The following is a 101894-nucleotide window of genomic DNA, read 5'->3' as shown; positions in this document are numbered from 1 at the left end:
CTGCCAAAGATAGGTGGTAAAGAGACAGCCCAGAAAGTTGAGACAGCAACTAAAATAACTTTGGAAGATGCTTCCTCAGAGCAGCTGTCCACATAGCTCTGCTGAGAGAGCCAGGTGCAGCCCGGAAGAACCATCAGTAGCTTACACCTGTGGACCTAAATCACTTGTTCCACGTATTAAAAGACCAGGAATTCCCCAATTTCAAATGCAATCAAGTCTTTTGTTGATACTTGCAAATAATTTGCAATTCATGTATATAGCAATATGTGTTTCTATCTTGGTTTCTGTATGATTCTCAGTATTGCAGCTCTAGGTACACAAGGCACCATTTTCTCAACTCTGTTTTCACTTTTCTGCCTGGAGCTGGAAAACTTAGTTTGGGTTCTTTCTTTTCGAATTACCTCAGTGGTGGCAGAGGTCAGTAAACACACAACGATTTCAGGAGAAAAAGAAGAAAATGCTCTATAGGCCTCCATTTTAGTAGCTCTTCATACAGCTGTTCTGCTCCTGGTCAAAATTTTTAACTTCTGTCATCTTAGAATCATAGAATCACAGAATAACCAGGTTGGAAGAGACTCACCGGATCATCGAGTCCAACCATTCCTATCAAACACTAAACCATATCCCTCAGCACCTCGTCCACCCGTGCCTTAAACACCTCCAGGGAAGGGGACTCAACCACCTCCCTGGGCAGCCTGTTCCAGTGCCCAATGACCCTTTCTGTGAAAAATTTTTTCCTAATGTCCAGCCTAAATCTCCCCTGGCAGAGCTTGAGGCCATTCCCTCTTGTCCTGTCCCCTGTCACTTGGGAGAAGAGCCCAGCACTCTCCTCTCTACAACCTCCTTTCAGGTAGTTGTAGAGAGCAATAAGGTCTCCCCTCAGCCTCCTCTTCTCCAGGCTAAACACCCCCAGCTCTCTCAGCTGCTCCTCATAAGGCCTGTTCTCCAGCCCCCTCACCAGCTTTGTTGCTCTTCTCTGGACTCACTCCAGAGCCTCAACATCCTTCTTGCGGTGAGGGGCCCTTACAGCATCATTGAGCAAAACAGAGATTAAAATAACCTTTATGGGACAAAAAAACCACAGAAGTGGAAAAAGCTGAAGAGAGAGAAGGATTCCAGTTACCTTCAGAAATTTGCAAAACTCTTTCAATTCATGTGTAAATACCTTAATCCCAAACATTGTGAATGTCTGTTGGCAGACACAGGACTCACTGCGAGGCAAAGATGACCTAAGATACCCCACAAACTCCTTTAGGCTGAAGACGCAGGCTCTCAGGCAGATGGATGATAAAGGAAGCAACACAGCCAGCCTCAGCTGCACTCATTTGACCCAGTTGTGGTGAAGGAGGCAATTCCTCTACTCTCGCTTACAGATTATAAAGCTCAGAAGCACAAGGAGGTTCCCAGAGGCACAGGTTTATTGCTAGCACAAAAAATCTCATTTTTCTCCAACGTGCTGAGGCCTTTGGGGATCCCTGCCCTGTGCTCAGAGCCTCCCAGGTACTCTCCTCCTGGGGAGGCAGGAGAACTGCCTTTGTGAAGCCATTTCCTCAAACGATGCTCCTGTCAGAAGAGAAGAGGCTCCCAAATAAGCTGGGGGAAAAGTACCATCTCAGGCCAGTGAAAGCTCCTTAAGCCTGATGTTCTAAGGCTGTGGACGCTATTGCAGCAGAGTGGGAATTAGGTATGCTGAGTTATTGTTGTGAAATTTAAATACAGCTTCAACGACTGCATTTCCACAGAGGAAACTTGAGGCTGAATTTCACACTTCAGCATAAGGCTACTGTTAAGAATGCTTAACATTTTAACAGTCTTCTGATAATCAAGCTCTGTTTTCAGATACTTGTAACATGACTATTAATGATTTGAAGTTAAGTTTTACGTAACTCAACACTGACTTTAGACTGATCTATTTATCTTGACAACGTGTGGGTTTTTTTCCTTCCAAACTATAATGACAAAATCTATTTTTCATGTTAAAAATACATCCAGTGTGATATACCTCTTCCTGCATGTTATTAAATAAGCTGTAACATTAGCTCAAGATTTCTGTTTGACTGCAAATACCAATGCACATTCTATATGTATCTACAAACCACTTATAACACTGGAAATGTTAAAAACGTTTGAGCAAGGGCAAAGGCCAACTACATACTCAAAATGTCTTGCCCCGTGGACGTACTGCTGCTTAATAATTTTTCACATGGCTTTTACTTTTGCTGATGAAATTACTGACTATCATTTGATACATAGTGTTGGAATAGAAATGTGATAAATCTTAAATGCTAATGTACTTTCCTCTATGTGTGATTCTCACCAATCTATACATCATCCACAGTCACTTTTATCTCAAACCAAGACTAGCAAGAGCAAAACACTTCTATTGACTTTAGAGCTTAGTCCATTAAATTTCATGTTTTTTCAACCTCCAAAGCCAAAGGATTTTATTTTGTGATATTTACTGAGCCCAGCTTCCATACATGAGGAACATTGTGGGGGCTGGGAACCTTCTCTGAGGCAAGGATGCCCATTACTTTCCGGCTGCCTGACAACAAGGGAAATTGCTTTTTATTTTTTAAACACATGGTGAAGGGCAAGCTTAGTCAGTGCAGAAGCTTCTGCAGACCCTCCGGGGAAAAAAGAGGAAAACCACTTAATGGACTTTGCCAGAACATTTTAGATGCAAATTGGGGCAACAGCAAACCTGAGCCAAACAACTAAAGCCCTCAATGGCCAGCCATGCACACAAGGAAGACAACATTTCAGTAACACTTGTTTTTTAAGCAACCCATAGAAAAGCAAGTAAATGCACAAGGCTACAAATAGTATCGCTGATCATACATGAACTGGAGATGCTGTTGTGTAAAGGACAAAAATACACAGGATCTTGTGGGCACAATATCCTGAGCTTCAAAACCTGCTAAATCACCAATGCATCTTCTAGATTTTGCAGGAAAGGCACAGGCTCAGCTTCACAGCACAAGGGAGCAAATCCAGCACACTTTAAATTATTTTGAGCAGATTTGGCACAACTTCTTGCAGTCCAAAAGAAGCTGCTGCAGCTTCCGTAGAAGGTCTGTAACTGTTCGCTCCACAGTGTACTGGGCCCTGGGAGGCCATGGACACAGTATAAAGTCAACTCGAGCATCCCATAACTCTTGCTGACACTGTAGAAGCTCCTAAGGCCAAAAGACAAACACCATGATTCCTGTTTGTGTTGCTCATAGTCCAAACTAGGATAGTCTCACTCTGAGGGCAAAGGCATTTTTCAATTTTCTCACATAACTGATTTTACATGTAAAAGTTAACATTAAACAACTGACTCGAAGTGATCATAAACACTATCTTTTCTCAGGAGAAAAACAGAGTTAAGAGCATCCACCATGGCTACCATCCAAAGTAATGTCACAGTGCTGTTGTATCCAGGGCAGCAGAAAACAATCCAGCAGAATTCAAGACACTAGACAAAGAATTTCCACTGCAGACTGCTGTATTTCCAGCCTACCAATTCCTGTACAGAAAGTTTGCTGTTTGGTGCAGAAGCCGCATGAAATGTCTTACCTTTATAACTCCAAGGAATGGAGAGGTCAGTAAGGAATGCGGGTACTGATACACCTAATGAATTAAATGCTAAGAATTGTAATGCTGTCCCATAAACAGTGGCCTATCTTGAATTTAATTACTACACTGAATTAAGTGTATGTGATACTGTGAAGAATGTAGGATTAAAAACTGTTACTGAGACATTATTAAAAGTTTAGTCAGGAAATCCTCACTCAAATTCATTTTCTTTCATATTCCTTAGGACTTTGTGCTTAGAATACACACAGCTTTCTTAACATTTTCTGAGTTTTGCTAACTCTGCTGGCACAGAATATAGTGTTGTGTTCATTAGAAATCAGTTCAATCGTGTAGCAGCTAAGCACTCAGAAAATGAGATAGAAGTGAATCTGCAATGCTACAGTTATAGCTGTTTATGGCAGGGCCACTAGATAAATACAAACGCTGTTATAATAGTTGTATTCTACTTTTTATGTACAGAAATCATTAATGAATAAGACCGAACATGTTAATAATCCTTGAAAACAAATTAACTGGTTGATTTTTTAATACTGAAGTAATATATGTCATTTGTTCTGGCTGGCAGCTCTGCAACCTGTTAGTTAAGAGTGGCTTGTTTGCTTTGTTAGAGCTATTGTCCAGATGTCCAAATATTTATATCATTATATAAATTCTAAGTTTAAAATCAAAGTGTTTCTTGATGACATAGTATAAATTAATAGGATATAGTGATTCTTTTCTTAGCTAGACTTCAAACAAAATGTTATGGAAATGCAGAAGACATTCAAACATTGAAAATCCAGATCAACATTCTGCATTTATTACTGAACAGTTCACTGCAAATTAACTGAGTACTAATCTTTTAATACTGCAGCTGATCCTTGGTCAACCTGTCACAAGAGTAAATTGCCATTCCCAGCTGTGCCGTACTGTAAGAGGATAAAAAACAGAGTGGCGCTTAGGAACAACCTATTTCAAGAATATCTGCTCAATCTTTTACACCTAATCAGAGCAACCTTAACACAAGGAAAGCCATCAGAATGGAATGTGTGTGAACATGAATCCTATCTGATGCTGCAGAAAGGTAGAGATTTTGTGTGTGTGTGTGTGTCTGTAGCAATATACTGAAAAGGCTGAAGAATTGAGAGAGTTGAGAAATTAATTCAGCTCAATAATTCATTTCAATAAGACTCAGGGATTTAACACTCAAAAAATGTGGCCCTAAGTATAATACTTGGAAGACTCCATCTTCTCTCATTGCAATAAAGCCACAGTGGAGCTTGGGAGCAGTTACGTGCCTAACTGCTCAGGTTGTTTCAGAGACTTCTCGGACTCTCAAATCAGAAATTACAGTGCCAACCAGAGCATGGCATGCATCTGGGAATCCAAATGTCTCTGGCTCATATTAGCTGCTACATCAGCTAAATTTCCACTGAACCAAGTTGTGCTCAGCACTTTTTCATACTCATTGGGTTTTTATTCCACAAATGAATTTTCTCTTTCAGTTCCAGCTTTCATTTTCATTTGCACATCCTGTACCTTATGCTTTCTTCACAATTTACAGATGACTGCTCCTAAGTGTCAGCTGAGCAAAATCCTCTCTGCACTTACAGAAATTCTTGTCTGAAAAAAAAGCAGAAATTTGTATTTACTGTTTGCACAACACCTAAAACTATGGGATGTCCAGCTTAGCTAAGGCTTTTGGTCTGCATTGCAATATTAATGTTATATAAGCATTTAGGGTATGTGCAAGAGAAACGTGTTCGTGTTGATTGACAGAGGACTAAATGCTACTTCCTTTCATCATTCCCATCTTATTCCAAGATGACAATATAGGATAATTGCAGAATCACTGTTTATTTAATATACTAGAAAATGGCCAATGACCTCCTTCATCTCCCAAAACGTTTCTTTGGATGAACAATGACTAGAGAAAGCTATTTCACTATTGTCTTCCCATTACTCATAAAAATATGGATGAGGTAATCTGTAATATTGAGAATTCATCAGAGGATAGACAAGTTGTTTCTCCAGAATCTCCCTCCCCCAAGGGAAGCACCCATTCCATGTTGTGGGGCAGGAGGGTCTGTATTCCCTGCCTTTTCCCTCCCTGTCCCAAATAGTTCAGATGCTTCCACACAGTATTATCCAGACTAGTGGAGCACTGACTCTCTCAGCTACTGCTGTTAATTGCTCTTCCTCCAGTCTTGCTTGCTTATATGATGTTATTACTTACGCTGCTGGTTGCTGCTGGAATTACTATCAGTCCAGACCAAAGAGAGAATGAGGGGAGACAAGAGGGCTTGACAGATGACTACTGAAAATCGGGAAGTGGTGTTGACGGTGGAAAAAATGAGTGTGTTTGAGAACTGCTGATAAAATAGATAGCTGAACGTAGCGATACTTTTCACGATTTACGCTGGAGCTAGTTTTAAAAGCTGGCACTAAAGAACATTTCTTCTTACTTGTCTTGTAAGCTCTTTCCTTGCCCATGTACTCTGCTCAAGAGTGCCTGGTATGACACACAGCCAAGGGCTTCACACCTCAGGATGAATAGTCATTATATAGGGTTTGGTTATTTTGGTTTTTTTCTTTAAACTTACCAGCCCCTTCAACAGTTACCCTCTCCCCAAAAATGATAGATTCATCTCTGGCATTCTTCCTTATTCATGTACAGGGAACATTTGGTCAACCCTCTGGAAGAGTCCAGCTTGAGAGTGGCTGAAATTACAAAATAATTACAGCAAGAGCCTTGCAGCCAGCCCTCCGTATACAAACCTGTCCCTCTGCTGATAACATCAGAATCACTGGAACAGTCTCTCCCAGACCACACAAAGAACTTCCCTTTTGTGCTCCTCTGCATGCAGGAGGAAGGATGGTCTTGTGGCACACACAGACTTGGCTGTCAGCATGTGTGGCTTCTATTCCTGGTGGTCATTAACTTCTCTTGTGACTTTGGGAAAGTTACTTAATTTCTCCATCCACCAAAATGTCCGTCTGCTATACAAGATAACATAATTCCATTTTGCCCTTTAATGTAAATACCATTGGAAAACTGAATGCCTTGGGATAGATGGAAAATAGCATAAGAGCTCAAAATGTTATTATTTTCACGATGTTGTTATTTCATGTCATTTTAGTTCTCTTCACCAAGCAAAATTTTCATCACATATATAGTGCCTTTATCTCTGAATGTCATCTATAGCGTCAAGACACAAGAGATAACTATTTAAATATACCAATTTTCCATCACTTGAGGGAGGGATGTTGCAAACACAACCAAAGGAAGAACGTCTCAAACTCACTCCTGCTTAGCCTTTAAAGTTAAGGTAATTTTCAGGAAGAAACATAGCAATGTAATCATGTTTCTTGTAAACCCCTCTAGGCAAGTGCTATCGGATAAATAGCTCACATCAAACAATTACTGAAAGTTTTCAATGTTTGGCTTATTTATTTCTAACAGATCTATCTGCAGATATGAGCAACACTGTGCAGTGTAATTGGTGTCTGGCTGTGATGCAAGTTAGATGACTCTCATGAAGGAGCAGCTGTGTTGGTGTCCATACCTTTATTCCCAATTCCCAGTGATAACATTGGCTTTGACAGAAAGCCAACCGATATGCAGGACCTCTATGATGATGCTTCTCTAGACAGCTGGCTGGAGAGACAACACACAAAGAGGTGGCACACTGGCCACTTTGTAAAATATTGTCTGCTGGTTAGAAACAATTGTCCTTAGAAGCTGGAATTCCACAGACTGACAGAGAAGCCTCAGAGAGACTTCAACTGATAGTCTTCAAACACCATGTATTTGATATAAAGCTGAAGGCAGCTGCTATGTAAGCCAGGAGTAAATAAATTTCCTCAATCTTGACATTAAAGAAAAAAATGTTGCTTTAAGTAAATAACCAAGCAACCTTGAACTGTAACTTGCAATTCAATTCAGAGGTCCTGTTTACATCCTAAATCAACAGAAGAAACTTCAAGTGGCTCACCTGAACCTAGAGACAGAAATAAACTAAGTCTGAAACACAGAAGTTTTTAAAAGAAATAATGTATTAGGGATATAATTGCTTTTCCTTACACTAGGGCTTTTCTCTTCAACTCTACTGCTGCCGAGCTTAAGGGCTGCTGTAGCAATGCAAGAAGTGACATCATTCCAGTGAATTGCAGAGGGGTTTCTTTTTCATCAAAAGTACTATATTGATCACCATTATCTATGATTTGCTCTCCAGTTTCAAATATAGTTCATATTAAATTAAGCTATTGAGCACTGGATTACAGGTTTCATTTTGCATTTTCATTTCTCAGATCGAAGCAAGCTGGAATTGGCGTCTAAAACATTCTGCTGATTTGCATTATCCAGAATTTTCTACCAAAAATATTCCAGATATGTTGCAGGAATAGTAATTGGTTTTGTTTGTGGAGCTACTGTGCAAAGATTTTGCTTCTACAAGCCCACTATACACAGCACTATCTGGAAGCCCCATGTGTGCTGCTAGCATGCCATAATCTGGGTGAGCAGAAGGGTAATAAGTTTTGTGATCTATACCACAGTCACTAAATATGAATGCAGCCAAGGTAAATGTGCAAATACAAACAAGCTACTCAGGTCTGGTTCTCTTAGTTTGTAATACAGCTACAAAAATACTTTATTATCTACTATTTCCTGAGTAACAGAAGGTCTGCGTACAGTTTTGTATTTTCCTTTTATAGTACAACAGGAAAGGCAAGTTGAGCTGTCATGGTGTTTGACTGAAAATACAAACTATGTAAAAAAATTCTTCCTTACCCAAAGTAGTACTAACAGCATCGCTTTCAAGCTAATAATTCTTTTTAGTGAAAACTTGTTTTGTTCAACATTTGACCATTTTCCTGCAGCATCTATGCCAAAAGAGCCATCTCTGTGCAGACAAATTATGGAAGCTTTTAACGGGATCCGTCTGCTGGTTTCCATTGTCTGAGTTCCCAGAAGGTCCAGGAGCAAGTATAGAGACTAAAAGAAAAAGCTAGCTTTCAGACATTATTTCAATGCGATAATAAAAGCTACTGTTACTAATGAAGGAGAAGAGTTGTTTTCATTACACAATTTGATATGTCATGGTGGCCTCCCTTTTGTGGAGGTCAACATCAAAATCAGAACCAAAAGCAATTAATCTCTTTTTTTCCCCCATGTGCATTAAATTCCTATTCATTGACACTTGGTTTTCTCAGATCCTTGTTCCAGAACACCACATATACTGTGTAGAGCATGAACATACAAGGCTGCTGCATGTATCTCTCCCATCCATTCTGTAGGCTTGTTAGCAGTGTCCTGGGGGAAACTCTTTGTTCTAGTTCTTCATTATCCCTTTATATCATTTGAGAAACTTCCCCGTAAAAGTCATCGAGTCCTACTCACTAAATGAAGTATCAGAGAAGGTGTTTGAAGTGTGATCAAAAGGGAGTTCAAGCTCCTCTTCTTTACCTCACCGCAACAGCTAATAAAACCCTACAAATCATAAACCAGAAACTCAATTACTGTGAACAGATATGAACAAAACATTCCCCTACTTGACATTCAGCTGAACTAAAACTCAAAAACCAAAGGCAAAAATTCCCCCCTGTTCCAAAGGTACAGTGTGGTCGTGGTCATATTGCAGAGAAGATAGGTGTGTGACTGAATAATTAGATGTAAGAAGTACATTTGAATACTGTTTGAGAACATCCTGATTTTTTGCTTGAAGTTCTCAATAACAAAAAATTGCATTAATTAACACCTGAGGGAATATTCATGCATTTCTCAAACACAAAAATAATCTGAATACAGAAATGCCTCAGTCTGAGTGGAGAGGTCTGTAAAGAAAGGACTTCACAGCCCATGAACTTGTTCCCAGAGAGAGCACACCCTAGGCACTGGAGAAAAGGAGTTTCAGTCGTCTTGGGTTAAGCTCTTTCATCAGGGCAGTGCCTACTGAAGGACCCAGTGCCTACTGGGATGTTGAATACATTCCACATCAGTGCTTGAAATCTTTTCCTGGGGTCCCTAGTAAGTTGTGAAACGCAGTAAATCAAAATTCTGTTTTGCTCTAGAAAGGGAAAACCTCTGATGTGTTCTTAGAAAACCAGGCATTAGAAATTAATGGGAAACAAGCAGTCAAAAGACAAATATTGAAATGTCTGTATGTACACAGATACAAGAGAAAGGCTAATATAGTCTCTCAGCTTTGACACCTTCTGGCAGATGTTCATTTTCAATCTCTCAAAATGAGCACTTTTCAAAGGAGATTGCCTACAAAACCATAGGGAAAACAAGCAAAACATCTTACTGAATACACCCCAAATGTTTACATCTCTCCTTTATGTCTCCACTGCAGGTTTTAAGTTTTTCCACCAGGAGTTTAAGACCCTAAATTTGTATTATTTATGTTTAGGTACTGATACACAACTGCAAACTGAGGTTCAAAACCACAAGCTATGAGTTTAATCTGGAACACTGTTAATTCCACACTTTGTCAATCTAAGACAATTTAATGAAGTATTTACCACAGATTTAAACTCTTGAAACCTTTCTGAACCATGCTTATGTCTTAATTAATTATATAACCTGATAGCAAAGCATCAAAATATGCAGTTCCTTAGAAAAATGCACACTCTGACAGATCAACAGCTTTAGAAGTGTAAGCAACAAAAAGTAAAATCCCCTTACAAACTGTTTCTTATATTTTGTACTGGATTGACCAATGGGTGTACATACAATACTCACTAATACCAGCCCCTGCTGTTAAGTACCAAATACAAGCAGAACACTTCAGTCCCACGTGAGCATCTTCACATACGGGTCTAGAAACTGGGAGAGAGTCCAGCTGCCTACAGTGGGGGATAAACAAGCTACTCACGTTGTACCTCTTCCTGAACCCTCTAGGCAGGTTCATGAACTTCAGCCTAGAGAAAACATTGATAACAGTGAAGAAGCACCTCATGTTCTATCCTGGTGTCCTGCTGAGGCTCTGGGACAGCACTCCTGTGAGTACTTTGGAGCATGGAGGAATATTTTTCACATGACATCATCTGTCTAAGGAAGCACTTGAACAGACTTCATATAAGCGGTTGAAAGCCATCAAGACACTGAGAATTTCAAAACTGAAACTTACTTGGAAAGAACATGAGAGGTGACCTTCTCCCTTCGGGAAAGCAACTTCCAGACAGAACCACTGGGGTAAAGTCCTCACCTGTGTGAGCCCATGAGCATGGCTGAAAGGCTTTTATTGAGTTTTGGTCATTTTTTAAGTAAGAAAGGCCCATACTCAATGACTGCATTATAATATTTATATTTCAAGTTTTGTTTATATTGTTTATATATAAAAAATAAGTTCTTCCTTACCCAAACCGGTACTGACAGCCTTGCTTTCAAGCTAATCGTTCTTTCTAGTGAAAATTTCTTTTGTTTAACGTTTGACCATTTTCCTGCAGCATCAGTTCCTGTGTTTATATTTCAAGTATTAATAGGATATACTTGAAAGTTAAACAAAAAGCATGTAATTACAAGTCTCAAATAGATCCACAGAGCAACAGCTTCTGGGTGTAGAGGTGCCTAGAGTGCTGGCTACTTACCATGCAGCTTTCATGGCAAACTCCAGCCCTAATATCTTTAAATGGAGCAAACCACATGAAAGTTAACTTCTAGCATCTGAGAAACTTCCAAAACTTTTGGGACTTTAGATGCTATTTGACTTATTCCTTATAGCACGATGGGAAATTAAGGGAGAGCAACACGTTATTATAAAATAATTTACATAGATCGTCTTTTAACACTTAGCTAGCAACAATGAAATATCAAATTCACTGAAACTTTCTCATGAGTTACTGTGATCAGCCATGAAGAGAAGATTTCAGCCTGGAATGCTTATTTTAGCCTTTCCATTTGCCTACACACTTCACTTAGGCACTAATGCCTTAGCTGAGGCATGCCAGGTGCACAAACTCCAGCAGAAAATGGAAAGAGAATCAAGATTCCAGCGATGAAATATGCTCTCCTGACGACTTCTAAAGGACAAGTTAAAATTCCTTTGTCTGTGGTTATTTCAGCCCTGAGTGAATCACAGCAGCGAAGGGCTCTGTGACACGTGTTGCAATAGATTTGATTTATTCTATTTTTGAGTAGTGTTTCAGGCAATAGGAATCCCTTGGGGAGATTTCGGCACCATTGGGAAAATTCTTCCGACCTTAAGCCTCAGATTTCATTTGCTCGCGTCAACCCCATCTTCTCCCCCACTCACCATCCCCACCTCCACCCCTCGTTTACATCCCACCTTGGCAGCACAACCCTTTGTATGCTCCGAGCTCAGTGGCCATAGACCACAGCATCAGCTGCTGCAGAGCCAGGCACTTGGTGACTCAAAGAGCATCCCCAAAAAATCTACAGTTAGCATCGTCCTGAAATCTTTTTTAATCCTGTCTTTGAGCCTTTTCCGCTTTCCTTGCCTCCCACTGGCAGCAGGACGAGGATGAGCAGGGCAGCTCCCAGAGAGACCCTGGCAGAGGTGGGGATGGCCCCTGTGCCTCTGCCCTCGGTGGATTTTGCTGCCTGTTTTTGGCTCAGTTTGTGTTTGTACGAGCACAAACTGAGCCAAAAACAGGCAGCAAAACCCAAGGAGCAGCTGCCACCCCATCTATGGAAAAGCCTTATACAAAACCAAAATATTATCATATGTATCACAGAGTGCACCAAGACCTCTGGCGTTCTCCAAGGGCAGAGTGTACACAAGGCAGAAGTTCAAGTAACCAAAATGTTTTACGTTTTCAGGCTCTGTAGTTTTGTGTTTCTCTTTTCTTTACTGCTGCAGCTCAGTGGGTTCTCAGTGTTCTACGAGGGAGAGATGTGCATCCTTGTAACTCACAGTACTAGAGTGCTATACAAGGGTGAGAAACGCTGCTGCCAAGTGAAAACGTGCTAGGAGAAATGGTTAAAACCGATAATCAAGCAGGAGGACAAACTCCTTTTCAAACATGAAAGACTATCTTTACAATTAATATTTATTTATCCTAGCAGGTAACTTTGTCAATCAACTTGTTTTTAGAATGACGGCTTTCCTGTTTCTATCAGGTTTCTTTCCACATTACAGAATTACCTTAACCACTGAACTAACAGAAAATCATAGAATCATAGAATCACTAGGTTGGAAAAGACTCATCGGATCACTGAGTCCAACCATTCCTATCAATCACTAAACCATGTCCCTCAGCAGCTCGTCCACCCGTGCCTTAAATCACCTCTCTGGGCATTCTGTTCCAGTGCCCAATGACCCTTTCTGTGAAAATTTTTTTCCTAATGTTCAGCCTGAACCTCCCCTGGCAGAGCTTGAGGCCATTCCCTCTTGTCCTGTCCCCGGTCACTTGGGAGAAGAGGCCAGCTCCCTCCTCTCCACAACCTCCTTTCAGGTAGTCGTAGACAGCAATGAGGTCTCCCCTCAGGCTCCTCTTCTCCAGGCTAACCAACCCCAGCTCTCTCAGCTGTTCCTCGTAAGACCTGCTCTCCAGCCCCCTCACCAGCTTTGTTGCCCTTCTCTAGAAATCCCTGCAGATAAAGATCGTGTAACTTTAACAAGTGGTGTTACAGGCCAAGGCCTTAATTTTTCATGAGAATATTATTTGTATCATAGTACAACCCATGCGACACACTGAACCGTCACAGCATGATGACAGCCCTGGAGAGCCCAACAGCAACCCGACAGGGTAGTACAAGGACCACAGAAGCTGTTGAAGACGTACCCGAAATCAGGAACAGAACTGAGATGAAAATCTCTATCTGCCGGTCTCCTGTCCACAGGAAAACACTGCTTCCCTGCAAAATATCACACTCTGGAAATGATGAGTGCCATTAAATTACAGCCCAGCAAACGCCTCACAGCAAGGGATGGACATTGAGAACGAGCCTGCAGGAACGAGCGAGAATACTGAATAAATCCTCCCCTTTATCCCTTTTTTCTCTAGGACAAAGAAAGCAGAGCAGAAGCAAACAAAAACCAGATATTCCTTAAGGGACTAGTGAGCAATATTTGATGTCTAAGCCAAAATAACTTCAAGGGGATGGCAGTGTCGTGACTGATTCAGAAGTGCTCCTGCTCCAGCTCCAATTCCCTGTAGAGAAATGTAACACCGTGACTGCATCTTTCTCTCTGCTGCACAGAAACCAATCTTCTGCCAAACTCTGGCTGACTGGTAAAAGCAAAATTAAATATTTATGCCTCCAATGGATCAGATGTATGCACTATCACTCATTCATTAGCACAGACACTTTAATGAGGATGGATTACAATCAGAGGGCCCATTATTGCCACCACCCCAGAGGCAGGCAGCTTTGTGTGAGAAAGTCAAGGTGTTTTGGGGAACCCAGGAGCTTTCCACCCACATAGCACGACCTTTTCCTAACCCATAAAGCATAACATCACCTTGTTCATAACAGAACTCAGAATTTTATATCCTTCCTTATCACCACCAAAATTTGCAATTCTATCTCATTCATTCTTCCCTAGTGAATCCTTTGTAAAGTCTGTCCAGCTAGGGAGAAATAAGCAGCTACAAACATGGGAAAGAAATCCTAAAAGGTAGCTCTTCCTTGTATACTGCAAGCAACCTTTGAGCTGGCAGTAGAAATCTTTACAGCTGAGATCCATCCAGAATGTGAATTGTGGGCTTCAGTATTTACAGGATAAAAGTGACACTTTTACAAACTTCTGTTTTCAGAAGGATTGGGACAATAATCTGTACCACCAAGATTACGAAGAAATCCTGTTTGCAAACCAAGTGCCATTAAACCATCCCTGGGGTAACCTAGCCTCCAAACTTCGCCTCCTTATTCAATTATTGCCAGGACCACATTATTTGGAATGTTTGCTTAGTGTTTTTACACAGGAAGATTGGAAGAAGTGTGACAGAGACAGTTTCACCAGGCTGCTGCGGTGTCTTCATGGCCTGTGATTACCTGAGGAAGTCACAAAAGATGTGCTAAAAGTGATAACCTTAAAATCCATGAAGATATAGACTATGTTATCCTAGCAAGTGTGCAGCCAGAGCCATGCAAATGGCAGTAAAAGAAGGATCCACACAATGACCAGAACGGCTAGAAAAGGCAGGCAAGCCAGTTAGAGCTAAGGAATTTTTTTATAGTAGGGAAAGCAAAATGGGAGTTGGTGGGTAAGGAGCCTGGAATTATGTCAAACACCCAGTTAGGTTGTAGGGTAAACAGAAGGATATTTGTTAAGAAGTCCAAAGATGGAAATGAATGGAGCAGCGCTGGAGCTAGCTGGACCATGGTTCAGACTGGCTTAGCTTGAAGTGGATAGCAACTGCATCCACTAAACAACAGTGGCTGCACCATGATGTAGTGGAGAAATCCGTAACATTTAGTGAATAACCATGAAGAACACACTACCTTCATGCACTTAGATGGTGTTTTAACATTGTGAAATGCAAATGTGGGTCTCAGTGCAGACCTTGATACTGGGGTTATAAAGAAATACTGAAACACAGAATAGGATTTTCACTCCTCAGAAACAATCAGGTAAGTCTCACATCAACCTTGTTTTAGTAAGAATGCCAGAAAGAATGCTTAAAGAACCTTCTTCCTCCATGCCAGCAGATCCTACTGTGAAACTAAGAGATGTTAACAGACAAAAGTCATTTTATGAAAGCAAAAGGAAAGTAACATTATAGGAACAATCTTCTCTGTCAAATGGTTTTCATTAAAGTAAAAATAGCTATGTCAACTGACGCACGCTATAGATCATCTTACCCAAAGCAGAGACGATGATTCTTGCTGTTCGTAATCCACACCTGAGCACATTGCTCCCACGCATTGTGTTAGTTCACACTGCTACAATCACCACTAATAATACAGCTCAGATGGGCCTATCCTGCACCGTTATAAACTGTTTTCTTTTGCTGTAGAGATAACTCCAAAGAACGGAGTGAAGTGTTCAGCCTATAAAATTCTCCCTTATAAGACAGTTTTACAACATGACAGTAGATGGCACTGCTTGAATTCAATCTGAATCTCTGCGTTTCCTTCAAACAGCCAAGGCAGACGGGCTGTTCAGGCTTGCACGGAGAGATTGGTTCATGCAGGACACAAGCTAGCAGCAGTTAAAATACATACGGCATTTGCTTTAGAGAGAGAACACTTCCATGTTAGTGCTTTAGCAAGAGCTAAACAATGGGTCAAATACATTAGCAAAAGGCTTAGTTTGATACAGCAGGAAAACCCATTCAAAAGTTCATCTACCATAACCCCACCTTCCAAATCCATGTTTTTTGCCTACATGTAGTTCAATGGGATGCACTTCTTGTCGTACTGAATCTAACCTTCAACTATTAGGAGGGAATTAAAAGATGCGCTTGCACTAGCAGGTTTGCTGGTGTTGCCACTGCAGCAGGAATATCCTGCCAGGAAACCCACCACAGTCAAGAAGGAAAGACACACGCTGGCAGCCCCATTTTAAATTCCAACCTTATTTCTGCAGTGTTTTCGAGTGTTAACACTAATGAATAGCAGTCATGCTCCACGTATATGTTGAAGGAAAAACAAAAAAGGTTTTCCTTTCTCCTCTGGGTCTCCTAGGTATAGGCTTATGCATAGAAAGAATCATTTGCTCAAGAAATACCCTAGAAGAGCTCAGAGTTGTTACAGATCAGTTTAGATGTGGATGCACAATTCCTGAACCTCTTATTAACTTACCAAGGACAGTACATGATTTACATCCTCTTGATGCCTCAGTTTCTTTAACTGAAGAGGCAGCAGGAAGTTGTATGGCAATATATTACGTGATCTCCAGGTACCATCTTTGCATACATTTTGAAAAATATTTAACACTTTACAAAATATAAGACACAGAGGAAATGTGAAAAAGTTTTCTGGACTTGTAGAAGTTGGCAAGTTTCAGACTAAACTTTTTAAGGCAAGGGACAGAAGTAGTCAGCGACCTACAAATTTGTCACTACTAATTTAAGAACTCGGAATGCATTACAGGTACACGCTATTTCAACAGATTATGAAAATACATTGGTGGAATACACTAAAGGAAAAAGCTTGAAGAAATGGTTGAGGTATTTCCTTAGCATTCTATTTCCCTTGGCCAACACACGACCAACTTCAAAACGATAGTAAGAATATTTTCATAAGAGAGAGAAGTATGCCGTCCTGAACACACTGCCTGTCCACGTGTTACTTTAACACAAGCTGCACATAGTTGCAAGCAGTTAGAAATAACAGTACTACATGCATTGCAGATCTGAGCTGTTTCAAAAGCTAAACATCATACATGCTGTCTGTGTAATAAGATTTTTTTTGATGTGTAGGAGTTATCAGGACCAGTCTTTGATAAAAAGACTGCAGAATTCAGTTTCCCAACAGGCTAACTTGAAAGCAATATTTTGAATATCTGTGCTATATTCTGTAGCAGTTGAGATTTTCTTTTTGGAGGGCATGGGGGGACCACTTAACTGAGACATCTTCAAGAGTACAGCTTACCACTCAACAACTGCGAGACCTCTCCAATTGCAGAGAAGTTTGAGTTAAAAGCATCCTTGCCTCAAATAGAATTGAATATTAGATTGTTTATTTAATCAGGAATCAGACTCTGAGCAGCTACCTCTTTTGTTATTAAAAAGGAAACTTCTGAATCTTACGTTACAAGAACTGTATTGGCAGAAATCAGAGACAAGAAAAGCCTCTCTAATTTGTTTCCAGTTGTTTTTAACATTTGAAAGATTGGTGTGAAACTCTCAGAAGGAGATGTCAAAGCTGGCTACTGAGCATACTTCCGTAGGATACCCATGCTACACATGCAGAGTAAATTAAGTCAGTTACCTGGAAAAGATTTTATATTCATCCTTTGACTAACAGTAAGATTAACATCAAAACAAAAGAAATATTAAGAATACAAGCAAGTATATTTGTCCTGATTTCTGTCACAGAGCATACACAGAAGGAAATCATGCTTTAAACTGTTCAATGAACAAGCTAAAATATTAAACTTGATGTGATCTTCCATTAAGCAATGGGACAGTCAGAGTTTTAAATAGGATGACAATCAACTAATCTCAAACTAGGTTTTCAAACATCAAGTGCAGGCTAGTCTCAAACTTATTTTTAGACAATTACCTTAATTTTTTACATTGAGCGTAATGCATTTAGTGCAATGGAGAAGTGGCATCTATTTACCAGGCCATGAAAAAACAACAGGACACTCCAGACGGATAAGGAGGAAAAAAAAACATTTATTAGAAACTGGTAGTTTTATAGAGCTAAAAATGTAAACATACATTTAAGAGAAAAAGAATATACAACTGAACACAGTCATCATAAAGGCACATAATGAAAAATCAAATTTAAAAGACCCCCATCTTTTCAACATTTGAAAACATCATCAGTGTAATTTTCAATACTCATGATGGCACTTGCACACAATAAACAAAACAGAAGACACACTGCTAAAGTCATCTCCACATCACATACACACACACACACTACACTTGCTCATTGTTCGCAGTCAGAGAAAATGATTGAATTGATCTCATAAACTCCACAAAGATACAAGAATGCTGACAAAACTAAGAAACATTGATCAGAAAGGCCGTGTACATATGGCTGATCTAGATAGAATGACTTTTTGTTTTTTAAAAAAGTGCGAAGTCTACGGTTTCCCTTAAGGGAAGGCCAAAAGACACAGCAACAGCTGCCTTTTTCTGAAATCTGATAAAACAACATTTTATAATACAAGTTTCATGGAGCTCTTATATATCAGCTTACGGGGAATAAACACCAGCCATGGAAGCACTGAACAAAGATTTACATGTGATTGCTTTTCAAAAAATACAGCCCAGTCTTCTGCATGAGGAACAAGGGAGGTTCAGGCAGTTACTCATGTCTGCTTGCTTATTCGTTGTTTGGTTTGGGGGTTTTTTATTAAAAAAGAAATGAAGTAAAAAAAAGAGAACCTTAACAACCTTACACGAACAAAGTTCTTCATTCAGTAATCCAATTTCAAGAAGTGGTCTAAGATGCTTTCAGAAGGTCAAGACAAGTATAAAGATAATCCTGAACGTACAAAGATTAAGACAACACACATTGTGGAAAGCAGAAAAAGAGTAAAAAACAGTTCCACAATAATTGTCACTCTATTTCAGTGCTTGGGTCTGAAGGCGGCTGAAATGCGGCACACACACACATGCCCCAAGAAAAGGAAGTCACTTTGGAAGTACTTGTACATGGAAATACCTACTTTCTACATTGAGGAAGTGCTGCTTTATTTTTTTTTTGAGGAGCTGTTTCTCAAGCACTAGCAAGTTCTGTGTGCATTCTTTGTTTGCTTCATTAACATCAGTCTAATGGGAACATGAGATCAGCAGTCCCATTTGGTCACTTGGACAAAACGCTGCAGTATTTTACTGTCTGAATTTCACAGAGGCAGCCAGCATGCACAGGAGACTGTGTGGGAAGAGGATTTCTCTTGCATGACAAACCTGTAAAACCTTTACAATATAATACAGTCCTCTATGGGCTGACAGCATAGTGGACTGTAGCCCTCCATGTAAAGGGAAGAATGGAGAGTCCAAAACGAGGAATATTTCTCTCCCTCAAGGCAGCTATGATGAACTCTGCTACTGGCTGTATCACTGTCAGCTTAATACTGGATCCTCTACCCAGTTTTTAAACAGTAACTTGCACTTGTATGCAATGGATCTAGTACCCACACTTTTTCTGTTCCTATGTATCACAATCCTGTAAAACGTGCAGCTGTAACCCAAAGCAAATACAATGAAAAGTAGGTCCAGTGATGCAACTTATGAAAATCACTGATTGTATTACAAAAATACCATGTAAATCCATCTGAGATATTCTGATACCATGGAACAGCAGTTTTTCAGGCTCTTAGTCTTTACATAAAAAAAAAAAGGTTAGCCTGAAGACAAAGGTGATGGGATACATTTTAACGTGTCAGACTACCCTTGTCTGTATCAAAGATCCTATTTTTCACAAACTTAAGTCTTCAAAAATAACAATAGCAGGTGCTTATTTCTAGGCGTGCAAAATGTTGCCTGTGAGTTGCTTGAGTATAGGCAGCATGACAAAACAAAAAGTCACTTTCATATATTCAGTATCAAGGCAGTATAAACTTCTACCTTTGGTTTAATCCAAGCCAAATACACAATTAGAGAAGACAAATGCAAAAAAACCTCAATGAGTAAAATATGCATGATTTATATAAAACATTGTTGATTTAAAGACAGTTTCTTGATTTTTTTTTTTAAAACTCAGTGACATTTTAAAGTGCAATATAGGTATCTGTTTAGAAATGGTGAACTAGAATTTAAGAAAGTTTCTTCCCGCTTCAGGGAAAAAGTAGAAATTACAGCATCTCTCTGCAAAGATCTGCCACTCACTGTGAGAGCAGATATTTGAGAAATCATTTTTGTTCTGGTGTTTCCAACATTAGAAGCATCTCACCTTTTTCCTTCATTTCATGCTATTCCCAAATTCTGCTTCATTTTCTCATATACAACATAGCTGATGCTGACAGCTGGAAGCACTTTCATAAAATTAGGGGCTATGCCCCTGTAAAGTCCTCTGACTCCCTCTGTGGCAATAATTCTTTGAAAGAGACCAACCATGTTTAGCTGTGGAGCTCCTTCCACTGAGGCTAGAACAAAAAGATCATGTGTTACACAAATGTCTTAGTAATATTAAAATTCTTAAGCAAGTACCTAACACTTGGGTGGTGAGCCTTTTATTACCTCTAAGACCACTGATTGAAACTTGAGCATATTCATGTGTCTAAATACCACTGAAAAGCATTATCTACCTAGTCTGTGCACAAAACTATCGAGCAAAATTCTCAGTTATGAAACTGTCTTTATGAAGTGTCCTCCAAAGCAAATGTTGCTGTCTACCTTCACAGGATGAGGCAAATCCTTTTCATTTTACCTCTAACATTCAGATAACATTCTAACTTCTAGAAAAGTGCTCCCAGAGTATGACAGGAGCTCTATGTCTGATAGTCTTGTGTGGAACACGGCTATCAACACATCTGGAGCACAAGTGCTTGAAATGCTACATTTAAATGTAAGTACAATGAACAATGTCGGAGTAATAGGAGAAGGGGTCAATGTTAAGAAGATTTTCCAGGCTAGTCTTTGGTTTTCCAAGCTGGGTTTTCTTATTGCCATATCTCCGCTATTGCTATCCTAAATGATACAATTTTGATGTGACCACACATAAACATTTTCAGTACAACAGGACTCACCTTGTGCCTGCATGCGTGTTCTGATAAGAGCGAGAGGGTAACTGGCCAACTGCCCACATGTGCTGGAAGCGGTACCACATCCCAACAATACAAAAACGCCTGGGTTAGCAGAGCTTGATGCATAGTGTTCTAGCCAAGTAGTCTTTAAGAGCTGTCAAGATATAAAATTAAGACAAGAGATCTGCATTCAAGAAAGTAATAAAATACATCTTATAGCCTCAATCCTGAAAAGCACCGATCTCACTACATCAGTCCTATATGCTTACTTTTAAAGTGCAAAGGTAAATGCCTTAGCGAACAGGTAAGGACTTTAACCACTTTACAGCAGTTAGTGCTTAGAAGAGAAACCCTTAAAAGATCCATCAGCAGCAACAGTGCCCGTGTTCCAGACCCATTAATACTCTGAGGGGAGCAGGAGGGGAACACAATCTGGCACCCCACGGGGTGCAACAAAAGCTCACACAGCTGGGCACACCACCCCATGCAGAAGAAAGGATGCAAATTGTAGAAAAGAACTTCCATACTGCTTTGAAAATGTTTGCTGCTTACTACTGCAGTGTCACGAAAAATTTGTCTAGGCTAGATTAAAATTAGTCCGTGCATCTGAGTTACTTAACAAATTTTGAAGCAAAACACCAGCATCTAAGGTAGAAAAACATTTTGGTCGTTGCTGATCAGTGTAAGAGACGCCAGTTCCTCTTGAAAGGAAAGACAGTAGTGTTTCTAACTCCTCACCACAACTATATGTCAGCCATAAAGAATTCTGGTGACATGCAAAGATACACATGGAATTCAGGTTATCACGACCCAATTATAAATCAGAGAAAACTGTAAAATAAAGTTTTAAGTATCATAAATGCAGGATAGGTAAAATATGAATATCAGTTTTTTAAGGCCTGAATTTGCTATAGAACACGTATGTTCCAGTCCAACAGTGTTATTCAAGTATGCAGCATCTTGTATTGCCAAAGTCTATATAATCCTGCCTTACATATAGCTTTCTTGTTCGGCACTGTCGCAGGTAAAGGCCCATCAGCACAGACACTCCTTCAGGAGAAGCGAAGAAAAACATTAAAGTCTAGGAAGACTAGTGGAAATACTCATCTATTTTAAACTGAAGGCAACTGTAATACTACAAGTATAATACAAATCTAATGATACGGGTATTCTAAAGACTATTTACCATTTTTGTAAATTAACTAATGAAAGCTACATGAATTCAGTGATCAAAACTCACCTCATAAACAGCAAGGTCAATGCCAGCATAAGGAATTATACCTAGAATATTAGGAATATAGCCTTTGTAGAAGGCCTTTACACCTTCTCTTTTTAAGATCTTCTTAGCACAGTCAAACATCCCAGAATATTGCCCTGTTTTACCCACAGCCAATCTGGTCTTTAGAACCTAAAGTGGAAAAAACAGCAGCCTTAATTACATACCTATTTATTAATGTATTTTATAGACACAGACAAGCAGAGTATCTCTCTGCTCGGGAACTGCTTTGCATTCTGGTACTTCACATCTGGTGACGACTCCCATTGAAGCTTTGTTAACAGTAGGCTCCTTCAGGTTTATCATTAGTGCAGAGTAGCACAGGTACTACCATGCACTAGCTTACGAATTGAAGGTAACAACTTGAAGGTAACAGTGTGGGCAGTACTGAACAGAAGCATTAGCTAAAGAAAAGTGAGAGCATCAACATGCTAACGGATCACAGTTCTCATCTGGGAACAGCAGAGCATATTAAGAAAACAATCTTTCAAAAAGCACAACCCTTTGAGAAGCAGTTAAGGGATATAAAGACTGCCTCTCACAAGTGAAACCCAGAATCTGATTAATAATGCAGAAAAGTCTACCCAGCATCTTAGGACAAAGATTTTTAAAAGTATCCAAAAGAAGCCACAGAGGAAATTTCCTGAGTAAGAATTGGGCCTCCTCTAGAGCCTCATAAGACTGCAGCTTCCTCAAGACTTACTGGCACTTCGCTTTTCTCTTTTATTTAGAAACACTCTAAAAAACACTTCTAGGACAGTACTGTAGCTTTGTTAGGAAGATCAGAGCATCTTATTGTAAAACTGTCCACCTGTCTCCAGTGATCAGCATAATCCAGATGATCTGGGTAGCATTTCATTTATTCTATAACTTAACCCATCTCTGTACTGAGGCTAGCTGGGATTCAGTGGCTCTAACAGCAAGGATGTTATTTAAAAAGAGATCATTATCACTGTCAACAATGAAAACAGCCAAGTTCCATCCCTACTGACTCCCCGTCCTATGGAAATGGTTACATTTTCCATTATTTCCAATTCTTGATACTGGTATTGGTTTAAAGCCAGAGCCAACATACACTCCAGCTATTTACACAAGATAAACTTTCTAGGGAAGTAGTAGTAAAGGATGTGCGTCCTACTTCTGTTTTAAAAAAAGCAGGATGTGAAATACTACCCTAGAGCAGTTAATGTATTAACACCAGTTAAACTGCAGCATGAAGAACTTCATCAGTTCTGCTACAGACAAAATCATTCCTGGCTTACACACAGTGGGAAAGATTATGCCCAATACAGAAAACAGCTTGAACAAGTACTTCATTTTATATGTGTTCTTAGATTTTTTTTTTCCCCCGAACTAGTTTTTATCAATTAGAACACAGTATATTCTAAAAAGTCTAGTATTGAAATGAACCACATACTTGGTGGAGTCTCCAGCAGAAGCAGAATCTCTGTTACTTACCTCCATGGGATAAATAGAAGTTTGTGCTGTTGCTCCAGCCAAAGAACCAGATACAAATCTTTCCACGGTGCCTAACTTTCCATCTTCTTTAGCAAGTATCTTCTTATACTGTATAGTTAAAACACATAAAATAAACATCACGTACTTTTCAAGAGCAGCTAGAGTTACTACAAGAGACAGGCATACAGTACAAAATGTCTTTTCATACTGTACTTATATTTTCATGTATTTACAGTTACATTTACTAACCCAACAAATATAGCACTAAACTCATTACAGTTCTGTGGACAAAGATTCTCAAAAGTACAATAAATACTCCAGCCTGCAAGAGCCCTTTTCATTAAACACCTCAGCCACCCACAGTACAGCCGGGTATTCTGCAAACGGCCAACACAAGGGTACCCAAACTATGGTTTGGGTACCCCAAATAACAAAGACAGACTCAATTCCCTTGCAGATTCAGTTCTCCAATCTAACAATCACAGAACAACTAGCACGTTCTCAGAGACACTCAGAGAGCTGCACATACTGTTTCATTCAAGACAGAGACATCATCGTACAAGAATGTGCTATCAGCTCCCAAAACACAGAGCATGAGTAAGGAATAATGTGCTCAAAGTTGCTCTACAGCATGAAAATCTGCTGTTCAGTTTTGCAATATCCCGAAGTTTACCTGACTTTTTTGTTGCTTTTTATTTCACGGTTGTACAGAGATGGACAATACATTCATTTAGTCCTGCCTGAAGCACTAGCAAGCCCCACAGAGGAAAAAAATAAAGATCATTTAACTACACCAGAACAGGAGTCCATTTTCCAGAAGAGGATTAGGCCTTAACATGATGCTTAAAGCTGATTCAGAGGTAAATATAACTCTGACATCCAGGGTGAGGGCATCTAACACAGCACCATGGTATTCGACTTAAAAAGAATCTATATAGCATTCATATACATAGATTCAGCTAGGATAATGTGTTAAGTTTTTGGTTACTGCCACTTTGAAGCAGCAAACTAGATATTAATGGAGTACCCTATATAAAACTATGCAGACTGGAAGACAGTTTAACCTGCATGACAGAATTAGCTTCTCTAAATTACTGTGACAAAATCCCCAACCACAATAAGAGCCCCTATATTGCAACAGTGCAAACAAGGAACAGTGAGAGTGATATAGCGTTTTATTTACCATTATTTTCATTCCTGATTTATCACCCTACCTGTTCATAAGCCCAAAACTTAATGGCTGTTTCAGGAGCTATTTTCACAACATTTACACCATTTCCCCTCCAGAGAGATCGGACACCACCTTCTTTCAACATTTGCTTAAAACCACTGGCTATATTCATTTTGTTTGATTTTGAACCATGAACCTAAAAAAAAAAAAAAAAGTCACAGTAAAGAACACTGCTCTGATTAGACTGTAAAACTCATCACTTAAGTACTGAATTGCTTAAACACATCCACTACTGAAAAAACAGAATCTTACTTTAGTGGCACAAGTATTACAATATTTTGTTTACATTTTTGCCAATATGGGTATGCAAAAGACAATTTTTATGAATACAAAATACAGAAATTCTCAAAACATAAACAGACCTCCAGAATTCAGATATTGTACTTAGCCATCAGTTTTCCATAAAACCTCTCTAAGAACTGAAGTGATACGCTGGAAACCAAAAAGTTCTTGACTATCGCACCTACCTGCATCATCACTTTAAGGCGATCTAACGGTGCTGTGCCTGTTCGAGAGACAGCACCAGCCACTCCTCCAGCCAACAGCTGTTTCCACCACTGTCCAGTCTTTTTCTCTTCCTCTGTGAACTCATCTGGAACAGTCAAACTATCTCCTATATCCAACACCTATTAGAATCCAAAGCAAAGATGTGCAAGTAACTATCTCATTCCACCATCCTAATTTTATCAACAGTTCTATTTCCAAATTAACCTAACACCTGAGAATACATAAATAAAAAGTTAGTTAAAAATCAAAATACCTGCAATTTGAATTTTATAATTAACTTGCTACGGATCGCTATTGCTATTCAATGAAGAGCAACTTCTACAGACATTGAGCAATACCACAGACCCACCATTTCAAAGACTGCACCATCATCATTAAAAATCATGACAAATTTCCGCCTTGAGTGTGGCCCAAACAAAGACATTCTGTCATCATCAGCAGACCTTTACAGTCAGCACTAAAGCTCAAATGCTTATATGGTGCAGCTAACCTTTCACCGGACAGCCTTCTGGGATTAGTCTGGTAATCTCCTAAGGATGCTAACAAGAGATTTCTCTCTCACAGTAATTTATTCACACATATGTGAGATATCTTCTCCCCTTCAGCCCACCCCAACACTTTGAAGTAGCATTTTTATAGCTGATATATCAGAATATTTTATTTCCATTAACTGCTGTGCATTATTTTACAAAATGACAAGTTTTAGTAATGCTTTATACATCTTCTTATCATCAGTTACACTTAAAGACACACAGATTACTTTTTCCAGCTACAGAAGTTTGAAATGTCATTGAGGTGCGTGTTTGTATTTCCTTTCAATCTGATCAAAGAACAACATTACTACAGGCTTTGGTAACAAACCTGTCCAAGATATAAGACTATGGAATTTCACATATCACTTCAAAATAATTTCTGCTCTTCATGTAATTCATAACCACATATATGAGAAAAAATACATCATAGATAATGCAAAGCCAGTATTACGCATAAGTTAAACCTAAAAGGATACAAGAATGTTTTAATAACTGATTTGTACTGACCAGAAAGCATGTTAACCAATGAACGTTTTTAACTACTGTCGATTTTAATTGTAGACACTAAGTCCCTAATTTATGCTGCTTTCCCTATCTGTTAAGTAGGCAGAATACCACCTAGGGCATTTGGAACACAATAACTGCAGGATGCAGATTCCAGATACAGGCACAGGATAAACAGGACAAGCACCAACTCTTCTGGATATTGAACATGGAAGAGATTAATTGAAAAATCCTCTCATCTTTCTGACAGTCATCATTTCCAAGCAAGGTGTCATCAGTTGCTCAACTACATGGAATCATCAAAAGATCAATCAAGAACTCTCAAAATATAAATTCAATGATCTTGGAGATACTACACATATCTACCAGGGTTTAAACCTTGTATCTACCAACCCCTAAACACAACTAAGAAATAAAAGCTAAATTTGAGGGTGTTTGTAACAGAAAGGCCACAGCTACCAACTTGTAATAATTCTATAATAAAACAGCTATCTGCTTGGCAGAGTCTGACAGCAATTGAAATTTTACAATAAAAACAGAATTGGAAGAGCTGTCAGTGCCAGGTGGGTGTGCAAGCCTCACATCTGCTCTTATCTGAAACACCAGCTGTGTTGCTGTATAGTTGGATTTTGATCTCTGTGATAACTGGGTCATCAGCTGACTGCCACATTGCAAGATCACAAGAAACTTCTAAACTTGCTTCTTGGGGGTAACTAATGACATTCCATAATAAAAAAAAATACAGATCTTATGTTTATTAATAGAAATAAGAAGCATTTTATTAAATCAAAGGCTTTTTCCCACTAAATAAGCTGGGACCAGGACTATTAGATCTCATAGCAGCGCTTCAAGTGTTTCCTTCAGTGAACAGGAAGCTAACTCCATTTTCGCAAGCATTTCTGAATTGAGGTGAAACACTCAAAGCATTCACATCTTCTGAACTGTTTTTTTATTATGGAAATGCTGACTAATCCCTTAAGATATAAATGGTCTCACTATAGTCAAAGAAATCTGTCTTTACCTAACTTTATGGATTACGCCAATAATCTATAGGATGGATATTTAGCAAACAGGATCATTATTGGTTTACTTATCTTATTATTTGTTCTTGTAAGTCAGTCATTGAGGTGGCAAGGGCTCCATTCAATACTAACTTAAATTTATTGGCACAGTGGATAGCTCATTGCTGTATATTCTGTCATTCTTAAATGAAATTCTATCACACAAAAGAGCGTGAGAACACGTGCACAGAAAATCATCACTGGGGACACCAATGATTTTATGATAATGATAATGTTACTATGTAAATCCAAATACTGAAACTAATTTCAACATAGGAAACAATTTAAATGTTTCTATAATTTGTCTCAACACATCAAAAGAACTGACTTGAGAATGTACTGGAACATGAAAGATTTACGATTGTGGTTATTATCTTTCTGTAGAATATCTCCAAAGGAAGAAAAGGATTCCTTCCTAGGAATTACTGATAATTATTGGCAGAGTTCAGAATAAGTTTTTTGTTTAGAAGAAACTCACATGACACTATCCTGCTTGTAAATGGGAAAGCATGAAGTGAGAAGAAAAACCAAACCATCTTAAAGACAAGTATGCTTGAAATATAAACAATTGTAAAGCTGTTAACTCAATAACGCAAATTAACCAAGCAGAGGTGAACGTAAGAGCAGCGCTAAGCTGAAACAAAAGTTAAACTTACAGTGGAATGTTTCCAATATCGAATTATTTCCTCAATGTCTGTAGCTGGGTTAAACATAAAATGATCTCTCCATTCATTCCAGTCCACTGTCATTGTCCCATCAGCATCAATACTGAAAAGAATTTGAACAAAGCTGAGTAATGATATATTAGCATGGATGGGGGTTTGTTCTGCTGCTCTCTTTTAGGGGACCTTTGGGGGTTTTTTTAATATTGGCCATCACATCAGTGACAACCAACTGTGAATTCCATATGAAGACTTCAAGGCTGAATCTGCCACAGCCTTTCAATACTACGCTTTTCTTATCCAAGTGCGTCTGGCATAGTCCATTTAAAAACCTAATATAAAGCTTCATTCTATCAACAACATTTACAGGGAAACGAGATAATATTCTCCTCCCAGAACCAGATGCTCAAATAGTGACTAGACTTGCCATCACCTAAGAACAGATGGATTATCTGAGAATTCCTATAAAAGCGAAGATATCAACACCTTTCAAAGTCATAATTCCATTTATCCTGTTCTCTGAATTATAAAAATACAATCATTAACAATACAAAGAAGTTTAAAATACTTCAAGAAATAAAAATTCCTGACCTCTGCAGGATCTTTTCTGCCTGTTTTTCTGAAATGTTTATACCCAATATCTTGAGGGACTGGACAACTTCTGATGCTTCAATTTTACCTTGAAACATTAAAAGAAAGATGATACACATTTAAAACATGGAGGTTAATACGCTCAGCACCTGGGAGCTCACCAAGTTCCATGTAACACCTACAAAATAGCAAAGAGAACTTAAAATCAATTTAAACATAAATGATGTATTTTGCTGTTTACTACAAGAACTGACAGAAGGTAAGTACATTAAAATCATGCAACAAATTGAGAAGCAAACATTCAGTGAGTTACAAACAATCTTGTTTTTAATAGATACTTAAAAACTTCCTTATCGTTTCTCCATCTGAGGAACAAAGAGCCCCAGATCAATGGACCTAGAAGATAATAAAAAGAAAAAAAACAACCTGTAACAACTTATTATTTCAAACTATAGTCAACTATAATTATGATCTCACTCTGGAAAAGAAGTAGGGGGTTCCACGTTTACAATTTTGTCTCCAAAGAATATGAATTAAGAATATAAGACAAAGAATATAAATTAAGGTAACTTTTAAGGCACAGTGTCTTCAAACAATATTTGAACAAATAAAATAAATCAAGGCATACCGTCATTGTTTTTGTCCAGGCTCTTAAATGCCAGCTTCATCTTTTTCTCGTGATCTTTAAGATACTGCATAAATTCTTCGAAATCTAGCTGTCCATCCTGGTTAATATCTCCAGCTTTAAAAATTTTCTGATGAGAGAAAGAACAACATTTGACTTTTCCGTGTTACAGCAGGTCACCAAGAAAGGCCGCACAGCACAGCCCTGGCTTTAAGAAAAGCACCCCATTGGTCACTTTGGGAGTCAAATAAAGAACACACCTAAACATACATTTCAGAGCTATTATTTTGCTTTCAGAATTTAACACTCTCAATATTCTCATGAACATAGAAAACACTCAACAGCAAAGACAGATTTAAGAAAGCATTAATTATTTACATAACTTTCCTATTCAAAGATTTTAAGGTTTCTTACCAGCACTCGCAAGTTACACCCACAGGTATCAAATAATCTGTGGAGGAAGAGGTGGGGGACAGGACAGTATCATGAAAGAGAATGGCTTTAAGCCTGTGACTCTCCTAGTTATACATGAAATTTGTCAATATGTCAGTAAAAGTAAACAAATGCAGTCTAAACTATCCTCTTTAATCCAGTAGTCTATTAATTATGAATTATAAAGATAAAACTACAAATACCAATTAACTATTTAACCGCTGACCAAAAAAGAAACAAAGGTCTTGCCTGACTAGTGCTTCCATTCCCCAGGGCTTGAGAAGGCAGGGCTTTCTGCTTCAAACTGAAGCCCATGGATTTCAAACAAATAAACAACAGGCTTGTAACAAACAGAAGCACAGTTATCTTCCATTTTTCCATATGTTTCCTATTATCTGCAGGACACCTACACGTAAAATTACCTACAATTTGAATGCATGGAATGCAGGAAACAAGTCTGACATACAGCCTAGGCATAAGCTTCTCTATCAACAAAGGGCCAGAACACTTCACCATCTTTGTGCCTGAAAACATACTTGTTAAAAAAGGGAAATTATAGCAGCCCCTCCAAGCAGCAGCCTGTAACTGCTGAGGCTTGTATTCACAAGCACAGCACTGAGGAGAGCGAAGCCCAGGCGAACGAGCTCTGCAGGATTTATTAGCTTGGGCTTCATGCCACAGCAAGGACTGCTCCACACACACAGAGGGCTGCAGGGAGCAGTGGGGTGAGAAGAGGCAAGGGCCACAGCGAACTGCCACAACTACTTTTCGTATATGCTCACAACCTCCACAGCTCCACCAGTCTCCTCTGGCACAATGAGCAGGAAGCAGGTAGTTTCCCTACTACCTGCTTCCACCCCAAAACCAGGCGCTAGTACACAAGATTTAAGGGGAAATTATGCCTCATCTTTTAATTTGTGCATTGGTCCCTGTGGTTTCCTCAATGTGTGAAATCCTAGAGGCAGCACTCTGTACAAGACAGACAGGCGATCAACCGGACAACATGATCTCTTCGTTGATTTGCAGTAGGTTTCAGAGCACTTTAGGGTACACATAAAGCACATGCCAAAATTCTTCCAAACATCATCTATTTTGCAGGCTGCCTTGTGCAACTGTAGTTTCTGAATAAAGTAACTCTCAAGAAGATTTGCATGTCTGTTCTAATCTGCAATAATCTTTAATCATTTTGTTTAATCCACTATAATTCGTAGAAGGCCTCAAAAGACCAAAGTCCAACAAGTTCTAGCCTACAGAAACTAAACATAAAGAAGCTGAAACCTCTGGTGTATTTGTTGCAGGTGTCTGGGAAAAAAAAATTAAGACATCTGAATACGTTCATACTGTCTCCTTTGTCTTTCCTATCCCTTTACTAAAAGAAATGTACTTTAATGTTTAATCTAAAAAACGCCCAAATTCATAAGATTATCAGATTTCTCAGTGGAAGGGAGGAAGATGATGTGTTACTCCACAATGAAATTAGCAGCAAATTAACTACATCCCATAATATAGCAAGTTATGTACAATAAAATCAACTCAAGTTACCACATACTCAGAAAGGTGTCTACTATCAGCTTAGAAAAATAGTGTTATCGGTATACTCATAAGTCCAGCTTGATTTTCATTTCTTGTGAATAACCTGTCAACAAAAATCTACTCATCAATTCCTTTCCATGCCCTTGCCAACATGCTTAGGGTTGTTCAGAATTTCCACTACGAAAACAGTATTTTATGTTTATTGAAGTTTATGGATGCATTCCTGGCCATGACTTTCTAACATGAAATTAAGAAGGCCTAATAGATTAATCATTTTAAAAAAACCCAAACAAATAAAAACCCCAACTCAGTACCCATCATTAAAAATTACTCCAGCGAGAAAAACAGTGTCCTTCTCAAAGACACTGCAATCTCAACCCATTTTGTACTCCACATATGGCAGCTTATACTGCACAATCCCAGAGCCTTCAAGCTCCTGAGAAGAGGTAATTTACGTGGCAGTCATACACACACATGCCTTGAGTGAACTCTAATCAATGCAAATTCTTATTATTCCCTACTGCTATCTGAACTATACAAACCAAAAAAAAAAAAAAAAAAAATGGTAGAACAAGGAAACCGTTGTTCTGGCTCACAGATAAGACAAAACTTTAACTAAATTCCAATTACAAAATTTCCACTTCTGAGGATGGCGTGAGCCAAAGAAAATGGAAATTCTTAGGAGGTTTAGAGAGCTGGCAATTAGCATGTGAAAGGGGGGCACCTTTCATTTCATCTGCCAAATGAGTGGATTTTATATTGCAACACCTAGAAAAGGATAAGCACAAACACACTCTCCATTCCCTACTTTTGTTTCTAGTTATTTTCCAGACTTCAAGCCAGTTTCAGCCACGCCCAGTGCAGCAGAACATAAGTGACAGGGAACATAAATGTATGCTTTTTCTCAGCAGACACACGCATTTTTCTCACATTACAAATCTAAAAGTTCATACAAACAAAGCCTCCTGCTGTCTATGAAATGCACTATGTGGATGTTAAAGTTTCAGATTAAAAACAGTAATTTGCAAGATTATGCAACAAACAGGAACCCTGAAAGGAGCTTGCCTTACACTTAAAGGGCAGACTCTCTCGTTGGGGGTTACATACTGCATGGACATAGCCAGCAGGAAGATACGGGATAAAAACTGCCCATTCATGGCATCCAGTAATAATACAGGTCGGAGGGCACCTCTGGAGGCCATCAAGCACAACCCTGGCTCAAACCACATCTAATTAGACATAATTAGATCAGGTTGTGCAGGGCCACATCCAACTGAGTCTTGGACACCTCCACAGATGGAGATTCCACAGCCCCCCCAGGCAACCTGTTCCAATATTCAACACGGAATCCAGCTCTGCTGTTCCGCACATTATATACTACCAGATTTTGCACAGTTACAACCACTTGTCACTGTGCCACTTCCTGGTTCACCAACTTCTCTGATGGAGAACTGGATACATTTTAAAACATTCATGCTTACAACAATAGAGCAGGAACCAAACTAGATGCCAGTCCTCACTTGGAAGTCCTAGGAAACAATGTTCAGTGTGCCTGCCACAGAAAACCTGCTATTTCTTGTTACAGACAAGGTGGGATCGCCTCACCTTTACACAGGCCCAGCCCTAAGAGGAAAATTATTTACTTTCAAGGCATGCCACTTCTTTTCTCACTGTCTAAAAGCTTTCAATCCAGTAGATAAAATGAAATGTTGACCACATAAAGAATTGCTAACTGCAGGCAGATACAGAAACACAGTTTAGACATGGCTTAGTGGTGGAGTTGGCAGCACTAGGTTAAGGGTTACACTCCATGATCTAAAAGCTCTTTTCCAACCTTAACGATTCCATGATTCTATGATTTTAATACTACAGTCCTTCACACATAATGACTACAAAGCTTCTGTGCTGACCTGTTTGATCATGACACTGCTACCTTTCTCTTTTCACTACTTTTGTTTTTAATCCTGCTACTTTTTCTGCTGTACATTTCATTAATACAGCTGCTTTCAAAGACCTGCACAGCGAGGGAATACTAACGCGAAAGCCACATATACACTGGAACATTGAAGAACTTCATTTTTAGATTTCTGAACTATAGAAAGCATCTAGCAGTGCTTAATTCCTATTCCTGCAGAAGGTCTCTGTATTTGGTGTGGAAACCTAAGCCAACAGGTCTGTTGGAAAGACAAAAAATCAGCAAAGTTACAAACAGGCTTTTATATACCTAAAAATCCTGGCGCTCTGTAAGTGTCCTAATGGATTATTACTCTGTGCCAAAGTTATGCGCTTTAATAGATCCATAATTACAATGTAAAGAGAGCAAACGCAATACACTAGAAATCTTAGTGGTTTTTATGTAACTTTTAGATTCACAGTTTAATTTTTATACTACTTAGTATCATTATTTGTGTACTACACATATTCTGGTTACAAAACTGAACTGCGCATGAAAGGCAGGGCTACTCAGTACAAATGATTACCAGTTACCTATCTATTAACTTGTTATTTCACCTAATTAGTATAATTTAAAGAATAACTATAAGGAAGTGATCCATCAAGTAGCTACTGGGTTTTTCTGGCTTCCTATCACACTCTTTACAAGGCACAAGTGAAAAACCAATACTTAAAGACACATAATTGGTGCAATTAGCTATTCATTGTTCTGTAATCCATGAACAGAGCTCCAAAGGGAACAGCTACAAATACGGCACAGAAAAAGCACCAGCACAGAACAGGAATATGTCTTTGGACATTCAGAAATTTCACATTTTCTTTTAAAACTAGAGGTACTGCATGTAAAATCAACCACAGCATTCCCTTCTCCCCTTTTCCTCTTCTTTCCCCCTTCACCTCCAAAATAACTAGTGCCAGTCATTCATACAGCTTCACATTCTACAATTATAAGTTATTAGACTGTAATCTTATTGGAAGCCAAATTCAGTCACAGCTCAAATACATGCAAATCCTCTCTCTCTCTCTACTGGAGACCTGTACCCTACAATACTAAAAACTCATGCTGTCCTTTTCCTATCTGTACCTGCCAAGACTACAGAAATTTACTATATACAATGATAACCCCAAAATCAGTAGTAAAAATTACTACAGTTGGTCTTGTAAAACTGCATCAGTTGGGAGATAATTCCAACACAAAGGGAAAGTGCCCAAGGATGTGTCCACACAGCATTAAACCCCAACCAGTGAGTCCACATAACACACTAACAAACTAGAGTCCCACTTGGCCTTCAGAAATCCAACACAACACTGCATTTTGAGCAAAACACTAATTTGCACTGCCTCCAAAGACCTCTCAGCTTGTTCAAATGCTATATTCATATTTATTCACTTCCTTCACAAAGGATACTGCAAACATATGAACAGTATCCCTGCTACAGATAGACATTATCACAGTCCCCACTCCAAAGCAGCAGACTTGAAACCCTTGGCAGTAGCAGGGATGCTGCTATCAGTTGCAGAGCTTCCCCTTCCTTTTCTCTGTCCTGAATGCCACAATTCGTGGCAACAGGAAAGCACTAGCAGCCTCTTCTCACTGCTCCATTTCAAGTAACAGAATCTCTTTAAAATGCGCCTAAAAAAGGAAGAGATCCAAGTTGTGAGTATGCTCTCTCGCTTGAAGAAGCTGCTGCCTCGGGACCTGGATAAACTCTCTCAACTCATAATTATGAATTAGATTCCAAGAATCTGAAACAGCATAAATGGAAGATGCAAACTATCCCTTGCACCTTCATTCATCATTCCTTGCAAGCTACACTGGTATTTTTAACTTTGAACATACTTGGTAACTGACTTTTTCCATTCAATAAGACTACTCTGTTACAGACCCATCCCCACCTTACAGTCATCTTACAAGATATGCCAGTTTACCTTGCCTGTTTACCTAGGACACATTGCTGTCTCAACACAGGGATTCAGCAAAGCCTTTCAACATGCAGTTAAGAGATCTTCCAGGGTTGGGGGTTTCAATATTTGGTGCCTGGCATTCTTGCACTTTGCAGCAACAAGAGGAATAATTAATCATTCACTGTGCCCTGTTGCTGTTCAGGAAATATCCTATCAAGTTAGTATCAAAAAAATCTGGTTTATCTCCTTGGATGTTTAAAGTGTTATGAAAACAAACATATCCATCTTGCTCCTATATGTGTAGACTCGGAGACTATAGCATGTATCGGCTAAAAGCTTCTGAAGTTGCACATGTGGAAATGAAATCAAGTAAGATATTACTAAGGATGTCTGTTATACTTCACAGGTAAGGCCCCACCATCAGATATAACCGTAACACCTTATTATGACCTGAAAAACAAAGTTTAAAGGATCTAAGTAGTTCCAGTTTTCCACGATCACATGATGTGACATCTGTTTTGGTAAAAACTTGAAGGTGCCTTAGTCTACGGTACTAGCTTCCAGCGTATTTTTAAGATGAAAGAAAGCTTCTTCATTTCCCATAAAGAATGAGACACAGACACGAAAGTGCTGAAGCTTATAAGACTGTGAATCTGCATGTCATCTACGATAATAATTTCAAAGCATAGATATCATGATCCAAAATGCCCATGTTTGTCCAAGAAGTTGCTGAAGTTGTTCTGTGTTGCTAGCCAAGCTACAACTGAGGCTTCAGTTAACTTGGTCTACCTGCCGTCTAATTTTGCCATGTAAGGGATGTTGCCAAAATTAAGAAAAGTGCAAAAATATTAACAAAACAGTGTAGAAATCTTCAAGGACATATTTAGCTCAGTCACTAAATAAACATCTGCTTTCTGGACGAAGAACAGCTATGGTTAGTTTCAAGCTCTGAAGCACTACCTAGCTGCAGTTTGTAGAGGACAGAGAAAAGCACAGAAGGACACAATGCACACCTGGCCCTGTTCTCACCCGCCTCTCGCACCGAGACGCAGCTTTGTAACACAGCACAGGGACCTGCCTCGCTTGACAAAATTCTGGATTTTCCTTGGTTTAAATGCAGCAACACAATCCAAGGGTTCTGAGTATTTTTAGACTTTCTAGGACTAAAATTTTCATAAACACAGTCAGCTACTCTAAACAGACCATATTCTGAGAATACAGCCCCCCTAACACAGCTGAGAATTTAGCCTCCTAGGGCCCTGTTTCCACCACCCAGAGGCGCCTCATCACACCATATCTTCAAGCTTAATGTAACCAAAGACATATGTCAAAACTTGACAGAGAGTTAGTCCAAATAAGATTATTATACTGTTTCCAGAATGCAGTTATTCATTTCAATAACATCTTTCTACTCCTAGCTCCAGGACTCAATGTATAAATACCACCCAAATTTGAATGCCTGGCTGCTCCTACAGCAAACCAACGCTTGAAATACAGGGTTTGCTTCCTACAGGTTTACTGTAAGGACTGATTGCAACAGAAGGAAAGGGTGAACAAAAATAGTTCTTCATAAAACCATTCGCACCATTTATGGTACTCCTGCCTAAGAGGGACACGGCATTTTGAAGACATTGGGTGAGATCATTTGAGATCTGATCCCAACATCTATTTGGTGTCTCTGCTGGACAACTCTGCTAATCAAAGTGGCTCTACAATAACTGCTAATGTTACCTGTAGAGCACCATTTGATACTGTCACCACACCGAATTCCTTCTTCGTAGGTGTTAAAGCATTTTGTCAGGAATCTTGTAAAGTTTTGCAAAGTTAGTCATTCATGGTGGGTAATATACTACAATATAAAGCAGGAGCCATCCTGGCAGCCTCTAAGCAGCGCATATTTCAGATTTTCCAGTGGTTTACTTTTGTCTGTCAGATACTGACAGGAGGCAGGTCAAGTAGAACACAATGTTAGGAGCTTCTGTCACGTTGGGCTTTGATGTCTTGCTATGGGGAAAAATTATTCTTCCTTACAGGGACATGCGACCTACCTCCAAAGCTTGCCACATGGCTTCACGTCAATTCTCTTATCTACATGTCACTTCACCAAATAAAGTGTCTCATCATACACCAACCATTAAAAAAACTGCCAAGGTAACTGAGGAAAGGTAAAATAAAAAGAGCATAGAGTAGTCTATTACTCAAATGGATAGCACCTTTTTAAAGATATGCTTATTCCTTCTAGAGAGGAATTACACTTCAAGGGAAAAGAAGAAATAAATACTAGTAGCACAAATGCTAACTGATACCGTGAAGACGATGCCTTAGGATGAACCAACTGACTTTGTGCAGTTAAACCCAGTAACCAGAAAGCAGCTTGTGCCCCCCAGAAGTACAGTGACCAACACTCCTGTACACATGGATTTCACTCCACGCGCGGAAGACGGCCCTGCAAGAGTATTTTTGGAAACCTAACACAGACCTGCAACTAGAATGTAACAACAGTGCAACAACTCCCAGGCCCAGCCACAAGGCACCAAAGCCAGCTCTGCTTGGGATATCCCAAGGTTTGCCCACCCCACGGTGCCACTCTTGTGGCAGGGCTGATCAGTTCTGTAGCTAACACTTTGCCACAATCTGCAGTATTTCCACATCTCATTTCCTTATTCATTAGTTATGAGTAATTATAATATTACTTCTGCCTCTCCAAACATGAATATGATTTAATATCTGACTTCATTAATAAAATACCTTTTTACCAAGTATTAAAAAGACCTTTTACTGAATTCAACATCACTTCAGAGCTTCAAGTGAAGTAAGAGGGAGAAGGCAGCTATGAGCTGCAAGTACAGGAAGCGGATTAACTACGTCAGACAGGAAAGAAGCTGAAAGCAAGTTTTACTGAGGCTCTCTTGTTACAAGAAGTGTAGTTATTGAAGAAACCAGACCAGTTTCTAGTTCTTAGTTCAAACTGTGCCCACCATTAAGTTTAAAATACTGAGCATATAGAAGTTTCAGTACACTCCCAACAACTTTCACAAGATGACTCATGCCTTATTTTGTTTACTCTGTTCCTCAAGCAACTAAGGCAGCCAGTTCCTGCTTTCCACTACATCCAGGTAAGTCTATCTTCTCTCTCTTGATTTCATGGGTTTCACTTCCAATTTATCCTGCAGCAACTGAGAAGAATTTGACAGATACCCAGATGAGCACTGTTAACAAAAAGCATCACATACAAGCTGAGAAAGAGCTTGGAAGCTTCAATTCTAAGCTGCTCAAAATATAAGGAACACCCCACTGGCGTCTCATGGCTTTCAGCGAATTATGTGGGAAGACCAATCTCGTTAAATGCCAGAAAACTAACTGGTCACCTCCTCCCCTGTTGTCCAATGTAAGTAAAAGCCCCAAACTGCTAAACTGGTGCAACAGGTTTTCAACAATATGTGACTGAAGTTTGCAACTAGCATGCTCTTCATATTGACAACACTGAGGGATAAGCAAACGGGTCAAACTATCCCTCCCTTATATACCAGAAACTGAGAATACATAAGATATGTACTTACTGTAAAGATGATTTTGAACAGAAGCAATACTGAAGTGAACGTGTGCTTTCACTGATACCCTCAAATAATCATCACTCAACTCGAAAGCCCTGCTGGATACCTTTCCCTTAAGTATATGAGAGAGAAAATGAAATATACCAAGAAGAGGTAAAACAAAGACCAAACAATGATACCATGGGAAAGAACTAGCGGTGTCCAACCGTTAGTATAAGGCTACTGAAACTGAATTATTGACCTAATATACCTCTTAACACTGCAGTCAAAATTAGCATTCACTTTCCCGAACCTCTTTCAGAAAGTATGCAAGAGTTACTACAGGCAGGGCAGCAGAATGCCATCTAACCATTCTTTATACTGAAACAAAGAACGGGACTGTTACGGTAATCACTCCAGCACAGATCTTGACTGTACCTGTTCAGCTTAACTGAATCTGTGCGTGCTGTTTCAGCACAAACTTGCCTTACCACACAAATACTTCCGTCCAGAGAATTGTGTATTATGTGATTTTACATTCTGATCCCTGGGGATTAGAAGGCTGGAGGACCTCCCCAGCGAATACTGTGTTCAGTTCTGGGCCCCTTACCACAAGAAGGATGTTGAGGCTCTGGAACGAGTCCAGAGGAGAGCAACAAAGCTGGTGAGGGGGCTGGAGAGCAGGTCTTATGAGGAGCAGCTGAGAGAGCTGGGGTTGTTTAGCCTGGAGAAGAGAAGGCTGAGGGGAGACCTCATTGCTCTCTACAACTACCTGAAAGGACGTTGTAGAGAGGAGGGTGCTGGCCTCTTCTCCCAAGTGACAGGGGACAGGACAAGAGGCAATGGCCTCAAGCTCCGCCAGGGGAGGTTTAGGCTGGACATTAGGAAAAAATTCTTCACAGAAAGGGTCATTGGGCACTGGAACAGGCTGCCCAGGGAGGGGGTTGAGTCCCCTTCCCTGGAGGTGTTTAAGGCACGGGTGGACGAGGTGCTAAGGGGCATGGTTTAGTGTTTGATAGGAATGGTTGGACTCGATGATCCGGTGGGTCTCTTCCAACCTGGTGATTCTATGACAGGCTGAGAGAGTTGGGGTTGTTCTGCCTGGAGAAGGCTCCAAGGAGACCTTATAGCTGCCTTCCAGGACTTAAAGGGCGCTACAAGACAGCTAGGGAGGGGCTCTGTATCAGGGAGTGCAATGACAGGATGAGGGGAGGTTTAAGCTGAAAAAGGGTATATTTAAATTAGATATTAGAAAGAAGATTTTTATTGTGAGGGTGGTGAAGCGCTGGCACAGGTTGCCCAGAGAAGTCATGGATGTTCCATCCCTGGAGGTGTTCAAGGCCAGGCTGGATGGGGCTTTGAGCAACATGATCCAGCGGGAGGCGTCCCTGCCCACGGCAGGGGGGTCGGAACTGGGTGGGCTTTGAGGTCCCTTCCAACCCAAACCATTCTGTGAAACGTCAGGACAGGCCTTGGCATCACTCAGCACGGCGCGGAGCGACCGCGGGGCCGGGCGCTGCTCGGCAGGCGCTGCCGCCGCCCTGTCCAGGGCGGCGGCAGCGCCTGCCGAGCAGCGCCCGGCCCCGCGGTCGCTACCGTCCCATCCGACCCCTCCCGTCCCCGATCGAAGCCTCCCCCGCCGCGGGGCCCGCTCCCACCTCCTCCGCCTCCTTCCCCAGGGGGATGCCCATGGCCCGCAGGCCCGTCTGCAGCTCGGCGATGTCCACCCTGCCGTCTTCGTTGAGGTCCAGCTTCCTGAAGAGGCTGGCGTAGCGCTGGTCGCCATCCCGGCCGCCCTCGCAGGCGCCGCGCCGCACGCCGGGCATGGCGGGAGGGGACGATGCTCCGCAGCCACCGCCCGTCGCCCGCCTCAACCCCGCGGGGCCCGCCCCGACCCGCCCCAGGGAGGAGCCGCGGGCCCCGACCCGCCCTGGGGAGGGAGGAGGCTGAGGGGACGGCTTAGAGCGGCTTCAAGCTGTGACAGCGGCTGCGGGAGACCCGGGGACGTTGGGGTTGGGCTGCTCACATGGGCACGGAGTGACGGGGCGAGGAGGAGCGGCTTTAAATTGGAAGGCGGGGAAATTTAGACTAGACATGAGGAAGAAATTTCTTCGCGGTGAGGCGCTGGCACAGGGTGCCCAGGGGAGCTGTGGGTGCCCCATAGAATCATCATAGAATCACCAGGTTGGAAGAGACCCACCGGATCATCGAGTCCAACCATTCCCATCAAACACTAAACCATGTCCCTTAGCACCTCGTCCACCCGTGCCTTAAACACCTCCAGGGAAGGGGACTCAACCACCTCCCTGGGCAGCCTCTGCCAGTGCCCAATGACCCTTTCTGTGAAGAATTTTTTCCTAATGTCCAGCCTAAATCTCCCCTGGCGGAGCTTGAGGCCATTCCCTCTTGTCGTGTCCCCTGTCACTTGGGAGAAGAGCCCAGCTCCCTCCTCTCCACAACCTCCTTTCAGGTAGTTGTAGAGAGCAATGAGGTCTCCCCTCAGCCTCCTCTTCTCAAGGCTACACAACCCCAGCTCTCTCAGCCGCTCCTCATAAGACCTCATAACACCTCCATCCCTGGAGGTGTTCAAGGCCAGGCTGGTTGGGACTTTGAGCAGCCTCATCCAGTGGGAGGTGTCACTGCCTGTGGCTGGGGATTGGAACTGGATGATCTTTGAGGTCCCTTCCAACCCAAACCATTCTATGAAATGCCAGGAACTCTGCCAATGATCCAGCTGAGATAGGCTCTTTCACTCCGGCCACCAGCAGTTGGGTCTGAGTTGAAGACACCTAAAAAGCCCTTGGTCCAGAAACCAGCAGGCTTTGAAAGAGCTTGGCTTCTTGAGGCCAACAGAATAAAGATTAGAGAGGAAACTTCTAGAGGTTTGCTTTCATAATTGCTTCATAAATTAATCAGTGGGGTAAATGTAAAAGTAGCTACTTAAATGACGCAGCTGGTTCCATTTGTTCAGAAGGAGAACAAATGGATGGCAAATGTCAGGAAGCAGGCTCTCTGTGGGAGGGCTGCAGGGAAAACTAGAGGCACTGACTGAGTCTTGCTCTCATGGTGCATGTTAGTTCGTAAACAACAAGGGGAAGTGCATTTCAGACTTAAAGCAGCAACTTAGTAGCCTTGCTCAAAGGGTAATTAATAAAACTAATGTGCTACACTGTCTGACCATAGACTACTTGATGTTTGAAAGAAAGCAAGACACTGCTATGACTTCCATGTCTAAAGACCATATAATTGCATTATAGGTTCATAGAATCACAGGGTGGGAAGGGGCCTCAGGGAGTCTGTAGTCCAACCTCCTCCTCAAAGCAAGCTCAGCCATGAACTCAGACCAGGTTACTCACATTTTCATTCAGTCTTGAAGACTTCCAAGAGGAGAAACTGTACAACCTCCCAAAGCAGCCTGCTCTACAGCCTGACTGCCCTCACAGGGAGGATGTTTTTCTTTCCCTTTGGTTCCACTCTGAGCCATTCTCATTTTGATTTGTGCCTGGTGTCCCTTATCCTCCCACCATGCCCTACTACAAGGAGCCTGACTCCATTTTCTTCATGAACTGTCTGTAGCTACCAAGACCAAGTAGGCCTCCTTTTAAGTCTCCACGAAGCCTTCTTTTCTCCTGGTTGACAAGCTCAGTTTCCTCAGCCTCTATCCTCACAGAAAAAGTGCCCCAGCCCCAGACCTCTTGGTGGCCTTCTACTGAAGTCTCCAGTTTATACATGTCTTGTAGGTATTGGGGTGCTCAGCACTGGCCTAAATGGCATCTTGGCTTGTATCAGAAATGGTGTGGCCAGCAGGGCCAGGGAGGTTATTCTGCCCCTGTACTCAGCACTGGTGAGACCGCTCCTTGAGTATTGTGTTCAGTTCTGGGCCCCTCACCACAAGAAGGATGTTGAGGCTCTGGGGTGAGTGAAGAGAAGAGCAACAAAGCTGGTGAAGGGGCTAGAGAACAAGTCTTACGAGGAACGGCTGAGAGAGCTGGGGTTGTTTAGCCTGGAGAAAGGGAGGCTGAGGGGAGACCTCATTGCTCTCTATAACTACCTGAAAGGAGGTTGTGGAGAGGAGGGAGCTGGGCTCTTCTCCCAAGTGACAGGGGACAGGATGAGAGGAAGTGACCTCAAGCTCTGCCAGGGGAGGTTTAGACTGGACATTAGGAAAAAAAATTTCACAGAAAGGGTCATTGGGCACTGGCAGAGGCTGCCCAGGGAGGTGGTTGAGTCACCTTCCCTGGAGGTGTTTAAGGCACGGGTGGACGAGGTGCTGAGGGGCATGGTTTAGTGATTGACAGGAACGGTTGGACTCGATGATCCAGTGGGTCTTTTCCAACCTGATGATTCTAAGATTCTATGATTCTAAATACACTGTTGCTTGTGCAGAGTAGAAAGGGGTAATTACTTCTCTTCATCTGCTCACCATGCTTTTGTTAATACAGCCCAGGATGCTTCTGGCCCATGTCCAGCTTGCACTCTGCCAAGATCCCAGGTCCTTCTCAGCAGAGGTGCTCCCTGGCCACTATCATTGCAAGAGACTACTCCTTCCTATGAGCAGTATTTCATAAAATCCCTGTCACCCCATTCCTCGAGCATCCCTGAATGGCAGCCCTGGACTCAAGCATACCGGGTGGTCTCCCACAGTTTGGGATCATCTGGAAACTCCATGAGAGTGTGCTTTGCAGCCTCCACTTAAGGGATAAATATGTTTAACAAGCCAGTTTCACCCTATATTGTGTGCTAAAGTAGTTTAGATGTTCAACACCAGCTAATTGTTTCCATATGATCAATAAAGCTATATGCAAGCTCTCACAGGAACCTGCAATTATTGAGTGTTAATATTTTCCTAGCAGCATAATGACAGATACCACGTTTTGGTAATCACTTCAGAGTGAATATGTATATGTTATATATACACACATTTAGAATATTTTTTCCAATTAAAATTAACTATTACTTTAATGCCAATAGATATACATTTGTGGACTGATTGGGTACCTACTATAATTTACCTGTATTGTGGATTGAAAAAAGTGTCTGATGGGGGATGACTGACTGAAGTAAAAAGTAACATAAATAAAGGATCAAGACAAGAAGAGACCTTCAACGAGATACTGACATTTTCTTAAGAACTCTCTAGTTGTCATTAACAGTTGTGAAAAGTTGGTGACAGTAGTCCAAAATGCAATGTGAATGAGGAAAAGATGCACTTGTTCTTCTTGAAGCGACAAGGAAGAAAAGCTAGTTTTGGCAGGTTTGGCTTGTGTAAGGGCATCCTGCATAGCTATTAAATTCTATAGCGTGTGCCGTACTGTTAGGAGTTGCATGGGAGTAGTAGCCACAGAAAACAGGCTGATAATAGAGCTTGTTGGTAGAAAATTCATATTTGCAAATGTATTCTGGTTTGACTTGCATGCACAGGAGAGTATTGGAAGTGCGGGTTTCATTTCATCCACCTGTTTATCCAAGATGTAAAGCAACGGCGAAACACATTGTCATGGAGCAACCCCAGATTTCCCCTGATCTCCCTGAAAATGGAGTAAGTTGCATAGAGCTGTGCAGAAGGTTTAAATGCTTTGGCTGCAGTATGACTGGCCGATGCCAATAGGGACAGTAGGAAAGATTCTCAGACATTGCGCATATATTGATAGATGAACTATTAGACAGAGCGCTGTGAGGAAGCCGTTGCCCTTGCTGAAATATAGAGACACTGCTCAGGGCTAAGTGACCTGCTGCAGGGACATATGACAGTGACCCCAAATGGCAGTTCCAGAGTTCTGCCTCATTTACATCACTATCAAGCAAATAAATCTTTCCTATTATTTGAAAGCTAGCACTACCAAACCTATTATTTCCTCTAAAAACAGTCTTACATGACAGGTTTTGTGGCTGCATCATTTCTACAGTCCCTGTTCGCTAAAAAGGAGTTTGGAATAGTCATCTTGCACTCTGATTTTTACCTTGCTTGAAGGAACCGCATAGCCACAAAGGACATCTGAGTCAACAAATATCTTTGCCTGAGATATACATCTAAAATAAGATTTTCTTCAATTCTGTTACATTTATATTATTTGCATTGAGTATTATAAGGTTTTCTGATATCAACACTGATATCAGAATATCACTGGTATCAGAATATCAATAACATATAAAAAAAATGCATTTAACTTACTAAACCAAGAGCTTTTAATTAGTATATGTGTCAATACATGTGCAATAAATGTTTAAATCACATCAATACTATCCACTTAGAGGAACTGCTATAAATATCACAAAACCTCAGAGGCTAGAAGCAGACTTGATATATTTTATTGATAGACTAGAAGATAACTGTAAAGCTCAGCTGAATTGCATGATTCAGTGTCTGCTCTAGATATGGTAGCTCTCTTTCTGTGACCAAGGAAACATTTAATAATCTAAAATCATAATCTAAAAATTATGAAAATAGGCTTCTGTGTGAGCCAGAAGTAATTTCTGGCTTAACTCCAGGGACTGCAGTTGAGTAATTTTTAAATTATGAGATGAAATCTGATTTTGCTGCACAGTTAAAAAATTGTCTTGTCAAGTATAGCCCGAAATGTTAAGTCACTTGAAGGAGCAATCTCCAGGACACACACAGGAGGATAGAATTAAACACCACAAAGGCGATGTATATTTAAAAGTAACACAAAAAGTTCAATGTTTTTTCTTGGTTTAGGGTAAAATGAATACTTGCTCCATTATACAGATATAGTTATCTCAGGTTTAAACTATCATTATAAAATAATTCTTCAAAATAAACATATTTTGGAATGCTACTGTCATATAGGAACAAGCTGTGGTAAATTCAGGTTCTTCTGTTATTTGTCATAGATTTTTCTTTACTGGTACTCATCTTTTCTGGCACATGGCACTGGACTGGTTTAGTGTGAAAAAGGTCTTGTGTCTTAATTCAGAAAGATTGGTGCTGTAATACCAATAAATACTATTTACAAATTAATAAATCGTGACTTTATGTTGCCAGTGGTGGTTAAGCTGGATATGCTTCAGCTGTGTTCTGGCTTTCCCTGAGTCACATCACTCTTCTGGAGGGTACAGAACACCTCGTAGGACAGGGGCTGTTACTGGAGCTTTATTTACAGCACAGCTTTAAGGAGCCGTGCCACATGGAGGCAGTGATCATTCTGGGGGTCATCAGAGAGACTGCTCATGTGGATTTGTACTAGACGTGTACAAACCTATTTGGAGACTGAGACTTCACCACTTTCCTTAAAGCATTATGAGAAGTGTCACAATTATGGCATTTCCTTAACCACATTGCTTTTGCCTCCCACAGAGCTTACTTTGTAGTTTCCTTTAGTTTTCAGACATCCAAATTAATCTCTCTCGTGACCAAGACAGAGTGCTTACAATTGATCGCTGCTGGAGGCACTTATCTGGGTACAGGTTGTAGCCCAGACCCTATGTCAGATCAAGAGCAGTCATCCAGCTAGAGCCAAACCCAGGGAACGTTTCAAAGTGTTTCAAATGCCACTGCTCCCAGGCAAAAGAGCTACAGGTCAGAAACAGAGGTGCACAGGTGCAGAAAACAAACAGGCTGAGTGGATGAACACAGGTGACATTAGTACCATCTCCAACAATGATACATACACTGGTGCTTTGGAGGATTTAAAAACCCCAGATACCATGGCTTCACCTGTCCGTGGACTCACCTGTCCATAAAGGAATTTCCCTATTAACTCCTGCAACTTTGTGACCAAAATCTTATATTCTTCAGGAGAGCAAACAGCTTTTGATTTTTTTAAATTTTATCCTGGTGTAAGTGTGCTGTTTTGAAAAACACTGATTTTTCTTGAATCTTTGAGGTTGTGTGCCTGCTTGAGTAACATCCAGCTTCTTTAAAGATTTATGAACGTCTCCTAGAATAAAATTCCAATACTTTAAACTTGCAGAAGCTTTACATCAATGACAACACCGGATTGTTACATTACCCACAGTGTTTATTCTTTCCTGAAAGACATCACTGCTATTTTGAGAATCTTTCGATTAAGGTTACTAAACCTATTTAAAAATGTATACTTCTGACACTTTTGACTTTGCCTCTTTCTGATCAAGAAGGTTATACTCAATATCGACTTTTTCAAGGTACCGATTTCAGAAAGTAAATATAGCTTTTGAATAGAGGCTTTTTCAGATGAGGATTGCATTTGAATCAAACCTCCTAAAGTCACTGGGAAACCACCTGTTTCTTGGGATGGCAGGGCACAGCAAGGGCCAGCTCTGTCCCTCGGAGCAGGACGCCAAGTGCAGTAAAACAGACAGCAGGACAGGACTGTCACCAGCCAGGGCCCATCCTGCAGTTTCTGAGCAACGAGAGCAGGCACCCACAGCAGCGAGCCAGTCTCAGGTCACACTGGGAACACGACTCAGGATTCAGTCCAGCAACAGCAACCAGATGCATCTACAACAAAAAAAAAACAGGTCTGAGATCAAGCTAGGAAGACAGCCTGCAGGTCAGGGTCTACAACAAGGTGCAAGCAGGACTACAATGTAACAAGCACCCAAGAGACAGTCAGACCTACAACAGGGCTCAAATAAGGATTGAGGGCTCAGAGTTGAGCTTAAATGGGTCTCCCAGGCAGCATGTGAGTGAGAAGCCAGGTAAGGTTGTGCAGGGCTGTTACAGCCTGTTGGTGCACTCAGCACATAAACTATTACAGCTTCCTGAGAACTTTGGTTATACAGAGGACCTGCTTGGACTGGAGACTGCTCAAAGAGCACATACTAATCTATAGGCTTCAATAATTTATGAAGGTTGTCAATCTATTTCTCCTCTAACCAATAATAAATTTGTTCAGCTTTTCTTTAAGGTCTGGTATCACAGCTGGACCAACTGTATTTACCAACTTCCAACAGACAGTTCATTGGGTATGCAACCCTATTTTTCTTCCTAGATCTTAATGTTAGCTATATGCGGCAATCTCTTCCACCAGCTTGACATATCTGTTTCTAACAAGACTCTGGACTTGGTTCTTTAGCCTTAAAAGAGCATCTTGGTACAACTTGATACCAACCAAATACTAATTCACTTCCTTTAGGCACTGGAAACCTTTCACCTTCCACTGCTTTTAACAGAATTGATGAATAGAGAACCCAAAGAATTCTAGTGTATGGTATATTGCAGGCTCCTGCAGTCTGTTAAAGAGACAAGACTTCCAGAATTATATTTGAGCAGACTCAAAAAGCTTTCTCAAGGGGGGAATTCCTAGGTCAAGGCCAAATGCCCAAAGATATCCTCATATTAATTTTACTCTAGTCAAGCAGCTTCTGTCACAGCCAGTGATTTCTTGACACTTGGGAGTTTTGGAGGGAAGTTTTTATTAGGAACATGAAATTGATAATGAAATCAGAATGACCTTTGTAGTTCTTCTTACTGGAAAGTTCTGTATATAGACACTTTTTATACCCTGAATGCTCTAGGACTAAAAAAAACAAGAGCATTTCTCTTTTGGGCACTCCTTTTTTAAGCTTTTACTCTTTACTACGTCTTTTCTCTAGGATCACGGTACAAGGCAGATGCTGGTATACTTAGCCACACGTCACTCATGGTGTGTGTATTCATCAGTTTTGTATTCCATGGAAAATATATTTAATATATTTATCTTAAACTGAGGGGCATCAGCACTTTCACAAGCTGCAACAAGGTTTCAGGAACTCAGTATCACACAGCACATGTAATTATAACAATTCTTTTTCCTAACATGTGAATGAACGCTCGGTTGTGTGAAGATGTGCTATGTGCTGGTTTCTCACGCAATACTGTGTGAAGAGGATATTGACCTCCTGGTGGAGGCTGCTCGGAGCTTGCTTTATGTTTTAGTCTCTTGAAACGGGTTTTCGAGACAGAGCTGTGCCCTGGAGAGCACACTGGGTGCTAAGCCATATGTCACACAAAGAGGTGTTGTGACCATCGGTGCCACGGGACTGTTCCCAGCTGTGAGCACAGACGAGCTCAATATAATCCTCAGTATAAGAATCACAGAATCACTAGGTTGGAAAAGACCCACTGGACCATCAAGTCCAACCATTCCTATCAATCACTAAACCATGCCTCTCAGCACCTCATCCACCCGTGCCTTAAACACCTCCAGGGAAGGTGACTCAACCACCTCCCTGGGCAGCCTGTGCCAGTGCCCAATGACCCTTTCTGTGAAAAAATTTTTCCTGATGTCCAGACTGAACCTCCCCTGGCGGAGCTTGAGGCCATTGCCTCTTGTCCTGTCCCCTGTTACTTGGGAGAAGAGGCCAGCTCCCTCCTCTCCACAACTTCCTTTCAGGTAGTTGTAGAGAGCAATGAGGTCTCCCCTCAGCCTCCTCTTCTCCAGGCTAAACACCCCCAGCTCTCTCAGCTGCTCCTCACAAGGCCTGTTCTCCAGCCCCCTCACCAGCTTTGTCGCTGGAATTTGAAGTAACAGATCACAATTTTATGGGAGATAGGTTTCTCATGTAGACTTAGAGATGGCTAATAATTTAATCAGTTGAAAGAAAAGGTAAAGCAAATTCTCCTCAAGACCTTGGGCAGCTTAAGAAGGAGATGGAGCTGTTGGAACGGGTCCAGAGGAGGGCCGCAAAGATAATCAGAGGGCTGGAGCACCTCTGCTGTGAGACCAGGCTGAGAGAATTGGGGTTGTTCAGCCTGGAGAAGGCTCCGAGGAGACCTTAGAGCAGCTTCTAGTACCTGAGAGGGCTGCAGGAGAGCAGGGGAGGGACTGTTTACAAAGGTTGTAGTGATAGGGCGAGGGGGCGCGGCTTTAAATTGGAAGGGGGAAGATTTAATCTAGACGTAAGGAGGAACTTCTTCAATTTGGGGGCGGTGAGGCCCTGGCCCAGGTCGCCCAGGGGCGCCGTGGCTGCCCCGCCCCCGGGGGTGTCCCAGGCCGGGTTGGCTGGGCCGGGGCGGCCCGGTCTGTGGGAGGTCCCCGCCCCAGCCCAGCCCCGGGGCCGCCCCGAGCGCTCCCCGCTGTGTCCCCGCCCCGCAGCTCCGGCGGGGCCGCCCCGGCACATGGCCCTCGTCGTGATGAAGAAGAAGAAGTTCAAGTTCCGCGTGGAGCTGGAGCTGGACGAGCTCTCCTCCGTGCCCTTCGTTAACGGCATCCTCTTCTGCAAGGTGCGGCTGCTGCACGGCGGCAGCTTCCGCGGGGAGTCCTCCCGGTAGGTGCCGGCTCGCCCTTCCCCCGGCTGTCCGCGGGCTGCTCCCGCCCGGAGCCCCAGCGACTCGTGCGAACAACTCGCTGAGGCTGTTAACGCGGCGAATAGCGGGGCAGCGAGCCCGTGCGTGGGCGGGTCTGTCCCGGGGAGAGCGGCGGCTCGGGCGGCAGGAGCCGGTGGCGGGCGGGGGGCCGGGAGCGCGGGGGGTCCCAACCCGCCGCCGGGGCCGCCGCGGGGTTCGCTCTGCCGGGCACCGGGTCGCTCTGCCTCGTTGTGCTGGTGTTTGCACGGAGAGCGAACGCGGAGGAGTCCTCCTGTCCCGCAAGCCTTCGGGTTCTAGCTGTTCCTCACTTGCTCTTGCTTCGTCCCGCGGTGCAAGCGCAGCAGCTCTTCTTTCATTTTCTTTTCTTTTTTTTTTTTTTTTTTTTTAATTTCTGCCTCGCCAACCAGGCTGTCACCTGCTGTGCCGGTGGCTTTTCCCAGCCTGCTGGGAGCGGTGGGTAACGCCAATGCGGTGGGGTTGATACTTTTCCAGGTGCCAGGCAGAGGCTGAACCCCATCAGCAGGAAGGCTGCGCTGTGCATTCAGCTCTGGGGAGGAGCAGCCTCCCCTCCCATTACACTTACTCATGTTGTCTGGGCTATTAAATTACTTCAATGTTGTTACGAGAAGGATTTACTGAAAAATGTCTCGTAGAGTTCTGGGAGCAGGAAGAAATCGGGAACGGATCTATGAATATTCAGTTATTTTCTTCTTAAAATACTGTTACAGAGCTTGTTAAATTATCTGCTTTTGATTCTGTAAATAGAATCAAGGAAAATAAAGGGCTTATAAATGGAATTTGGGCCTAAAGCTTCCTTATTAACCATTCTGTTATACTAGCATGTATAATTCAAGATTAATTTTCCTTCTGTACAGCTGGAGGGTCTTCAGCTCGTCAGCGTTCTCTAACCATTTCACATCTCTCTTTTTTCTTCAACGTTTTTCTTGTAAGTGACTTCTTCATGAGTAATGGATGATGATGATAACCGGGATGTTAAGCGCTAACGTGCCACTGCTGTCCTAATGCAGCCCTTACTGCCTTGAACTCATTTTCACAGGCTGACAGACATCTTCTGAACAGTATCTCTGTTTTAAAGGAGGGGATTTCAGCTGAGCTGACATTTCTGGTACATAATTGTGGTCTTAGACTTTTTTTGCTTTGCCTGTTTATGATGCTAAAATTAAAAGCTTGAAAGCATATATGTGTATCTTTATGAATGTGAATAGTGCTTGCAAGTAAAGTATGTGTGATAGGAGGTGGTGTGTGTACATAAGAAGTGTTAGTGGAAGCATGACAACATAAAGAAGTGTGTTGAAGTATTGTGTTGGAGTCAAAGAAGCTTTGAGATTCTTCCATTTTCTCTTTCTGGGAGTATGGCCCAAAAGGAAGTGAAACAGGCTGGTATATTAAGGTCACAGAGCGTAACTGGTCCATTCCTGATGGCCTGATAAGTGTTGAGGTAGACTGGTAAAGGCTTCCTCTACAATGATCCTTGAGTGCTGATTTAGGGAGTGCCTATGCTCTTAGCTTAAGAATTAACAGGTGGATTTTCACAGTGGTGATTCAGCAAAGGTCTGAATAAATAAGGAAGAAATTAAGTTAACTTAATAGTGGCAGCATTTTAAAACTTGTCAGATGCAAACTTCTTTGAATGGCATCGTCTTCAAGTTGCACGTTTGTTAGTTCCAAGGCGAGCTGGCAGTCCTGTCCTTAGTGATCTTTGTGGTGATATAAAAGAAGTTGGAAGAACTCCATTTTGTTTCAGAAAATAATATCCAAACTTTTCTCAAATAGCATATACTACATGGGAAGACTGATCATCTCTTCTTAGTGGCTTTTTTGTTACTGACTGAGGTATAGTAAATTACAACTTTTTTAGAGAAAAGTTATTGAGAATTAACTTCTCAAGTTGGTAGTGGTGCAAACCAATACCCTGCTGCCTCTTGCCTTAAAAAAGACCAAAAAAGGGCAGTGATATCAGCAAGCTATAAGTCAGCCCAGTATTATTAGCATTTTCTTTACAAAGCTTACTCACTGAGAAAGAAATTCATAAAACCACAGGCTGGCAGCATTGGAATAAAGGCCTAAATGTACTGAGTTGTGATGAAAACAGTGTCAAGTGGTCATCCTCTCAGCACTGCACGGCTCACACTGTATGAATGATTAAAGCCCCGATCCTGCAAGAAGTGCGATACCTATATCATTCCTCTGAACGTTGAAGTGGGCTGAAAAGAAGACAGATAAAAGTTCAAGCTACTGAAAAATATTTTTTCACTTCTCAGATCTTTACTAAGGAAGAGAAATGTAAGAAATGTGTTCTGAAGACATGGTCCCCGTTATTGAAAACTTCTGTAGTGCAGTACACGATGTTCTGGTTTGTGTGTAAATTGCAGCCTTAGTCATTGTTTATGTGCCACTGTGGGTTTTGTGTTTGAATGTAGTTTTGCAGAACTCCTATTTGAAAACTTCTGATTGAAGTTTCCCCGTGCATATTTGTGAATATTTACCGTAGGAAAAGAAAAATCTGTATTGTAATGCAAAACGCTTAATTACCTGAGAAAATACTCAGCTTTTGTAAGTAATCTGGTACTGTCAAATAATATTTTGGTCAAAGGACATTGAACTGCCACATAGTAGCTGAGGGGGAATGTTTGACTTGTTCTGACTCTGCTACATGGAAGACCTTGAAAGAAGTTGGGGTGACAGATTTATTTGGTTAGTCCAGTGAGCTGCCAGTCAGCCATACAGTGTTGTTCCTCCCCTCCCCTTTTGGAAATTGCTTTCTAGTATGACTTCTGGATCTTTACAATGTCACTTTTAGATTTTGAAACAAAGGGTGGATTTTCAGCAAACATACTGTGGGTGTATGCAAAGTTGTACTGGCAAACCTCATTTTCATTTAGAAAACTTTCTAGCCTTGCTTCCTATGTGGAACTTCCCTGGGCCAGTGACAACAGAAATCTCTCTCTGAAATTGGATACGTTAATTCAGGATACTTGTGCAGATTCCAGGAGATTATGTATCTATGCATTGCCTGGTCGTAAAATATTGTGCGCATGATGCCTATTCATGTAAGATAATCACAGAAGATTATTCCAGGGCAGAAGCTACACCTATGGATATTTTGAACAGAAAAATACTGTTCTAAGATATAGACTTGACTGAATACTACACATATTTATTCAAGGCTAGTCTAACGCAGGCATAAATGCATTGAAAGTATAGGCTGTCTGCAACTGCCCTCATTTTAATAGTCTGAAGAAGTAATTGATGGGCCTCTAGAGTAGGTAACTGCTCTCAGGCTGAGCTGTTGCTCAACCAGCAGCAAAATACCAGATGGGATATGAGGAAATCAAAGTAGTTTTGGAAAATAGAGGATCTTATTTCTTGAGGGTGTACTTTCAATACTGTATTGTATAGATATAAGGTACAGTAGCCGTAAGCCTGGTAGTTAATGTTTTTAGCTCTGTTTCCACCTGCACCCCACTCAAGGAAAGGGCTTCTTGGTTGGTCTCATGACTGCAGTCTTCAGTTTGGTCGTGTTCCCCCCGCCTTTGAGATCTGATTTCTGACACGTGAGACTGCTGACATTTCTCTCTTCTTTCTTTCATAAAACAACATTCAAAACTAAGCAGCTGACTGTGATCAGTATCTGTGTGACAGAGATTAGAGGTGGCCGAGAACTATTTTTTCATCAAAACATTTTATTCTCCAACAGATTCCAGGGAAGTTTTTTTAAGTACGGCACACTTTTGAGCCCTGAGAGACAGTCTTGGAGATACTCCATTTCTTGCATGAATATATTCTTATTCCTATTAGATAGAAGCTAGAGTACATAATTGTCTTCTGTAGAAACTGATTTCTTGTCTTCCAGATAATAAGTATTTCATACTTCTAGTGATGCTTGGCTACCTCCTTCTCGACTGCCTAAAAGTACACCTGGTTTTGTGGCTTAAGTAAGCGCATTTTCTGCCTCACTGAACTCTTCAAATTGCTTTTTAACCATTGTTTTCCCCGTTGCTGCTATTGCATTTGAAAGGGGAAATTTCTCCTGGTAGTAATGCAGCTTAGCCAGCTTCCTGGTTTTGAACAAAAGTAGTTGTTAGAAAAACATACCTGTCACATGAAATTACTGCCCTTATCACTCTATCTCCCTGCATGATGTATAAATCTTGTTGATAGTCTCAGAACTGGTAATGGATAATGGTATTTCTAATAGCTTTTCAGCTGTAACTGGATTTGCAGTTGGATAAACTGAAATTTTACAGAATAAGTTTTCAAGTGCCATGAGACAAATTGGTGGCGGGATAAAAATCCTGGTTTGCAGTTTTGTAGCTGCTGTTCTTAGATTCTCAAATGTCCATTTACCGTTTTCTCAGTTGTGAAGGGACTGTTGGTTGAGCAGCTTCCAGGCCCTGTCCTCTGTAGGGAAGAAGAGGTAAGAAGGGGAAGTTCTATAACAAATTATAACTTTTTTTTACAGGTATAAAAGCTTCTTTGTACCTCCTCAGCCTTTCATTAATAGTTACAATAAAATGGGTTTAGTGAACAGGTTTAGAGAATATGCTTGAGAAAGATAGCGTGCTGTACAAGGATTGGTGTGGATATTCAGGACAGGGCTGAAGGGGAAGTAAACAAGGCTAGATATCAATGTGAGAGGTCACGTATAAAGGCGAAAGAGTAATGGTGTAGAAATGAGAGGGGTGAAGAAATCAAATCTGTGAAATAGATTGGAGCAAAATTTAAAAAATCATCAAAGGAGTAAAGAAAATAAAATCTGATCTGACGACACTGATCTTTGGGCTGCAGTAGAAGACAAGAAAATGTTTGTACAGACAGCATTTTGCATGAAATATAGCTGGTTATTGCAGAGATGAACAGGGCTCGTTCTTGTGAGACTTTGGTTACTGCAACAGTAGGTACTGGTAAGAGTTACAGCAACAGCCAGCTTTTCAGGACAAAGTCCCTGGAAAAGAGGTGTATGACAGGCATCTGTTAAAGAGGAGAGGGGATGTGTGTGTGTGTGTGACGAGGGGGAAGCTTTTATACTTTGTGTCTGGCTTGTGCAGGAGAACAGGCACTTTGGCTTAAAAGACCTGGTGATGATGTTGGTGTTTCTTTTTTCCCTGACTGCAGCATAGGATGTGGAGCATAGTATTTTCCTGTCATAAACTTGCCATTTGCAAGCACCGTAACACCTGATTGCCTTCATATTTTAAGCACTATTTCTGTTCATGGAATAATTTAGGGTGGAGGGGAATGCTAGGGATCACGTAGTCCAATTTCCTGCTCAAAGCAAGACTTAATCGCAATGAGATCAGGAAGCTCAGAGCTTTGTCCTGTCACCTTTAGGAAATCTGTAAGAATGGGGATACCAGTCTTTGTAGACCACTTGCCCCTCTGCTTTACCACTTTTACTGTGAATGTTTTTACCTTACTTTATTGGAATTTCTCTTGCTGTTGCCTCTTTCTGTTTCTTTTGTCCCCACTAAGAGACATCTGGCTCCTTCTTCTAACTTGACGGACATAACTGAAGATAGCAATTATATCTTCCTTCACCTCCTCCAGACTGTAAAAATCACATGTTCCCAACTATTCCTGCATCAAGTGCTTTACGCCCCCTTCATCCCTAACTCCAGACCCCCATCTTACACCCCTGGAGTTGCTTCTATTTTAAGCATCCTACGGAGAGGGCTCCCAAAAAGGCCAGTGCTGCAGATGCAGCCTCACAAGTGTTCAACAGAGGGGAACCATGCCTTTTTTTTGAAGTCTCGCTGATGCAGTTTGCCCTTCACAGTGCTAATTCCATTTCCTCTTAGGTCTCTGTATTTGCCTGTAACCAGTAGTTTTTCGTAGGTGTAAGTATTCCAAAGCAGCTCTTGTTTCCACATGATGATTGGTTTATACACATTTCATAATAAATACTTGACGTGAAATGTTGCCAGTTAAAGACTTAAACCTGTTTATTATGAATAAAAACATGTGGAATAGAAAATCATTGCTCTGTTAAAGTTTTGCGTGTACTAACAGCAAATTAACTGGGAAGTTGTGCACTGTAAACAAGTGGAATTCTTGTGGAGCCAACTGTTTGCTGGTTCGCTTTACACTGAAATTTGTGAAACATTGAAGCTCTGTTTGTAAATGACTGGGTTTGTTGAGGTTTTCTTGCAATGCTTAGGAAAAAATGTTTTGTTGGCAAGAATGTGTCTTTTTATATGACTCAAGCATGCAAGAGACAGGGAATATTAAAGGAAAAGTAAGCCATTTCTTCCTGAATATAAGCAATAAATTGAAGCTTTGCATAAATTCATTATTACAGTGTATTCTTTGAAGGTCATGCTCTGAGCTGTAGCTTCACAAAATGCATCTTCATTCTCAATGAAGACTCAATTTAGCATTCAGGTTATCAAACAACAATTTAAAGTATAGCTTTGTGTTTGAAGAACGATATTGAATATTTTTTCCTCCTTTGTAGCTCAACGTTCTTTAAGGATTATATGGTTGGAATTAGTCTCGGGAGACTGAATAGTAGTGTGCAATGTTTTGCTTTGAAGTGGACTGGTGAGGCAGTCACTCCGTTCTGCTGGGACCCTATTGCACATGTAGCTGTATCTTCCCCCTCAACTGTGACACTGCACAAATTTGAAATGGAAGTAGATTTGGGATAAGAGAGGTGCAAGAGGATATTCCTGTCTTGCATGCCAAATCATTATGTGTTCCCTAATATAAATGAGAACTCTATGCCCAACAATACCTTCCTAATGCTAAAGATAGCCTAGGAAAGGCCAAATCTTACTGTAAAGTACCTGAACCACTGGGGGCTGATAAACTGTTAGAATATAGGCCAATGCCTTAGTTCCTGTCGCTGTAAGGTGGGATCGTGGCATCAGCAGTCTTTGGTAGGTGCTCTGCTGTTCTGCAGAAGAAAGGTATTAGGTTTCATAAATACATATGTATACATAAAGTACATATATAAAATATATGTATGAATGGGATCTTGTTCCCATTTAAAAAAGACTACTCCCTACACTGAAGATAACCCTGTTTTGCTCCAATCTACTAAACACTGTATTGGAAGGACAGGGCTGACTGTATTAAGTTTATTCAGCCAAGGGTTGATTAAAGGAAGCAGTTAGGTTAGGTGATAAAAGTTCACATGCACACCCAAAACCGAGCTCAAAAAAGGCAAGGGAGAGCTGGGGAGCTAAAATAATGTCCTGCACCAGCTCCTCCCAGGAGCCTTCAGCCCAGCTACACAAGCCCCTTTCCTTGGCATCATGAAGCACACTGATCCAATTGATTCCAGAAGTATTTCTAGAAGTAATTTCATATGAAAGTAGTTTGATATACAGATCAAATAGCATCTTAGAACTGAAAACAAATGCTTTCTATTTTGTATTTCTTCAGTGACCAATGATTCTAAAATAATTGCACTAGAAAACCAATCTGTTTGACAGTCATCTACATATGGCTAAATGTTATAATTGGCTGTCTAGAATAATTAAGATAAGGACTTGAAGAAACAATTTTCTAATAAATGGAACACAGTATTTTGGTAAATGCCCACAAGGAGTTTTGGTTTCTTTATTTCTAAAGCTCTCCTGCTATAGCTTTTCCATTTGGCAAGTAGGGATTTTTCCCATGACACTTAAGGTCCTTAAAAGTTATTTACTTCTGCATTTGTGACTATTTGCTGAAAAAAAACATTATTCATATCCTTTATCGATGTGGAAACGAATCCGCTGGTCATAAACACCTTCAAAAAAAAAAAAAATAGCACAGTACATAAAATACATAGAGAAGACTGAAATCTTCCATTTGAAATTTAGTCAGTCTGAAATTGTCCCTCTAAAGAAGAAACACTTGATTTGTTAAACTGATGGTAACAAACTATACTTTGGAATAATTTGTTTTAATATATTGGTCTATTCAGTTTGTTCTTAGCTAGGTCCTACTGCCAGCACTCGTTAAATTACACCAAAGCCTGACAACCTAGTATGTATTTGAATGCATCATAGTAACTAAGAGATATAAAACAACTGTTTTTGCTTTGCCGGCAGTAAAGTGACTGTGAGGCTCATAGGAAGCTGACTCATAACGGAAAGCTTTCTCCGGCGTGCCCCGTAGCACAGGCACAGTCGCCAAGAAGTTATCTGGGTTCATTTCCATGGTAACCAATCAATAGGACTGTTTATTTTATACAGGCCTTGCACTTGAACTGAGAATCTCAGAAACTTAGATATTACTCTTTAAACTTAAATGTTCTGATTATTTGACTTGTTTTATTCAGCATGAGGGGAAAAACTTGCTGATGCTTTTTATCACACAGAAGTTATCTTCATTAAAATATGACACACTTTTCTTTATATAATGCAATTAGAAGAAATCAGAAGGGGCAGTGGGTTGGGTTTTTTTTGCAGATTGTGTACAAATGTTTCAGATACCTTGTTTTTTAAAACAATATGTCACTGAAAGAAACTAATGATCTTTTCTTGATGTCCTTATGGGACACCGTGGCCAGCAGGTCCAGATAGATTATTCTGCCCCTGTACTCGGCACTTGGTGACACCGCACCTCGAATACTGGGTTCAGTTCTGGGCTTCTCACTACAAGAAGGATGTTGAGGCTCTGGAGTGAGTCCAGAGAAGAGCAACAAAGCTGGTGAAGGGGCTGGAGAACAAGTCTTACGAGGAGCGGCTGAGAGAGCTGGGGTTGTTTAGCCTGGAGAAGAGGAGGCTGAGGGGAGGCCTTATCACTGTCTACAACTGCCTGAAAGGAGGTTGTAGAGAGGTGGGTCTTGGTCTCTTCTCCCAAGTGACAGGTGATAGGACAAGGGGGAATGGCCTTAAGCTGTGTCAGGGGAGGTTCAGATTGGACGTTAGGAAAAAAATTTTTCACAGAAAGGGTCATCAGGCACTGGCAGAGGCTGCCCAGGGAGGTGGTTGAGTCACCATTCCGGGAGGTGTTTAAAAGTTGGGTAGATGAGGTACTTAAGGTTGTTGTTTAGTGGCAGATAGGTATGGATGGATTCAGTGATCTCAGAGGTCTTTTCCAACCTGTTGATTCTATAAGCCTATGATTCTAGGACGGGCTTTTTCTTGTTTTACTTGATTTTATATTTATGAGATTAGAGCATTCGTATCTATAACAGAGGCATTTTTACTGTGAGTTTTACTTTTTTGTTGGTAAGAGGACTTAAAAACCTGATCTTCCTGTCTGAAGTTTATTAAATTATTTGCCTAAATAAATCCTCACCACTCATATCAATGAGTGGATTGAGACTTCCAAAAGCGTAGTGCTTTTGTGCTATCTTCCTTACTTGAACAATGGTATACATAGAGTAGTATCAGTATGTTGAAATAAATTCAAAATCCTTAAAGGCTTTAAGGGTACTTGCATTTATCAAGCAGATGTTACTTATGTTTATCTTGTATTTACCAGAAAAATTCTAATGATTACTGAATTGTCTTTTACAATAATGTTAGTGATATCTGGAATACTATGTAACTACACAATGTAAAGCTGCTTTGATGGTAGTTTGCTGTAGAGGAGGAAAGCTGTTCTGAAAAGTAGAAACATAACCTGAACCATAACACCGAGTTGTACCAAGATTTCGGTACATTATTTTGACCTTATGAACCTACAGAAACATCTAGAAAATCAAAGGCATTAATTGTAGGAAGAAAGATTATTAATAACTGGAAACGTGACAGATGTAAAAGCACTGCAAGAACTCAGTGAAATAGAAGTGATTCTGCTGCCAGTAGTCACACGGTATCTTGGGTGATAGGGAAGGGTGGTTTATGGGTGATGATGAGAAAGGATTTTCTGACCTTTATGGATGACAAGTGAATGCTTCCTGGTGGCTTTGTTTCATAGCCTTGTAATGAATAGAAGAAAATCTGCAGTCCTTCTAGTTTCCAAAAGAACACTTGAGACTGGATTGATTTGCAGATGTTGTTGGATGCATAGTAATGTGCAAATTCGGGCTCCCTGTGAATTCATGGCCATAGCTGATATGCCTTGATCTGACACTGGGGACAGAGCTTAAGTCAAAGGGTTGTTAAGAGCTCTTGCTTTGTGAAACTTAATAAAGGTTTGTATAATTGCATGCATTTTAGTATTGATTAGATAGTTTTGGTAAGATTTAATTTCAGTAACTCTTTAAAGTCCAGTAGAACAGACAGCTGCCTACAACAATCACTTTGTTTTGGCAATGGCATTTTTAATTATCCTGTTAATGTTGAAGTTTTTTAATTATAGTGGTGTGTTAAAACTGAGATCTCTATGCTGTGCTGAAATTACATATAAAATCTGATTCTGGTATTTTTAGTGTTTGTGCGTTCGGATTTTTATGGGAGGAATACTACCAGTGTACCAAAATGTGATGTTTTTAGTGAACGAAAATCTTGACCAGCCATATCACTTAGTTAAACTTTGCTCACGTTCACCTTCCTGCTCAGTCATTTTGGTCTAACGAGATCCTGAGAGTTAGGATAAGTGCCACGAGTACTGAGAGTGTGAGCAAGTGTCTTGTCTTTCAGTATCAGTGCAGGACTATTGGTTCTGGTGCTCACAAGAGGACATTACTATTGTTTCATAAGAGCTTCTAGCATTCTCAGTCTATCCTGATAGAAATGTTGACAGAAAGATTAGAGTACTACAGTGAATTTAATGACTTAAGATCGTGACATAGATATCTTCTCTCTATTTGATAGACAGCTCATGAAAAAGGTAAAACTCTTCTGATCAGTTGTGTGTGGTGTTTTTAAGAGAGAAGAGGTGTTCTGTTTTTTGTTTTTAGCATAAGCTCAATATGTTACTTAGGAAAAAAGAACTTTAAAAGAAACAAATTAAGGATATTTCATTCCTAATTTACTGGACCACTGTGATCTGCAGGAGAAAAGTGTTCTCAGAAGCTGTGTTATCTTTAAGCCCAATGCATGAAACCTGCAAATATGCAGACCCCAGATGCCCGTGCACTTGGACAGCTGTATTCTGCTCACAGGGGATATCTAGTTGACTATTGTCTTTACCTTACAGCTGAGCAAGGATCATATAAGTGCTACACGTTATTCCTGAACTTTGTAAGTCTAACAAATATTAGCAATTATCAAATATCCCTTTAAGGCTGCATTTTGCTTGATGACTTCTTGCTTGAGCTATTTCCAGTAGAGGATGTAACTGTTAGTAATTTGCCTTTTCTGAATTCGGGTTCTACTTTGGATTTAAATAACTCATATACTGGCAGTTTAGGATTTGTTTTCCAAAGCACAGGCAAGTTCACAATTTAAAACATAACGGATAAAAAGTAGGTAGCTTGTGGTATACAGAGCTAGTTCATTTTACGTCACATGTTTGAGTATGACTCAGTGTTGCATCACCAGAATCCCTCAGTCTCTTGCAGTCACTGAACTGACTCATTTTAGGCAGGCTAGTTTACTCTTAAGGCAGAAGTAAACAAGTCGTGGTGCCAGGGAGCACCAGAGCTGGCAATCTCGCCGGCACAGTGAATCGCAGCTTTTGGGTGCGCCTTGCAATTCGTCATTTCTCCACAGCTGATAAATGCTGACTCCAGGTCATGTGGAGCCATAGAATCCTAGTTCTGTTAAAGATGTCAGTCTTGGACCTTCAATAACAAGCTGCTGTAAGATGTTAATATAAAACATGTGTGTATTAGAAAAATGGAGGAGAAAGAAAAGGACAAATATTGCTTTAATACATGAAGACTGAACATGAACAATTAGAGTGGTAGAAGAAATTAGCACAGTTTCTCCTTAGTCCCAAGTTCTGAAATTAAAAGCATGGGACTAAAAAAGAGCTTTTGATCATTGAGGCAAATACCTCAGTACCACCAGTCCTTATGTCCCCTGTTATTGACAAACTGACTAACCCTCTCTTTTAACACAATAGGATTTTTTTGCTCCTACTTCTCTCTAGTAGGCTGTTCTAGAAACTTGCTCCATGGTTTGAGACCTTGTAATTTTTCAGTTTTAAATGAGTGCTTGGTCATGCCTTATTTTGGTCCTGACCACCTTTAACTTGACTTAAAGTTACTTGGTCTCTGAAGTGTTTGAATTACTTAGTGCATTTTTATTATATGTAGTTTTTTCTTATAAGATACAGGAGTTTTCTAGTGGTCCTCCTTGCACCTGTTCGTCTTGGAGTCTGTTGTTGCTCAACCAGAGTTACCCAAGCAGAGTAATGTGTTCCATTTAAGCCTTATATAATAATGTTAATATAGCTGAAAGCATCCTACATTTTGCCTCTTTCCAGCCACATCATATTGTCAGGTTGCAAGCCTCCTGCAGTGAACAAATCTATTCAAATATTAGTTGTCTTATTTTGCTCTCAAATGGCAAATTCCCAGTGTGTAGCTGAAATTCTTATTTGCCCCAAGTGCATTAATGTGTCATTTCCTTTGTACTTTGCCAGGACTCAGAGTTGTCTAGTTCTGCTTGTGTGGTGTTCCCTTTCTCTGTATTGGAAAACTGTTTTTCAAAGAGGGTATCCTGAGCACATTCCCAAGCTCAGCAGCTTGGAAGACAGGGTCTGGGAGCTAATGTTCTGGAAGACTTCACTCTCTGGAGGCAAACTGGAAAATCACCATCTCATTCACTTGCAGAAACACCTGGCTGTTCAATTTTTCTTTAGATTTGATATTGCGTTCAAGGTCTGAAACAGTTATTAGTCTTGGTGCACAAAGACAAGACTGAAGGATGATTATTCAGGCCTTGGATCAGATTTTGCGTGAAGCGACCACTCTGTAAACACTGGAGCGAGTGTTTGTTTCCCAGCTGTCCTATTGCTTCTTCTGGTCCTGGATGTATGTGCAACTGGTACTAAGCACATGTTCTCTCTTTGCAGGGAGGTAGTACAGGCAAACTGTGTCCGCTGGAAGAAAAAGTTCTTATTTATGTGTAAAATCAGTGCCAGTGCCACAACTGGAATTCTTGATACTTGCATTTGCAGGGTGTCTGTACGGAAGGTAAGTAGCTTCTCTCCTCTTTCTTGCTCTTTCTTGTATTCTTCTAGTCAAAATTTTATAGTAATCTTTATTAGTTTGACTAATTAATTAGTTTGACTAATTAATGGGGGGGGGTTATGTTCTTATTGAAAAGAACATTTATTCCAACAGGACAGCAAAGGAATCGCTCATCAGTCTTTGTAAAGTTAGCCCTTGATAAATACTTCTAGCAAGCAGCAGTAAACTTAGAAGGTTTGAACCGTGTTAAGCACCAGAATTTTGTCTGCAGCCCTTCCTGCCTTTGGGGCTACACTTTGCAAAAGCGAGATGCTGGTTGGCATCTGGTACTCATTCTTTCCTCCCTCCACAAGACAACAGTCGCCTGCTGGCCTGCACAGAGGATGTAATTAATACTAAGCTCTAAATAACAACAGTACAGCCTAGCAAATGTGTGTAGAGCTATTTTAAAATGAAGATTGGTATCTGCTTTTCTAAAAAAAAAACAAACAGAAAAAAACCTCAGTCAGTACAGTATCCGTAATAGCTTAATGGCTTGTCTTTTTTTCCTTTTTTCTAGGAGTTAAAAGGAGGAAAGGCATATGCAAAGGTAAACTGAGATGTTTCTAATTTAGCTAACAAATTAGCTTTTCTTTCTTGTCATTTTATACCCCTTTAAAGTAATTCCAGAATAGTACTCTAATACTCATGATGTCATTACGTGCTTTATAGTGATACAGTGGTCACTCTAACATGGGATCGATGTGTTTAATAACCGTATAATAGCATTATATTACCAGAATGTTTTTTTCTTTCAGTTTAGTATGTTGAAAGTGTTGATAAAAGTAAACCCTTCTGCATGTGTTTACTTTAAAGATAAAGAAACTGTCCTTGTTATTATTTCTCTTGAGACTTTAATTTTTAACTGAAAATAAAAGCTATGCAGAATTTGACACACAAAGTTTGTTTTCTGCTTTTTGCCTTGGGCCACTCCCTTTAATGGGAATTCTCTTATTCATATTTTGGAGAAACTGCTGTTGAGTGGCACTCTATGTTGTGCATGTAGCAAGTGCCTTCAGTTAGCAATATACTTACTACTAACTTTGTCATTTTATCTTAACAGTTGGGATTTGCAGACCTAAATCTAGCAGAGTTTGCTGGATCGGGAAATACCACTCGTCGCTGTTTACTGGAAGGTTATGATACCAAAAATACAAGACAGGATAATTCCATTCTCAAAGTAATTTGTTTCCTTTCTCATACTTAAACTAATAAAGCAGAGAACAAGTGTTATTATTAAGCACTTAATGAAATTTAAAACATATTTGCCGCACCTTTTTCAAGAAGGAAAACAGTAAAACCAGCATTGTTTAGAGAGAATCATCAAAATCCAGGTAGTCAAAAATAGAATTTGCCCTGCTCTTTCAAATGGAACTAGATAGCTGTAAAAGAAAAGCTTTCAAAAGGTACTCCTGTTCCAACAGGAATTGAAAAATGGAACAGGGAAGCACAGTGAAGAGGTTAATACATTCATGTAAATGTAGCAATTATATCTTTAAGACTGAGCAACATCCTGTGCAGCATTTCAAAGCATGAATCTCTTAATTGGCTTATTTATGTATAAGCCAGGTTCAACACCTCAGTGACTCCTTGAACTTTCCCTTTTCTACTTAATAGTAATCAATGTAACAATTGGTGAACATGATTGAAAGAAACCTACCCTGCCCTTCTCTCCCATTAGACCAGGGAGCTAAAAAAACTCAGTAAGCTGCAGTAACCTGACAATAATCAAGTATAGAATATCACAAATAAATTTTAAAAACTAATAATATTTTCCTACCAAGACAGTAGAATTGATTTCTCATACAGTTGAGTACACTGTTTAGGCATGCACTTTCTGATTTCTGTAAGACAGACATAGATGTTGTCTAGAAAACTTCTAATTGATGGCTCTGACCCCACTAATGAGCCTTCTCAATGCATTGTTGTCCTATGGCATTATTTACCTCACGTGGTTTTACTTTATCTTTGATGTTAGCACAACCAGTGCTTATATGATAGCGGTTTGCTAAACACTCTGAGCACCTACTCAGCGCCTACTGTTTTAAACAATATTCTGTTTGCATATTAATCTTCTAGATTTCCTGTCTTTGTATTTTTCCCTTGAAGTGATCTTAACTGTTAATGAATCTGTGATTCTTCTATGTCTGTGTATCTTTTACAGAATCTAGTATGTGCAACTATATTACTTTAAATGGGGATTTTGTGTTGTTTGCATGTGGACTGAGGGAAAAAAAGACGCATTAATGTGTTTATTTGCTTATGTGCTGATGCCATTTTATTTTACTTAAATGTAGGATTGGTAGCAAGTATAACTTAGTGATATATGACCATATGTCACAGACCAATTCTATTTTTTTCTTACAGTGGGTTTTATTTTGTTAATGTGTAGGTTTTGATCAACATGCAGCTAATGTCAGGAGACCCGTGCTTTAAAACGTAAGTTTATAAAAAATCTGGGGCAGGGTTTTGCTTATACATTCCTTGTTCAGAATTACATTTCTGTTTTGTGTTTATAAGTCTTTCCAAACTGGCAACAATATTATAAAGAAAAAGGCATAAAAAAATGGGATGGTAGCTGAATACTGGCTAACACGGTTAAAATACCAGTAGAATTATCATGGCTCTCTTCGCTGTTAAATAGTTAGTGTATTTTCAAGCAAACTATACTAGCCTGTGCATATGTAATTAAAAATAGAAATAGAAATAAAAGAAACACTTAAAGGAAACTGTTCCTGCAGCAAGCTTATGTAAATATCTTGGTATAGGGTGATCTGACTAGTCTTTGTGTTTGGAGAATATGTGGTTACACCTTTTATTCACAGGTCTCAGATGATTTTAAAAGATTTATTTAAAATAAACCCAAGCAGTGTGATATGACTTAGTACAAGAGAAAGCACTTACAGATATTCAGTTAGCAAAGGCATTATGCAACTCTGTAAAAGATGCAAGAGGTAACACCTTGGGGGGAGGTAGCTAGGAAGATTTGCTGCTACATATTCACGATCCTTTGGCCTCCTTGTCGTTCATCTGTAGTTTAGGAAATGCAATAGTTCTGCTAGAGCACATTAGCTTTCTTTCATAACTAACCACAGGATAGAAAAATCACACATGCTAGCGAAAAACTTAGTAACGAGTCAGATGAAATTGTTGCCCTTTTTCTAGGCTAATAAGCCATTTTATTATGAGGCACCCAAGCTTCGTGGGCAACTACACTGAAGCAGTGCAATTGGCAAGCTTCCTATTTCCAGCAAACACCACTGTCTTGCTAACCATGACTTTATTATCCTGCTCAGTAGGAGGTGAAGAACTCTAACTTGTCATTTGTCTTTTAAGAGGTATTTTATAATAACCTAAATGACATTTGTTTTAAGGATAGGCTTAGAGACGTGTATAGAATCTGCTTCCGTGAATGAAGTGTGGAAAGTTCCTCAATGCTTGCCAAGACTCTTACTGCCACGGCTTCTCTGTAAATTAGAATGTTGGTAGACTGGGCTATTCAAAGTGTATGTGCTTTTTGGTTTAATATTAATCTTTTCTAATACTACATGATGGCAATTTTGTCTACATCAGGTTTAAACCATCTGAGCTGTATCTTACTTGTCACAAGGTATTTGTGGGGACGTTGATGAACTACTTCTTTCGAAATAAATTCGATCCCTTAATTCCTAGTTTAACTGAAATTTTTCTTCAGTTCACTTCACCGACAATGTTGTTATACTGAAACTAGTAGGAGATGAAATCACAATGAGAGGACATGTTTTCTTCCCACAACGTGCAATTAAGCCGTGGAACTCCTTGCTACTGTATGTTGTGAATACAAAAAGCTTGAGAAGGAGTTAAGATAAATTCCTGAATAAAAAAATTATTGAGGGATATTAAATATCAAACATTTTATGAGGCTCAAGAAATACGTAAGCCACTGATGAGGAGACGCTGGAAGAATACTCATCTGTGCCATATTCTTTTAGCATCTATTTTTTGCTGCTGACAAAAGAGCATGCAAGGCTAGACAGACCTTTGGCCTGAGACAACATGCTTGTTCTCATGTTAGCCTCCCAGAAACAATCTAAGGCAGAGTTCCAAGTATTAGGTATAAGTTGAAAAGAAAAAAATGAGCTTGAGGAAAACAAAAAAGATTGCATTTAAAGTGAAAGGTGGCTGCAACTACAAGTACAGCAGCACTGATCTCCTAACTCACTCTGAGGTACAAGTATGAAGTAATTCACGATTTCTAGGTTTTAGCTGGTTCAAGGTGTAATTAGGACAATGGAGAACTGTTTTCTGTAGCAACAAGACCTTGTGCAATACAGCTGTGGTTGTATCCTTACCATTGCTACTGAGGAGATCCAAGAATGTTGCCTGCACCAGTTTAGCTCAGATGATTCCCCTTGCACCACTAAAGGCCCTTTCTCCTCTCTTCTAACCTTCAATAGGAAGAATAGGACACTGTAAAATCCCATCTTGTGCTAACAGAGCACATCGTGAGAGGGCATTATCTGTATTTGTTTGATTGGGCAAAGCTTTTCTGTATCCTGGTTATTTAGCACCTCTTGGTTTACTTTGAGTCAGACCTATTAACAAATACATCACTAGTAAACAGGTTCTCAAAAATAACTAACTAATCTTTAGTCTTGTGTACTAATAAAACAACGTATTTCTGTTCTTTACTGGCTGGTCCCAAATTAGTTGCAGTTAATACCTAAATAGTTCTCTCGCTTCCTAGGAAAAAATCTCTAACTGAATTTATTCAGACTTGGCACTTTCTTCCAAACTGATGATACAACCGTTTCCTGGAATGTAAACTTTCAACACAAACAGACCAAAAATTAATCTAATCCAGATGTCCTTTGTAGAAGGAAAAATAAACCTAAAACAATTTCACAATCTGGAATCAGCTACATGTTTTATGAAGAAGCCTAGAAGGCCTGATGTTTGCTCTGGGGTGACATTCCTGAACGCATTCAGTGCTTCCTATCAGAAGTATGTAAGGCGTTTGAGAGACAGGTGGTGTAATTCTGCAAGTGCTTTTTCTCTTTCTCTCTTTACTTTCAGATGTAACATAAGAGGGCATATGTCACCATATGTAAAGACAGTGACTAATTTATTGAATATGTCCAATCTAAAAATGTCAACAAATATCCATTTGTGTGCAGACCAATGTCTGTTCCCAAAGTCTAAAATTGAACAAAGCGTTTAAAAAAACCAACAGTAGGTAACATCTTGAAATGTATTTAAGTTGTATTTCCTTGCAAGGGAAAACTACTTTCACTTTGTCATTTTCTAATTAGTTTCTTTTGCTCTAGCAGAACACAAAGGTTTATTCATTTGAGTAAAATATCCCTTTGCATCTTGGTAGAAACTGAAACAAGTATTTAAGCATTAATAAAAGCTTTTTCAATATTGAACCAAATTGTTCAATATTGAACTAAATGTAGTACGTGACACTTAGTTTAATTGTCAGGAGGTAGAATTTAGAGGGGAACACATGGAGATGGAAATATAGGCCCCTTTGTTAGGAGTGGGAGTGTTATCAGCCCAGAATCTCCTGATGTCCTGTAATGGAGATGAATCAAAGACAGGAGTACAGGACTGTGCATAAGCCAAGCTGGGGAGCGGTTGTTGTGCAGTTGTTTGCGTTTGGGGTTTTTTTTAACTTACCATCTCATCATGTATTCCATGAAGCACTGAATGATATATATTTCTAGCACATAAATTATCCTGCGATTCATATGCTTAAAGAAACAATTAAGAAATTAAAAAATAACACACATCGCTACACCAATCATCAATAAAGGAAAAGCCTTTCCAAGGATCCCCAGGATCCTGAAGGACTGAGAGCTGAGCAGATGGATTCTGTTAAATATCCTGAAGCTCCACAGCAAAAGCTTTTTTATTTTTTTTCCCCTTCTTAACAGGAGTCTGGGCAGTGTGTTTTCAGATGGGAGTTATAAGCCTATTAATTTGAAGCACAGTATGAATTATGCCAACTTACTTGAAAAGAAAAACACATGCTGATCAGTTTGGAGGGGTTACAGCAGATCTTAACTACCTTTTTCTTACAGGCCTCCTTCCACTGCAATGTCTATAGCAATTGCTGGAGAATCAGAATCTTTGCATGAAGACAGGAAAGGTGGAGAAAACTTAAAAGTAGTACATCTGGGCATGGCAGGTATAAAATAATGGTCTTAATTTCTCAGTTCCTCTATAACTGGCTTCATGGCTTCAAGGAGATGTATGAAATACTTCAAATCTCAAAGCAATGATGACAGTTGGCCCACAAGAGGACCTTTTTAGTTATTTGTTGAGACACACTCTCCTACATAACATCAGTAGGATCCCTCTTTTTCACTTTTGTAACAGTTTACTTAATGGAAAGGAAGAACAGAAATTGGGTCAACGGCCTGTGTTCTTTTTAACATTTAAAATCTTTTATTTTCTGTGTGGCACATTTCTTGATTTGCTTTGTATTTGTATTTTGACTGAGCATTAAATTTGGCTCTTGATTTTCAACTTATGAATCATAGATGTCTAGATATGCATAACCAAGTAAATATTGAGTGGTGAAAGTTCTAAGTATTGTTTGAAATCAAAGTAGTCTGAAATTTAGACTATTGAAAAAAAATACTATTGAACCGCTTCATTACAGCTTGAAACTGGGGGGTCTGGCTTGTTTTTTTCTTATCAGTTTCCACCTTAAACACAGCTTAAGTTGTCTTGAGTTACTTCTTCAGCCCAAAAACACCTAGCACAGTATTCCACTATGGTACTATGGGAAGCATGGTAATCTCCTTAATATCTAAACTGTAGAGAAATCTAGAAGTACATTTCATACAAATCCTTCTAACCCAATGGTTCTCTGTTTTACACAGACAGAAAATGATTTTTTTTGCTTTAAGGAATGCAAATTCCTTAGCATACACGGTATTTTTGCAACACTTGAATCTTCGAAGGGTTTGTAGAAAATGCGTGTCAAGTCTAGGAAATCAGACATTTGAATCTAAACAAGGTTACAGACAAAGTAATAACAAAGCTGGCTTTAGCAACAGTATCTGACTTGCACACCTTGCAGATGTCTCGTCAAAGAGTGCCTCAGTCCCAGATGAACTTGGAGCATGTGGACATTCCAGAACATCAAGCTATGCAAGTCAGCAGTTAAAACTGGCAGGTAGCTGTTAACGATTTCTTAATGGGTTGTTGGGGTGTATTTACTTTCATGGTTTTAGACTGTAGAACATAAGTGTACTATAAATGTTTTAAAAAATGGTTTGAACTTGAAAGGTTTTTCCTAGGAGTTTCAGGTGTGGTGAGGGAAACACGCATTCTTTCTTCTTAAAAGCACAATGGATTATGTGTTTGGATGCGAGATACCATTTTTCCCCTTAGCTCCCTCCAAATATATATACCTGAATGAGTTCTTTACCTTTTCCATGTGTAAAAACAAATAACTTGCAAATGGGAACTTAGCTGTAAAAGCTGAAAGGGAAGTAATGACACCAAGTCATCATATTTGTTAGGAAGCAGGAGTTGTTATTTAAAACAAAAACAAACCAGCATGTCCTAAAATACAAAGCCCAGAGTGAATTGCCTAGTTGATGTACACAAATACATTTTGAAGTCTCTTTATAAGAAGACAAAACGCAAATTCTGCTTTCAGGCTGGTAAAATGTAAGCAATGACCTTGGTTGTCAAGAACATACCTAACCTAGCCCTCCCGCACCTTCCCAACAGGATATAACACGGGTCACTCTAGGTCATACAGCCTGTCTGAACTCTGCCATAGGAGAAACACCTCGGCAGGTAGTACCTCAACAGCAATTGGAAATATTCTAGAGCCGTATGAAGTGATTGAGCCAAAAGTAACTGAAGCTGATATTGAAACATCTATTCAAGATACACCATCAGAAAAGCTCTGCAGGTACACATAACTTGAAAACCTTATTTAGCAGAAGTAACACATAGTTCACTATATCATTTCTGACAGCTCTAAATAAATTAATTTTTGCAGGCATCCTGTAAAGCAAGACTCTGTGGAGTCACAGCTGAAGAGAGTTGATGCTACGAGAGTTGATGCTGATGATATAGTTGAAAAAATACTCCAGAGTCAAGACTTCAGTTTAGACTCAAGTGCAGAAGGTATGGAAATAAATAAGGAAGCTTGGGCAAAATTGATCTACACTACAGGCCTTGAGAAAATCCACTCTCTTTGTAGTCTTTGTTGCTTCTAATCTTAAGGATATTTCCTGCCTCATCCTGTCCCCTAGAAATTGAAAAGACCCTTGTGTGGCTCACATAACTTTCTCAGAAAATTACTTCAAGCCTTAAAAGAAAAAAAGCAGAGGCAAATCTGTGAGGAAGGTAGTTCCTATAATGTGTGAAGTTTGGTTCTTCGTTACTTAAAACATATGCATCTGAAAGTATCAGTTACAAAACTGGTAGATTTAAAATGAATTAGTTTTACCTAGGGTGACATTAAAGGATGCTAACATATGTTAATTCTCTCACTTTTTAGAAGAAGGCTTAAGGTTATTTGTGGGCCCTGGTGGAAGCACTTCTTTTGGAAACCATCATCTACCTAACAGGTATGTAGCCTGTACAACTAATCCATAGGTAATACTAAAGAAAAATGCATCTTACGCAGCAGTTATTCTGTGTATACATTCTTGATCTTTGTATCCTTCTATTCTGTATCATGTAAAGGCACCAAAATAAGTAGATTGATAGGTTTTAAAACAAAACACATTGGTTAGTTCCAAAGTAGAACTGAAGTCTCAGCCCTGAGAATTATAACTTTTAGAGGTTCTGAAGGATCTCGGTTCCAAAGTTTTCAGATATGTGCAGTATTTTGGTATGGACACAGGAAACAGGCACCAGTTTGAACCTTAGCTCTACAGACCTACTGTGTTACTCTCTGGAACTGGAAGAAAGTCTTAAGTGTTTTACATGTCCAGCTTTGCAGTTTCAAACTTTTATAAGTCATCCTGATAACGAGCCTAATTTTCTTCTCTTCAGTTTTGCTCACAACTCTTTCTGTTCCCATATGCTATGCTATTTCTGTTTCAATGGCTTGGTCATCTTTGAACTGTTTGTAGCCCTGACCTCTCTCCTTTGGTAATCTACCTCAGATGATCTTCCTGTAGTTGTTTTAGAGCCAGAGATATTTTTTTTCTCTTCTAATCTGTTTTCAAATACTGTGATATGTAACTTGACCTGAATGTATTAGAGTCTTCTCAGGTGAGAAAATATTAAAACCAGGTATGAATATGCTGCAATACTATGATTCTGCAGTCCAGTGTAACTCTTAAGATTTCTCTTTATCTCAAGAAATAAGCACAGGATCAGAATTTCAGCAAGTACTTCTGGAATTAGGTATAAAGGCAGCTGATAATGTGCTGAAAGTAATAAAACAACTGCATTTTACACAAGCAAGCAATATTGATGGTTAAAAGATAATTCATTGCTTATTTGCAAACTGGGCACACTGATTTCTGTCTAGGGTTACACGTACACTTACAGAGCACACTATGGTGGTATAGAGACCTGTCCTAATTCAGTTGCCAGGATGGTCCAGGCAGAATATTACACTAAGGCAGAGCTTGTCCTAATAGTTTTTGACATAGTATTCAATTTACCTTGTATTAATACAGCCCGCTCTGGTCTGTCATGTGAGACAGTTTTGTAACTGCACAGTTACAATTCATGAACAAAAGACTGGGAGACATTTTTCTTGTATCCTAACATAAGAGGTTTTGTTGGTTTGGGTTTTGGAGGGTTTGGTTGTTAGGGTTTTTTTAAACAGTAAAGTTGCTGATCTGTGATACTTGCTGTTTAAGCTTCCATTTAAGCTGGAATTGAACTAACTTCTTCCAAACCTTCTTTCAGAGCAGGATCTGGAGCATATGAGCAGGTGGTGATAAAACGCTAGACTAGAAGACAAACAAGGAAAAGTCGGAGTCCTGGCATTGATACTTCTCATTTTTTTGCTCTGTTGCAAGAATTGTGAAAGCCAAAATGAACTCAATGTGATCTTTTTTTCAAAAAAACATGGACAGCCTCTTGCTCATAGAGCTTCATCTTCTGTGGTATGAAGGCAATGTTTAGCTATATATACCTTGTGCAAGCACCTGGGCTGTTTTTCTAGGTTCTACCTGATGTTGTGGAATTACTTAATTTTTAAGCCCTGTGAAACATTTCTGGAAGCATGATAACTAAGTCTCATTTCAGTATTTCATACAGGAGATCACTTGTGGTGATGTGCTTTGCTTCTAAAAGTCTAGAGGCGTAAATGCATCAACTTGATAGGAATGGTTGGACTCGATGATCCGGTGGGTCTCTTCCAACCTGGCTATTCTATGATTCTATGACTGTGACATCTGGTTTTGTGCAAGGGACAAAAGAAGTGGGATACTACATCAAAATACTAAGGCACTGCAGTGCATTAGCTAGAAATCTGGCTTGATTATTAAATCTGGAGTTCAAAAGCTGCTTCCACAGAAACTTACTTCAATAATGCATGGACCTTGAAAGTCGGTGGAATGGTATTGTTTACAAACCTAGTCAGTAGTTTACTACCACTTAAAGCTTTCTATTGTAGCTTAATCCTTCACAGTCAGTGCTTTGCTTGTGTTTTGAATGTGCCTTGGGATGGGGTGGTACAGGGAAGTTAAACTATGTAGTGAGCAACTTAAGCTTTACAAGTAGGTAAACACCTACACTATTATCAATAAAATGTATTAAAGCACTTTATTGTAGATGTACTCTGCACTCTGAGAAGGTCTGACTGTGCAGCAGACTTGTTGAACACTTCCTTCACTGTCTGTGCACTCTTACATAAGGGTCAATGTACTGTATTTAAATTTGCACAAGTAGTGATGTACCTGACAGGCAAGGAAATTGAAAGATCTACAAAATTTTCATTGAGGATTATGAAGGAATCTTATTTTTAAAGGGATGTTTAGGTGCCACAATTCTAATTCGGGGTTAGTTCTGCTGTATTTAATTGTAAACTGCTAATGACCTTAATTTTGTTAGGATTAGTTGTATTGTTTATCAGTAAGGATTGGATTAAATAAAAATACAAATATTGTGGCTATTTCTAAAAGCTCTGAATGCTTTAAATTCTGCTCAGTGATGTTTGACATCTTTTTATTGAAGTGTGAGTAGGCCATATTTAACAGGTTAAATTAGGAAAAGCAGGCTTTTTTTATAAATCTATAGTAGAGTTATTAAACAATTTGAGTGGTTTTTAAGGAAATACCAGATTTTAAAGCTTGAGTACTGTTATTGAATAGGATTAATATGAGTTATTTCTCAGTTATGGTACTTAAATACTTTTATTTCCTACTGTTAATTATAATCTCTTTGAAATGTTTTAATGGGTAAAAGAATTAATACAAAGACTACATTTTAGCTGCTGTTAATAGAAGTGTGGTGTTATCAATTTCTGCCCTCCCCTGGAGTTTTAAACAGAAACCGCATAACTGCTAGGGTACAACTATCTCTCTGAGCATGATAGTTTACTTTCCTGTTGTGTAACTAATTTGTACCAAAAAAATCTTACTGCAAACCAGAAGATCCATGAAATCGGAATAAATTGAGTTGCTTTCAGTACTCTTTTAACACTGCTACGCTTGTTAACAAATTTATTAAACCCAGTAGTAGTTAGATAGGAGTTTGCTTAAGTTTACTTGCGAAACCAGTCACTGTTTGAAGTCAAACAACATTGTACAGACACTTATATCATTCTGAAGGGAATTCTCATAGCCCAGATGTGTATTCTATGTTAAGGACACAGCTAACTGCCATAGATTAGCTACTCTGTTTACTAGAAACCAATTACTTCCTTGGCTGAGCAGGTCTTTTAAATAGGAGGGAAGTTTACATGGAAATGAAGTTTCTAATAAAACTGTGTTCTAGTAATTTATTGTTCTCACTTTGAGTTCCAAGTCTTTATGAAGTGATTCTTTAATTGTACATATTTTAAGTGGACCATAGCCTTCATATTTAGATGTAGTATCTTCTTTTTTGTAAATTGTGTTATAAGAATACTGGGGAGTCTTATACAGTAAACTGTTCAGGATGCGTCAGTGAGTTGTTGGTTTTTCAATTGTATTTAAATGTGAACGTCTCAGATATTCAATAAACTCATGTCTTCAGCTTGGAATCTCTTTCTAAACAATTATGTCTCTTTTTTTAATGCAAAAATTACAAACTCAACTGAAAGTCTGTGTCCATTTCAGTTTCTTTACTGCTTTTCAAACTTTACCTTTGCAGCTTAATAAACTTCATGTCCTGTCCACTAAGTATTTAATTATTAGTACATAATTACTTACCTGTCTCCTGGAGAGGAAAAGTAATATATCAGTCTTATGCAAATGAAAATAAATTTTAAAGTGTGAGGCATGTTGGTTGGTTAATTAGTAAACAGACTCCACAACTAGCAGTTTTTGGGGAAAGTGAGAGCACTGTATATAGTCAGCCCCTCCTCACTCTGAAAATAACAAAATTAACCCTCCTCAGCTGTGAAGACTTGCTGCTACTGAAACTTTCCATACAGTTTATATTATTTTGTAGATTACCTTCTTATTTTTCTAACAAAACAACTTGTGGCATGTATTTAGTTTCTTACTGATGCATTCAAAATAACCAATCTCTTTGGTATTGCAGTAAGCCTCTGTTCTTACATAAAAACTACTAGAGAGGTGAAAATTGCTGCTAATTATAACACAAACTATTAGGCACCCAGATCAACTCAGTAATTGATTAATTGCATGGTAAGGATTAAGAGAAGTAGCCGTACCATGTATCAGCAGCTCCTGTCTCAGCTGTATTTCAATTCAAAAAAAGGAAGAAACTTTACAGCAGACTGTCTTAGAATTTCTTTTGTGGGTTGTTGTCTCTCTTCTGGGTTTTAGTGTCCCTTGTAAGGAAAACAAGTCCTGTCCAAACAGTTCTTTATCTGGCAGGAAAACATCTCCCAAATGAAAATAAGGCTCTTGACTGAAAATAAAGCTGTGCACCACTGTTACACACATGTATGTTATATACCAAGGCAAACCCATTATTGTGGTATAGGAAGAGATTTTTCCTTTACCACTACAGGAAAAAAAAGGCAGAGATAAGAAGTACCAGAATTTGAATGCTTTCATTGAATACTTTGGTGCATTTTGTAGGCCTTCTGATGCAGGAAAACAACAACATAGAGACAAAGATTAGCATGAAAAAAAAAATATTTTCTCTAATTCTTAAGGCAAAGGCAAAATATGTAGTTCTGTTCCCTCCCCCCTCGGCTGCTCCTTCTTGCCTGCTCCCCTCTTCCCACCTGCTGCACCACTACAAGTTTCTGTGACCAAGAAGTTGATTCAGTTCCCCATATGCCCTGTATCGCCTCACAGTGGGATCTGCCAGCAAGAAGGGGAAAGGCAAACACACCTTAATACACTTGTTAATGCTTCTGGGAGACAGGCTGGTGTAATTTCATTGCTTGCTTGTTATAAACTGAAAATTCTAAGTAATTATTGTAAATATTAATTAAGTAAGCAATAATTGTAAGTGTAGGTAATATAAGTAATAAGCAAGTAATAATTAAGTATCGTTTTTTTAATGAATGGGACAATCTCAAAGCACAAGCTAGCAAAGCTCTGCCTGGGTTTTGTATGCACTGCCCTTCTGATCACAACTAAAATTGCTCATGGTCTTGTAAAGAAAACACTATTTTGGGGGGAGTTGTTTTGGTTGTTATTGAATGGTTCCCCAGCATCCTCATTCGAGTACCTGCTAGTCCCAGTGCATTTTATTTTCAGGGTGTTCCCAGTGAACTGCTTGCACACAGGACTGTACTAAAATGTGTTTTCTTTGTGAATGAGGAAAAAAGTGCATAAGTATTTTTCTGTCATTTCAGAAGCCCCTTCATCTGTTTCTTCTACTCAGTCTGAATTAAAAAAACAAAGTCCCAGCAAATACTGGTTATGAGTTACACATAACCCTGCTGGAACCAAATGATCCAAATCTCATTTGTTAACATAATGACAAGCATGGAATAGAGCCCAACCCCATGGAAACCCATGGGAGACAGGACCAGAACAGTCACAAGTTTATTAGCTCAGAGATCTATTTGTCTGAGAAATCTCTGGGGAGAAAGACAATAAACTCCTCTGGCTCTTACAATGAGGTAGTTTTATTTATTAAAATAAGTGAGGGGATATTGTAATAATTTATTTATACCACCTCCTCACTTTGTTATTATTAATTTAATACACTGATCGGAAACATTGTGCTCAGCTACTCTGACCCTACTCAATCCTTACTAACTTGCTCAATAGCTATCAAGTTATCTCCTTTATATTCAGGATAGTGCATTGTTTTTTTGGGTTGGTTTTGGTTTTATATCTACTCAATTTGGATTTCACACTTTTGAGCAACCTAGGGTTGATCTGTTTTGAGATGTGTGTGCCATCTCCTGGTCAGTAATACTGCCACGTGCAGCCTGAAATGTTTTATCTTCATAACTTCCTTTCAGCATCCTGGTTTGAGACATCAAAATTAGCTTCAGCCTGTAGGTTTAAGTGGGACGCAAATAAATCACAGAATCACAGAATAACCAGGTTGGAAGAGACCCACCGGATCACCGAGTCCAACCGTTCCTACCAAACACTAAACCATATCCCTCAGCACCTCGTCCACCCGTGCCTTAAACACCTCCAGGGAAGGTGACTCAACCACCTCCCTGGGCAGCCTGTTCCAGTGCCCAATGACCCTTTCTGTAAAGAATTTTTTCCTAACGTCTAGCCTAAACCTCCCCTGGCGGAGCTTGAAGCCATTCCCTCTTGTCCTGTCCCCTGTCACTTGGGAGAAGAGGCCAGCACCCTCCTCTCTACAACGTCCTTTCAAGTAGTTGTAGAGAGCAATGAGGTCACCCCTCAGCCTCCTCTTCTCCAGGCTAAACAACCCCAGCTCTCTCAGCCGCTCCTCATAAGGCCTGTTCTCCAGCCCTTTCACCAGCTTTGTTGCTCTTCTCTGGACTCTCTCCAGAGCCTCAACATCCTTCTTGTGGTGAGGGGCCCAGAACTGAACACAGTATTTGAGGAGCGGTCTCACCAGTGCCGAGTACAGAGGGAGGATAACCTCCCTGGACCTGCTGGTCACGCCGTTTCTGATACAAGCCAAGATGCCATTGGCCTTCTTGGCCACCTGGGCACACTGCTGGCTCATATTCAGTCGGCTGTCAACCAACACCCCCAGGTCCCTCTCCTCCAGGCAGCTTTCTAGACAGACTTCTCCCAGTCTGTAGCACTGCATAGGGTTGTTGTGCCCCAAGTGCAGGACCCGGCATTTGGCCTTGTTAAACCTCATGCCGTTGGACTCTGCCCAGCGGTCCAGCCTGTTCAGATCCCTTTGCAGAGCCTCCCGACCCTCCAGCAGATCGACACTTCCACCCAGCTTAGTGTCGTCCGCAAACTTGCTCAGGGTGCACTCGATGCCTTCATCCAGATCATTGATGAAGACATTGAACAGGGCTGGACCCAGCACTGAGCCCTGGGGAACCCCACTTGTCACTGGCCTCCAGCTGGATTTCACACCATTTACCACCACTCTCTGGGCCCGGCCATCCAACCAGTTTTCCACCCAGGAGAGTGTGTGCCTGTCCAGCCCAGAGGCTGACAGTTTCTCAAGCAGAACGCTGTGAGAAACTGTGTCAAAGGCTTTGCTGAAGTCCAGGAAGACCACATCCACAGCCTTTCCCTCATCCAGTAGCCGGGTCACTTTGTCATGGAAGGCGATCAGGTTAGTCTGGCAAGACCTGCCTTTTGTGAATCCATGTTGACTGGGCCTGATCACCCGGTTCTCTTGCATGTGCTTCATGATAGCACTCAAGATCACCTGTTCCATGACTTTCCCTGGCACTGAGGTCAGACTGACAGGCCTGTAGTTTCCTGGGTCCTCCCTGCGGCCCTTTTTGTAGATGGGCACAACATCAGCCAGCCTCCAGTCCAGTGGGACTTCCCCAGTCTTCCAGGACTGTTGGAAGATGATGGAAAGGGGTTTGGCCAGCACATCCGCCAGCTCCTTCAGTACCCTAGGGTGAATCCCGTCCGGCCCCATAGACTTGTGACTGTCCAGTCGGGCTAGCAAGGCTCTGACCACCTCCTCTTGGATCACGGGAGCCTCATTATGCTCTTCTAGCTCCTGGGTTTGTACACAGACGGAACGACCCTCCTTACGACTAAAGACTGAGGCAAAGAAGGCATTAAGTACCTCAGCCTTTTCCTCATCCCCTGTCACTGTTGTCCCTTCTGTGTCCAATAGGGACTGTATGGTCTCCCTAGTCCGCCTTTTATTATTTATATATTTGTAGAAAGATTTTTTGTTATCTTTCACTGACTTGGCCAATCCAATTTCTAGCTGAGCCTTAGCCCTTCTGATTTTTTCCCTACACAATCTCACTTCCCTCCTGTAGTCCACCCAAGAGGCCTGTCCCTTCTTCCAGAGGCCATAAACATTTCTTTTCTTCTTGATATCCCTCAAGATCTCTCTATTAATACTATAAATACTGTGTTTATTCACAAATACAGTAGCCTAATCAAAAGACCAACCCGGTAATGAAGAGCTGTGCTCTATGAAGTACTTCAGTACTTCACAGAAAACCTTAATTAAAATGGATTTAAGCCAGTGGAAACTTGGCACACAAAACAGCACAGCTTGAAGATAGAATGCAGTCACCTTCTTTAAGAAACAGTCACCCACTACACAGAATTTATTATTTTAATAAAGTTTTGGAACTCATGTTTCATAAACACACTTTGTCAGAAGCACTCATTTTCACCAAAAGAGAGAAACGCTGATGGATAAATGCTGAAAGGTTTAGAAAATATTTTCTGGTTCCAGTTAGCACACTGAACACACTGTCTTAACAGCTACTAAACTTTCATGACTTGAACTGAACTTTGTATGAGAAATCTAGTACTCTTCATTTTCATATTCTGTACTGAGCATCAAAGCAGAACCATCGCTGCTCAGTGTGACTTTGCCTGCAATAAGCTCACAGAACTTCTCAAAGGTACCACAAAGCCGATTCACGTTGGGAAAAGAAAAGATTGTTGTAAGAGGTATATAAACCACATTTCCATCCACAAATGGTTCCATGCTATTTTCAACAACCAGTGTTTCAAGATGCTCTGAAAAACAGTCCACTGAAGGTTGGAATTCCAGTTCCGTCTCAATAAGATCATCACTATACTCCTCAGGTTCTGGTATTAAACAGCCCAGCAGACTTTGTTTAATTATTTGTGCTCTGAAAATAACTTCATTGACCACTGCATTCTGCAGGTACTTCTCATCTTTAAGACTTGGATACACTGCTTGAAAGATCTTTAAAACATACAAGAACACATGAAATGTTTATCATTATCATAGGCTCAGATTTTAACATTTGCTTCTCAAAAAGACCTTCTAAAATGTGAGCACATTTTTGATTCAGTCTTGTTTTGCTTATTACATTAAACATTTCAGATAACAGAAAAACTAGACTATGACTTGATTTTATGTATTACAACTACAATGGCAATTGCTATAGATAACAGAATTTCAAAAAAATCAGGCTTCTATCTGCAAGCTTGCGGTCAGGCAAGGTGAAGCCCTGGCATTCTTTAGTTCTCTTTAATCATTCTCTCACTTCCCATAGCACTCAATATGAGGCTCTGGTGACAGTTACACAGCCACAAAGATTCTGAACTACTTCTGAACTGTCATCAGGAAAATTGGACTGCAGCCATGTCTTTCATTCTGTTTTCAAGTGTAAAACATTAAATATGCTCTCACAGATGCAAAGAATGCTAAAAGAATAAATTGTGACATCAAAATGTGTGAACTTGTACTACTTTCTACGCTGAGCTGGACTTAAAAGCAGGTAAGGAAACTAGGCAGGCAATCTCCTGCCCACTAGTTTACTACCAAATGCTTTATACCAACACCCTACCACTGCAGTTCCACAGTCTACAACTATTTCTTCCCACTTTCTGATTACACTTTGAAATGTTGATTTATTCCTGTAAAAGTAGTTACATAATAAAATAAAACTTAAATTGATAGTCCAAGTTTGGTAAGCAACACATGAGATAACACTCTTGTTTAAACTCAAATGATACTGAAGTGAAAACTCCCTCCATAACCCTGTAACACAAAATAATGCAAGCAATTTCTAGTATGTCAGTCACCTAGATGTGTTTCCGAGACTGCTGAGCATTAAAGAGTACTTCACAATTCTATTAGGGGCAGTAGATGACAGGTGAAATTTCAACTGCATAGAAGGTGTTTATAGCTTGGAAAGTACAGAAGACACTTCCATAGTGTCACCTTACATTTCAGTTCAGGTCACAATTCACTTGAAGATACGTATCTATCTTTAAGCAAAAAAGTGAAATTCTAGAACATGTTCACTGAAACAAACAATTTTAAGTCTTGTAAGATTAAAAAAAACCCAAACAACCAACATATTTATCATTTTGCATTATTACTGCATGTTATCTCGGAAAAAAAAGGTCCTTTGACCACACGGCACTTTGATGCATTTAGGTTTGCTGGTGTAACACACTGCAACACACAAGAGAGCACTTTACAAAAACATTACCTGATGTTATCTTAAGTGAATGCCATTTAGTGCTAAAAACCAAAAAAGTCTGATATGCACCACCAGAGAATGGGATGCATGGCAAAATCCCATGCCTCTGCAAAACCCAGACTTGGCTACCAGAAAACACCTGAGGAACATCAAACACTAGAGGAAAGCAAATGCCATAAAACAGGTGCTTTCAATCCAATTCCTGGGAAATTCCTTCCTTCTGCTATTTCACCAGACTATACAGTCATTCAAAACATACACTGTTAGAAATGCTTTTTCTATGCTTTTTAAATCTATCTGAAAAATCTGTGTCAGTGCCAACAACCACATGATGAAAAAAACATATCATTAGAGGAATAATTACAAAAATAGTGCCACAGCATGCCTGGAAGGAAGGAATATTTTCATTCTGAGGATACCAGCATGTTAAAATAAGAATGATGATCCATATAGCTAGTAAACAAATATCCTAAAAGTTAAAGGCCTTTGTACCATTGAAAACACAAATCATGGACTTGGACTCTTTTGATTTGATTGTGTGTGTTAATTGAAGCCAAGACTAGCTAGCAACAGCACAGAATATTGTAGTGAGAACACCTTCACAGGCAGGTTGTAGGAAACTTCTAACTTGAACTCTTTATTCATCCTCCAAAAGGAAGAAAATAATACTTACCGTTTGGTAAACAGCTTCGGTAGGTTCCTCAGACTGAACAGACTCAATAGTTTGAGGACGTTTTCTAACAAACACACCTATTTGGGTACAAAATCCAACATCCTCCATTCCTGTTGGTGGGTGTCCTACACCAGTAAATTCCACTGAGTAATCATAGCTTCTAGCAGTCTCTAGAGCCCTAAGAAAGACAAATTATTTCAATCATACTAAATGTTGATCTTATAATGTGATAAAGATGCGTTCTCTAACAGAAGCAAGGCCTGTGAATGCTTGAGCATAGCTTCTCCAATACTCGTCACATGCCTAAAGATAATCATTGTCAAAACCTGGTGCATCGGATCTGTCATCATATGCCTATCGTAGTCTGAATTATTTGGCATTAGTAATTTAGGCAACCAAACATTGCTGTTATTTCTAAAATATCTACATAGAATATACATGCTTACAGTCGCTTATTCACTGTCTTAAATGCACTTGAAAGTGAGCAAAACACCACCATTTTTAGAGAAAAAAATTGAGAAGAATCCATAGAGAAAATACACACCTCAATGCCACAATAGACTAGTTAACAGAAGGAAAAAAGTGAGATTTGTTGTAACTGTATAAAGTCTACCTAACCAAGGTTACAACAATTTAAGTGACATCTGCATGAAAATCAGCCTTCCAGTGGTGAGCAACCACTGATGGGGCAGGGGTCTAAAATGGCACTACTGACCTGCATCATTCTCCATGAAACAGTAGTAAACTAAATAAATGCCTCATTATGTAAGAAAAAATTGCAAAACTTACCTTTCAAAACACAAAGACTTTCTCATTTTCAGCTCAAAAAATATCACTCCTTCAGCAATATATACATTTTTAATCCTCATAAAACCAAAAGCAGGATCTAAATATACTTGAAGTCACATCAGTGGTCTCTAAGGCGTTCATCCTTTAGCTAATAATGCAGGCAGGTTTTAGTACCATTATATTATTTAGGGAAAAACATATGCTTCAAGCTTTGCAAAACTATATACTCAAAAATCACTGCATATTTTAAAATCTACGGCAGAAACAACCTAATTTAAGGGGCAATTATTCTAAGACAATTTCTGACCAAAAATTGGCTACTGAGATATGGCATTATTTACTGTACCACATATCTTCTTCCACAACTGCCAGACCGTTAGATGTTATCACAGGATATACATCCCACTCCTCCTTTATTTCGTTTTCCTTACATCTACTGATATCAGAATAAGATACATCTCATGCAACCCTCTGTCACATCCATGTTCTGTGTAAAATCTTTCCTTGTGCCATGATCCACTACACTGTCCCCAACTCCTACATGCTCTGCTGATATCACTTTATAAATCTGCATGCATATTCTTACAGAGAAGTCCTGACTAATTGAGTGCTTTGATTACACACCACACATAGCAAGCACCTTAGGTTTTTATGAAGCATTTCTATAGTAGGACATTATTATGTGAAGAGGCTGATTAGTACCTTAAATTTCAAATACGTTATTTTTAAAAAAGATCTAGAAAAAGACAAGTTAAAGTTCTAAATATCTTTTTGCAGAGCAGTTAAAAGCAAGCCAATTTAATAACCACCATAAAATAAAAACCTACAGAGCGTGCTTAACTACTCATTACAGCGAAATGTTTTACCAAATCAGCAGGCATGAAACTCCACTGACACCATATGACACACACAAACCATTCTGAAAACATAGTTATTCCTTTTCCACATTACTGAACAACCAAAACTGCCGACACACGATGTTCAGTGAACTCACCAGCTTTCAAACTGTGCTCGGTTCCATTCAAATTTGTGGTCTGGATGCCTGGATAATATCAATCCTGGAAGCAAAGGGTTAAATTCAGCATTTGGAGTAGTGATCACAACTATGCTTGGAGCCATGAAGCCAAACACCACTTCAGGAAACTTCTTTAGTTCTGATTCTTCCAGGTGCTCTATTCTGTAAAGAACAAGTTCATGCATGTCTTTGAAAACTTCCTATTATAGTTCAATCTTCTTAAAAAACAGTCAAAAAAACCCCGAAACCCCTATCTGTACATCATAATTTGAAGTCTAGCTCTGCAATATTAGCACTGGCACTGTGACTGAGCAGTATTTTAGAGGTTTTCATAGGAGAAAATTTTCCCTTGCCTTTTGTATTCCTTTCATCAACATCCTTCTCCCACCACAAGCAGCACCACTTGGATTTCTTAGTACGGTTAATTTGAGTACACACTAGAAGATGCCACATGCTGCTACTCTTCTGCTTGAAAGGTTTCATCAAGTCTATTTAGAGTATGGACAAAATTCCAAACTGAACCCTAATGAACTTCGAAAAATACAGTACTTTGGCCTAATACTCACAGTTCTATACATGTCACCAAGTCAAAGCCGAGCATGCAAGGATCTTTATGGGCAACCGAACCATGATGCAAGGTAACAGTCAGGGATCTTTCAGCTGGTTGCAAATAATCACCAGGAAGAGGAGACAGCCTATGCCTACAAAAGTATTAAAAACAATGTCATAGAAAGACAAATTGTGGATGTGACTAAACTAGCCAACACCCCATACAGATATCTCATAAATCTCAAAAAGGTTAACTATTGTACAGGGATTAAAAAAAAAAAAATTCTAATGCAAACACTTGTTACAACTATCTACAACAGGACAAAAAGAGCAGAGGAGTTAATCCAGCATTTGTTCCTCATGTTTACAAAAATTTCCACTATAACCTGGAGCCACTTGCAAAGCCTCTAGTAAATAATGAGTGTAGCTCAACTCCAGATACACAGGCTTAAAGACACTTTACAGGGTTTGGGAGAAGTTATGACTCTTTTTTTTTTTTTTTTTTTACAAATAAAACAGACTGAGAACTAAAATACTTGTAAAATTAATTATGAAACACTGCATCAGATGAAATATACAATAAGCATGACATTACAGGAAGATATTTTTCTTCATTCTTGAGAAAGAGCAAGTCATAATGTCAGCATCAAGATCCTATGTATTCATTGAAACTGTATCAATCAGCTTCCAAGAGAGAAACATTGGTGTTCCTCACCAGCCTGAACCATGCTTCAAAGATCCCAAAACCTTCACATTTTAGAGCCTTCTAAGGCAGGCACAAAACATTGAGCTACTCTTCTCATTTGGAGAAGATTAACAAGAACAAAGTCCCCAACGTGGTGACTAAAACAGATTACATGCACATTTCAAAAAAAATCAGGTGCACATACCACAGTAATGTCATGTGTTAGCACCTTCAAAACCTGTTACTTCGCCAACCCACACCCCCTAAGGGCCACTCCATGGCTTGGACCTTTGCTACATCAAGGTGATGCCATGCATCTGCAGCCCAGCAGTCCCCAAAGACACATGCAGTGGAACCAAATAACAATAGTGGGTAGCTCATAATTTGCCCAGCCGGTATTTCTGCATTTACCCTCATTCTGAAATTCTCTACAAGAAATCATGTAACACGCCACTGGGTCAAGCCAAATACAGAACTTAAATGAACACAACGCAAGAGCTTACATGTTCTTTTTCATTACAGTTGCACACACATCTAGACCAGCTAACACTTCGATACAACTGCAGCGTTTCAGTATCCAGAGAAGTGTACAGTCAGCACAGCCTAAATCTGCCACCTATAAATTAGATATTAAACAACATGTAAATGCTGCATATTTCCAAGTAATTTCAGAGATTCTCATAAAGTAAAAAACTCATATTTATGTCAAAATAACATTTTAAATATGAAGTATTTTGTGATTGTAACTAAAATTTACAGTTGCAAGCAGGATAGACATGTAATTGAAAATTCTGTTTAAAAATGCATGCAATGATCCTACAAGCTATTTTAAATAGATTAACCTTTTCTTATTGCAGCTGTAAATAAACACATGTAGAACATCCCACTGACTGGAGAATGTTATGCACATGAAAGCATATTCTCTCAAATCACAGTAAGGTATGATTTTTAAGTATTACAGCTGCAGCAATTTTCACATTCACATCTGCTTTTTGCTGGCCTTATCGCTATCCAAAACACTGAGAACAGGCTCAGCAGCAGCCAGGCTAGCAGCAAACAATCTGCATAAAAGAACTTTACAAGCTCAGTCTAATGTTTAAGTGGGAAAGGCTGAGGATGAGTATTGAACCGAGAGCCCCAATACCCACACTCCTAATGTCACTTCTCACCTGTGAGAACATCCATGTGAATGATGACGTAAACCTGATACCATATACGGAACTAACAGCTCTAGAGAGCAAAACCAACCTATGATGGAAGCAGCTTGAAACAAAATCCTCGGCATTAAATTAAATCCAGAATTCCACCTGTTTGATTCCCCCCTCTTCCTATTGATAAACATTAATTATCTGCCCCTCTGAAAAACAAAACATAATCATCAAATGTCTACTATGACAATTCAGTTTTAACAACAGCTCCTCTGACACCATTGCTTGGTAATTAGGTCAGCAGGTTATCTACACATTTCCTCTCATCGTTAGATACCTAACATTAACTTTTTTTCGCATTTATAATGTGAAAAGAGAAAACATACCAACCTTCTTAGGTTTGTGTTTCTCCACTAAATCTTTAACAAACTGGTAGCGTTGTTTGTACAAAGGAGGTGTAAACTTAGTAATTCCTGTAAACTGTTCTTCTTGAAATTCCTTATCCATATTTTGCAGATGCTAAAACAAAAAAGTTAACTCGTATTTTCTCAAGTACTTTATAAGATACCAAATAACAGAGCGTGCTCTTTTCAGTGATATTCAATTCACAATTAAGCAGGGGCAGACCTGATCCCAGTTCTATTCAGAGAATGACAAAACTGTAGTAATCTGCAAAATTAGGCACTAACTGCTCCTTTCACACACAATAATGTAAATAACCCTTTTATAAACATTTATAAGTCATACACAATTATAAAGATGCAAATTTCATAATTTGTTATCCATCCGGCACACCTACGCAGTGTTACCCCTGCAAGACATTAAATGTTTCTTTGCTTTTTTGGCCAGTGCAGAAAAATAAATAATTCCTTGCTCTGGTGCCTGCCTTCTTGGCTATACAATTTGTTTCATATTACAATTCAGATTATTTTACATATATATTTGTTTAGGAACAGCTCAACGCAATTTCCACAACATAATGACTAGCAGGAAATCTCTGACTAATTATTACATTGTGCAAGAGGAAAGGTTCTGCTTGGCTTTCGCTTTATATGTACCAGGAGGCAAACCTCGCTACCAGCACCTGCATTTTCTAAGTCAACTACCATAACCCAGCGTGGCACCGGTCATACCCAATAGCGTGCTTCCAACTCCCCCACCTATTATTAAAAACTACAGTTAGCACACATATTTTACGAGAAATATCCCCACAAAACCTAAATATAACAATGAGTGAACCCCATGGGAACCAGCTAAGGGAAGGAAGGTGCGTTCATGGTTTCCAGAGCCATCCTCCCAGGCGGCACCACCAGCACCCTTTATAAACTCATACAAGGAGTTACTATTACAAACAAGAATATTTTTGACTTAAGCTAAAGTAAAGTTTCATCTAAGCAACTGAAGGGCTTGAAAGTTAGACAGAACGCTGCTCCCACAGCAAGTTTTGCTTCGAAGATTGTTTTTACAGACATCGATCATTCTTTAGAGAGGATAACGCCTCATTTTAAGCACGATTTGAGCTGAACAGATGCTGGTTTTTCTATCAGCACCCCTTTTTTGTAGCCTTTCCCCGTCTCAAACGCAAGGTCAGGCAGAGCTGGCTCCAAAGCTCCGGATTAGCGAGATTTGACAGCGGTGAAGTTCAGAACAACATTCAAAACAGTCCTCGGAAAGGAGCAGGACGCGCCTCAGATTCCTGGGGAAATCTATCCACACATGCGTGACTGGGAAATACACCCCGGCCCAGCTCGTCCGGCCACAGATAACGGTGGCCCTCCCCGCTGCCGCCCCGACAGCGGCCGCTCGCTCGCTAAGCCCCCAAAACGAGCCCCAGAGGGTTTATCCTCCCCATCCCGCCCCTCGCCCGGCCCCCATTCCCCACCCGGCCCCGCCGGTCGCCGGCTCCCTGGGCGGCCGGGGCTGCCGGCGGCCGCGCCTGCGCCAACGGGGCCGCCGCGCGCCAACCGCCGCGCGCCAACCGCCGCGCGCCAACCGGAAATCGCAAAAAGAGGGGAAGAAAATCGATGTCTTCTGCAGGGAGGACACGAAACTAATAGGGATTAGTAGTAGAAAAGAAACCCGTTCTTTATTTAAGCTAAAGTTTTCTCTTCATTGATAAGTTTTGCAGCTGTTTTGTGTGTTTAATTATCTTGTAGCATCAATCTGTATCAACCGTATCCTGGGCTGCATTAAGAATATGTGGCCGGCAGGGCGAGGGAGGGGATTCTGCCCCTCTGTTCCTCTCTTGTGAGACCTCATCTGGAGCACTGTGTCCAGTTCTGGAATCCTCAACATAAAAAGGATACGGAACTGTTGGAATGGGTCCAGAGAAGGCTACAAGGATGATCAGAGGGCTGGAGCACCGTTCATATGAGGACAGGCTGAGAGAGTTGGGCTTCTTCAAGAGAAGAGAAGAAGGCTTGGAGAAGAGAAGGCTCCGAGGAGATGTTATAGCAACCTTCCAGTACCTGAAGAGGCTACAAGAAAGCTGGGGAGGGACTACCCATAAAGGCTTGTGGTGATAGGACTATGGGTAATGGGTATAAACTGGAGAGGGGCAGATTTAGACTAGACATAACGAGGAAATTCTTTGAGCGTGGTGAGGCCCTGGCCCAGGTTGCCCAGGGAGGCTGTGGCTGCCCCATCCCTGGAGGTGTTCAGGGCCAGGCTGGATGGGCCTGGGGCAGCCTGTGCTGTGGGAGGTGTCCCTGCCCATGGCAGGAGTGGGACTGGATGGGCTTTAAAGTCCCTTCCAACCCAAACTATTTTACGATTCTATGGATGAATAACCTGAAAGAATAAATGATGGAAGAAATGGGACAACATGAAGTGATCAGTATGATCCAAGTGAAGCCCTTTAACCAAAGTTCATAACATTTTTATACCTTACTTAGTTGAAGCAAGCCATTGTGTTACAAGCTGATTGGACAATTCTCCTTTAGCAACAAATAATCATTAGTTACATACATTATTATACTTTCCCATGAGAAACAGCTATGTGAGTATTCTAGTCTACAAATCGATAGACTACAAAGTAAAAAGTCAAGGACTACCGAGGAAAGCTTCCCGTGAGAAATGAGAGGAGTACAAGGCAGAACAACTCTCTAATGTTGCAAAGAGAAACCTTGAGGACAGCGTGTCATTTACAGCAGCTGCTTCTTCTGCAAAGTTAGCTTTAATGCTGGTGCAAAAGCTGTGAGGCCTTATGCTAAGGTGCCTTTGTTTCATTTAGCATAAGCTGCTCAGTGCTTGGGGCGCTCATTAAATGACCTCTGGTTTGTAACCACCCATCAGGGGTTGAGAGGGATGGGAAGGTGTCCAGAGGAGGGCAAGCAAGGTGGAGAGGGCTGGAAGACAGATCCTGTGAGGAGCGGCCGAGGAGCCCGGGTGTTGTGTCTTTGCCAGCTGCAAGGCTGCAGTTATCCCCAGAGGGGACGTACAATGGGCAGGAGGAGGCCAGGTGTGCTCCCCGCAGCCCTGCTGCCCCTTGGCCCTGGTCTGAGCTGGGGGAGGAAGGGCCATGGGCTCCCCAAGAGCTGTGGGGCACTGGTTTGGCTGGAGAGGCGCTGGGTGCTGGTGCAGCTGCTGGAGCAGCCCCAGGTCGGCTCTCGGCTGGGTTGTGCTCAGCGCTCCGGGGCCCTTGGCTTTGCCGCGCTGGGACCAAACCCTTCCCAGCCTGAAGGTGTCGAGAGAGCGACTGTGAGAGTGCAGAGACAGGACAGGGGAACGTGAAAACAGGTGTTTTGAACAACAACAAACACTGTTTATTACTTAATCCTGAACTAAGGTGTTTCTCCATCTACACCATGAGTCACAGCCCAAGATCGCTGCTGTTTCCACCCGACCCGTTTCAATGTCCATCGCCGTGTCCGGCAGCCGGGTTGTGGGATGGGCAGGAGCAGGTCGGGCAGTGTCGGAAGATGCGACCTTGGAAGGGTGGTGGCCATGGCGCGGGAGCGGCAGGAGGTGCTGGAGGGCGGAATGGAAGGGCAGCAGCCCCGGGGAGCTGCCCAGGATCCGGACCTGGCCACCAATCTGGGCGTGGAGGGGGCCCAATGAACAGCGGGGCAGGAGGTGAGTGGCGCTGAGGTGAAGGCGCGGATGCAGCCGGAGCCACCTCTGGGATGTTCTCAGGGCTGCCTGTGCGGTGCCGTCTGGCCGGGGCTGGACCGGCACTGGTGCTCGGGCCGTCGGGGTCAGCCCATGGCTCGGTCGCTGTGGGGCTGGGGGCTGCAGGGCTCTGGGCGTCGTTCTCCTGCTCCTCATGCCTTGGTGCTGCTGCTTGGCCGTGCAGTGGCCGTGGCCCAGGAGTGGCAGGAGGTGCTGGCAGCGCATCCCTCGCAGGCTCTGGAGCTCGGGATCGAGCTGGGCTAGTCCTGCCAACCAGCCAAGGAAGCCAAGTGGGCCTGGGAGCTGGCTGGTGAGGGGGCTCCATGTCTTGTGGGGCAGGAGATGAGCGGTGCTGGGGTGAAGGCGCGGATGCAGCCGGAGCGGCCTCCTGGATCTTCTCGGGGCTGCGTTTGCGGCGCCGTTTGGCCGGAACTGGACCGGCACTGGTGCTCGGGCCGTCAGGGTCAGCCCATGGCTTGGTTGCTGTGGGGCTGGGGGCTGCGCGGCTCTGGGCGTCCTTCTCCTCCATGTCTCCCATCGCCGCCGCAGCATCCGCTCCTCTCTTCTTGGGCCGCTCGTCCTCCTGCCCGGGGCTGCGTGGGGCTGCAGCCGGGGCTCGCTCTCCTTCCCCAGGGCTTTGGTGTCCCCTCCTGAGGAGCTCGGGCCAATCTCTCTGGAAGCAGGGGCTGTGGAAGAAGTGCAGCTGCAGATCGCAAAGGAGAGGAGTCAGTGCCAGCATTGCCAGAAGGAGGAAGCCACAGATTCTCTAGGCAAGCGTTTGGCTAGGACAAAGGGCTCTGGGTGGCCTGTGAAACCCCCAGCTTAGGCTGAATAAAATGTTGGGATGAAGCTTTTGTAAGTGGTGACCATGCTGGGGTTCTGAGTATTTCGCAGAAGAGAAGAATAGAGTTTTCTAAGCATGAAAAATGCGGGAATTCTAGAGAACCCCAAATCACACAGCGTGGATCGGTCAATGTTCAGTAGAAGCCACAAGAAGATTTGAACTTTTGGTTCAGCCAGATAGTGAGCGAGCACAGAAAGAGCCCCAAGTGATGGAACTGTGCTTGCTTTTCACAGCCATAACCAAATCTCTTTGCTCAGCACTTCTGCTCCTCCAAAATCCTGCACTGAGAATTCCTGACAACGACCCCAAGACAAACTCGGGCCACGTGCTCCCACCCCCATCCTCGCTCCCTGCCTGGGAAAGGTTTCTTCTAGCTGAATGCGACCCTCTCCCCACCAAATGTCTGGAGGGTTCTCTCATGGGGGAGGAACTCACGTACCCTGCCCAGGGACGGTCCTGCTGCTGCTATTGCTTGCAGCTTCTCGATGGAGATAGAGATGGGAGAATCTCCTTCCACTGGCTGGAATCCGTGGAGGATCAGTTGGAGGATGAAGCCTCCCATGGACTTGGTGTCAAAGATTTTCCTCCCCAGCACTTCCTTCACAAAGAGTTGCTCTGCGATGACGATGTTCTTTCCGTCGTCGGCCCACCAGATTGACTGGAAGCGATGGCTGCCGACGATCTTCCAGAGGTTCTTGAGGAACCTGCAGGCTGAAGAGGGGCTGGGTTTGGCACAGCTGTCCTCCCACCAATGATACCGGAGGCTGGGCACCCCGCACTCATCAGGCTTACCTTGGAAGTTCTCTCTGGCGAGAGGTGCGCTGGCAGCATTGCCGGGTGCTGCCGTATCACCAACTGCGTGGTTGGGAGAAGATGGAGGCACCAAACCGGGCTCCTCCGTGTCGGAGGATGAATCTTCTGAAGGTGACTCCATGTCGTGCCTCGTGGCTGAGCTGGGTTGCCGCTTGGAGCCTCGTCCCTTTGGCTGAGCAGCGAGACGGAGTCCTGCCTGTCAGCGGCTGAAGGGCTGTGGCGTCTGATGCCTGGGCAGCAGCTCGACAAGTGCCCTGGGTCACTGGGACGCCTGCGTCCCATCACTGTGACCTCACCGTGTGGCACGCGTCTCCTGGCGACCGGAGCTGGAAGGCAGCGCAACTTCTAAAAAGTCCTGTTGTCTTCCGTAAGTGCAGCTTGGGACTGAAATAAACCGGGGCCCCAACTCAGAATACGCGTTTTGGGTTCTCTCGCACGGCCATGGAACAGCACCAGCCCGTTCCTCAGGCAATCCTCGAATCGCAGAGTCATTTAAGCGTGAAAACACCTTTAAGATCAAGTCCTGTTGCATCCCGAACTCTGGCAAGCCAACCACTAAACCACGGAGCAAACACGACATCCGCATGGCTTTTCAATCCCTCCCTTAGTAAAACCCCCACTGCCCTGGGCAGCCTCTTCCAGAGCAGGACAGCCCTTGCCAGGAAGGAATCTCTCCCCATACCCAATCTAAACCTCTCCCGCTGCGGGAAGAGCCCGTTCCCTCTTACCATCCCATGGCTTGTTCCTTGGGAGAAGAGCCCAGCACCCACCTCCCCAGAACCTCCTTCAGGGGAGCTGCAGAGAGCGATGAGGTCTCCCCTCAGCCTCCTCTTCTCCAGGCTCTGGAGAAAAATGCCCTTTAGGGATGTGCAAGAGGGACCCTGTTAGTCATCAGTGGGAATGAGGAGCGGTGGATGCCTCCAGGGCTGGGGTCAGTGCCAAAGGCTTGGGGGTGTCTCCAGGATGGGGCTGTCCCCAGGGAGGGGTGCCAAGGCTGCAGTGCTGGATGTCAAAGAGCCCAGAGCTGCAGTTCTTCCCTTGGGCACCTTCCCCCCGTGCAGAAACACCCGTGCCCTCTGCTGTGGAACAACCCCCGCTCTGGGATCTCACCCATGACTGGCAGGAAAGGAAAGAGCAGCAAATGCTGGATTCTGCTCCTGGGAGGGGTCGTGCCGGGACCAAGGATAAAGTGGGAGAGGAGTGGCTGGAGAGGGGCCAGCAGTGGCCCAGGTGGCCAAGAAGGCCAGTGGCACCTTGGTTTGTGTCAGAAACGGCGTGGCCAGCAGGTCCAGGGAGGTTCTTCTCCCTCTGTAGTCGGCACTGGTGAGACCGCTCCTCGAATCCTGTGCTCAGTTCTGGGCCCCTCACCACAAGAAGGATGTTGAGGCTCTGGAGCGAGTCCAGAGAAGAGCAACGAAGCTGGGGAAGGGGCTGGAGAACAGGCCTTATGAGGAGCAGCTCCGGCAGGTGGAGTTGCTTATCTTTGAGAAGAGGAGGCTGAGGGGACACCTCATTGTTTCCTACATCTACCTGAATGGAGGTTGTGGAGAGGAGGGAACTGGGCTCTTCCCCCAAGTGACAGGGGACAGGACAATAGGGAATGGGCTCAAGCTCCACCAGGGGACGTTCAGGCTGAACAACAGGAAAAAATATTTAATGGAAAGGGTCACTGTGCACTTGCAGAGGCTGCCCAGGGAGGGGGTCGAGTCACCTTCCCTGGAGGTGTTTAAGGGACCTGTGGATGAGGTGCTGAGGGACATGGTTTGGTGATTGATGGGAATGGTTGAACTCGATGATCCAATGGGTCCTTTCCAACCTAGTGATTCTATGATTCTATGAGACGCGCCGTGCCCAGAGGGAGGTGGGCTGGAGATGGGCAGCAGCTTGATGGGAGCCAGCAGAATCCCCTGGCAGCTGGGAGGGCAAACGGCATCGTGGGGCACATCCAGCACAGCACGACTGGCCAAGAGCGGTGACTGCAGGGTTTGGCGTTGCTGCTCCTCCCCTTGAGAGCTGCGTGCAGGTGGGGCCCTGGGGTTTTGACGGAAGAAAATATGGGACAACACGCAGTGATCAATATGATCCAAGTGAAGCCATTTAATCGAAGATCATAACACATTTTATACCTTACTTAACTCAAGCAAGCCGTTGTTTTGCAAGCTGATTTGACAATTCTTCATTAGCAACAAGTAATCATTGGTTACAATACATTATTATGTTTTCCCATGAGAAATAGCTGTGTGAGCATTTCAGTCTACAAATTGATAGACTACAAAGTAACAAGTCAAGGACTACCGAGGAAAGCTTCCCCTGAGAAATGAGAGGCGTATATGGTAGAACAACTCTTTATTGTTGCAAAGAGAAACCTTGAAGAGAGTGTGTCATTTACAGCAGCTGCTGCTTCTGCAAAGTTAGCTTTAATTGTGGTGCAAAAGCTGTGAGGCCTTATGCTAAGGTGCCTTTGTTTCATTTAGCATAAGCTGCTTAGTGCTTGGGGTGCTCATTAAATGACCTCTGGCTCGTAACCACGCATCAATTCCCCCGTTTTCTTTTTGAGCAATCCAAGCACTATTGAAAACGTTTTTCATGGTCGCATCAATCATTCGTCTCACACAAGACAAAATACATGGTATCATACTTAAAATTACCAAAATGACAGTCAAAATAATCAAACCTTGCTTTAACAATTCTTTAAGCCATCCTGTTAAACCTATACCTGTAAACCAATTATCTAAAAGATTTTCAGATTGTAATTTTTTCATGGCATCCGCCATCCCTTTCAATTTCATATGTATTGATTGAGAGTGGTCAGAAAGATTCACACAACACATTCCAGCGAAATCCTCACACCCATGGCCATGAGCTAAAAGCAAAAAATCAATAGCTGCTCGATTTTGCAGTGTGGCATGCCTAATACTATCTATGTCATTGGCAAGCTCATATAAAATCTGCAAGGTACGATTCATCTGTTTACCTGTCCAGCAAGCTAAAGTATGCAATGAATTTAGTGCCTGCATGCTTGTTATTTGTGGAAAAAAGAGAGAACCAACTATAGATAAAGCTCGACCCCATAAGACCACATTATCATCAGAGGTCTCTGTCAATTGGAGGGTAGATCGCCTTTTTCTTACCACTGTTTTCTTAAGTTCCTTAAAAAATTGCATGTGCTCTTTTCGAGGCATCAGGAAACTCAATTTTCTGATATAACAAGGCCCTCCAAAAGGCAGAGCAGGTATTCCGGACCATGCCCTATCTCCGCAAATTAAAAAGTACCCAGGTGGAAGTGCCCTTGGTTTAGTATCATGGTAATGTATGTGAGGGGAGGACCTGTTACAATAAGAACCATCCTGATACCATATTCTTTGAGGCGACACATGGGTTTCATCCCCGATAGACGGAGTGCCAAAATACCAACATCCTCGAGATGAATCCAACCCTAATAAGTCTAGTTCTTGTGGGGGCAACATTGCCTCATTTAAATTTTTTACTACTAGAGCCATGGCAGTGGAGTCATAACCCCACCCCATTGTTGTAGCAGTTTTATTTATAACTGTTTTCTTCAACCAATGGTCTACTCTGGTCCAATTTCGAAAGTCTTCTAGGTTCAAATACGGTATTCCTATCAGACAAGTCCTAAAAGGGTCTCCTACTTGCTTTAACGACAAACTAAAGTCAGTTATATTGTCTTTGTAAGCCCAAGAGACCCACACATTCGGTGAATTTTGTGACAGAGCCATATCAATTGTGACCGATTGAAATCCCATCATTAAACACAATAGGCCACATGAGAGAATGATGCTGAAGGATCTCTTTTTTTTTTTACTCCTTTTTCCAGCTAAAATGCTTTTCACACTGTTTTACTGTTCTATCCCAATTGTCACTATTTACTGTCCAAATATGAGGCACTAATAACTTTTTGCTACATACTATTTTCAATACACAAATAAGATCACTTCCGTTTCTGATTTCTGTTTGCCACACAATTTGATTGCTATATAACCGAAATGTAAAACCTGGTTCGTGACCTGGGACTACCGCAATTCTAATGGCTTGTTCTATGGTCTCGAATTGTTTTTGTAAATATCGATCACACCATCTACATGTTAATGATGCTTTTTGGTAAAAACAAACATTGCATTCTTTACATACGGTTTCCACCCAAGGTTCACATTTTACACATTCTTCACATGCTAATCGCCGTCAGTGCACTTCCTTATACTCTCTTTCTTGTCTGGGTTCTGTAGACCCAATGATGACCACTCCTTCCAAGGCTTGATCCAATTCTGTGATACCCAGTGAGATTCTGTATCTGTTAAAACACAAGCATAACCTCTCCCAGTCATTTTGAGTTCAACAGGTCTTTTCCAGTCACCTGAATCCCAGTCTTTGTACTGTACTTTGATTCCTTGCTGGTCCTGGCTATTCAATCCTGACTCCAGCGATCGATGATGAATCACGATTGGAGGACTATTCCTAGTTCCAGTTAGACACAAAAAAATTAACACATAAGTCACTTTTGCAATTTGTTCTCTAGGGGGTAATGTGGCAATGAAACGACGAGACAGACTCCAGATAGATGTAAAAGTGGAAACCTTTATTGTTGGAACTTACAGGTTTATATACCTTTGCTCATCTGTCCACGCGCTTCTCGTAGCAACCCGATCGGCCTAGGCCTATTGTCCACGGGCTCACATTCACCAGCAGCAACATTTGGTTTGTTAACCTCCAAAACCCCACACGATGCCACTAAATGCTGTCTCCACCCTGATTTGCATCTCTTGATTTTCACCTCTTTGTTCAGCTTCCCGCTCTTACAAGCCAAGGTCAGTTCAAGGACCCCAAGTCAAAAGTATCCAACAGGTCTACCTTGCTACCACTGATTCCTACATATCCCCCTTTTTTAACTTCAAAAAATCAAAGCTCTCTTGATGGTTGTTTCTAACATTCTCCAACAACATTGCATAATACGTGGTATAACTAACAACAATACAAACATTAACAACGTGAATCCTGTTTTAATCACTTGCTGTAGCCATCTGGTAATGCCTATGAGGCACGTTCTAAAGGAGTCACTAGGTGTCACCATAGAAAGGCAAAAATCTGTTTGGCTGGTCTGTTTTGCCCATGTTACCCACATATTTTGTTGTGGATCAATTCAAGTTATTATCCCATCCCCAACATTAAACAACAGTACGATTCCCAATATTATGAGTTGGAATGATTGTCTTCCTCTTGAAGTCTTGATGCCTTGTCTCGTGGGAGGTCTGGGCGGACCGCTCGTGCTGGTATCCATCGTGGTCCAGTATCTGTTAGAACACAAGCGTACCCACGTCCCTGTATCAACAATTCAAATGGTCCTTTCCAAGTATGATCTATCAAATCTCGTATCAGTACTGGTGGTCGTTGATTACTTTCCAGAGACATGTTTTCCAAAGTGTACCTCAACTCTGGGTTTATCAAACGGTCCTAAATTTAAATGATTAATGACATATAAGGCTTTATATAGTTGTTCCTGAGGAGTATAACCTTGGTTCCCTCTCTTTAGTTTGTTAAGGTACATCTTAAGAGTTTGGTGGGAACGTTCTATTATTGCTTGACCTGTAGGGTTGTGCGGAATGCCTGTGATATGATTAATGCCCCACATATTAAAAAATGATTCTGTTGATTTTCTGACATAGGCTGGATCATTGTCTGTTTTGATGGTTTTGGGAACTCCCATGGCTGCAAAGGCAGCACAAAAATGGGCTTGTACATGGCGACCTTTTTCACCTGCATGTGCGGTTGCCCACATCATAGCTGAGTATGTGTCAATGGATACGTGAACGTATTTCAGTCTCCCAAACATTGTTACATGTGTCACATCCGTTTGTCATAGTTCTTATGCTTGAATACCTCGAGGGTTTGTTGCAGAATGAGAGTGAGATTGAAAAGGCTGACAATCTGCACAGGACTGGACAATTTGTTTTGCTGCTTCATGAGTTAAATTAAATTGTTTGCGTAAAGCCTTAGCTGATTGGTGGAAAAAATCATGAGAGAGTTTTGCTTGCTCAATTGAATTGGGCAGCGGTGTAGTTGTGGTTATTCCAATTACATTTGCTAATTTATCTGCTCTCATGTTTCCTTCTGCAACAAATCCTGGCAGTGAGGTATGACTGCAAGTATGTAAAATACAATAAACATGTTTCCTACAGCTCAACAAAAGCCACAAACGTTTTAACAACAAAAACCATGATTCAGATAACACACGTTTCAGATACGCTCTTTCCATTCGTCGAACTAAACCAACAACATAAATAGAATCTGATACCACATTAAGTGGTATTTGTTGCCACGTTTCAAAAGCTAAAATGATGGCTGCTAATTCTGCCAGTTGTGGTGATCCTTCAGTTGTAGTCATTTTTTCACGCCAGGCGTTATCACTATACCAAGTAACCACTGCCCGGCCTGTTTTCCCTGAACCATCTGTAAAGACAGTTAAGCCTTGGACTGGCTGGTCTTGACACAATGATTTTTCGAGAATCTCTATTTGTTGACGAAAGGTAAATAATTTATGAGAGGGTAAATGGTTATTTACTTGTCCGGTAAAATCTTCTAGCGATGCCTGTAATTCAAAGCTGTTTTGAATGCTCCATTGCAAATAATCTGTTGTTATTGGCAAATATATTGTTGCTGGGATTTGTCCACTGAGTTCCATAAGTCGAGTTCGCCCCTTTTTTATTAAAAGAGCAAACATTTCTATGCAAGTGACTAAAGGTTTGTGTGGTTGGTGTGGTAAAAAGATCCATTCAATTATTCGAAGAGGGTCTGATTGATGTTGATCCCACTGACCAATAATGGCTATTGGTTGTGAGGGTTGATTACATAAATAGATGTTAAATGGTAAATTAGGGTCGTATTGATAAACTTGTCGCTGGGAGATAAGTTGTTTAATTTGTTCAATTGCTTTGTGTGCTTTGGCTGTCGTCTGTCGTGGTGCTGTAAGTTCTGTAGATCCTTTTAATAATTCAAATAAAGGTTGCATTAACTCATTTGAAATTCCTGCTGTAGTACGTATCCAGTTGATGTTACTGACAAGTTGCTGGACATCATTTAGAGTCTTGACATTTTTGTTCAGCTGAACTTGCTGTGGTTGGACAGAATGGTCAAAAATCATGTTTCCAGGGTGCCATTGTTTGGATTTTTTCTGGTGCAATTCGCAATCCTTAGTTTTGCAAAAAGGCTCTAAGACATGCATACTGGCCCTGAATGTTTCTGTCTCTTGCCCTGCAATGAGGATGTCATCCATGTAATGGTAACATATTAATTGCGGATATTTTTGTCAAAAAGGTTGCAGAGCTAGTGCCACATATGCTTGACAGATGGTTGGAGAGTTTTTCATTCCTTGTGGCAGTACAGTCCATTGATAACGACGCTGTGGTTGACTTTTATTGATTGTTGGGATAGAAAATGCAAATCTTTTACTAGCCTTTGGATGTAATGGAATAGTGAAACAACAGTCCTTTAGATCAATAATAATAATGTCCCATTGTTTCGGTATCATTGTCGGTGATGGACGACCAGGCTGAAGCGGTCCCATATCTTCCAAAATATTGTTGATTGCTCGGAGGTCGTGTAAGAGCCTCCACTTGCCTGATTTCTTTTTGATTACAAACACAGGTGTGTTCCAAGGGCTGGCCGAAGGGATAATGTGTCCCTGTTCTCCTTGTTCTGCTATCAACTGTTCTAGGGTGGCTAATTTTTCTGTCGATAGGGGCCATTGGTCCATCCATACAAGTTGCTCTGTTTTCCACGTTAAGTTTGAACAAAAGAAAATTAGAAGTGCTTTACGGAGTCACCGTTCACCGCCGCATCCAGGGAAGAGCTGGGTGAGGACGGTCTGCAGTGTTTTGTTCACGTGTACGGTGTAGTTCCTGCCGAGCGGCAGCAGCCCCAGGCGGCCTGCTCCCCGGCCTGCACCCCATGCTCCCTGGCCTGCACCCCGGCCTGCACCCCGAGCCGGAGCCGGCTCTGCAGCAGAGGCGCTTGGCCAGTCGAGGTTTTGCAAGGCTGCCGCTTCACAAAACATCCCCCACTTTTGTTGCCACAGTAACTTTTGAGCGGGAGTCAGGATCGTTGTAGCAAGACATTTACAGTCAAAAGGTGTAACTACATTGCCCGACAATACATTCTCCAAAAGGGATTGAGCTAGGGAGAGGTGAGTCTCCACGTGAGGACTCGTTTTCCTCAGCTCCATTATCACGTTAAAAGGAGCCCACTCATTGGGTGCATTCTGGAGTAGGATAACTGGGAATGCAGAGGGAAGAGCGTGGCCATCTGCTAATGCATCACGCTTTATCTTCTCCCAGTTACGAGCAGGATTTTTGGGTGTCGACTTTATTTCATTAAGCATAAGCTGCTCAGTGCTTGGGGTGCTCGTTAAATGACCTCTGGTTCGTAACCACCCATCAAATAAACACTCTCTTAGAGTTGCAAGAATTTATCGATATGCAATTTATCAATTGTCTTTTAAGATGGAGCTGGCTTAGGTCGAGAGAGAACCTGTTTTAGGGCTGCAAGAATTTATTGATGTGCTTAATTGACTTGTAAGATGTAGTTGCCTTAGGTCAAGAGAGAATCTGATTGGAGTCTCCAGACATGGTTGGGTAATCCAAAAAAACCCACACATTCTTTGGGGACTTGCAGAGTTCTTTGTTTAGAACTAGTACGTCTACCCACGCCTTTTGTAAGATGGGATGCTGTATTTAGAAGGGCATCTGATTCAGCGCTGGGTTGTAAAATAAAAATATTATTCCCTTTGCTTCGAAGATGTTGTCTTTTTCAGTACTTTAACAGTGAATAAGTGTCTCTCATGTAACTAATAGTAGTTTCTGAAAGTTAGGAAGCATGTCCCTCTGATAGCAAGTTGTTTTTTAGACAGTGTTTTTCCAGACACTGTTCATCCTTTGGAGTTGAAAACATCTTCTGTGCAGTGTGATCTGTGCCAAACAGACATCTCTTTTTCTAAACCCCACCTCCAGTTTGCAGCCTCTCCCTATCTCAAATGCAAGGTCAGGCTGAGCTGGCTCCAAAGCTTCAAATTAGCAAGAGATCTCACTGTTGTGAAATTCATAATAACATTCAAATCAGTTCTTGGAAAGTAATAGAATATGCATAAGATTTCTGTGAAAATTTATCCAAATGCATGAAAGTGGGCAATACACCCTGTCCCCCCTGGTTTTTGTCTGGCCACGCATGATTGATGGAAATTGCTCCCTCCTGTTGCCCAGCCCCAATAAAGGCTCTTCACTTTCTAACGCTTCAAAACAAGTCTTAGAGTGTTTATTTGCCAGCATTTTTGATGTCACAACTACACCATGCAGCACTACAGGCTTGGGGAAGAGTGGCTTGAAAGCTGCCCAGCAGAGAATGACCTGGGGGTGCTGGTCAACAGCCGACTGAACATGATCCAGCAGTTTGCCCAGGTGGCCAAGAAGGCCAACAGCATCTTGGCTTGTGTCAGAAACGGCGTGGACAGCAGGACCAGAGAACTGGTCGTGCCTCTGTACTCAGTGCTGGTGATGCTGCACCTCGAACCCTGGGTTCAGTTTTGGCCCCCTCAGTACAAGACAGACATTGAGGTGCTGGAGTGTGTCCAGAGAGGAACAACAAAGCTGGTGAAGGGGCTGGAGAACAAGTCTTATGGGGAGCAACTGAGGGGACTGGGGTTTAGCCTAGAGAAAACGAGGCTAAAGGGAGATCTTATCCCTGTCTACAA

The 101894-nt window shown here is 41.2% G+C and overlaps 3 protein-coding genes across 5 annotated transcripts; 1 reads left to right on the top strand and 2 right to left on the bottom strand.

Annotated features, from left to right (window-relative positions):
- Positions 1-17797: 17797 nt before the first annotated feature.
- On the bottom strand, positions 17798-40509 carry SLC25A24 (solute carrier family 25 member 24). The gene is made up of 10 exons (XM_069862580.1): positions 40303-40509; positions 29292-29418; positions 28664-28751; positions 28067-28178; positions 25273-25431; positions 24789-24941; positions 23575-23682; positions 22081-22248; positions 20844-20994; positions 17798-20240 (listed from the first exon to the last, which is right to left on the bottom strand). Exons 1-10 carry the CDS (start codon positions 40468-40470, stop codon positions 20062-20064), a joined length of 1413 nt encoding a protein of 470 aa, XP_069718681.1. The 5' UTR covers positions 40471-40509; the 3' UTR covers positions 17798-20061.
- Positions 40510-49676: 9167 nt separating this feature from the next.
- EEIG2 (EEIG family member 2) lies at positions 49677-75074 on the top strand. Of its 2 annotated transcripts, none has more exons than XM_069862563.1 (11): positions 49677-49834; positions 62742-62862; positions 63419-63448; positions 63962-64078; positions 65291-65337; positions 68964-69070; positions 69971-70066; positions 70630-70816; positions 70907-71034; positions 71411-71480; positions 72786-75074. In XM_069862563.1, exons 1-11 carry the CDS (start codon positions 49686-49688, stop codon positions 72799-72801), a joined length of 1068 nt encoding a protein of 355 aa, XP_069718664.1. In that variant the 5' UTR covers positions 49677-49685; the 3' UTR covers positions 72802-75074. The 2 variants fall into 2 exon arrangements, with proteins under 2 accessions (XP_069718664.1, XP_069718663.1); XM_069862562.1 differs by having other exon boundaries at positions 72781-75074.
- A 4544-nt stretch (positions 75075-79618) lies between these two features.
- On the bottom strand, positions 79619-88309 carry HENMT1 (HEN methyltransferase 1). 2 transcript variants are annotated; one of them, XM_069862034.1, is made up of 7 exons: positions 88256-88309; positions 86764-86892; positions 85729-85841; positions 84558-84692; positions 83971-84153; positions 82188-82365; positions 79619-80265 (listed from the first exon to the last, which is right to left on the bottom strand). In XM_069862034.1, exons 2-7 carry the CDS (start codon positions 86878-86880, stop codon positions 79855-79857), a joined length of 1137 nt encoding a protein of 378 aa, XP_069718135.1. In that variant the 5' UTR covers positions 86881-86892; positions 88256-88309; the 3' UTR covers positions 79619-79854. The 2 variants fall into 2 exon arrangements, with proteins under 2 accessions (XP_069718135.1, XP_069718136.1); XM_069862035.1 differs by lacking the exon at positions 84558-84692.
- Positions 88310-101894: the final 13585 nt, after the last annotated feature.

This window comes from Phaenicophaeus curvirostris, chromosome 8 (genome assembly GCF_032191515.1).
Source record: "Phaenicophaeus curvirostris isolate KB17595 chromosome 8, BPBGC_Pcur_1.0, whole genome shotgun sequence".
NCBI lineage: Eukaryota > Metazoa > Chordata > Aves > Cuculiformes > Cuculidae > Phaenicophaeus > Phaenicophaeus curvirostris.
This window is presented reverse-complemented; position numbering and strand designations above follow the sequence as displayed.

What these genes read in the sequence shown, in the direction of transcription:
- EEIG2 (XM_069862562.1), top strand. Translation starts at nt 49,686, where the DNA reads ATGGCCCTCGTCGTGATGAAGAAGAAGAAGTTCAAGTTCCGCGTGGAG. An exon ending in AGGATAATTCCATTCTCAAA is followed by an intron (nt 64,079 to 65,290) that starts GTAATTTGTTTC and finishes GTTAATGTGTAG; the next exon opens with GTTTTGATCAACATGCAGCT. An exon ending in GGAGACCCGTGCTTTAAAAC is followed by an intron (nt 65,338 to 68,963) that starts GTAAGTTTATAA and finishes TTTTTCTTACAG; the next exon opens with GCCTCCTTCCACTGCAATGT.
- HENMT1 (XM_069862034.1), bottom strand. Translation starts at nt 86,880, where the DNA reads ATGGATAAGGAATTTCAAGAAGAACAGTTTACAGGAATTACTAAGTTT. An exon ending in ACTGTAATGAAAAAGAACAT is followed by an intron (nt 84,693 to 85,728) that starts GTAAGCTCTTGC and finishes ATACTTTTGTAG; the next exon opens with GCATAGGCTGTCTCCTCTTC. An exon ending in TTGGTGACATGTATAGAACT is followed by an intron (nt 84,154 to 84,557) that starts GTGAGTATTAGG and finishes TGTTCTTTACAG; the next exon opens with AATAGAGCACCTGGAAGAAT.
- SLC25A24 (XM_069862580.1), bottom strand. Translation starts at nt 40,470, where the DNA reads ATGCCCGGCGTGCGGCGCGGCGCCTGCGAGGGCGGCCGGGATGGCGAC. An exon ending in CCTGGACAAAAACAATGACG is followed by an intron (nt 28,752 to 29,291) that starts GTATGCCTTGAT and finishes TAATGTTTCAAG; the next exon opens with GTAAAATTGAAGCATCAGAA. An exon ending in GCCTTAAAGTGATGATGCAG is followed by an intron (nt 24,942 to 25,272) that starts GTAGGTGCGATA and finishes TTTTTTTTTTAG; the next exon opens with GTTCATGGTTCAAAATCAAA.